The sequence below is a fragment of the Pan paniscus genome, chromosome 5 (genome assembly GCF_029289425.2).
Source record: "Pan paniscus chromosome 5, NHGRI_mPanPan1-v2.0_pri, whole genome shotgun sequence".
Lineage (NCBI taxonomy): Eukaryota > Metazoa > Chordata > Mammalia > Primates > Hominidae > Pan > Pan paniscus.
The window spans coordinates 51,904,258-52,045,756 of NC_073254.2; the positions used below are offsets into that span (position 1 = coordinate 51,904,258).

Here is a 141,499-nt window from a genome sequence, read left to right on the forward strand (position 1 = left end):
GTGCGCACCACCACACCCAGCTACTTTTTTTGTATCTTCAGTAGAGACGGGATTTCACCATGTTGGCCAGGCTGGTCTCGAACTCCTGACCTCAGGTGATCCATCCGCCTCAGCCTCCCCACGTGCTGGGATTACAGGTGCGAGCCACCGCGCCCGGCGGAGACACGGCATATTTGATAAACTGAGAAGAGTCAGCATGGGGAGAACTAAGGGATAGCAGTACAAGGCATACCTGAAGAAGGGGTCATGCTGGAGGGTCTCAGAGCCATTTTAAGGACATTAGCTTTATTCTAAGAGCAATGGGACATCATTGATGGATTTTAATCATTGTTGGGTTGTGACAGGATCAGGTTTAATTAATCAATTTTAAATTCCCTTCTTTTCACAGGTGTTGAAAATTATAAAAATCACTTTGGTTTTGTGAAGAACGCATTAGAGGGATCACAACTGGAGACAGTCACGGGAGTTTGGAGTTACTGGAGAAATTCTGCCGAGACGGGGTAAGTGCATGAATTGTGGCAATGGGGATGGGGGTGAATGGATGGATTTGAAAGACAATTAGGAGGTAAGCGCAATTAAGTGTATGAGAAACTTTGGGGTATGAAGAAGAGGGAGATTCCTCAGATTTCTAGCTGGACCAACAGGATGGATGGCAGCGCCCTTCACCAGGAAAAAAGTGAGCTGATGGAAGAACATAAGGTGAAATTTGAATTCATGGGGTTTGAGGTGACTAAGTGAGGATGTCCAACAGACGTTTGGCCATATTGGCCTGAAAATCAGAAGAGAGGTTTGAGATGGAGAGCCAACTGTGCCCATATGGTAAGATGCTACAGGCGGCATTCCTTCTTTCCTCCCGTCCTTCGTTCAAAATCTGTTGAGATGTCCCATAGGCTGGATGTTGGGGATACAGCAGGGAACAAGAACACTGCGTTCGCTCAACCAGTTTACCATCTACCTCTCTGAACTTGTTCTTAGTCTGTAAAATGAAGATAATGATAAGATTAAGTAAGATGAGGTCGTGTGAGGGCACCTAGCACTTACAATTTTTGTATTGGTTTCTCTTCCTCAGAGCCAAAGGAGGAGATAGTTACTTTTGCTTTTGCAGCCTTTTCCGGGCGGCTTTTCCGCGCAGGCGCCCCTGGACCTCCCAGGTTGAGAGGTGGAGCGGGCCAGAACCTCAGCTGCCTTTCCCGGGGCCGGGACCCGGCCGGGGGAGGACCGAGGCGCGGCGCTGTCCGTGACGTCATCAGGCTGCGCTGCCCGCAGTACTGGACCCGAGCGCGACGGTGCGGCTGGCGGACCTGGGCTGGCTTGTGGGGAAACGAAACTGAGGGAGGAGGCGGCGGCTCTGGCAGCGGCGGCGACAGTGTCGGCCTGACCCCCCCTCCGCTCCCCGGCAGCTCGCTCTCTCCCCTCAGCGTGAGTGCCGACGCGCGGCCCGGGGGGAGCAAGCGGGCGGGCGCGCGGGCTCAGCATCCTTCTCCCCTCCACCGCCGCCTGGGCCCCCCGCCCGCGGTCATGGGTCTCCTCGCCTTCTGGCCCCTTATGTCTTCCCTCCTCCTCCCACCCCCAACGCCGGCTCCCTGGAGCCCGAGCTGCCGCTGACACATGTCTCTGCGCACACATTCACACGCTCATGTTATCTTCAAATGAAGGGACTGGCCGGGAGACATGGGAGCTTATCTCTTCTCTCTGTGATTAGGGGTGGCAGTGCCAAACCGAGGCCCAGGGAGAGAAGACTGCAGAGGGGATTTGAACCCCTTCTGTGCGGAAGCAGCAGGTAGAACCAGGCCGCTTGCCTTCCGCTTAGAAGTTCCCTGCCAGAGCATTCTGCTGGCATGTGTGGGTCACTTGAGCAGGGCACTGGTTAGCTGTGTGGCCTTCACCTCTGTGGCCGCAGTCTTTTCCCGTGGAAGATGATAGGGTTGGATGAGATGATTTGGAAGGCCCAAATCTAAGGTGATGTGGTTTGGGGAGGAGCATCCGCCTCTCCTGCCTTTCACACAACTGTTCAACAGTCCGCTTTGAGTTTGCTGTACTTCCAGTCTCCCCCCGAGTCACTTAAGAATTAAAAGCTTTTAGCGCTTGCAATGGCTAGAAGCAAGCTCTGTGATGAGCCTTCCTTTAGCTCACCCTGGGGGCCTTTTGGGGGTATTTAAGACTACGGCTTAAAGTGAAATGTGGCTTAGCTTGGTCTTGCTTTCTGTTTGCTCAGTGTCTCCGGTTCTTCCCTGGGACAGCCCCTGCCTGTATCTAGTAAGAGGCTGCTTTCTCAGGAAGGTGGCGGTTGTGCATTGGGTTGATTGGCTCTTCCTTGAGTTGGAGAGAACTGAAACATGTGATCCAGGGTTTTACGAGGTTGGGAGCATCAGTGACACTTTTGGGTTTCAATACTTTCTTGCTGTACCTCGCCTTCCCTAAGGATTGTTTCCCAGCTTGTCGCCCACCCTGTATTGAGTCCTCTTTTCTGAGTTCTCTACAGCCAATCAGTTGTGTGTAAGCCACACTGTATTCACTACTTCTTTTGCTTGCTCTTTAACTTGATAATTCGTTAAGATTTCAGGGTTTCATAATCACTTCATTCCATCTTATTTTTTTCTCGTGCTTATCTCTCATGTACCTAACCATGGGGATGGATGATTGATGGTGGCATGGTGCCTGTTTCTTTCTTTTTTTTTTTTTTTGAGACGGAGTCTTGCTCTGTCGCCCAGGGTGGAGTGCAGTGGTGTGATCTCGGCTCACTGCAACCTCCGCCTCAGCAATTCAAGCGGTTCTCCTGAGTAGCTGGGACTACAGGCATGTGCCACCACCCGGCTAATTTTTGTGTTTTTTTTACTAGAGATGGGGTTTCACCATGTTGGCCAGGCTGGTCTTGAACTCCTGACCTCAGGTGATCCGCCCACCTCTTTCTCCCAAAGTGCTGGGATTACAGGCGTGAGCCACCGCGCCCAGCCGGTTTCCACTCTTTTTTGTGGAGGTGGATTTCTGTCCTTAAAATTGTTGTTTTCGTAACTGAGTTCTGTGGTATAGCTACCTCCAGTCCCAATAACTTTCCCGCTCTTGTGTTTCCTTGGTCTTAAGTCATTCACTGCTTCCATTCCCTACTCTGCTTAAAAACTTTCCCAATTCTTTCATGTTTTCAAACATTATGAAGTAAACCAAAACCAGTATTTTTATGATATTATGTAATTTCTTAATTGCTTTGGTAAAATAATGCCGATGAAACAGTCATTCTGGGATGGTCCCTTCACCTTGGGAATATTGGTTAATATTTATTAGGTTTTATAGTTCATTTTCAGTGTACATTGTCATGCATGGCCAATATTGCATCAAAAGTGTAGAATAACTACAGGTACCAAGGCTTTTTCCCCCAGTGGCTTGTGGAGTTGATCCATGACTTTCTGTTATCTGACACCAGTGGCCCAGGGCTCTCTCAGTCTGTGAGCACCACATTTTCCAGTAAAACAGCTATTATTGAAAACCAACACTTGTCTAGCATCCTTCCTAGACCTCATTCTGAGGAAGAGGCTATTCAAGTGCTGGCACTGGAAGATGTGTAGAGTTGCCAAATCTCATCCCATTGATGATTTACACTTTGGAATCCCTGCTGTGATCCCAGTGGCTGTGACCCAAGGGCAGCTGACTGACTGGATTTATGGTTACAGTTAACGATGAAGAGGAGAACTGACCCAGAATGCACTGCCCCCATCAAGAAACAGAAAAAAAGAGTTGCAGAGCTTGCCCTGAGCCTCAGCTCCACGTCCGATGATGAACCTCCCTCCTCTGTCAGTCATGGAGCAAAAGGTACGTGTGCTTGTGTGGTCTGAGGCCACTGGCCATCTGGTTATTTGAACACACAGTGTCTAATCTAGGTGGAGCAGACTATAGTCCACTGCCCCTTGGTCCCTTGAGGAAAATTAGGAATACTCTACAGAGAGATGTTGGCTATAGACTCTTTTCCCTTCTGCCATTCTCCTACTAAGAGTGGGGAAACTTGTTTTAAATAAAAAATGGTAATTTTTCTAGAAGTTGCTTTCTGTTGGTTGTCCTTCAGTAGGTGGCACTCTTGCTGCCTTAAACCAGTTAGAAGTAGTGGTGAGCATTGAGTGCTGTGTGCCCTTAATAGCTGTTAATTATCCTGGGGCTCTTTTGTAAGGGAGGGCCTCTTTGCTGCGGCCATCGAGCCTAATTTTCATTTTTTTTGCATGCATACCGTTTTCTCAATTCCTTCAGCGGTTGTGGTCAGAAATATCCAACTACTGGAGCATTGCTGTGTTCACTGTTTGCATTAAGCGTCGAAGATTTCACTAATCTGGTTGAAACTAGCATTTTGCTTTGCCTGTCTTTTAGGGTTATTCACAGTTTCCATAGATGCTTTCTGAGGAATGGTAAAATGTCTGGGAGCTTGCCTCAAATACCTCAAGGTAAATTTGCATTTACCTTGACTTGCCAGCTGTATTAGTTTCTTAGGGCTACTGTAACAAATTACTACAAACTGGGTGACCCAAAACAACAGACATTTATTCTCTCACAGCTCTGGAGGCTAGTAGTCCAAAATCAAAGTGTTGGTGGGGCCATGTTCCCTCAAAGGCTCTTGGGAAGACCTTCCTTAGCACTTCTAGCTTCTGCTGGCTGCTAGCATTCCTTGGTGTTCCTTGGCTTGTGGTAGCATAACTCCAATCTCTGCCTCTACCTTTCCTCTGTGTGTGTCTGTATCCAAATTTCCCTCTTCTTATAAGGACATCGGTCATTGGATAGGGCCCACTGTAATCTAGTATTACATTTGATGTAATCTGGAAAGACCCTATTTCCAAATTAGGTCACATTTACAGGCTTTGGGGAGGATACCATATTCAACCCAGCACACCAGCAGGCTTGCATATTGGATCCTCTGTTGGATCACTGGGAAACTGGAATGAAATTTCATAACAGATTGGTGACTGAAAGGGTGTGAAGCACCCTTTGAAGGTAGTAGGAAATACAGTTTATTCACAAGTGATAAGCTTATTGAAGGGCAGTTACTCATCAGCTGCTACTGAGAAGCTGGTCCAGAGAGAAGCTTGACAGGTGGTACAGCGAATGGAGCATCGGTGTCGCTGTAGTCCAGGCTAGATAAGAGAGTCAGTTGCAGCTTTGTATGTGGAGGTGTTCACGCCTTTAAAGCAAGCTTGTCCAACTTGCGGCCCAGGATTGCTTTGAATGGGACCCAACATAAATTTGTAAACTTTCTTAAAACATTATGAGATTTTTGGGGGATTTTTTTTTTTTTTTTTTTAAAGCTCATCAGCTGGCCAGGCGCGGTGGCTCACAGTTGTAATCCCGGCACTTTGGGAGGCTAAGGTGGGCGGATCACGAGGTCAGGAGATCGAGACCATCCTGGCTAACACAGTGAAACCCCATCTCTACTAAAAAACAGAAAAAAGTAGCCGGGCGTGGTGGCAGGTGCCTGTACTCCCAGCTACTCGGGAGGCTGAGGCAGGAGAATGGCGTGAACCCGGGAGGCAGAGCTTGCAGTGAGCCGAGATTGTGCCACTGCACTACACGGAGCAAGAGTCCGTCTCAAAAAAAAAAAAAAAAAAAAGCTCATCAGCTGTTGTTAGTGTATTTTATGTGTGGCCCAAGACAATTCTTCCAGTGTGGCCCAAGGACGCCAAAAGATTGGACACCTCTGCTTTAAAGTCACAGTAGATTCCAGGGTAGGTAGGAATTGAAGTTCCTGAGTAGGAAGGCAAAAACTTACTGCACGCGATGGTTCTGGAGATTCTTGAGGAAAGGGAATTTTACCTCTCACCTGGAATTTGAGCAGCTTGGTGAAGATACAATCTCCTTGGGTAGGGGTATTGGGAGAGATGGCCTGTAAGGGAAAAAGAGAGAGTATGTCTGGGGAACAAGTGATATCTGGTTCTAAGTGGATCTTGGGGGACATTTGCTCTCAAGTAACATCTCTTTGAAGTAAGGAAAGGACAAGTCCCAGGTAAAAGAAGGTAAGTGTATAAGGGTAAGGATCCTTCAAGGAAACCGTTCTGATTTAAATTTCAAGCTTTTGTGACTGAATTGAGATTACTCTTCCCCCTTCTCTGGAAGTGGTACTATATGACTCAGTCAGGATTGACTATTGCTGTTGTGTGTGTAGAATGGAAATCCAGGCTGGGCATGGTGGCTTATGCCTGTAATTCTAATACTTTCGGAGGTCGAGGTGGGCGGATTGCTTGAGCCCAGGAGTTTGAGACCAGCCTGGGGAACATGGTGAAAACCCACCTCTGCAAAAAATACAGATATTAGCTGGGCATGGTGGCATGCACCTGTAGACCCAGCTACTCGGGAGACTGAGGTGGGAGGATCACTTGAGCCTAGGAGGTAGAGGTTGCACTGAGCCAAGATTATGCCACTGCACTCCAGCCTGGGCATCAGAGCAAGACCCTATCTCAAAAAGAAAAAAAAAGAATGGAAATCCAGAGGTGTCCAGTTCCTTGTATGTGTCTGGCAAGAGGCCACTTGGTCCTTTCATTTGCAGAAAATGAGATGGGAGGCAGAGGCAAACCAACATTTCTAGATTTCCCTAGGTTAATTTATTTTAGGAAGGGGCAGCTCTGCATTGACACAGAAACTGAGGGCAGTATCTTTATCAGCAAGACTGCTCCCTGTGCCTTCTTTCCCACCATGCCTAGCCTGGAGCAAAAGCTCAGTAAATAGTTACTGAATAGAACTGATAAAACGCAACAATAGTATCTTTTCCAAGAAGCTTAAAATGCGTCACAGTTTTCATTTTGCCTGTCTCCTCCAGTCTGCAGAAGATCATTTCATTAAGTACTTAGCATTTATATCACCTATGTTCTGTATCTAATTCTCTTAGGTGTTCCCCGGACAGTATACCCTGGTGGTTTGCTGTCTACATATCCCCTGAAATGTATATGCAGCTTTCCTATTCAAATCATTCTATTAAAGCAGAGGTGTTTCCATTTACTGCAGCCACTTCTACCTGAACATAATGTTCAGGTAGATGATTGAAAAATGCTCTTTAGGGAGGACAATTAGAAAAACAAAACAGTAGTTACTATTTCTGTCTGTGTGGACCTTATTTTTTCCTCCTCTGCTAAATCAATGTAATGACTCATTATTAGAGCTATTTAGTTTAATCAGTGTGTTTATTTTACATTATTCACATGGTAGCTGCATTGCCAGGTCAAAGACTGACGTCTGGCCAGAGTAAAGAAGAAAAGGGATGTTGTTGTAATGGCCACTGTTGCATCGTGATCTTTTGAGTATTTTCAAAGGAGTTTGAAGGTATTTTCAAGTGTAAATACATTCTTACAAATTTGCCGTGAAATAACTTTTTGAAGTAAGGAGAGGCAGATGAGGTCATTTTGTTCTTTTTGGTTGTTTTTCACGGGAAAACTATGGTCTAGACCCTAAGAAAATTCCTTCTCTCCTTAGCTGTGCATCTAGTGTAGGCTCCTAGCCCTGCTGCAGCCAGTTGCTTTGGAAGTTGCCAGGCTCCTTCACCAGTATCACATTAAAGGCGCCTTCCTCTCCACCAGGTTTAATTCTTTCCTAAATAGGCTATTTGCCCTGAAACACCATCGCTTTCCTGTCAGCCCAGATTCATGACCTTAATCAAAAGCTTCCTTTATCGGTATCTGTTTAAATTGCTCTAACAAGTTACCATTTGTCTGGCATGAAGGAGAAATTGAGTCTTTAAGTAGGAATGAGTTTATTTCACCACAGTTGTTAAGCAGGATGTGATGTTTATTAAAATTCATAATTTATTTTTCTGTATCTGTGTGCTGCCCACCTTGGCCATTAGCGGTTGGAGCTGCCCCTCTTTGTTGTCACTGTCATTTTTTAAACATAGTATATGTATTCTTTTTCTTTTTTTAGTGACAGGGTTTCACTATGTTGCCCACACTGGCCATGAACTCTTGAGCTCAGGTGATCTTCCTACCTCAGCCTCCCAAGTAGCTGGTGGGACTACAGGCACATGCCACTGTGCCCAGCTTGTCACTGCCAATTTTAATCTTGGCATGTTTGTCCCATTGCTGTATTGCCATGTGAAAAATTTTGCCAACAGCCAGGAGACCTCTGTTTCCTCTGTAAAGTTGAATCTTTCTTCCTTGTAATGACTTAATAGTGATTTCTATCAAGTGGAGAAGAAATCTTAAAACCGTACATACTGTTTTGGGCTCTCTGGTAGGTTTTAGGAGGGGAGCTCCCCAGGAGGTAAATGGGAATGCCATCCAGCTTTGGCAAATTCTTATTGAAACTAATGAGTTTAACAGACTGACCTTATTACTCCTATTAATTTACAACCTCATTACAAAATTATCTGCTCAATGTTTGCTAAATTCTTTATCGGTCTTGAGAAGCTAAGCCTCCTGTTTAGTTCCTGCTGCAGCCGTGACAATTGTCTCCCTTTCATATGAAAAGAGTAGCCTCAAAGGCCCCTGAGTAAGAATAAGTAGTGGCTGTGGCAGTCTGTGGGCATCAGGAATAATCTAGGGAACTTTGGCTTAAAGCATGTCAAGCTAAGAAGTGGTCTCCTATACCACGTGAATAAAAGAAAAAAATAAGACTTATTTGCTTATCTAGCACACTTCTTGATCTTACAAGGAATTGCCTAGTAGGGTGATATTTTACTCCCATTAACCTCACTCTTAGAACCTGGAAAGGATAATGTACATTAGGTAACACCTTGGGAGGAAGAGTAGGAGGGAAAAATCTTTGTGCCAAAGTCTGGTACTGGAATTTTACACCAGAGTCACCACTGATTTGCTTAGTGAGCCTTCCACTCAAATTTGGTTCTCCCTGTCATTTTTGCCCAGAGATATTCTGAAGACAGAAGGAAACAAAAGATCTCTCTTTGAGATCTTAGGGTGGCAGGAACCCTGTGTGCCCAGGAATGTTATTTGTACTATCTCCGTGCTCATTGTTGGGCCCTCAGGCAAATCTAACAGCCTGGCAACTCTTTAGAGCTGGAGCAAGGGCATACCCTCCTTTGAGAAGGATACCGGGTTTTCAGACTTTTTCATAGGTAGACCTATGAATGTCCAGATTGCTGGTGAAAGGAGTAGCAACTGATTTAGCATTGTAGCTTGTGATTAGTCAGGGCCCTGGATCCCTGGGCTGCCCAAGAGGAACTTTAGGGCTGTGCTTAGGGAGCTGCCCACATTCCTGATACCACCTGTTTCTGTATTAAGTAGTACAGGTTGAAGGCATGAAAGCAACTGAGTGAAGAGAATCCATACCTTTGGAAGTGCAGTTCTTTAGCATGTGGGCACTCTGTTGCAGAGTGCATCTCTCTCCTCTGCATGGGAGAATAGATTAGAGGCCCTAGAACAGTCTTGAGCCATTTAGAAGGCCTTTCCCCTCAGATTTGCTGCTCTTGGAAGATTTCTCTGGAAAGGAACCAACCTCTTCCCAAGGCTTGGAGTGCTAATCTATTTATTTATAGCTTTTTTTACCCTAATTTTCTTTTTCTTTTTTTTTGAGACAGAGTTTAGCTCTTGTTGCCCAGGCTGGAGTGCAATGGCTCGATCTCGGCTCACCGCAATCTCCACCTCCTGGGTTCAAGTGAATCTCCTACCTCAGCCTCCCGAGTAGCTGAGATTACAGGCATGTGCCACCACGCCTGGCTAATTTTGTATTTTTAGTAGAGACAGGGTTTCTCCATTTGGGTCAGGCTGGTCTTGAACTCCTGACCTCAGGTGATCCACCCGCCTCGGCCTCCCAAATGTTGGGATTACAGGCGTGAGCTACCGTGCCTGGACCTTGATTTTCAAACTAATACATTCTTGTGTCTCACAAATGCAGAAAATGCAGGAAAATGCAAAACAAAAGAAATATCAGTTCACCTCTCAGTTTCCATGGTTACTCATTCTTAGTGGTCTGGGTTTTCTGAGTGGCACACTCTGGCACTCTGTGACGTTTGCCAGATTGGTTCATGTAAGCAAGTCAACTCGATTAAGAGAATTGGACAGCCACCATAAAGGGAAGGGCAGATTTTGTGCCTCTCATACAGGGACATTCTCAACCAAAATTTATCCTTGCTACCTTATTAGAAGCCAGAATTTTGGTTTTAAGTTTATTCTTTCACACATGTTCACCTGTCTTTTCTTTCTTTTGTAAAATGTTGTATCCTTGAAAATGCATATTAACCTTATCTATTAGATTTTTAAGCTCTCTAAGGGTTGTTACTTTTGCACAGTACCCCATTATATGTAGCATGATCTTTTATAGAATAGGTGCTGAACCAGTATAGTAGTCTGATCTTTTCAACAGTATCAGTGTTCTGAACTATGACAGATGTCCTAATTCAACCTACTGGTGGGGAAGCTAAATCATAGCCCAGGAGGGCTCCGTTCTCTGTTAAGATATAGAGATCCCATTCTCATCCTTAAACTTCTGAGGCCTGAGCAGCTTGCACTATTTGTAAGAGGAAATGTCTTAAGGAGTCATATACTCTGTAGGTCCTTAGGAAAGTGATACTTGGCTGACACATCTTTACATTTACTACAGTAATCATTTAATTTCTATTAAATGGAAAGCCTCAGTCCAGGTGTTGGGTACAGACTGTGACATAGTTCCTGCCCTCCAGGAGTGACCCTGTCCAGTGGGGACAGCAAGTGGCAAACAATAACTGGCTCTAAGGCAATGTGATGAGTGCTGTGCCAATGACACTGGTGTTACTGGAGCACAGTGGAAGGGATAATCAGTTAGGCCTGGAGTGCTGGGGAAAGCTTTGTTCTTCTTGAATGTCAACCCTTAGCAGGTTTTGGTTCTGGTAGGGAAATGGATGGATCACTTAAGATTGGCTTCAGAATTATAATGTATTCTTCAAGTTAGAAATACCTGAATAGTGACCACCTCGGGTCTATTAAAAAATGTTTTACACACCGCCGTCTGTGACTTTCCTTCAGTACTTCTCACAAGCAGCCAAGTTTTGAATCAACACCCTTTCTGAGTGGTGTCCCTTCTTCTTCAAAGGAATTATGCCACATTGCTAAGTCAGTATTTTCGTATTTATTTTAAATTTTAATAGATAATATATTCACATGGTTCATAAGTCAAAAAATATAAAAAGATAGCCAGTGTAAACTTTCGTGGTATAAAAATGTAAATCAAGTTTCACTTTCGCTTTCACTAGTTCCAAGTAATTGTTTTGGTATTCTGTCTCCAAATGCTAACCCCTGAATGTGTGAATAATCACTTTTATTGGTCTTCTTGTATATCGTTCCTTCCAAAAGCGCTTTTTGCAATTATAAGAAATAAAAATGTTAGCCTTATAATGGAATCGTTGAAAATGGAATCAGGCATCAGTGTTTGGATATTGATGTTCAAATAATAACCACCAGCAGCAGAAATAACAATCATATCTTCAGTAAATACACTTTATATTTGACAATGTACTTTCTTTTTTTTTTTTTGAGATGGAGTCTCACTCTTTTTGCCCAGACTGGCGTGCAGTGGCGCAATTTCGGCTCACTGCAACTTCTGCCTCCCGGGTTCAAGCAATTCTCCTGCCTCAGCCTCCCAAGTAGCTTGGATTACAGGCACGCACTACCACACCCAGCTAATTTTTGTATTTTTATTAGAGATAGGGTTTCACCATGTTGGCCAGGCTGATCTTAAACTCCTGACCTCAAGTGATCTGCCCACCTCAGCGTCCTCCTGGAGTACTGGGATTACGCGTGAGCCACCATGCCCAGCCAACAATGCATTTTCAAATACGTTATTTCATTTAATCTTTAAACAATCCTGTGAGGCAGGTATTACTATCTCAGTTTTATAGTGGAGGAAATTGAAAGGGTGGGGAAGGAAAACTGTTATTTTTGAGCTCCCATTGTGTCAAGTCCATTAGGAACTTTCAGTAGTGACTTGCCCAAGATTACCGAGCTAGTAAGAGGTAGAAAATAGATTTGACCTTGGGTCATTTAATGAACTTTATATGTGCATTGTGTATACTGAACAGTAGTTGAATAAATGAAACTTGGATGTCTGGAGGCTATTTTGTGCCATAAACCTACCTAAACATTTTCCTTTTTCTTTTTCAGCATCTACTACAAGCCTTAGTGGGTCTGATAGTGAGACTGAGGGGAAACAACACAGCTCTGACTCTTTTGACGATGCATTCAAAGCAGACTCTCTTGTGGAAGGAACTTCTTCTCGCTATTCCATGTATAATAGCGTCTCCCAGAAGCTTATGGTATGTCAGCGCTTGGGTTGGGTTTCTCAAGCCCCACCAGCAGAGTGAAAGAAGGGCAATTTGTATTTGTATGAAAAGAAGGAAAGTTTGGCCATAGGTTTTTCCTTTGCTTTTCAGCTACTGAAATTTAGCAGAGTGTGACCCACTTCTTGATAGAAGTATCTATCACATTTGTATCATCTATAGGCAGCAACTGCTTAGGCCTGTTTCTGCTGTTCTATCTGGACTGGATCACCTTTTCATATCCATAGTAATGAATTCTTATTACTAACATGTGTGAATATACTTCCCTAAACATGGATGTCTGTCAGTGGGTAAAGAAGCTTCATGCTGTGAATTTTTGCTCTAGTGAGTGGTGTCAAAAGAAATGACTAAAATCCTGTTCACTCCCAGATGCCTAAAATAAATGGAAGTATTCCATTTATTCTTTTTCTGAAAGAAGGCCCAATTATCTTTCCTAACTTTTATACCTAATTGATGTATCACAAGAAGAATGGTGACTAGGAAGACCTGCTCATATTCCTTAGTGTATGTGCAAACATTAGAGAGATCCAAGTTTACCTTCTGTCTTGCTTTAGAAACATTATAGTTGGGCCAGGCGCAGTGGCTCACGTCTGTAATCCCAGCACTTTGGGAGGCTGAGGCAGGTGGCTCACTTGAGGTCAGGAGTTCGAGACCAGCCTGGCCAACATGGTGAAACCCCGTCTCTACTAAAAATACAAAAAATTAGCCAGGCATGGTGGCAGGTGTCTGTAATCCCAGCTCCTCGGGAGGCTGAGTCAGGAGAATCGCTTGAACCTGAGAGGTGGAGCTTGCAGTGAGCTGAGATCACGCCACTGCACTCCAGCCTAATTAACAAAGTGAGACTCTGTCTCAAAAAATAAAAAAAAAGAAAGAAATATTATAGTTGACCCCTCCATTTTCTCTTAGATTCATTTAAGAATGAGAATTGTCACTGCTAAAGCCATAGGTCAGGATTCTAGTTCGCAGGCTACAAGATTTGGGGAAGTTAAAGATGGGAAGGCTTGTGACTCAGTCAGCCTGTTTGACCTGGGAGAAGTATTTGTGGCTACCATAGGAATTCCATCCAGCTCTTTAGCTGGTAATACCCCTTTCAGAGGGAATATAGACCCTCCAGGGAAATTTAGATCTTAGGATTGCAGTTTTTTTTTGTATTAGGCAGGAGTCTGTGGGGTTTGGGATTCAAGTCTCTAATCTTTGGGTATATACCTGGGCCCAGTAACTCTAAAGTTTAGTGAGAACTTACAGATAGTTGTGGCATTTAAAAAACTGTTTCTGTCCCAGAGTATTATAGTCCTCCCATACCTCACTTTTTTTTTTTTGAGATGGAGTCTTGCTCTGTCGCCCAGGCTGGAGTGCAGTGGTGTGATCTCGGTTCACTGCAAGCTTCACCTCCTGGGTTCATGCCATTGTCCTGCCTCAGCCTCCTGAGTAGCTGGGACTACAGGCGCCTGCCACCATGCCCAGCTAATTTTTTTGTATTTTTAGTAGAGACAGGATTTCACCGTGTTAGCCAGGATGGTCTCTATCTCCTGACCTCGTGATCCGCCCTTCTCGGCCTCCCAAAGTGCTGGGATTACAGGCTTGAGCCACCGCGCCCGGTCCCATACCTCACTTTTACATGAGGCAAGTTTTTAATCTCCTAAGTGGGCTCCTGCAAAGCCACTTATCCTTGCCTAGTAAGGCTGTTTGACTGGATAAGGGTAAGGTAGAAGTTACAGCTTGAAGCGGTTCCATTTTAAATTATGTTCTCTTTATCAAGTCTACTCTAGGTCTGTTTCTCACTTAATCAGACAAATTAGCAAATGTCCAATGAGAGATTCATGAAGTACTCTGGGTGCTTTTAATTAGGCTATGAGGTCCCTTCTCATTTATCCAATTTCTGGTTGCCCTAGACTTTAACCTCCAGAACAGGCAGCCACTGGGCCCACAGTTATACTGCAGTTATTTATTTATGCTGCTTTTCTTCATTAGGCTAAGACAAACTTTAGACTTTAATCATCTATTTTTCTTAGGATTTAGCACACTGTTTGGCATGTGATGGGGCTAAATAAATGTCTGTTGAACCTAATTAATTGTGCTCCATTACTTCTCTTTTTCAGGCCAAGATGGGCTTCAGGGAAGGTGAAGGATTGGGTAAATACAGCCAGGGTCGGAAGGACATCGTTGAGGCTTCCAGTCAGAAAGGTCGAAGAGGCTTGGGTCTGACACTCCGGGGCTTTGACCAGGAGCTGAACGTGGACTGGCGAGATGAGCCAGAGGTAAGTGTTAAAGTGAGGAGGAGATGGAAAAGCCACTTGTGTTTTTGGATGCATGGCTTTAAGAAGCCATATCAACAAACTAGAAATCTCCAGAGGCAGTATGAGCAAAGTGGAATTAGTTTTTTACGTGGAAAGTACTGGGGATATCCAGAATGGAAAACAGAAGGCTAGGGGAGATATGGTGGGATGTGGATTTCCTGTTGCATTATAGGACTGTCTAAGACCAATGGGTAGAAGATGCTTGAAAGGCAGAGTTTGGCTCCATAAAAACTTTAATAAATAGTTACAGCTCTCCACTAGTGGACTAGGATACCTTGTGAGGCAGTGTGCTCTCTGCTGAAAGTGTTCAGGCAGGCCAAGGGAGCACCCACTCTCTCACTGTGTGAGTAACTGGAGTAGGTGCCTTCTAAGAAGATCCTTGTACCTCCCCAGGTTTGTGCCATCCAGGTTCTAAATAGGTGCTTTTTTATGCCACATTGCTTTTCTACTGTGGGTTTAGTCTGCTTACTAGGGTACCAGTTTGTTTTCACCCTGAAGACCAAAGGAAACTCTCATTATCCCTTTTCATGGCACAGATAATGTGAGATTTTATTTTATTCATTTATTTATGTCCTATCTTATTCCGCAAAGGATCTGTAGTGGGTACAATAAAAACACCTAAAAATAACATTGAGATATTACCATTACAGAGTTGAAACTAGAGAAAATGGAACTCAAACATCTAGCTTTCTGCATAGTTGCTGTAGTTCAGCTTCAGATGTGGCTCTGAACTCTGGAAAATTGATATTTTATTTGTCTCCCTAATGTTCCAGTTCAGGAAAGAAGTCCCGTGAATCTGCATGTGATAAAAGCCTAATAAGTCTTCTGAGTAAGATTCTGACGAGTGAGGGGCTCATGGGTTCTGGGGCCGGTCTCGCTGTTGCCTTGTAGTTGTGGGCGTTGAGACCAGCAGACTGGCAATGAGGAACAGGGTAGATACCTGCTGCTGGTTGCTGGTTGTGGGCTTTCATCTCAGAAGTACCTGATGGTTTCTATGTCTTCATTCGTGTTAAAACAAGAGTCCACATCCTTTCAGTGGGGCAGAAGTTGAACTAACTTTACTAAACTCAAAATCTGAAATCACCCTATAGGCCGGGCATGGTGGCTTACGCCTATAATCCCAGCACTTTGGGAGGCCGAGGCGGGTGGATCACCTGAGGTCAGGAGTTCAAGACCAGCCTGACCAACATGACGAAACCCCATCTCTGCTAAAAATACAAAAACTAGCCAGGTGTGGGACTCACACCTGTAATTCCAGCTGCTAGAGAGGCTAAGGCAGGAGAATCACTTGAACCTGGGAAGCAGAGGTTGCAGTGAGCAGAGATCGTGCCATTGCACTCTAGCCTTCCAGCCTGGGCAACAGACTGAGACTTTGTCTCAAAAAAAAAAAAAAAAGCCCTATAAGTAAGTAAAAGTTTGTAAGTAAAAGTTAGGTCAAGTGGGGCCAGGCATGGTGGCTCACGCCTGTAACCCCAGCACTTTGGGAGGCCAAGGCAGGTGGATCTCAAGGTCAGGAGATCAAGACCATCTTGGCTAACACGGTGAAATCCCGTCTCTACTAAAAAATACAAAAAATTAGCCGGGCATGATGGCGGGCACCTGTAGTCCCAGCTACTCGGGAGGCTGAGGCAGGAGAATGGCATGAACCTGGGAGGCGGAGCTTGCAGTGAGCTGAGATTGCGCCCCTACACTCCAGCCTGGGCAACAGTGAGAGATTCCGTCTCAAAAAAAAAAAAAAAAAAAAGAGGTCAAGTGTCAGTTGGCAGCCACTTCTTTACAGTAGGTGAGTCTGGGTGTCCAGGGGTGGATATCCAATCATGGGGTTACCACGGATAAATGCTCAGTGGCTACTGCAGCCTAGGAATGTGGAGGACAGGGTATGACCCTCTGGATAAAGTCCACTCTGTAGGTAGTTATAATAATCAGACTTCCATAGGGACATTGAGTCTGCTTTTTCTTTCCAAGTTTATATGAGCTTCTTGTTCTCTAGAGTTTATAATTTATAACCAACTCTATCACCTTTATGCTTAAACATGATAGATTTGACCAGGAGAAGAAGCCATGATTCACTGCCAGATTCATGGACAAAAGGCTTCAGTAATTTTTCTTTTCAACTTTGTCTCTGTTGATGCTGGTTGGCTTGCCCTCAAGACCTTGCATTGTGATACCATTTTATGCCTTTCAGAGCATGTAATATTACTTTTAATCACATTGCTTCAATTTGCAATGGTGAATCTCTTCTCCACACTTGCTTGGGAGCCAATATGTGAAGCTGCCATGCAGGTTAGCCACCTGTTTAGGTTTTATAATCCATGTTTCTCTATCCTGGTGGCACTTAGCGCTGCCTGCACAGTAGAATCATCTGGGGACTTCTGAAAACTTATCCCCAGGCCTCACTTCAGACCAGCAGAATCTTATACTCTGGAGATGGGTCTCAGGCATCAGTACTATTTTTTATTTTTTATTTTATTTGAGACAAGGTCTTGTGCTGTTGCCCAGGCTGGAATGCAGTGGCACAAACACAGTTAACTGCAACTTTGAAATCCTGGGCGCAAGATATCCTCTCACCTCAGCCTTCTGAGTATCTACAACTGCAGGCCCGTGCCACCATGCCTGGCTAATTTTTTAGACTTTTTTTTAGTAGAGACAGAGTCTTGCTGTGTTGCCCAGACTGGTCTTAAACTCCTGGCCTCAAGCAGTCCTTCTACCTTGGCCTCCCAAAGCATTGGAATTACAGGTGTGAGCTACTGGGCCCAGCTCCAGGCATCAGTACTATTTTATGTTTTGTTATGTTATGTTATGTTATGTTATGTTATGTTATGTTATGTTATTTTGTTTTCAAGACGGAGTTTTGTTCTGTCACCCAGGCTGGAGTGCAGTGGCGCAATCTCGGCTCACTGCAACCTCTACCTTCCGGATTCAAGGGATTCTCCCGCCTCAGCCTCCCAAGTAGCTGGGTTTACAGATGTGCACTGCCATGCCCAGCTAATTTTTGTATTTTTAGTAGAGACGGGGTTTCACCATGTTGGCCAGGCTGGTCTTGAACTCCTGACCTCAAGTGATCTGCCCACCTCAGCCTCCCAAAGTGCTGGGATTACAGGCGTGAGCCACCACACCCAGCTGCATCAGTACTCTTTAGAAGCACTGCAGATGATCCTAATGCACCGTTTTGGCCTGATAGGAAAGTAATTGAAAAATTAAGAGGAAGCACCCATTAGAGATGTCAGTTTTTGTTCTCCCTTAGAATGAATGGGCTAGGAATCCTATTTACCAGTTTCTGGATTGTTTTGTGAATAACACTTTGAAAGGAATCAGGAGATGAGACTCATTGCCATTAAGTCTTTCTGATATACTTATCTTGTCATAGACCTACATTGTATGCGATAACTGCCTGTTTACTTCTCTGTGTCTCCACTGCTCTGATTGCAAACCCCTTTTGCCAAGGGCCATGTCTTATTTAACTCTGCATTCTGAGTGCTTAACACATAGTAGGTATTCATTAAATAATAATGGAACAAATGAAAGAAACCTTAGGTTTGAGAAGTTTCTAAGGATTCTAACCAGAATTGGAGCTGGCTTTAGAAGTTAAACTTTAGAATTCTGGCTCTCACGTCTCATGTCTGACCACTGCATTTGGCTTCAGTAACCTGCACCCTTCTCGGTCTGTCTCAGTCCCTTTTGATTGTTTTGGGGAAGTCCTGATGAGTTGGGGTTTAGCTTTGAGGGTCTGTCATATCTGTCTTACTAACCTCTCTTTTGTTTGCAGCCCAGTGCTTGTGAGCAGGTGTCATGGTTTCCAGAATGTACCACTGAAATTCCTGACACTCAGGAAATGAGCGATTGGATGGTGGTGGGAAAGGTAGGCTTTCAGGAAAATGTACCCTGACTTCTTGGCATTCTCTTGACTTTTCACTTGCTCGAGTCTGGTATGTACATACACTTGCAGTTTAAGAAAAATGTGAATCTGACCATTCATGTTGGTAGGAATAAAACTGTGTCAAGAGGGAGTGTCATGAGCTTTACAAGTATGCCCCTTGGAGATATGACAGGGTTTTTTCTTTTCTCTGAGTTATTTAAATTGTAAGGCAGATAAAATGTATAACCTCTGTCTTCTTCATGGATGCCTTTTGAAGTGGCTTATCATACATATCTGTGTATTCTGATCACTGCTAGATGAAAAGACATTGTCCCTGCCCTCAGAAAGTAATGAGGGAATTGTTACAGAGGGAATTTGTTTAATCTTCTTCTGGAAAATTGTGAGAATAAAGTAGATGGCTACCAAATCAATATGGTCTAGAGGGCAGTTCTCAAAGTATATGTGCTCCCGGGGATCTCTAAGACCCCCTCAGGGGGTCCACAAGGGCAAAGCTATTTTCATAATGATATTGAAAAGTTACTTGCACTTTTCACCCTCATTCTCTCACAAGTGTTCAGTGGAGTTTTCCAGAGGCTATGATGTGATATTACAACAGATTGAATGAAAAAGCAAAGAGGAAAATCTGGCCTTCTGTTAAGACAGATGCTGAAGAAATTTGCAAAAATGGAAAACAGTACCACTCTCCTCACTCATTTTTTTTTGGAAATGTTATTTTTCTGAAAATATATGTCTGAAAAATATTTATGTTAACATTAGCCTTTTAAACTAAATTTAAAAATATTTTTAAAATCTGTTTTAATTTCTAATAATATAATTATTTGAATTCTAGATAATAGATTACCTGTCTATTATCTATCCCGCATAAACAAAAATTCTTTAGGATCCTCAATAATTTTTATGAGTGTAAAACCTGAGACCAAAGAGATTGAGTTTTACTGGTTTAGAGGTGGCTTCACTCATTTTGGGGTTGCACTTGATATCCCTGTGAGACCCCTTAGTGTCCCTGTTTTCTGAAATGCTACCAGGTCAGTGCCTGGTATCATGTATTTGTACTCATCACAGAGAGGCTTCCTGGTGGAAGGACAAGCTTTTGTCATTTGAGGCATTCCCCATCCTTCTGCCTCCATGCTCCAGGGTTAGACAGCTTGAATGTCTCCTTCCTGTTTGGTGTTCCCAGCCTCAGCACTCATGAGTCTTGTGTCCATATGGTGCTCTACTCAGAGCTCCTGGGGTGGGGGTGAGGGGGTGCTTCATCTCACAGCCATCTGGAGAATAGCCAGAGGGATTTAGGATTTTCTCTTTCCCACCCTTCAGGGACTGATGTTTCTTGGCAGAGAACCAAGTCCCTTCTTGCTCTACTTACTTGGAACCCTAATTTCTTCATTCATCCCCAACAATTGCAGTCACACGTGGTCATTACTTACTGCTTTTTTCTCCCTGTAGAGAAAGATGATTATTGAAGACGAAACAGAGTTTTGTGGGGAAGAGCTGCTTCACAGTGTGTTGCAGTGTAAGGTAAGGTCTTGTGGCTAGAACCAGATAATGAAAACCTTGTGGGAGGTGATTTGCTGGACTTTTCCATTTCTCCTTTGAGTGGGTTGTGGGAAGCTAAAGTTAAGATTTTTGCTGGAGATCAGATGCATAGCTTGGTTCATATCTGCAAATTGTCTTTTTCCTGGGTGACTGTTCTGCCCTGTGGGTGTTGTGCTGTCCCTGTGGTCAGCAGCCAAGAAAGGATCTGCCTAATCTCAGTGGGTCTGTTCATTGTAATCCTGAGAGGGCCTGGTGTAGTAAAAGGTTTGGAGTCATTCCTTAGCATCAGATAGACCAGGATTCAAATCCAAGATCTGCAACTCTTTGCTGTGTGACCTTGGCCCGGTGGTTTTACTCTCTCTGAGTTTGAGTTTCCTCAACTATAAAATGAGGAGAAAATACTCTTTTCTCAGGGTTGTTGTGTGAGCTAAATGAAATAGTGGGTGTGAAGTACCTGGGTAAATGTTAGCCTCCCCTTGACACTTTTTGTCTTAATTGAGAATCACATTGTGTGTGGGCAGAATGAGCCAGGGAAACTCTGAGGAGGAAATGGGTTGGTGAAAAAGGCAGGCCTCAGAGTAGCCTCACAGATTTTATTTTTTGGCATGCATAGGGTTGGGAATATCCATAAGGTGACTGGAACTCAGGTAATGTGAGGATTTCTTTATCTAGAGAGGAAATTGGTCAGGGGAGTTTGAGAGAAGGGATCGCTACTGTGTGGTAGGTGCCATCAGAAAACCCTAGTCTTGTTTATTTGTTTCTCCTCTCTCTAAGTGAGGTCTAGTCAGGTAAGCCTTCATACCAGAACTTTGATCCCTTGGAGAGTAGCTGCTGGTATGGGATGGAGAAACAGATTTACTATGAGGATTAGCAATGCCCAGAGGTGGCTCTGTGTGTAGCAGCGGGTGCCGTTTTTTAACCACTTGCCATGTGCCAGGCACCTGTTTACATTTTTTTTTTTTAACCAATTTACCGGCAAGGTAGTTGAGAGAGTTATTGAGCAGCCTGTGTAGGGTCACACAGTGAGACATTTCAGAGCTGAGATGCCACAGGAATCTTGTTCCTTGGAGGGCTGTGAGTTGGGCACTGCAGGGTCTTAAGGTCCCTTTCCTATCCTGGAATTCACCTTGAGGTTCTGATTCTCTGGGCAGAGCGTGTTTGATGTCTTGGATGGGGAAGAGATGCGGCGAGCTCGGACTCGGGCCAATCCCTATGAGATGATCCGAGGAGTCTTCTTTCTAAACAGGTTTGCTGACATTTCCCTCCCCTCCCCTGATGCTCCCTGCTCTACCTTTTCAATTGAGCCTAGTACATCTAGTACTTTTCTGTCTTGCTTTATTGCAGGGCAGCAATGAAGATGGCTAACATGGATTTTGTATTTGATCGCATGTTCACAAATCCGCGGGACTCTTATGGGGTGAGAACAAGATTCTGCTTCTGAATTCATGGTGCTAAGAGGGCTTAAGTTTCAGTGGCTCAGCCATTGCCATTTGTTCAATGCTAGGAGAGTATTCTGACTGTGTGATGGAGATACTTTGCTTTGAGCTCCTCAGATAGGGTCCCACAGTGCTTCTGTGGTCCCAGGAGTGAAGCAGTTGTCTTCAGGGCTTCAGTCCTGGAATCCGAGCCACTAACCCTACAGAAGGTAGAGTGGAAGGGTGAATACTGTTTTTATATAGCAAGCTTATTTTCCGAATTGAAACTTGGTGACATCACCTGATTTGGGTGCTGTTTCTGGTAATGAGAGGGGAGTACTGGGAAATATGGTTTGAGTGTTGGATGAAATGTGGGCATTTCAGTGGGCATTTTCATTGATCTATTTAAAATCAGTGTTGTATCTGAAAATCTAGCCTGTGTTGTTGGAATGTGGTGAGGAGGGACATGACATAGCATTTATGAAGCAGGATGGATTACTTAAGTTTATACCTTCTTTGGGCCTCAGCTGCCTCATTCTGAAATGAGCCGTACTAACCTGCCAGAGGGCTAGGGTAGAACCAAAAGGCTCTTAAGATTTGTCCCAGCACTAAGACTGTAATTTTAGACTGGGCCACTTTCCTTCTCTGCCTCTCTGAACAAGCTTTGCGTGGGATCATAATTATAAGGCTTTGGCCCTTTTCAAGAAGTGGTAAAGCAAAATGAGTTTCTACTCTGCTGCATCTCATTTCTCTGAACATAGACTCTCCATAGTGATAGAGAAAGAAAAAAAGGAAATTTCATTCTAGAATTCCCTTCAGGGTTTCAAAGCATTTTTACCTGGTCCTAGAAAGTTACTTTTCTTTGACAGTGATAGGGCCAGGAGCCAGCTATCCCCAAACCTGTTTCTGCTTCACTCACCCTCATTCCACTAGACCCCCTGATTATCCACTGGCTAAAGAAACTTGTTTTCCAAGTTCTTTAATGTTTCAGCTCCACCTACCTAACTGCTTCCTCCTTGCTGGCAAAACTGGCATGTAGCCCCTCCAGCCATTACTCATTTTTCACTCCCAGGTCTCCCTTCCCATTCTCCAGTACCAGCAGGCAGCACAAAAGGGCTCTTGGAATTAGCATCTTGAGAAAATTAGGTTGATATAATGTTGATTTAATTTTCTGAGCTCCAAATGATTTCCTTTAAACCCCTGCCTGGCAGAGGAGCTCTGTCAAGCTGATGGGAAGTCACAGTGTCTTTTTTGGCTTTTGTATACAAATGCCTCCAGCAGCTGGTATCTGGTTATTGCCTTTTGCTGTCATGAAAGTGAAGTAGGCACCAGGGTTGTACCATTCAGGTTGAGGGTAGAGATGTTAGTTACATAGGAAAAGGCAGCCGTGTTTGTAATGCTTCAGGCAGCTTCTTGACCTGAATTGATTGTTAGTGGCCATGGAGAATTGCCCTTTCAGAGATGTTTCTCTATGCTTCACTATAAAAAAAGTGATTTCTCTCGAGCCCCTGGTGTTTTATTTTCTCTTTTCATTTCCGTTTTCCCCTGAGGACCAGAGTTACAGCCAAGCCCCACAGGCTTGGTGTGGTTTTCAGGCCAGCAGAGACACTAGAGCAGTCCCCAGCAGAAGAGGGAGTGGCTGAAGGCCCAGGCACACACCCATGTTTGCTAGGGTCATAGTGGCTCTTGGATCAGGCAAATTATAGACTAAGAGCAGGAGAATTTGAAGCTTGGAATGTGAAGAGGTTAAGAGGTGATGACAAGTGATGGAGAGAGCAGACTGAAGTTTTTTTTTTTTTTTTTTGAGACGGAGTTTCGCTGTTGTTGCCCAGGCTGGAGTGCGATGGCGCGATCTCAGCTCACCTCAACCTCCGCCTCTCGGGTTCATGTGATTCTCCTGCCTCAGCCTCCCAAGTACTGGGATTACAGGCATGTGCCACCACGTCTGGCTAATTTTGTATTTTTAGTGGAGACGGGGTTTCTCCACGTCAGGCTGGTATTAAACTCCCGACCTAAGGTGATCCGCCTGCCTTGGCCTCCCAAAGTGTTGGGATTGCAGGCGTGAGCTACCGCGCCCAGCCAACTCTGAAGTTTTTAAGTAGGTCTGTGGTGCTGCAGGTTATGGTAAAGGAGAAAGGGGGCAAGGGGAGGAAAATAAAGAAGCTATAAGCAAGAACTGGAAGAGACAAAGGACGGAGGGAAATTTAGATCCTTGGAGTATATGGAAGCATATTATAAACTGTTACATTATGTCAGGGGTTCGAGTGCCTGGGAATGTTGTTGAGACAAGAACACATTGTCTGTGAAGCATTGCAGAAGACAACTGAAGGTAGATCTCTAAGTTTCAGTCCTAGCTGAGGAAATTAGACATCATTTGTCTAATTTCCATTGAGTGTGCAGTGCTGCTGTACTCGCCACTGGAAAGAGAAAAACATGGAAAAGGATAAGAGTTTTGACTCTGAGGAAGTTGATCTGATTGAGTACAATATCATCTTGCATTAATTGTTTAATACTTTACAGTTTGTAAAGCTCTTCAATATAGGATACTTTATTTAGTCCTACAACGGCTTGGAGAAATACCTGTATCAGTCCCAATTTATAACTGAGCAAGCTCAAGCTTAGTGACTTAAATTGTGTGCTTGTCCTTGACTGCACAGTCAGTAAGTAGCAGGGCTAAGAACCCCAGCTGTCCTTCCTGTGAAAAGACTTCCTGGCCATGACCTATAAGGGCCATACATCTTGAAATCACAGAACGAGGTCATATTCATGCCCCCTTTGCAGGGGTGAGGTGTTCGCATCGATCATTCCGCATCCTTCTCCCAGTCTTCCTTTGGACCAGTGGTTCACTTAGAGGGCACGGCCAGTGGCAAGGAACCTTGCTTTTCCCTCTTTGCAGTATGTGTAGGGCTAAAACTTGTGACCCCTGCCTCATTACCACCATGCTGACTCGAAGATGCTACATAACGTTCTTGGCAAATACCATTAGGTCTTTTTTGTGTGCAAATGAATATAATCCAAAAAGATGAATAATCAATGGCTCAGGAACAAAGAATGCTGGGGCGGCTTAGTAAGGAAGTGGGGAAAGAACAATTAAGACCCAGCATGCCTGGAGTGGGCTTGTCACGGGATGATGACATTTATTTTTAGCTAAAGTCACTTTCTCCAGAGACTTTTTCACTATTTTGATAAAGCCAGATAGCTATCATCAGAAGAAAGGCCCACCTCACCTAGAAGTGATTGGGTTGTAAACATCAGTATGTCTATTTCTTTCTTGGGACTGTTTCCCCTAAAGCTTTCTGATCGTTATCTAGCAGCTGCAGCACTCTAGACCAGCACTCAGCCATGCTGAACCTGTAGAGAGGGAAGACTGAGGTCCCTAAGCCCCTTCTGGCTTGAGTGTTCATCATGGTCTGAGGCCAACTATAGTCTTTTGCAGTTACTCACTTGTAGAACTCAACCTTTTGTTGTTGTCACCAGTGCAAATGGTTCATCCTGTCTGCTGTGGAGGATGGGTAGAATTTCACTGTCTAGGGCTCAGGTGTGGGTAAGAGCATACCTAGCATTTGTGTAAGAGAAGTATAAACATACAATATGGTCCAGTACTGGGTTCAGCATAAATGTGAGGTTAAGAGATAAAGCTAGGCTGGGCATGGTGACTTACACTTGTAATTCCAACACTGTGGGAGGCTGAAGTGGGAGGATTGCTTCAGTCCAGGAGTTTGAGGCCAGCCTGGGCAATATACCAAGATCCTGTCTCTAAAAAAAAAAAAAAAAAAAAAAAAAAAAAATTTGTTGAGCGTGGTGGTGTGTGTCAGGGGTCCCAGCTACTCAGGAGGTTGAAGAAAGAGGATTGCCTGAGCTCAGGAGTTCAAGGTTTCAGTGAGCTATTATTGTACCACTGTACTCCAGCATGGGCTGAGTGAGACCTCATTGCCAAAAAAAAAAAAAAAAAAAAAAAAAAAAAACCTGGGGAGAGAGAGCGAAAGCTACTCAAGGGGCCACAAATGTAATTATGCCAAAATTCAAATGATGATTAGTCAGTCCTGAGTTGGCTGGGTGCTCCGAGCGTTGCCTGGAAGCTGCTGTTGCTGCACAACAGTATTTCCTTCCCTCTCTGTCTTGTCAGCTTCTGACTGTGCCCTGCCCCAACCCCACACCCAGCGCTGGGCAGGAGAAGAAAAAAGGGAGTGCAAAAAGGAGAGAGACCAAATGCAGTGTGGTGTCTTGGATTGGATCCCAAACAGAAAAAGAACATTAGTGAAAATCTAAATGAAGTCTAGAGTTTAGTTAATAGTAAGGTATCAATGTTGGTTTCTTAGTTTTGCCAAACATACCATGGTGTAAGGTGTTAACAAAACTGGAAACTGGGTGAGGGGTACTATCTTGGCAACTTTTCTGTAAATCTAAAATTATTCCAAAATAGAAAGTTATTTGGGACTTTTTAAAAGGTGGTTGGGAGAGCCAAGGAGGAAGGGGAGAAAGGAAGACAGAGGCTATGATGGGAAAAGGGAGGTACCTGTGGCTGGGAGAGGGTGTTAGAGCCCCCCAGCCTTTGGTTGGACAGGAAGACCTGAGTCTAGTGGCTAGGCCAACTGGACCCTGATTTAGCTTTGTTGCAGACTGGCTGTGAACAGATTACTTTGTGACTTTGTATCTTGGTGCCTCTTTTTCCCTATCTGTATATGTGGGGCATATTCTGTTCAGTAGGACTCTTGAAAGGCAGGATATGGTGAGGAAAACACTCTGAGAGATAAAAAATGTAGTCAGATACCCATAAATGTTTTTTGTTGTTTTTGTTGAGACGGGGTCTCGGTCTGTCGCCCAGGCTCAAGTGCAGTGGCGCGATCTCAGCTCACTGCAACCTCTGCCTCCCGGGTTCAAGCAATTCTCATGCTTCAGCCTCCCGAGTAGCTGGGTTTACAGGTGTGCGCCACCACACCTGGCTAATTTTTTGTATTTTTAGTAGAGACAGGGTTTTACCATGTTGGCCAGGCTGGTCTCAAACCCCTGACCTCAGGCTATCTGCCTCTCTGGCCTCCCAAAGTGCTGGGATTACAGGCTTGAGCCACCGCGCCTGGCTCCATGAAGATGTTTTTATGAGGAGTCTGAGCTAGGCCTGGTGATGTGATAGGCATTGTGGGTATTTTGAGGGTGGGTGAGGCAACACTAAAGGGTGTTAATCACCAGAAGATACATTTCCTGGGTGCTGTAGCTCTGGTGGGAGCTCTGGATTGTACTTGCCGAAAGGCTTATTTTACTCTCCCTGCATTCTCCTTCCTGTTGCCCATTGAGCTGTCTTGTTTTCCTTCCTCTCCTGTCCTCCACTTGCCTTTGCAGAAGCCACTGGTGAAGGACCGGGAAGCTGAGCTTCTGTACTTTGCTGATGTCTGCGCAGGCCCAGGTGGCTTCTCAGAGTATGTGCTGTGGAGGAAGAAGTGGCATGCAAAGGGCTTTGGAATGACTTTGAAGGGCCCTAATGACTTCAAGCTGGAGGACTTCTACTCTGCTTCCAGTGAACTCTTCGAACCCTACTATGGTAGGGACATTGAGGAGGGTACTAGGAGGTATGAGGGACAGCCCCTCTATGGGGACTTCAGGTCAGAAGCAGTTGTTATCCACATGCCATATTTTCTTTCCTAGGTCTCTTACCCTGGGCTTCACAGTTCATGTCAGAATCTTGGTTCCCTTTTTACCCTGGGCCTGCAGAATACAGGTCAAACACTCCCTCAGCAGATTCTCATCAAGGCCCTATTAATTCCTCCTTTCAGGAACACTCTGCTTTTGTGGTGGCAGGAGATAATGAAACTGCCTGATCTCTGGCTGAGAACTGGCAGGGTTATTAACAAATATAAACCCAATGCCCATCTCTCGCCCTCTGTGCCAGGTGCAGAATGCACTGGGTTGCAGACAGCTCGGCAACCCACAGCAGTCCCTCTGCTCTATGTTGATTGTAATTTGACAGCAAATCCTAAGTCCTTTCTGAACAGTCCTTATTACAAAATTGATGCCTAAATGTAGGTGCCTTAAACACAACTTGGGTCTTAAAGAGAAAGTTCCACGAGTTGATGACTTTTGACTGGTCAACTCCTTTGGGACTGTGTTTCATTATAGCAGAGTACTGTTGTTCCTCCTGGTCCATCACTGTAAGGGAGCCTTGCAGGATGGGCCCTAGTTCTTGAGACACCTGATGCCTGTCTTCACTGACCCAGAGCACTCGTGTCCCAGCTCCTGACATGTATAGGGCAGATGAACTCACTATGACTCTTGTATTCTGACAGGTGAGGGTGGGATTGATGGAGATGGAGATATCACCCGCCCAGAGAACATCTCTGCTTTTCGGAATTTTGTCCTGGATAACACAGATCGCAAGGGTGTCCATTTTCTGATGGCTGATGGGGTAGGTTACCTTTTTTCCATAGACTGATGCATTAAGGATTTGTTATTTTAGAGGTTTGAGAATTGTTTGTTTTATCTGGTTCTTTAGCTGCTCCCAAAGATGGTATTTCACAGTTCAGATTGTAGAGAATGCATTTTTATTCTTTTTATACATTTTTTAAATGATAATTGTGTAGAGACTGATGTTGTGGATACCTTTGCCTGGAGCAGGGTGATCTTGGTGTTGCTCCTGGTGGAGGCTGTCTATACATGGTCACCTGTAAGCCTCTCATAGGCTGACAGATGGCCACCTAACCAAAGACGGCAGCACAGGGGAATCCACAGGAGGCTCTTGTCAGGGCTGGGTTAAAGTGAATGTTCAAGAGGCCTTGTCTACGGGCAGCTGCTTGAGGCACAGAGGGAAGCCCATTGCAGGTTTGTTCAGCAGAAGCTCTCACCCAGTAATCTGACAATGCAGGCATTCCTTTCTGGAGTGAGCCACCACTTACTCTAGAGGAAGGACAGACAATTTGGCAGCTGCTCCAGGATCATATAGCTAGAGTTGAGAAAAGCCTCTGGGACTCTTTGGGTGGCCTCTTAAGCAGTAGCTGTGTGGCTAGTGAAGGTAGGTGGGCAGGATGTCAGCATGATATCCAAAGATGCCTAGGCTCACCAAAGCACTGTGCACAGCAGGGAACAACAGATGACAGGCTTGGGGCTGGCTGTGAGGGAGGGGCTGCTCTGGCTGAGCAGATGTGGGAGTCTGATAGCGCTAATGAGGCAGCTGTTGCTGTGCAGCAGCTATAGAGTTGGAAGCTCAAGGGCTTTCTGCTTCAGCACTTCAGCAGTGTAAAGGGGTGACCTGGGCTTTTTTTTTTTTTAATTGACCCCATAATCAGGCAGCATTTTGAGAAGCATCTTTAAGTCTGGAAGACACTCCTAAACATTTCTTATCCTGAGTCCTTTAGCTATCACTTTTGTAGAACTGAGTCAGGGACACCTGGGGCGTGTTTAATAGAGGGCAGCGTCCTTTTTTCTTTATTTTATTGTAAAAAACACAAATTTGATCATCTTAATCATTTTTAAGTGTTAACAGTAGTGTTAAGTCTATTCACACTGTTGTGCAACAGATTTTCAGAAGTTTTCATTTTGCAAAACAGAAACTGTACCCATTTAACAACACTGTGCCACCTGATGTCCCCTGGCCTCCTTTACTTTTATGTAAGCCTGACTCTGTCTCCTGCTGGGATCTCACAAGGAGGGAGACCACTCTAGAAATAGCATCACACATTCTTTCGGTAAATACCCTGGCCAGAGAGTCTGCCAGCTGGAGACAAGAGGCACCGTGGTCTTAGGACAGGAAAGGGGGTATTGTAAGTAAAACCTGAGTCAACAGAGAGAGATTATTGTGACTAGGAAAGTTAACTTTTCTCCTTCACCAGAGTGGGAAGCCGAAGCAGAGTGTTCTCACTGCACTCACTCCCTGGTCTTGTTAGGACTCACCAGAGCATTCTGTTTCCTATGTTGTGGTTGACCTCTGACTAGCCAATATTTTGCCTCTGTTCTGCCTTACTCTTCCCTGGATTCCCATGAGTTAAAACACATTCTAAACCATCTCCTTGGAAAAGCAGGCTTGGTTCCATCCCCTGAGAATGACAGAGCAGGAAAGTGGAGCTGGTCCAGTAGTAGGCCTGGGTCCTGTGCTTACTCCATCTAACAAGCCCAGTGACCTTCTAAAATAACTCAACACTGAGCTGCTTCTTCATCAATCAGATGGTGATCAGTGAAAACACTTCAAGAACTCTCGATGAAGATGAGGTAGTGATGTTATTCTTAGTCCTTCTCTTTTCTCTTTCCCACCCCATTCCTTGTGCTCTCATTTCAGGGTTTCTCGGTGGAGGGGCAGGAGAACCTGCAGGAGATCCTCAGCAAGCAGCTGCTTCTGTGTCAGTTCCTCATGGCGCTGTCCATTGTCCGGACAGGTGACACTTCCTCAGCTGTCTCCTCACCCCAGGACCCACTTAGAGGCCCTATTGGACAAGAACATGTACAAGGGGTTGGTGGGGAAGTTAAAAAAATCTGCTTATATTAGAGGACAGGTAGCTAAATGAGTAATTTAGGGAAGAAAGGGCTGTGGAATCCTCAAAGTCCCCTCCAAAGATGGTTCTCCCCCTTAAATTGTCTCTGAGTTTTAACAGACCCAGGTGCTGGTTTCCTTGACTTTGTCATATTTACTCCCAAGACTACTTCACCCATCTCTTGGAATAGACCCATTGGCTGCTTTTGGTGTTTTCTCTCTAATCTAGGAGGCCACTTCATCTGTAAAACCTTTGACCTGTTCACACCGTTTAGTGTGGGGCTTGTCTACCTGCTGTACTGCTGCTTTGAACGAGTTTGTCTCTTCAAGCCTATTACCAGCCGTCCTGCCAACTCAGAGAGGTGAAGCCTTTCTCTCTATATTAGCCAGATTAATTGGCTAAATGTCAGAACAGCAAATCATGGTGCATCTCTCTGGCATGACCTCTTAAGCTACGTTTAAAACCTTGACTTTAAAGAAGTGATGGGAGCCAACAGGATTCAGGATTCCTGGATCTTTTGGTCTTGTGATATGCCAGTTCAGCCTCTGCCTCCTTCTTCCGAGCCTTATGCTCCATGCTTATGTGAGGGATTCTCAGCTTGGCCAAGGAGAAAGTGACCAATAGTACGGACACTTCAGGGGTCTTGGGCTGGGAAGGGGCAAGGAGCCGCTATCCAGAGGCACTACTGGGGTCCCAGTGTGACACTGCCCACACACAAGGTGAGAGAAAATGCAACCAATCAGAATTGCCCAGTGGCTTTGTTACAAACACATATTTCTGGGCCTTCTCCTGGGAGAGTTTGATTCATTAGGTCTGTAATTTAACAGACTCCCCAGGTGATTGTGACACAGCCCGTCTGTCACAGGGAAGTTAGGAACTACTGCGATAGAGAGTAGAAATAGAGCTCAACAGAGAAGGATTTGAGGGGAACTTTAGCACCACAAAGGGTCTGTGTTGTTCTTTGTGCGTAGGCCTAAGGTTGAACAGGGGAGCCATTAAGCTTTCTGATTCCACAAGGGGTTGGGGGAAAAGGAATGTATGGGGAGGAAGCCCTTGCTCGGTGGAGTGACAGAGTATCTTCTGCCAGGTATGTGGTGTGCAAGGGCCTGAAGGTGGGCATAGATGATGTTCGGGATTACCTCTTCGCAGTGAATATTAAACTCAATCAGCTGCGGAACACGGATTCCGACGTCAACTTGGTGGTCCCCCTGGAGGTGATCAAGGGAGACCATGAATTTACTGACTACATGATACGGTCCAATGAGAGGTAAGCCAACGAGCTGGTTTTTGCTGGTAACACTGAGGTCCTAAGGAAGACCAGAGAGTGAAAGACTGAATGGTTGGCTCTTGGTATCACTTTGTCAACCCTGACAAATTGGCAACTGGGTTTGGTCTGCTGGTTTCAGGGCTCCCTGGGACTTTGGTTAGTTACCCTCAGGGACCCCCATCCTGCTGCCATGCCCTATCCCAAGGGTGGCAGGTAGGTGCCTGGCTAGTATAGGCCTGCCTGCAGGAGCCTGTGTATAACAGTGAAAGCTGACAGAGCAGCCTGTGTCCCTGGAGGCAGGAGTAATTTCCCTTTAATTGCTGCTGTTTGTAAAAGGCCATCATGCTTGTTGCCTGGTGAAGTCCCTGTTTGGAGGCAGGAGATGGATGGAAAGCATGTGTACAACATGCTTTGGAAGTGCCCAAACTTTTGCCATTTCTTCATGAGTTCCCCAGCTGGTGATCCAAATGCTGTTTTCTGTATCTTCTTTGTTTTCCCCACTCCCTGTTAGTGGTAATAATTTAAAGTTGTGACATTTGGCTTAGTTTTCTCAGTGGGCAGGCCTTAGAAAAAAGTGTTTGGAGATAGGCTGGAGGGTTGTATAGTAGTAGTGATTCAATAGAAAATGCTCTCTTAGGGGGCTAAACAGGTGTTGGAAAGGCCTTAGTTAAGGGTCCAACCTTAAGTCCCCCAGAGAAGTTTGAAGATAGAGGTGGCCCTGGAGAATCAGAAGGGGAGGAAGTCTTTATCCTATTCTCTCCTATTTTTCCAGTATTGCCTGGTGTTTTAACTTTCCACAGTACTGCCATATAAGCGCCCTCATTTTGATAGCAATGGTAGGCACCAAGGTGGAGCAGACAGTAAACTTCAGCATGTTATAGATGAGGAAGCAAACAGGCCCAGAGACCCGCCTGGCTAGGGCTTTGTAACACTTCTGGGTTATGGAACATGTCTTTTGGCTGAACAAGTGTGCATAGATGCATGGCAGAACTGGAATTCTTTTCAGGGGTTCCAATAACACAGAGTGTTTAAGCAACTCTATAACCAGCCGCTTTTCTTTTTCTAAAAAAGTTGAGGTATAATTCTGTAAGTGAAATGCAAATCTTAAGTGTATAATCAGTTTACAAATGCATATATCCTTGTAGCCTACATCCCTATTAAGATAAAAAATGTGGCCGGGCGTAGTGGCTCACACCTGTAATCCCAGCACTTTGGGAGGCTGAGGCAGATGGATCACGAGATCCGGAGATCGAGACCATCCTGGCTAACACGGTGAAACCCCATCTCTACTAAAAATTCAAAAAAAATTAGCCAGGCGTGGTGGCGGGCGCCTGTAGTCCCAGCCACTTGGGAGGCTGAGGCAGGAGAATGGCGTGAACCCAGGAGGCGGAGCTTGCAGTGAGCCGAGATCGCGCCACTGCACTCCATCCTGGGCGACAGAGGAAGACTCCATCTCAAAAAAAAAAAAAAAAAGATAAAAACCGTTTCCATCACCTAAGGAAATTTTCTTATGCCCCTACTCAGGCAGCCCCAAAGTAACCCCTCTTCTGAGTTTTATCACCACAAGTTAGTTTTACTTTTGTATTTTGTGTCTGGGATTTTTTCCTCCTCATGTTTTTGAGATTCATTCATATTATGTTAGTTGGTTTCTTTTTCTTGCTGACTAGTATTCCATTCCATTGTATGAGGATTCTTTTGTCAATGGCCACTTGAGATATTTCCAGTTTGGGGCTGTTACGAATAAAGCTGATACAGACATTCTTGTACAAAGTTTTTGGTGGACAAATGTTGTAATTTCCCTTGGGTAAATACCTGAGTGGGAAATTCTGGATCATAGAGGAGATGTATGTTTATTTTAAAATACCACATAGTTTTCTAAAACGCTGTGTGTGTGTGTGTGTGTGTGTGTGTGTGTGTGTGTGTGTGTAGACAAACAATAAAACAATGTATATGTATATAGTATACATATAATATGTATATTATGGCCGGGCGCGGTGGCTCACGCCTGTAATCCAGCACTTTGGGAGGCCAAGGCGGGTGGATCACCTGAGGTCGGGAGTTCGAGACCAGCCTGGCCAACATGGTGAAACCCCATCTCTACTAAAAATACAAAATTAGCTGGGCATGGTGGCACATGTCTGTAATCCCAGCTACTGGGGAGGCTGAGGCAGGAGAATCGCTTGAACCCGGGAGGCGAGGTTGCGGTGAGCCGAGATTGTGCCATCGTACTCCAGCCTGGGCAATCAGTGAGACTGTCTCAAAAAAACAAAAAGTATATTATATATAAAAACAATAGAACAATTTATATATATTGTTTTATTCTCCTTTCAGCAAAGTGTGAAGTTCTGATTACGTCTTTGTCAGCATTTGGTATTATCAGTCTTTTATTTTAACCATTTGGTGCAATGTAGTGTTATATCATTGTGGTTTCAATATGTATTTCTGTGACAACTAATTATATTGAACCCCTTTTTATGTGCTTATTGGCTATTTGTATATCTTATTTTATGAAGTGCTTCTTCAAGTCTTTTGAACATTTAAAAAAATTGATTTGCCTCTTTATTAAGTTGCAGGAATTATTTTACATTCTGGATACAAGTCCTGTGAGTAGCTGGAGTAGCTAGGATTACAGGCACCCACCACCACCCCCAGCTAATTTTTGTATTTTTAGTAGAGACAGGTTACAGCATGTTGGCCAGGCTGGTCTTGAACTCATGACCTCAGGTGATCTGCCCACCTAGGCCTCCCAAAGTACTGGGATTTCAGGCATGAGCCACCATGTCTGGCTGACCTTTGGCTGTTTTTAATTGTTTTTTTGTTTGTTTGTTGTTGTTGTTGAATTGTAGGAGTTCTTTATATATTTCTGGATATTAATCACTTGTCAGATATGTGATTTGAAAATATCTGTGATTCTGTAGGTTTTTTTTTCCCCACTGCATTGATTGTGTCCTTTGATGCACTGAAGTTTAAAGTTTTGATGTAATCCAATTTACCAATTTTTTTCTTTTATTCCTTGTGCTTTTGGTGTTATATGCAGGAAATCATTGTTAAATGCAATGTCATTAATCTTTCCTCTATGTTTTTAAAGAGTTTTACAGTTTTTTTTTTGTTTTGTTTTTTGTTTTTTTTGAAATGGAGTCTTGCTCTGTTACCAGGCTGGAGGCACAATCTCGGCTCACTGCAACCTCTGCCTCCCGGGTTCAAGCAATTCTCCCATCTCAGCCTCCCGAGTAGCTGGGATTACAGGTGCGTGCCACCACGCCCAGCTAATTTTTGTATTTTTGGTAGAGATGGAGTTTCACCATGTTGGCCAGGATGGTCTCGATCTCTTGGCCAGGATGGTCTCAATCTCTTGACTTTGTGATCCTCCTGCCTCGGCCTCCCAAAGTGCTGGAATTACGGGTGTGAACCACTGCACCCGGCCGAATTTTACAGTTTTATCTGTTACATTTAGATCTTTGATTCATTTTAAGTTAATTTTTGTATAGAGTATTAGGTAAGGGTCCTTCTGCATGTGAATATCCAGTTTTCCCAGCACCATTAGTTGAAAACACTGCCCTTTCCCCATTGATTGGTCTTGGCATCTGTCATTTAACCATATATATGTAAGAGTTTATTTCTGGGCTATCTCTTCCGTTGGTTTATGTGTCTGTCTTTATGCCAGTAGTAGACAGTTTTTATTACTGTAGCTTTGTAGGAAGTTTTAAAATTAGAAAGTGTGAGTTCTCCAACTTTGCTCATCATTTTCAAGATTATTTTGGCTATTTGGTGTCCCTTGAGATTCCATATAAATTTTAGGATGGGTTTTTCTATTTCTGCACATACGTGTATATATATATAATTTTTAATGTTATAAATTTTCCTTTAAGGATCCTTTAGGGCCAGGCACGGTGGCTCACACCTGTAATCCCAGCCCTTTGGGAGGCTGAGGCAGTTGATTACTTGTGCTCAGGAGTTTGAGACCAGCCTGGGCAACATGGTGAAGCCCTGTCTCTACAAAACGTACAAAAATTAGCTGGGCATGGTGGCTTACACCTGTGGTAGCTACTCAGGAGGCTGAGGCAGGAGGATCGCTTGAACTGAGAAGGTAGAGGTTGCAGTGAGCCAAGATCGCACCACTGCCCTCCAGCCTGGGTGACAGAACGAGACCGTGTCTCAAAAAAAAGGATGCTTTAGCTGAATCTCCTACATTTTGATAATGTGTCTTTTAATTAACCTATGGCTCATATATTTTAAATTTTTTCCTTATGATTTGTTCTTTGATTCATAGATTAAGTATATGTTGTATTTAATATTCAGATAATTTAGGATTTTCAAGATATCTATTAGATTTAGTCACACCATTCTCAGAGAATGTATTCTGTATGAATTTGATCCTTTGAAACTTAATGAAGCTTATTTTATGGCCCATCATATGCTCTATCTTGGTGTTGCTTGGCATAATGTTCTATAAATGTTAATTTGGTCAAGTTGGTTCATAGTGTTTTTCAAATTTTCTGAATCTTAACTGATATTTTGAGTACTTATTCTGTTAACTGCTAAGAGGGTTGTTAAAGTCTTTAACTATGATTATTGAGCTGTCCGTGTCTTCTGTTAGTTTTGTCAGTTCTTCAGCTATTTGGGATCTTTGTTATTAGGCACATGCACATTTAAGATAGTTTTGTTTTCTTGATGAATTGACCTTTTATTGTTATGAAATACCCTGTTTATTTCCAGTAATACTCCTTGTCTGAAAGTCTGCTTTATCTGACATTAGTATAGCCACATAAGCTTTCTTTAGCTAAGTGTTTATTGGTCTTTTTTTGTCCTTCTACCTTTGTCTTTATGATTAAATATGTTTCTTATAGACAACATGTGGTTGAGTCTTACCTTTTTGTCCAGTCTGATCTGGATAAAAGTCTCTGCATTTTAATTGGGGTGATTGGTGCATTTACATTGAGTGTAATTATTAATGTTTAGCTTTAAATCCCCAATCTTGGTTGTTTGATTTCTATTTATCCTGTCTGCTCTTTGTTCCTCTCTTCCTTTCTTCCCTCTGTTTTGTGGGGGGGGGGGGGGAGCTAATTCAGTATTTTTTAATAACTAATTCAGTATTTTTAAAATAATTCAGTATTTTTTAGTATTCCTTTTATCTCCTTGAGGTTTTTTAGATGCCTTTTTTTTTGCTATGTTTCAATTGTTGCTGTAGAGATTACTATATGCACCTTTAAGTAATCCATCTGCCTTCCAAAACTATTTCATTGTTTTATGAACAGTGTAAGAACCTTACAACACGATACATGCTATTGTTCTTTTGTCTTTGTGTTTTTGTTTTTATATAAACTCTACTTTATATTGTTACTATTTTTACTTTAAACCGTTTATAGTCTTTTAAAGATGCACATGCATGCACATATATATCTAATTTTTTTAAAAAGGTCCTTGGTATTTACTGACATACTTACCTTTCTGGTGTTCTTCATTCCTTCCTGTAGAACCAGATTTCTATTTGGAATTATTTCGCTTCACCCTAAAGAATTTCTTTTAGCCTGTCTTTGTAGTACAAGTCTGCTGGAGACTAATTCCCTGCTTTTGTCTATTTAAAAATGTATTTGGGCCAGGCATGGTGGCTCACACCTGTAATCCCAGGACTTTGGGAGGCTGAGGCAGGTGGATCACCTGAGGTCAGGAGTTCGAGACCAGCCTGACCAACATGGTGAAACCCCGTCTCTACAAAAGTACAAAAATTAGCCCGGCATGATGGCGGGTACCTGTAATCCCAGCTACTCGGGAGGCTGAGGCAGAAGAATCACTTGAACCTGGGAGGCAGAGGTTGCAGTTAGCCGGGATTGTGCCATTGCACTCTAGCCTAGGTGAGAGAGTAAGACTCCGTCTCAAAAAATAAATAAATAAAAAAAAATAATGTATTTAGACTGGGCATGGTGGCTCACGCCTGTAATCCCAGCACTTTGGGAGGCCAAGGCAGGTGGATCACCTCAGGCCAGGAGCTTGAGACTGGCCTGGCCAACATGGCGAAACTCCCTTCTGGCAAAAGAATTGCTTGAACCCAGGAGATGGAGGCTGCAGTGAGCCGAGATCGTGCCACTGCACTCCAGCCTGGGTGATAGAGTCAGACTCTGTTTAAAAAAAAAACAAAAACAAAAAACAAAACAAAAAACTATTTCCCTTTCATTTTTGAAGGATATTTTCACTGGGTATGGAATTTGAGGTTGATGTTTTTTCTCTTAGCACTTTAAAGATATGATTCCATGGTTCTCTGCTTCCCTTGTTTCTGATGAAAAGTCAGCCATTATACCTGTTGTTTTTCTGTATGTCATGTGTCTTTTTCCCCTCTGGCTGCTTTTAATATTTTATCTGTTATTTTTAGTATCTCAATCTTGATATATTTATATGTGGTTTTCTTTGTATTTATTCTGCTTGGGGTTCATTGACCTTGGATCTGTGGATTGATTTCATTCAACTCTTCAGGAAATTTCTTGGCCATTAGTTTGTCAATATGTTGTTTTATCCATTTTTTTTTTTTTTTTGAGATGGAGTCTCGCTCTGTTGCCCAGGCTGGAGTGCAATGGTGTGATCTTGGCTCGCTGCCACCTCCGCCTCTGGGGTTCAAGTGATTCACCTGCCTCAGCCTCCTGAGTAGTTGGGATTACAGGTGTCCACCACCATGCCTGGCTAGTTTTTGTATTTTTAGTAGAGACAGTTTTGCCATGTTGGTCAGTCTGGTCTCGAACTCCTGACCTCAGGTGATCCGCCAACCTTAACTTTCCAAAGTGCTGGGATTACAGGTGTGAGCCACCGCACCTGGCCTAATATATTGTTTTATTCTTTCCTCTGCTTCTGGAACTCCAATTATGTTTATGTTAAGCAGTTTGCTATTGTCCCCAATACCTAGATGATCTGTTTTTTTTTTTTTTTCACTTTTTTTCCTCTTTTATGTTTCAGTTTGGGTTTCTGTTGACATGTCTGTCCTCAGGTTCACTGATTCTTTCCTCTACTATGTTCAGTCTGCCAATCCCAGCAAAATAATTATTCATCTCTAACATATTTTCATTTCTAGAATTTCTATTTGCCTTTTAAAAATATAGTTTCTATATCTTTGCTGAAAATCTTCACCTTTTTATATATGTCATTCACCCTTTTTTTTTTTTTTGAGATGGAGTCTTGCACTGTTGCCCAGGCTGGAGTGCAGTGGCGCGATCTCGGCTCACTGCAAGCTCCACCTCCTGGGTTCATGCCATTCTCCTGCCTCAGCCTCCTGAGTAGCTGGGACTACAGGCGCCCGCCACCACGCCCGGCTAATTTTTTGTATTTTTAGTAGAGACGGGGTTTCACCGTGTTAGCCAGGATGGTCTTGATCTCCTGACCTCGTGATCCACCCGCCTCAGCCTCCCAAAGTGCTGGGATTACAGGTGTGAGCCACCACGCCTGGCCGTCATTCACCCTTTCCAGTAGATCTTTTAACATGTTTATCACAGTTACCTTAAAGACCCCATCTGAGAATTCCAACATTTGGGCCATCTCCGGGTCTTGTTCTGTTGGCCTGTTTTCCCTCTTGTCAATGGGTAGCATTTTCTTGCTTCATCATATGCCTCATAATTTTTTTATTAAATGCCAGACATTGTGTGTAAAGAACAGTGAAGACTAAAGTAGAAAGGGTGGCTGTTAGTATACATAGGTCGAGTAAGCTTAGTCTATAGTTGAACTGAATCTGGGCTTTGAATGAGCTCACCACTACTTTCAGATTATTTAAGGGTGGGATTAGAAGCTTCCTTTTAGTAGGACTTGGGATCTAAGAACTGAGTGACTCGGTTTTCCTGTTCTACCCTCATCCTTCAGTAAGCCCCACATAACTGCACTGTGGGGTAGGGGTGTGGGTTTCTTTCTCAACTCTCCAGCTCCTTCACCAAATATAGATGGCCACTGCTCCCGTTTAACCTCTCTGTCCTGATGTCAGTTACCTGTCTTTTTTGGTAATCCTGAGATCAAATAATTTTTTTTTTCTTCTAGCCACTGTAGTCTGCAGATCAAAGCTCTGGCGAAAATCCATGCCTTTGTTCAAGACACGTGAGTGTTGCCCACTTTTCAGAAACCACCTATTTCAAGGGAAGATCTTGCTTTTCCTCCCCACAAGCTGTTTGTTTTTTTCATTTCAACGACATTTTAAAACACCTACTTTTTTCTCATACTCTGCTATGGTCTCTGAAGGATGCCAGAGAAGCATATGACACGAGCCTTGTCCCCAAATACTTTACATTGTCTTTGGGCAGATAAGAGTAACCCAGGAAAAGGATACAGGAAAGGTTATTAACAGTGCATCAGAGGGTGTAGAGTGGCATGGCACAAGTAGAATACATAATGTTCAGGGGATACAGAGTAAAGAGTGATCAAGAGAGGAGAGGTAGGACTGATCAGAGAAACCTCGGGTAGGGGGTGAACATAAGCTAATTCAGCTTTGTGGGGCATGGTGACATCCATTGGGATGGGTTTAGTGTGGCCTGTGTCAGCAGAAGAGGAGCTAGAACATGCTGATGGGTGATTGAAAAGGGTGTCGGGGAGGACCCTGGCATCCAGGTCGTCTGGAGGGCACTTTCTCCTTTCCCATTGTGGTGAGAAGGGCAGGTAATCCCATTTCGTGTATGTTTGAGCTCCTGTCTTCAAAAGGAGAGCCTTGCATGTGTTGTAATCACGCTGGGCCAGTGGCAGCATAGTGTCTGTGTGTACACTCACATGTTCATTCATTCAGGCCTCCTCTCTATGGGATATGAGGGGTGCACAGGGGGCACTCCTGTGCCTCTTAGAGATTTTAATCACTAACTGGCTTCATATTCCCAGGACACTGAGTGAGCCTCGACAGGCAGAGATACGGAAGGAGTGCCTCCGACTCTGGGGGGTGAGTATCTCCCCCAGCCCATTGCTGCTTCAGGGCAGGGAAGCCATAGAGAAGAATGGGGTTGACTCCCAATCCTGTCACCTTAGGGTCTCTCCGCATCCAAAAATATCTGCTACCCTCACAGCATCCCAGAGGTTGACATCTCGGCATTGTTGGTAGTTACGTCCTTGGCCCTTTCACTGCTGGTTTGGCCCTGCAGCTGGGTCAGAAAGGACTAAGGGGTGGGGTGTGGGGAGGTGGGCCGGTGTCAGTTTTGCAACTGGTGGCCCCATGTAGCAGCACTGACAACAGAGAGCCCCAGAGAAAAGGAAGTAGCCTTTGGGGTCCATTGCCACAGGATCTGAAAGGGAGCAGTGAGTGAATTATCCACCTCCATCCCTGTCAGCCTAGCCTCCTTTGTTGTGTGCCATTCCTCCTCCCCAGTCTGACCCTATCCTCCACCTGCATATACTCATACACGGTCTTGGTCAAAAGGGCATTTGAAAGTCAAAGCTCTTTGCTGTCTTATTTCAGATCCCAGACCAGGCTCGTGTGGCTCCTTCTTCCTCCGACCCTAAATCGAAGTTCTTTGAGCTAATCCAGGTAAGACTGGTATCTGTGGTGGACATAAAAAGTTAGAGATCTGTCTCTAGATGTGGATGGTATCACTGAGGCCCCAGATGCATGGTCTCCAGAGGGCTTGTGCAGATGCCCACCATAGGCTCTAAGGGGCGGAGCTAAGGCTGCCACAGGTGGGAACCTTTGGTATAGGGTGTTGAATTCCCCAAGAGCACAGTCAGGCCAACGGAAGATTCTCATGTTCAGTGCTTGGGCTCAGCATTCCTGCCACCCAAAGGGTGGTTCTGGCTGTGTCACCCTGGCAAGTTCAGGGTCCTGTGGGATTTGCCTACAAAGGAGACATAGAGTGTGGGATGATCTTAGGCAAGGGAGCTGGGCACAGGGTGAAGGGAGCTGCCAGGGAAGCCCGCAGCAGGGTTGGCCTAACCCCAGGTTCTTTGTCTTATTTCTGGTGAGCTGGTCCTCAGAGTTCTTTTGCCCTGTTTCTTCTACCACTCAACCTCCAGCTTTTACTTGGGCCTCATTTAAATCTGTCCCAGATCATGGGCAATTGTGCTGGTTTTGTGGGGGTCAGGGAGTAGAGACTGAGGTTCAAGATGCCCTCAAAAAAATAGTATGTGTACATTTTTCTAAATGGGGTAAAGAGATCACTAAACTGTTCTCAAACCAACTGCTGGAGAATCCTTGCTTTGAGTTTTATTGAAGGGGCAGCTTTTATATTCTGGTGACATTTTCTTATAGGTCTGGTAAATTGATCTGTACTTGGGGACTCAGTGTTCTTTCCTTTTCCAGCCTCTCCTAATAGGTCCTACAGGAACATTCCAAGCAGATGGAAATAGATCCCATTTAGTGCACAGTTAGGTAGAGAAGGGGGTGCAGGGGAGCATATTTCAGAGAGCCAATGCTTCCTGTCTCTTGCCTTGTCGAGCCTGCCCCCAGCCCAGATAGGCACCCATACTGTCCCTTCCCCCAACCCGGCAGTGTTTTCTCTGACTCGTGGCTGCAGGGCACTGAGATTGACATCTTCAGCTACAAGCCCACACTGCTCACCTCTAAAACCCTGGAGAAGATCCGCCCTGTGTTTGACTACCGCTGCATGGTATCTGGCAGTGAGCAGAAGTTCCTCATCGGCCTGGGGGTAAGTCTGCAGCTGGCTTCCTGCCCAGCTTGGGATGGTGGATTTGCCCTTTGTGGAATCTGGACAGCTGCCTGCCACACTTGGTACATGTTCTCTTGGCATTAAGTAGCTGTTGCTTTGACCCTAGTGAAGGTATTTCTTGAAACTTCGTTTCCTTTCTTCCTCTGAGTTTTTGCCAAGTGTCATTCATTCATTCTTTCATTTGTTTCTTCAATTCTGTGCATTGCTAAAGGGAACACTGCTACTTTTCTTGTGATACAGAGCTTCCCAGGCTAGCAGAGTGGTCAGCAGGCTAATCTGGCTTGAGCCCAGGCAGCCATTCCTTTGCAACACCACCACCACCCCATGCCATCCCCTGTCTTGCAAAGATACTCCCTGTCCCTACCCTGGGCCCCCTGGAGTCTAAAGTGAGGTGAGGGAAAGCCTTGGCAAGCTCTTTATCTTACTTAACTGGGTAAAGTCATTGCTTTTTCTTTCAACTCTTGACTTGTGTTTCTATATAATTTGATCCTGTCTTCCTCAGTTACTTCTTTTGTACCCTCTCACACTTTGTCTTTTTCTCATTTTACTTACTCTCTCCTTCTCTGCTCTCTGGACTCTTCACTAAACCCATCTTAGACATATACGAAACTGGATCTTTTTTGAGGGCCGCTAATTATGGACTTAGGTCTTTTGAGTGGTGCCCTGCACCCGTTCCAAGGCTGAGCCAGATCTCTGCTTCTCTTCTGCTGAGGCACTGGAGAACACTACTATCACTATCACTAAAGTATAATGGATTTAATCTCTCATAGACATTTTCTTCTGACATTTCCCAGTCCCATCAGTTTGTAGCTGCCAACTAAAAGCTCTTTTGAGAAGTAAGCCTCTTATCCCTCGATCTCCATGCCTTCCTTACCTGGCTGTTTCTCTCTGCCTGTAGAAATCCCAGATCTACACGTGGGATGGCCGCCAGTCAGACCGCTGGATCAAGCTAGACCTGAAGACAGAGCTGCCCCGGGACACTCTGCTATCTGTGGAAATTGTGCATGAGCTGAAAGGGGAGGTCAGAGATGGTTCTGCTCAGGTGTTGGCCCTGCAGCTAGGGGACTAGGGGGCTGCTGAACCTGGCCTTTTGCCCTGAGTTAACTTGGTTACATTGTGTGGTGGCTGACAGGGCCCAGGACTGGGGTAAGGGTTTATAATGACTCCTCCCCGAGCAGTTGCTCTAAGCCACAGTGGTTCAGGTAAGGAGGAGCGCAGTCTCCGTGCGTCAGAGGAGACCTCGATTGTCTCTGTGCATTGAGGGCCCTGGTGAGTCTACTGGGTATTTTTTAGCAGCTGATTTAGTTTTTGACCAGAGATCCCTTGGGAAACAAGAGACTTGTTTCTCAGGAGCCATGAGTATGAAATCTATATGGTGACATTCAGAACAGTCAGTAGGAGCAGCTGGCAAGGGGGGTAAGCCAGATCCTGGCTGGAGTGCCATGGCAGCAGCCTCACTGGGTTTGAGGTTCGAGGGGCCTTATCACCCAATGCCTTGGATCTTACCCTGCTCAGAAGCCGAGGCCAGTCTGATGCTGAGGAGCAGCTGGGAGGGAGACAAAAATATCCTGCATTTAGAGCCCTACCCTTCCCCCAGCTGTAGGCAGAAGGGAGCCAGCATGCCATGGTGGGTAGTGGGGGCTGAAGGCTGACACCTGGCAGAGTGGGCAGTGTACCTACTTATCCTTCAGGGGAAGGCCCAGAGGAAGATCAGTGCCATCCACATCCTCGATGTCCTTGTGCTGAATGGCACCGACGTTCGGGAGCAGCACTTTAACCAGCGGTCTGACCTGGGCCCCAGGGTAGGGGAGGGTGGGGGTAGGCCAGGGCAGCTTGGGAGGACAGCGGCCTCCCGAGGTGTGGCCCCTCATCTAGGCCTTCTCTGCTTGTTGACATCCTGAGAGTTTCCCCCTCCCACCCACTGACTGGTCCCAAAGTCAGGGTGAGAATTGGAGTTGCCACTTCAGAGTTTGCTAGGGCTTGGGCCCTGGTTATCAGAGATACCAGCACACTCCATTTTGCCACAGCTGCTCAGGTTGAGGTATTTATGTTAAGGTTGAGCAAGAGGGTGACCTTGCGGGTAGAGGGGGTACTCCTTGGAAGAAATATCCTGTGCTTGAGTGGTCCCATTTAAGTTGCTCATCTGAGTGGGTGCACTGTAGTGTCCATGCTTTGGGGTGACAGGGCAGACACATACAATAAAGATGATACTTGAAGTTCTAGTGGAAGTGACTGAGCACAGCTGAAGGCACACTTCAGGAAAACCAACCAACATAGTGAAATTAGAGGTCAGAATCCACAGGGGCGGGGCATGAATAAAGACGTCGGTGGAGAAGGGCAGGGCGGGCTTCCTGGGGGACATGGGTGCTGCCTCTTAGAGCAGTCTTGCCGCAGATTCAGAAGGTTCTCCTACTGGAGCTGTGAAAATGCCCTGGGGGTAGGGGTGCTGGTGGAGGCATCCTTGGCTTGCCTCTGAGAGAGACTGTTTGGATTGTAGAATTCAGCTTGCCGAGAAATTTGTGAAAGCTGTTTCCAAGCCCAGTCGGCCCGACATGAATCCCATCAGGTGAGCATGTGGTCCCTACCCTCCATGCTTCTTTCTGGCCAGTACCTGCTGCTCCCGTCCAGTGAGGGACAGGAGGGCTCAGTGGAGGGCACTAGGCAAGTGGGTGTTAGAGACAAGACCATTCTTGCCATGAAGTTTGTTTGGGGGTGCTAGGTAGGTGACTTGCCCCAGAGCATCTCCCCATCCTGCCTGGCAGTGGGTGAACTTCATTCTGAGGGGTTAAGGCATCCTTGTTTAGGATGCACATGCTTCTGGGAGTGCCAGCCCACCTCATGAATACCCGTTCCCACTTGAGCATTGTTAGCACATTACCTGGCCTTTTAATTTTTTTTCAGGTAAGAAATGGGTGCTGAGGGAATAGGAATTTTGAACATGAAAAGGAGGAGGATTGTTTGAGGGAATGGGACCCCCAGTGCTGAGGGAGAAGGAGGCCAGGGTTGTTGTAATGTTAGATAGTGGGAAAGTTCCAGGACCCTGAGAGAGAAAGGAGGAAGAGAACAGAGTCAGGAGGAGACAGATGGAGGGGACACTTTTCCAGGGTAGGCTGAGGTCTGAGGTTATTACCAAAGGGCACTGCTTAGCCCTGCTCTCGGGAGCTTCATGCGGCTGGAGACTGAGGTATCTATTTACACTTTATCCACATTGTTTTTGTTCTTTTTAACATAAATTTACTTAGTTAAAATTAAATCCAGTATTGAGAATGCACTTTATAGATGGCATGTGAAAGTTTCAAAGGAATTTCTTTCTGCACTTTAAAGTGTCCTGTCTGCTAGGTCCTGAAAGACAGCTCCCAGGGGGAACCCTGCCTTCATTGCTTGTGGTTTGGTTGCTGGATTTCTGGGAACGTTCCCCACTAGCAGTTCCAAAGACATGTTCAGGGCCCCCAAGAGCTGAGCATGGGCATCAAACAAGAGCCCTGCATTCTTTTTAGGGTTTCCCCACCTGCTGTGGGTAATAGGACTATTAGGACTGTTTAGCAGTAACTTGTTATGGAAGGCCTAAAATCCATGTGGACAGACCTGGGCAAGAGCCTACTCCTTTGTTTTCTGCCCTCTGGTGATGGTGAAGATGACTTGGGGGTGGGAATGCTGACAGAGACATCTTTGTCTGCCAGACTTTTCTTCCTCTTTCTCCCTCCTGTCTTCAGTATCCAGTTTCACTCCCCAGTTGCCCTGACGCAGGCCTGAGGAGGTGCTTGGCAGCTCTGAAACCCACGGCTTGTCTGTGTAGAACAGCCATGTTGGCAGGCTTGGTGTCCTCGCTGCCGGTGGGCTGGGTGGTTTCAGGGAGGGCCTGGGGCAGAAGCCAAGGTCAAGTGCAGTCTCCTGCCTCCCAGCTGCCTCCTGGATGAGAATGTCCCCCAGGAAGCCTTTGTCTTGTCTCTGTCCCTCTACCCGCAGGGTGAAGGAGGTGTACAGACTGGAAGAGATGGAGAAGATTTTTGTCAGGTGAGTGACTTGACCGGTGAAGCTCAGATTCAAGAGGAGGTGGGGGTGCGGCCGTGTCCTATAGTCATCCTCCGTTTCATAGAGATGGGTCGGGGGCGGGGGGTGGTGAGCTGCCTCCAGCGGTCCCCTCACCTCATCTGCCTCGCTGCAGCACTGCTTGCAGTCAAGAGTCCCCCAGCTGACAGCTGCTTCAGCATCCTATCAGGAGGGAGCCAGGCGGGCTGTGTCAGGCAGAAATACGGGCTCATTGATGCTGTCATAGTTACGATGGGCCCTGCGAGGGGCAGAGCAGCAAGCTGCTTGAAATACCATAAATCCCAGCTCCCGCTGCTGAGAGAGAAATTGAGCCTGGAGGGGTAGAAGGGGCATAAATGCGTCCTTATATTCTTAGTGGTGCGCGGGTGCTCACAGATCTCAGTCTCCTTCTGGGTGTGCTTATGTAGAGGTTACATTAACTCTTCAGTGGCTGCAGTGTTGCCATGGGCACCCGTGGTGTCAGATCTCACCCTTACTGGTGTCACCCTGAAATCCCTCAAGCAGCAGTGACACAGCAGGGTCATTTGTTACTCCCCTGCCTCCTCTGCCTGAGTGGGAATTCAGGGCCTGAATTCTAAACTCAGCATGGCCACCCACTTGGCTGTGTGCCTCAGTTTCATCTTAAGTCAAACCAGGATCAGATACTGCAGTTGGGGTGATTTTATTAGTCAGAGACTAATTTTATCAGCCAGGGCCTTTTCTCTCTCATGCACGTACCTTCTCGGGGAAATCAGGTTGGAGATGAAGATCATCAAGGGCTCCAGTGGCACCCCAAAGCTCAGCTACACAGGGCGTGATGACCGGCACTTTGTACCCATGGGCCTCTACATCGTCAGGACAGTGAATGGTGGGTGAGGAGGGACTGTTCCCGCCATCCCCTCCCCTCTCCCCTCTGCTCGCCAGGTGATGGGTCCAGACCCTACTTGAGCCAGAGCGAAGGGCTCCCAGCTAAGGTGGGTAGCAGCCAGGCTGGCATTTCTCTGAGGCATATGTTAGGGGACAGTGTTCCCTGAGCCTCTTCTGTTCTTCCGTGGGCCCTGGGAGTTGGTTAGGCAATAGGGAGAGGAGCTCAACTTGTACACACACACGTGTTGTTCTCATGGCAGGAAAAGGGCCTTCTCAGTAGACAGCAGCAGATCCAGAAAGTCAAGCTTGGTTTCTGTCCATTTGCATCCCCCTTTCTTCAGAGCGCTCTGGCTAACAGAGTCCTACATCTGTCAGAGTCCTAGAGATGTTACCCTGATGGAGGGTTGGCAGGACTGGGGTGGGGTCGTTGAGAAGAAGTCATCGCGTAGTCATTCTCCTGGAGCCCCTTTGGGCTGGTGATGAAGGCTGCTGCCTCACGGGCTATTCCCTGCTTGCTTTTGGTGGGAGGCAGGAATAGGACCACCAGGAGTGGAGGAAGGTACACGCCTGTCCTCCACAAGTGCTTTGTGTCCCTTCTGGGCTTCATCCCCTCTTCCTCCCATCAGAGCCCTGGACTATGGGATTCAGCAAAAGCTTCAAGAAGAAGTTCTTCTACAACAAGAAAACCAAGGACTCTACTTTTGACCTCCCTGCAGACTCCATTGCCCCATTTCAGTAAGTAGCTCTCCTCCAAGCCTGCCCTCCTTAGCAGCCTCAAATACTCCTGCAGGATGCCAGCCAGCTGTCTTGGGGCACACCCTGGGTCCTGAGACTGTTGCCCATGCAGGGGTTCTCCTGAGCACAGGCCTGAGAATACTTGTGGGGATGGCAGCCCCCTGCAGGTGTGGCTGGACCTGGGTAGAGCTGGTGAGGGAAGCACGATGCCTGGACCTGCTAATGGTTACGGGCCTGGCTGTGAAGGCCCATCTGGGCAGCGTATCCACCCCATGGAGCAGCCACGTTTCGGTGACGTTCCAACACTGGCCTGATGGTGGGAACCTGCTGAGGGCCCACAGCCCTGCCCCTTGGCACTCAAGGTCCCAGCTGTCCCTCATTAGGACCCGGTGTCCATTAGTCAGACTGTTGGTCATAGGCTTCCCCAGCAGCCCTAATGTGCCTGTAATTAGCCACTGACATTTTCTGTCACCACACTACTAATACTGTATGTTAGAGAAGCACAGACAGATAAGCCAGGAATATCAGTCACTGTAGGAATCCAGTTGGATGCAATTAGCGGCAACAGCTGTTTGTTGGGAAAAGTTGGTTCTGGGAGGCAGGGGAGTTAGGGCCTACCGGGTACCTTTTGCCTGCCGGGGGAAGAACCTCAACTAAAGTCATTGACAGACCCCTCCGCCCCACACCCTTAAGAACACATGACCCTGTGCCATCTGGGTGCAGTCCTGACCTCTTTCCCATCCCTCTCCTCCCCAGCATTTGCTACTATGGCCGGCTCTTCTGGGAGTGGGGGGATGGCATTCGTGTGCATGACTCCCAGAAGCCCCAGGACCAGGACAAGCTGTCCAAGGAGGACGTCCTCTCCTTCATCCAGATGCACAGGGCCTAAGAGCCTCAGAGTGTGCCACCCCTGCAGAATGCCCTGTCATTCCTGAGATGGGGCCACCTGGGGCCCACAGCGCTGGCTTCTTCCCCCTCTTGAAAAGGGACTGGGGAGCATTGCACCTGGCATGAGGAGTGGGTGGCCTCCTCTCCATCCCCTGAAGAGCTCAGGCAGGGCCCTGCAGAGAACACTCATGTTCCTTCTGGGACACCTGCCTGGGAACTTTCCCCTGCCAGGACTCAGCCTGAAGGAAGCTGCTCCTGAGGCAGGTATGAGGTCAGTGCCTAGGGCACGTGGGACTGATGGAGGACATATCAGAGTGGCAGAGCTGTGGGCTCTGCTGTTCTCTCCTGCATCCTGTAGACTCACTTTTCTGAGTTCCATGCACTGCCCTGAGGGTAGCCATGCCCTTGCTTTGCCCAACTTTTTATTGGGCCATCCCTGAGTGGGTGGAGACCTGCTGTCATGAGCTGGCCAGGAGAACCTGCTATAAAAAAATCAAGGTTTTGTTTCTTTGAACTTACTCTGTTTTGATGCCAAGTTGGAGACCATTTTCTTGTCTCCTTCCCCCACTCATCCTGGCCTTCCCTGGAGTTCTTCCTAGCTCAGAGCTCTGACAGTCCAGCAGGGTGGGAAGGAGGGAGTGTGGGCCTCTCATCCCTGATACCACATTGAGATCCTGGGAGCCCTCTTTTCGTACTGAGTATGGAGTTGTAGAGCCATCCTAGGTGCCATCCCCTTTTGGTCCAAACATTGGGCAGCGCTAGATGGCAGGAAGCAGCCTTGAAGACCCGTCTTTCCCCCACAGCAGCAGGGGCCCCAGCAGTAACAAAGGGTACCTCCAGGGGTTTGGGTAGCGCTGCCCTTTGGCAGTCATGCATCGCTGTCTGCCATAGCCGCTCTAGGGTCTTGGCAGAATTCTGAGCTGGAAGTGCAGCTCCCTAACTACCCTTTCCCTTCCTTTTTCTTCCCTAATAGGAGGTACAATCTGCTTTTGTTTGTCGTTACGTGGTCACTCCCATTTCCTTTATCTTGGCCGACAACACAGAGAGGAGGGGGAGCTGGGCAGTAGCTTGGGGTGGGGGTGGGCACCTGTGGTTGTTTTTAATGGGAAATACCTCTCAGAGATGTTCATGCAGGCTCCCTAGGGCCCCATCCCAGTGCCAGGCTGGTTTCCATGGAGATAGGGCACTGAGGCTCCCGTGAGGTTGGAATCGACTTCACTATGGGGGTCCTTCAGCCAGCATCCAGCTCCCCACCCCCAGGCTGGCAGCAGCACTGCTGAGATGCTGTTTTTCCACCCAATTCTGGGTGTATCAGTGTGTCTTGCAGAATCTTGGATCATTAAAGATAAACATATTTTTAATGCCTGTGTGGCTCTGTGTTGGGGCTGCTGCTGTTTGTCCTCAGTGCTTTGTGATCTGAGACTGGCTTGGATGAAACAGCTTGAGCCAGAGGTGAAGGGGAGGCAGCTCTACTCAAAGCAGAGGAGAGAAAAGAGGGTTTGTTTAATCGGAGCCTGTCCAAGCTCTTGGGCCCCTGCCGGGCTCCCAGGGCTGCTGCTTGCTGCTCAAGAGGGGGCTCAAAGAAGAGTTGGGGGAAATTGTGCAGCTCCTGTTAAAAGCAGGGACTGCAGAATGAATGAACCCACAGCCCCGGGAGGGCAGAGAGGCACCTTCCCCCCTTACATAAATCACACAGCTCACTCCATGGTGGCACTGTGACAATCCAGGATCAGTCTGTGTGACTAAAATAACAAGAGGTGTCAGACCAATTAGTGTCACTAGACTTGGGCGAAAGAGGGAGGGAGAGATAGATGGTTTCACTGACCCTAGCCTGCCTCCCCACCAAGGAGGGCTGGTTCTGCCTGCACGGGACTGTGCTTGGGGGTGGGGGATGCAGATGCTGCAGGCACCTCCCTCTCTGTTCCCGGCTGGTTTCTCCACCAGTTAGTCATCGCCCTGGTGCTGGTTGCCCCCCAAAGTCCGCCTTCACTTTGCTGGACTTCCTCACTTTGGCCCCAAGAGTCCTTCGTGTATGGCCTTAGCTCCCTGGGCAACCCCATCCCTTGTTTTTCCTACTTAACTGGTTTCATCTTGGCCATCCACGCCCTTCCTCTGTTCTGCCTTGTTGTAGCCTCCCACCTGCTCCCCTCCTTATTCCAAAGCTAGGAGTTAGAGTTGGGGGGTGGAAGGGTAAGGGAGATGTCTGAGTTTGCTGCTCCTGCCACAACTCCCCCTCTGATCAGCCCCACCCCTACTTCTCACTACAAACCCTACCTGATTTACTGGCCACTGTCACCGTAAGTCTGTCTGGTCATTACCATGACTCTTCCTGCCCACTCACAGCCTCCCCAGCCTTGCCTGCCTGTCGAAGATGGATTAACTCCGCACTCCCCTGGGATTGCCACATGACCACTTCAAGTCCCCAAGCCGCCCTTCGCTGCACAGACTGCATTTTTTCTGCCATAATTACAAGCAATGGCACTGACTGGAGGGCATGACAGTGTGTGGTGGGGGGATGGACAGGTGGCACAATGTCTGCTGCTCAACCCCAGCAGTGCCCGAGCCCTGGAAGTAACTCCCACTATTTGGCTTGGAAAGTGCTTCCCACTGTCTCCTTCCCACTCGAGCTGGGGGCCTTCTCCTCTATTCTGAATTGTAATCCAGAGCTTTCCCTTGAACATCTCATCTCTTCTTCCTTGATTCCTGAGTGCCACCCCTGCTGCTGCTGCTGCCTCTTCCTGCCCCCACCGTCCACCCTCCGCTAGTCAGACCATGACATTTACTCAGCAGACGGGAACAGCTTTGTGTTCTTTATTGCCTCTCCCTTGGGCTAAGGGAGGGGCCAGCACCATGTCCTTCTGGAGACCCGGAACCCCCCAGCAGGCCAGGGAGGCAAGGCCTGGGCCGCCAGGAAGCCATGCTTGAACACTAGGTTGGGAGGGGAACACCCCAGCACCTTGGTCCTATTGAGGCTTGAAGTGCCTGCTTGATCCTGCCCAAGGGGCCAAGTGGAAGCCTGTGCTGGTTGTGGGGAAGTGCCAGGCTCACATGGTCCAGTAGGCATAGACGAGCGTCAGGAGGATAAAGATGGCCACAGAGAGCAGCATGTTCTTCCGGTTCTCTTGCCGAAGAAACTTCAGTTCCTTCTCTGGGAGGAAAGAGGGTGATAGGGATAGGACAGGCAGTTTAGGCCCGTCTGTTCTGCTCTGCCTCTCCAACGAGTGGGTACACACTGCTGAGGGCAGAGACGCACCCTTCCAGCCACCTCCTTACCCATAAAAATGACTGCCCTTCTTAATCTGCCCAAATCCTGACACCCTTTTGGCTATAGAACCAGCCTGATAAAGTCCCAACGCCCAGTGCTGCTCAACTATGGCTCTTTAAATGTGGTTGAGGTTGAGGGTGAGGTGGGTGAGGAGTCACCAAAAATGCCACACCTGAAAGCCAAGCTAGGAGGTGGTGTGACTGCCAGGTGAGTCCGCTTGCCTGTCATGGGGTTGGCTGTGTGGTGCTCATCCTTCCAGGCATCTCATCCGCCAACCAGAAACTGAGGGCACCTGGGGCCTCCTTGGGCCCGACAGTGGAGGAGGTGCTAGGTGGGGCCGTGTGTTTCCTGAGTCCCTGCCCTCTGCCGGGTGCCTGGTTGAGCAGAATCTAGGGACGCTAAGATGCAGTTTGTGTCCATGAGGGAGCTGGTCTTGACTCTAGAGGAAATCAGTCCTGCTGCTCTATGGCCACACTTGTATCAAAGTATCCCCTCCAGGTGACACGCAGGTAGGGGGTACTCTGTGAGGGCTAAATTGAGTGGTGGTGTGGTTTTGTGTGAAAACCGCTAAACTTGAAGGGAAACTAATGTCCCATCCCTGTCTGTGCTGGACAGTGGGAAGAGACACCTACAGAGCTGCTCTGGGCAGGCCAGACTGAGTCCAGGGCCCAGGGTGCACCGGCCCAGACATGCTGAACTCCAGGCAGGGCTGGTAGGTGTGCACTGTGCCTACGGCATTCATCAGACCAGCGCTTCTGGGGGACTCCTTGCCATTAGAACCTTCCTGGGGCTGATTCATGGCCAGGCCTGGTCCCCCAGGGGAGAACAGAACCGACAAGTCTGAGGAGCACCTGTAGACCGTGGCCCTCCCCAGCCTTTAGCAGGGAGCCCACCAGCCTGCCAGCCGCCCTCTGGCGCCCCGCCGGGCCTGGCCTCTACCTGCCTCTGCCCCCAGCGCCCAGAAGGTGGCGGCATCGCTCCACCCACAGGAGCCCTTGCCGTACCCAAGTGGGAGGTTCGGCTTCCTTTACCCCTCACTTCCACTGCATGGTTTTCCTGGGAGGGTGTGGTGGGTTGGGGTGGGGTGGGCTGGGGCGTGGGGAGAGCAGACTTCCGATGTCTAGGTGAACGAGTGTCTCCTAGACCTGGCCACGGCCACATCCCTTCATCCCAAAGAGCAGACAGACCCACAGGCGGTCTCATCCTCCCTTAGAACAAAGCAACAAACCTGCTCTCCTGCAGGCTGCTGGACCTAGCAGGGGTGTCTGCAGCCTCTGGGGGCTGGTTCCCTCCCAAAGAACCCCCTTGCTCCCTGCTGCCTTGTCAGGCCCCTTGGGCTTCTGACCCTTCCTGGTTCTGCGGACTAGAGGCTGGGGCTGGTAACTGAAAGGCAACTTTCTTACCGTAGTTGGAGGCTTTCTTCATTAGGCTGTTTTTCTCCTTCTCCAGGGACCTCCTGTGAGGGGAAAGGAGTTTCATGGACCAAACCCTTTTCCTTTTCCCCACCCGAGGGGCAGCTGGCATGCCAGCTGGCAGGGCTTGGGTCTTATTCGGCGGCGGGGGGGGGGTGTGTGCACCGAAGCTAAGATGTCAGGGACCCAAACCCTCTGCCTCAGGCCTACTTTGGGGGACCCAGGATAGATACAGGGGGTGGGGGCCTGATGGGGAAGGGTGGGGTGGCTGGGCAGGAGCATTACCTGGCCTCTGGGCTCAGCTCCCGGCTGTGGAGTCTGGAGTTCACCGCCTCCAGGTCTCTCCGACACTGGGACAGCTTCTCCTCTAGCCCATCGATCTGAAACAAAGGCCACAGAGAGGTGGGCTGCCGAGGCTTCTAGCTCTCAAAACACTGGGACTGGGAAGCAGGGCCTCCGGGAGTCTTCTTGGACAGGTGTTCCCCCCATTCGTTTTGGCAGGGCAGGGCACCCAGGCCTGTCTTCCCTGGAGTGTCTTTGTTTTGCTGTCCTCTGCCTCCACGTGGTTCAGCTCTGAACTGCACAGGACAGTGGCCTGAGCCACACTGTAAACAGTAGTGGGTGTTGCCCAGGGTCTCACAGCTGTCCCAGCCCTCTGGGCCAAGCACAGGTTGGGGGTGGAGAGGAGCAGCCCCTTGGTCTGTTGTCTCCCCAGCACAATGCCCCAGTTGGGCGCACAACAGGAGCAACCAGAACCCTGAACACGGCATGCACCTGCCCCACGGGCGTATCCTAGAGTGGCGGAGATGCTGTGAAGAAACTGGCTTCCAAACACTCCACACATGTGGGGCCGGGTGATTAGACATCTAGGGGCAACACAGAGGTGTTTTTCTCATTGACATACTTCATCTTAATAACTTAGTAGTCCAAGTTGTAAAAATATACATTTTTCTTTGAGAATCAAAAATTACTGAGAAAAATGCTCAAAAACACCTTTCTTCCTCTCTGACTTGGTTCTTAAGCAAAAACTTTACCTACCATCAAGGTAGCAAAATAGTTAAGGTATCTGTTTTTTCCATTTGTTTGATTAGAGTTTCAAAGAAGTGTTCTTGGGGAAATACTTGAGTTGTGGAGAAATGTTTAGTAACATACTGGACTGGGTTGTCCAAACCTGGGTCCTGGCACCATGCATTTGGCATTGAAAGTCCATCTCCCTGTGTCTGACTCAGTCTCCAGGTGTTTAGCTGGCCACCTCTCTGGCTGGGGCGAGCCTGGGTGTCAGTGGGTGGAAGGGTTCAGGGGGCTCTGTGACCCTCCCAGCAGCTGACTGAATAGTACCTCGGAGCCCCTTAATGCTCCATTTCCCATCTCTGACTTCACTCATTCTCACCACTTCCCTAGGAGACATGGCAAATAAGACCTCTATTTCACGAATGGAAGAATGGGGGTCCCCCAAATGGAATGACTTTCTGAGAAGTCAGGGTGGGGCACCCCTCTCCTTATCAGTCTCAGCCAGTTCTCTGCCCCATTCGCTTCTGGAGTTAGCCCCTGCAGGGTTAGTAATCAATGACTGCAGGTAAGATCCCTGCCTCCCACAATGGCTGGTTAGAGGGTAGCAGGCATTCTGGGGCTGGGTGTCAGGAGAGTTGCATTCCAAGTCTCTGGGCCTTCTGTCTCTCTCCCTGGCCAACACCCATCTCAGCCACTTCCATGTCAGCCACTTTTCCTTCTTCCCGAGGGAGGCCTGGCAATGACACACCATCCACCCCCTGCCCTGCAGCCCCACCATGGCCACCTCCAGCCCCATAAGCAGGGCCCTGTGGGAGAGAGCGACCACAGAGCCTTGAGTTAATTGCCTGGTTAATTGTGTCGTTTCTCTGCTACTGGGCACCCAAAAGGAGGGCTGTCCTGGGAAACAGACCCAGCCAGGAGATGGGGCTGTCCCTGGGGAGGCCAAAGGCCTACCTAGAACCTGTGCAGCAGGGAAATGAACACTGGGAAGCCAGACTCAGGGAAGAGCGGCAGCCCCATGCCAGTGCCTCAGGCCACCATGTGGCCTCCCCTTTACAGCAGCACCCCCAGCACACAGCCCAGCCCCTCAGTACCCTGAGACTCAGATTCCACTCAAGAGCACAAATAAAGCTTAATTCTTGATGCCCTACCTCCTCCACCAGGCTTCCCTGCTGCCCTTGGCTGTGGCAGGGGGGTGGGGGTTGGGGGGCAGGGGACGGGGTGCATTCCACCCTCCTTCTCCTGGGAAATTAACCAGTCCTTCCTTCATGAGGCTGAGTATATTCTTTGTTGCCCTTCTGTTTGTGTCCAAACTTTATCTTCCCAAACTCTAGGGGTCTCTAAATGGTGCCAACTGGCAGCCCGTAGGTCAGGTCTAGCCCACAGATTGGCCCATTCCACTTATATATGTGACCTGCCTGGTCCCGGCAGAGGCCCGAGTCTAAAGCTCCTGTTCTAGAAGGAACAGTGACCATCTGTCTCCTCTTTGTGCCCACCACAAGGCCTAGCCTGCTGCAGTCTTTGTATTTTTAGCCACAATGAGTGGAGTTGAGCTTGGGTGGGACTGAGGGGCAAGGACAGACGGTTTAGGTCTCACGTAGCAACTGGAGCCTGAAACCTCCGTTCCTCTTGTCCATAGAAGCTAGAAAAAGCTAGGAGGAGGAGAAGCAACTAGACATGCACATAAATTGTACGCTTTGCAGATTGCCCAGTGCAAGTCTTAGTCCTAGGTGAGATTTCTCCTTACAGTCCTCGAGCCAGGCCTTGGTTTGCGTGTCATTCTGGGGAGGGAGCAGGTTGGGGAATTCCATCCCTGAACACCTCTGGAAGGCTACCAAGTGCCCAAACAAGTGGTAATTGCCCCCAGAGCAAGGCCATGAACTCATGCTAAGCAAAATCTTAAAATTGAGGTTGGCAAACCACAAGTGGCCAAGCCAATCTGCTATCATGCTCTGGGCAGAGCCTGCGGAGCTGGCAGTCGGGGGCCTTTATCTGAACAAGCCCAATTTATCTGCAGTTCCACTGAATATTCCCACTTTCATTTGCCACTTTTTAATGAGGCTTAAACGGTCAAACACAAATCAAGGTTTTAGGGACTCAAGTTCTAACCTCCCTCTATGAATATTTATGTCCTGCTGACAGCTCTCGCTGATTCCCTTCTAAATAGCAAGTTCCCCTTTATAACCCAGCTGCTTGATGTGGGCTGAGTGAGGGGAGGCTAAGACTGTCAAGAGGCTCTTCAGAGGCCACAAACCCATCCTCAGAAGGTGACCCTGCGGGGTCCCCAGCACTGGGCCTGGTTCGGGAAGCTGACAATCAAACACCCTGCAGCATTTGCTGAAGCAGGAGCCAGCTGTCAACATGAGTGGAGAGACTCCAGGGGACCTGGCTGCAGAGGCAGGGAGGGAAGGTAGGTCCAGATGCCTCTTTTAGTTGTGGCTGGGGTCAGGAGTGGTGGCTACAGAGCAGAGCTGACACAGCAGGATGGGCCTGAAAGGTGGGAGAGGACCCAGAAAGTGGGTCTTAAAGGAAGTCCCGACTTGGATTTTCAGCCAGCTCTCAACTACATGCACACGGATTATGCACTTTGCAGACGACCCGAGACAAATGTGCAGTCGTTGGTTAGCTCTCTCCCTGTCACCACCAGGCTAAAGGCAACGGAAGACAAGACAGCCAGGACCAGGAGAGAAGATGTGGGGATTGGGACCAGATAAGGAGACAAATGTCAAGAAGATTCTAGAAGTGTAAGGGCCAGAACTGGGCAAGCAGTTGGGAGCTCAAGTGCCCAGAAGCCTGGAATGGTGGTTCCAGGTAAGTGAGTGGTAAGGAGCATGGGCTATAATCAGTGCCCCTGGCTCTGTCACTCACTTGTGGTATGACCGGGCAACTCCCTTAGTTCTGTGCTCAGTTGACTCACGTGTAAAACAAAGATAACCACATTTCATATTTCAAAGAGTTTTGTGAGGATGACATGGAGCCATACAGGTAAGATGCCCAGAACATGCTTTACATGGTCAGAGTTCAGTAAGTGTTTGCTATCTTTATTATCAGAGAGTGGTTTGCACTATATCTTTGGAGAATAAAAGAAAACCTGGTTAGTCCATGGCAAGAGTAAGAGAAGGTGATAGAAGCAGGGGTGTGGCTGGGTACGGTGGCTCACGCCTGTAATTCCAGCACTTTGGGAGACCAAGGTGGGCGGATCACGAGGTCAGGAGATCCAGACCATCCTGGCCAACATGGTGAAACTCTGTCTCTACTAAAAATACAAAAATTAGCCAGGCGTGGTGGCGCACGCCTGTAGTCCCAGCTACTCAGGAGGCTGAGGCAGAAGAATTGCTTGAACCCAGGGGGTGGAGGCTGCAGTGAGCCGAGATGGCACCACTGCACTCCAGCCTGGGTGACAGAGCGAGACTCTATCTCAAAAACAAACAAACAACAACAACAAAAAAACAGCAGGGGTGTGAGGTGGAGAGGAATCTCCATGAGTTGCTGACTGGCAGTGCAGGGAGGAGGGCCCCTCTACCTTGGATGTGGCCATTCCCAGTCCATGAAGAGGTTCAGCAGGGAGGGCCCCCAGGGTAGATGTCAGAACAACAACAGGCCACAGGCCAGCTCGCTCCGCTTACTCCAGACATGGCATGGTGGGAACCTTGCGATCCTTCCCTGGGACAAAGCTGGGGTGGGCCTCTGGAGCCAGGGCCAGGTTGCAGACATGGCACCTGGTAGAATCCTAGCGTGAGAGGCCTGGAGCCATGTCCAAGGTGGAACAGCCTGGGGGCGGTCTGGGCATCAGTGGGCATCTGAGGAAATGTGGAACAGCAGGTGAGGCCCAGCAGCCAGAGCCAGGGCTCACTCACACCATGGTTCTAGGCAGCCTGAAGAGGCCCCATGGAAGGGATCCCACCAAGCCCAGTAGGAAGGGAAAGTTATACTCTGAAGGCCACAGGGGCTCCCAGGACTCCTGCCCGACAGGCTGCATAGTAGGGCCAGCTGGCAGGAAGAGGCATGCCTGGCTCAGGGGCCAGGACTTGCCTGGAGCTATCAGGGGGCAGCACTTATGGCTGTGACTGTGACCGGCAAAGTAGAGACAGCCAAGGCAGAGACCTAGACGGCACTCAGTCAGGCACAGTGTGGGGGCAGAGAGCAGGTGCCCCCTGCTGTACAATAACATTAAGAACCACCTGTGCATTATATTTACACTCAGAAAACCAAGGTCAATTTTTACATGGGGAAAAAGCACTGTGTCCCAGTCACTGAGATGAGTCAGCAGGGGGCACAGGGCTGCGATCTGCAGGGGCTTTGGGGACCCCAGGAAGTAAGAGAGGCGATGGTATGAACCCACTGTCAGCCAGCACACTGCTTCCTGGCATCTGGCCCAGCCTGAGCCCTGGGGAGGCGCTGTGTGAAGCCCTGTGTGAGCGGTCCAGGGGCCCAAGGAACAGGTTGGAGAGTGTGAAGGGTGTCCTGGGGAAAGTCTGTTCTTTACCCAGAGACCAGCAGTGGCTAAAAACTGCCTGGGGGGATGGCTGGGGAGTCTGCCTAGGCAGGGGAGACACAGAGCACAAAGGAAGAGGGGAGGAGGAAGGAAAAAGAGGCATATGAGGCAGGGAATGGAGAAGGAGCATCCCTCAGACAGGTGGGAAAGGCCCCAGGGGAGGCCTTAGGGAGTGGGACCCAACAAGTCCGTTCTTTTAACAGAAAAGCCCCGTAGTGATGCTGCCTAAATTACTATGAGAACTGCTGCTTCTCAGTATCAGAGCCTGGGGCAGGGAGTTGAGGCCTGCTGGGTGAAGGAGTGAGCTCAGCGAGGAGACCCATGAGACCAAAGGCCCTCCACAGAGGGGGTGTTCTGTGCAGAAGAATGAGAAGATCTAAAGTCAGCCCAGCAGTCAAGGCTGCAGAGGCTGTGTTGTAGGCCTGAGGGGTGCTGGGGACAAGGCCCTAGCCAAGTAGGGCCGTCAATCCTGCTGGCAGGTGCCAAGAGCAGAAAGGGCTTCTTCATGCCCAGCAGCAGGGGCAGGGACTCTTCCTGCAGCCTCTCTGAGAGCCCATCAGACAGATGCAGCTCCAAGCACCCGGGCCTGGAGTTCAGCAGCCCCCAGGCAGATAAGCAAACTCCCCTCTGCAGCCTGACTTGGGGAATATCACCTTATTCTGGGAGCTTTAAGGAAGTCTCCCTGGGGTCCTATATGCCATAAAACCACTGTGTTAAGAGAAACTGTAAAATTCGTCTGAAATCCCCGCGAGGCATCTTTTCAGGAGTGTAGGCCCTCTCAGAATCAGAGCCCCACGGAGGCCTCACTGGGGGCAGGGAATTTCGTGCCAGCTCATGCACAGATAACTGCCCCAGCATCCTGGCCAGGTCAGCTGATGGGGTGCCAGCTCCACAGCTAGCTGCTGTTGGGGGCCTCATATGCAGCTTTTCTGCCAACAAGCACGAGACAGTTCGAGCCACAGGCTACCGTTCACTCTATTCTCCTACTGAATGGTGTTCCCACAGAGCATCTAGACAGCCGGGGAGGTGGCTCTCTGCCCACTCCCTAATGAACCACTGTCTAGGGCCAGACCTTTTTCTGGGAAAGGGCAGAAGGCACCCCCGGGGCCTGGTGCTGGGCTACACAGGCCACTCTGCTTTCTGATTTAGGAAGCTGTTTGCTGTCTCTCCGGCTTTACTCTTGGGAGCTTCTGGCCAGCGAGTGACAGGTTTGCTACAGGGTCAGGCAGTGGTCATGGGGCATACACTGCACCTGGCTGGCCAGGTCCTTACTGGGCACTAAGACCTTCCAATAAAGAGCGTGGTGCCAGGGTAGCTGAGCCGAGCCAAGTCACAGAGTCTCCAGTGTCTGCATGACAGCATGAGTGTAAGCAGCCTCTGGAAACCAAAAGTCCCAGCAAAATGGAACCACAACAGTGACAGCAGCAGCAACACTTCTGTAGTCTGTGCTGTGTGCCAGGCACTGACCTACATGCTTTACACCGATTAACTCGCATAATGCTCGCAAGAACCCTGTGAGGTGGGCAGTATTATCAGCATCCACATTTGACAGATGAGGGGACTCAGACATAGGTAACTGTCCAGGGTCACACAGGCATTAAGTCCGGGAGCTGGGCAGCCAGGTCTGTGCCCTTAACCACCATGCCACATGGAGAAGGCAGCGCTCATCAGCTCTGAGGGACTCCTAGCTCCTGGGCACAACCTCCACACCTTACCCCCGGAGCTGGGCAGGTTGTGGGCAGCTTCCTGTGTCTGCAACCGCCCTGCAAGGAAGGGCCCATCTCCATCTTACAGAGGTGCAAGCTCCCGTGCAGAGGTTTTCAGCACCTTGCCCAAGGTCGTGTAACTGGGAAGGGGCAGAATTGAAGCCTGAATCTGGGTTTTTCTGCTTCAGGGCTTATGCTCTTTCCACCACTTCAAGCTCTTTCTCCAAAATCCCTCATGAAAACATTCATGACAAAGAAGAGTTCTGCAGAACAGTCATTCCACATCCCAGCTGAAGCCCATCTAAGCTTGCTGATCTGGCTTCAACAGATTCTCTACTTGGAATAATCTTGTACAAGGCTCTGCTCAGTTTCTGTCTACATAACAGATACTCTGTGAGGGAAAGCCCTCATTGAAATTTGTTTGTTGAGACAGAGGAGACAGGAGCCCAGCGTCTGCCCTTACACTGGGCCAACTCAATGAGCTTCACAAACATCCCAGGCATTTTGCCCCAGATCACCTCGACTGTCAAAGCATCCTCCAAAATTCACACAAAACAGATCCAGTTTGGAGAAGGAAAAAGGTGGGTTACTTGGGCCTGATAAACCCTTCTTTCCCCAGCAGTACCAAAGCCTTCCCTTTCACTTGCTAATTCACAGCCTGGAGAGTGGTGTCAGCTGTTTCATCTCCAGCCCCAGCAGCCTGGGAACTGGATTTTTGAAAATCCACTCATTTTCACACGTCAGGAGACCCCAGGACATTTATTATAATGGGTAAAGCAGCCAAGTGCCTGCCCAGATGGTCTCTGGCAAGAGTGCAGGGGCTTTCCATTTGGAGCCTTCAGGCTCCACAGCAAGTCACACGGGGTTCTTAGGCCTCAATTTTCCAGGTGACAAGCCTCAAACCCCAAAGGGCCCATTATCCCCACATCGTTTAAGGGATGTTTTTCTGTGGAGGCGGCTCACAGAGCTCTGTGGGGGCAGAAAAACCTCCGCCCATGGCTCCCCACATCAACAGGCCCTGTGAGGATTTCTCTCGCAGGTTGTGCAGCTGAAGACGGCAGACCTTCCCAGTTTTTAATCAATGAACAATTTTCAGGGAGAGCCTAGGGGCTTGTCGCTCGCCTGGACACACCCCCATGCCAGGTCAGAAAGGCGAGGGGACCGCTGCAGCCCACGCGAGTCCCGACGCCTTCCCGCGAGGAGACGGAGGCTGAGCCAGCCTTGCAAGTAGCGCCCGAGTCAGTCCGCGCCCGAAGATGCCAGCTGTCCCTGGGCCGGAAGGTGGTGTGGGGTTTGTTTTGTCTTCTTTCCCCCCGATATCTATTTTTTGATAAACTAGCAAAAGCTTCTTCATCGCTGAAAGGCTCAAAGCACTTTTCAAGAACTGGCATCCACCCCGAGCCTTATGAATTCATTAATTAAGATGCTGGCAGACAGCCACTCCACACACGCCGCCATCCAGCCGCGCTAGGTAATGAGGTTTTAGTCTCCTGACCCCCGTCAAGTGGCGCAGAGCCAGACGCAGGCTGCCGCGAGAAATCACCTGCCCAATGGCGACCTGTCGCTCTCGCCTGGCAGCAGGTGAGGCTCATTTAATGGTCAGCGGCGCCTGAACAGTCCTCTGCGTGCTGCGAGCCTTTCTCCCAGCCCCTGGCTTGGGGTTCAGGGTCCCAGCAAGGTGGCGTCTAACCGCCTGCTCTACTGTGACCTCCTCACCTCTGACCACCCAGCCACTCAACTGGGCCCAGACGTCAGGGTGGAAGGTTCAATGCCTCCTCCTGCCAATCGAGCCAGTTCAGCAAATATTTATTGACAGTCCACTCACCTGCTCCTAGCCCTTGTCTCAGGAAAGTGGGAGGTTCCCCTGAGCCCTGTGCACAGCCTGCTCCAGAGCGGAGACCGTCTTCAGCCACACTTGGTGCTTCTGCCTGCCCTGCCCCACGGAGGCTACTGCAGTGGCTGGCACCATACAAATAACCACAAGCGTCAAGCCTTCCGGTGCTCTTCCTGGCCTAGGCCATTCTCTCCCCTCAGCCTACCACTTCTCATGGTCAGTGATCCTGCCCTCTTTTTTTTTTTTTTTGAGACGAAGTTTCGCTGTTGTTGCCCAGGCTAGAGTGCGATGGCACCACCTCGGCTCACCGCAACCTCCACCTCCCAGGTTCAAGCGATTCTCCTGCCTCAGCCTCCCGAGTAGCTGGGATTACAGGCATGTGCCCCCATGCCTGGCTAATTTTGTATTTTTAGTAGATGGGGTTTCTCCATGTTGGTCAGGCTGGTCTCGAACTCGTGACCTCAGGTGATCCGCCCGCCTGGGCCTCCCAAAGTGTTGGGATTACAGGCGTGAACCACCACACCCAGCCGATCCTGCCCTCTTTTTCTGGTAAGGATTCCAGTGAATTTTCAATGACTCCCATTAGCATTTATTCCTTACAGGAGATACTGTCAACTGGCCAACACAACACCGACTCCCCACCCCTGCTCCTTTGCCCACCTCTACTCCAGAAGGTGGAAAACCTCAGCAGATGCTCTCCCAGCCTCACTGCAGCTAGGCTTGCTCATGACCCAGTTCTGGCCAATGAGACGTTCCAGAAGTCAGCTAGGAGACTCCTGGGGAAGCTTATGCTTTGTTGATAAAAGGGACAGTGTTGTTCCTTCCTCCTCCTTCCTGAGTTAAAGTTGAATATTAGACTGGAGCTGTGGCAGCTATATTGTGACCATGAGGAAACAGTGAAGAGAATGCAGAAATACCAACTCTGACATAGCTAAGCTTTTGAACCAATGCCAGTAGCCACCTACCTACAAATTTTTTTTTTTTTTTTTTTTTTTTTTTGAGATGGGGTCTCTGTCGCCCAGACTGGAGTGCAGTGGCACGATCTTGGCTCACTGCAACCTCCACCTCCCGGGTTCAAGCAATTCTCCTGCCTCAGCTTCCCGAGTAGCTGGGATTACAGGCGTGTACCACCACTCCTGGCTAATTTTTGTATTTTTAGTAGAGATGGTGTTTCACCATGTTGGTCAGGCTGGTCTCGAACTCCTGACCTCAAATGATGCACCTGCCTCAGCCTCCCAAAATACTGGGATTACAGGCGTGAGCCACTGCACCTGGCCCCTACAAATTTCTATAAGGGGAAAAGTCTACTCCCATTTGCTTAAATCATTGAGGTCAGTTTTCTATAACTTGTAGCCAAAAGCTTTCCAAACTGATAAACTTTCTGTACTAGGGGTCAGATCCAACCAAGTTATCCACTTTAGGATACCGGCTAAGACACCACACATCTGTTAACTCAAGACCAACTGGTCACTGAAACATCTAAAGACACCAGTTTGAACAGTCCAGCTACAAAAGAAAAGTGCAATGACAAAGGAACAGCTCATTACCATCAGAGATCCGAAAACACAAACAGGTTTTACATCAGTCAAAATTCTCCTATCAGTTTAGACTGAAATTCAACCTTTCCTTCCTCCCACACAACATTAAAATCAGTACTGGGTGGGTGATTTCTCATTTGAACTATAATTTTCTTTTCTTATTAAGAATGAAATCTCAGAAGCTAAAACTCACAGTTTTTTCTAACTCTGATATCTCATATGGTGGCAAATGAATTGGATAAAAAGACCTCAAAAGGAACCACTTTGAGGGGGAGGCTAGAGGGTGCCCTGGTTGTCCTAAGAGGTGGCTGCTTATACAGCTGGCCCAAGCCAGCCCTAAGGGTGAGTGCTGCCTGCTTGGTAATTGCTTCATTACAAGTGGAGACTGTTTGCAGGTGCTGAGATCACTCACTTGTGGGGGTTTTATTGCACTCGTCAGATTAACAAACATTTTTGATTAAATCACCACTTCATTGGCTCTGAGCACACGACTTTTAATAAGAGGACAATATCTACTGCTACTGAGCATCAGTGCACATTCAATACTCAGACCCACTGGGGGCAACTGAGAAGCAAGGTGGGGAGACAGCCAGCCAGATGTCAGGCTTTTTCCAAGGCACACGGTTACAGATGTCAAATCTTCGAATATCCAAGCAAAAAGTAAACTTAGGGACCAAGATAGCAAATATAAACATCTACCGTGGTATGGAGAGGGTAAAACAATGGAATCTGCCCCAGTATAAGGCACTTGGAGAATACATGCCCCACCAAGTTTAAAAACGTAAAAATCCGGCCGAGTGTGGTGGCTCACGCCTGTAATCCCAGCACTTTGGGAGGCCGAGGTGGGCGGATCACTTGAGGTCAGGAGTTCAAGACCAGCTGGCCAACATGGTGAAACCCCATCTCTACTAAAAATACAAAACTTAGCTGGGCGTGGTGGTGCACGCCTGTAGTCTCAGCTTCTCGGGAGGCTAAGGCACGAGAATTGCTTGAACCCAGGAGGCTGGAGGCTGCAGTGAGCTGAGATCATGCCGCTGCACTACAGCCTGGGCAACAGAGCAAGACCCTGTCTAAAAATAAAATAAAATAAAATAAAAACTTAAAAGTCTGTCAGCCAAACAGAAGACATCTGTGATCTGTATTTGGGCCATAGTCAAGGAGTTTGTAACCCCTGGTGAAATTCAAGTCCTTCATGTTATAGATGAGTGAACGAATGCCCAAGAACGAGTTTGACTTAGCCATGGTGGAAGGATGCAAAAGAAATACAAAGGCTGGAGCTACCATGTATTGATTACCAATCCGGTGCCAGGCACGTGCTGGGCACTTAACGCAATGTCTCATTTAATCCTCACAACCACACTGTGAGGTGAGGTGCCATCTGTAGTGAGACTACAGGCTGTCTGTGAAAACACACTGGTCTCTTCCTCCATAGTAAGCAAACAGTAGCTGGCTATGTGGCCTCCTGACTGGTGAACGCATTTCCCTGATCCCTTGCAGTCAGGTGGGGTTTTAGTTCTTGCCAATGGAAAGTGGACAGTTTGGGCCCAGGACAGTGGGTGTGCTTCCTCCATTCTCCTCTTTCTCTGCTGGTGGACACATCAGTGGGGTATGCCCCGGTTCCACTGATAAGGTGACAAGATCCCAAGAGATGGTGAAGCCACAGAGGAAGGGAATCTGGCAGAACCACCATAGACCTGGTACTCTAGACCAGGAGTTGGCAACTAAGCCCTGTGGCCAAATGGTCTAAGGACTGTTCTTGCAGATAAAGCTTTAGTGGAACACTGACACACCCACTTATTTACATATTCCTTCATTTACATACTCCTACCTTAGCCTGAATACAGTTGGTTCTTGTTATTCCTGGTAGCTATGTCCTATAAAGTTGCCTCTAATATTGAATTAGCAAATACCAAACCAGGTGAGGTTCCTGCAAGCCTATGGACACAACATTTTTGCAACCTTGTTTTATGTGTGATTCTGTTTAAAGTGACCTTATTCAATATATATTGTTGATTCATTAACACTGGACTCACAACCAATAGCACTATACGTGCTGTTACATCATGAGTTATATCATGCCTGAACAGTTTATCTAAAAAACCTGTTTTCTTCTACAACACATCACAGCCTTCTTGGATTTAGGAACGCCAGACAGCACTTCAGCCCTATGCTTGGGGTCGGGGGTCGGGGATCGGGGGCACTTTAAACAGCAAAATCAGGCAGTGGCTCACACCTCTAATCCCAGCACTTTGGGAGGCCGAGGTGGGCAGATCACCTAAGGTCAGGAGTTCGAGACCAGCCTGGCCGACATGGCAAGACCCCCGTCTTTACCAAAAATACAAAAATTAGCTGGATGTGGTGGTGGTCTAATCCTGGCTACTAGGGAGGCTGTGTCGGGGGAAGGTGGGGGTGAACACTTGAATGGGAGGTGGAGGTTGCAGAGCCAAGAGTGCACCACTACACTCCAGCCTGGGCGAGAGTGAGATTCTGTCTCAAAAGCAAAACACAGCGAAATACCAATAAAAAACATGAGAATGAAAAAAACAAAACAAAACAAAAACAGGGCACTAAATAGAACACAATAAGGACCCTTGTTTACAGTAGGACAGCTGAAACAAGGCAGGGCATCATCACCTGTTCGACTTTAGCTGAGAACATGGACCGCGAGCGACTCAATTTTTTTCCCACTGCTTTGCATTTGCCACAAAAGCACTGTGAGTACTGATTTTGGGGTTACAAATACATTTTAGCCATTAGGGAAATTCGCAAATGTGGAATCCGTGAATAATGAGGATCAACTGTAGTTGCAACCCAGACCATTTGGCTCTTTAGAAGAGACCATGTCTCTTCTAAAATAGTTACTATCTGACCATTTGCAGACATCTCCTGCCCCTTGCTCTAGCCTGTTAGAAAAAAACTCACTTTCTTGTTCTTGAAGCCACTGAGTTTTGGAGTTTCTCTGTTACTGAAGCTTATTGTACCCTAATGCAGGTTACAAAGTCTATGTTCTTCCCGCCACAAAGTACCATCTCAGTCACCACTCATAAACCATCCTCTTCACATTTCCATCAACCTTTTGCCTACCAAGTGGGCCAATATTTCTCAAGGGATGCCACTAAAACTACCCACATCACCATGGGGTGTGTGTGGCTTGTAAAAAAAAAAAAATGCAGATTCTGGCCGGCTGTGGTGGCTCATGCCTGTAATCCCAGCACTTTGGGAGGCGAAGGCGGGCGGGCAGATCACTTGAGGTCAAGAGTTCAAGACCAGCCTGGCCAACATGGTGAAAGCCCGTCTCTACAAAAATACAAAAATTAGCCAGGCATGGTGGCACGTGACTGTAATCCCAGCTACTCGGGAGGCTGAGGCACGAGAATCGCTTGAACCCAGAAGGCAGAGTTTACAGTGAGCCGAGATCACGCCACTGCACTTCAGCCTGGACAACAGAGCGAGACTCTGTCTTAAAAAAAAAATGCAGATTCCTTGTTAAGAATGCACATCAAAGTCCTACTGAATTACTCGGGGTGTGGGAAGAGTTCAACTCTCCATTTTTAACAAGCCCTGTGACTCTATGCATGCTAAAGTTTGAGAATCACTGAACTCACTAGTAAGCCTGAAGAAGACTATGACCCTGTACCTCTCCTGCAACCTCCGGGAGGATGCCCTCAGGGAAGGAAAACAGGGGAAGCAAGATGAGTTTCCAGGAAGACCACCTGTGCTTGATTCCCAGGCTCCACCACTTCCACCATCTCAGCCTGGGTTCCACCTGGAACCTCAATTTCTTCATCTGTACAAACCTCACAGGCTTGCAGTGAGGATTAACAATGCAATGAAAGTAGCACATAGCAGTTGCTCAATATGCATGTTTTCTTTCCCTTCTATATGCAGCAAATTATTTTTAAGCCATTCAGTGACATCACCAATTCCAGAATTCTCTTTACATATTCCCAAAGTAATTTTGAAGGTACAAGCTTCCATACTCCGGAGGAAAAATTTCCCCTTTTAGAGGATATTTAAACCATTAATAATATACACCAGAATGGGCTCCCTCATCTTTCAGTCCTAACCCTTTGGGAGTTCCCCTCAGATTCTACAGGTCCCTATTTCTCTGGGGTCTCCCTCACCTCTGTACCCATCCCTTTTGTTCTGCGTCCCCCGCTTTGAGTTCCCTCACTTCTATGCCAGGCCGTCTTTGGGGCTCCCCTTCACTTCCATGTCTCTTCCTCTCTGGAGATGCCCTCTCCAGAGAGTCTGGTTCGCCCATCCGGCACCTCCTCGGGCTCCCTCTCCTCCGGGAACCCCGTGGGCCTTCTCACCCCTCCCGTCCCTCTCCCCAAACCGCGCCGCCCTCTCTTCCTACGCTTGGCTCCTCCTCCTACCTATAGCCCAGCCTATCCCTTATCCCGCGGCCAGGAGAAGGCAACTAACGAGGTGGCCCAACCCCCACTTTTCCCCTCACCTCTAGAGCGACGCCCAGATTCTCCCGCTTCTTTTTAGTCATGTTACTTGCCGGGATCCCCCAGTCATCACTGGACGCGCCCACCAAGTCTCTATATGCGCATGCTCAAGTCTTCGTGCTTCTCCCTCATTGGCCACTGAGGCAGCGGGAGGTGGGGCTGCTGCCGTCGCCATCTTGTTGAGGGGCGCGGCCGGCTTGGTGCGGACATGTTTATGAGGGGCAACCTCTAGCTTGAGACCTCAGCCTAGATGGGTGGAGGGTGGAAAAGTTGGTACAGGGAGGCAGAATGTACAGCCCGGGAGTGGACCTGCCCCTTTCTTCCCCAGTTTTAAGCCGCTTTGCATCACTGAGAGCCTTTTTTAACCCCATGTTCTCTTTCAGTGTGTTTTGTGTTTCAGCAACAACCCCGTCCCGGTTTAGGCCACGCCCCCCATTCAAAGTCTGTCCATCCTTCAAGGCCGGTGCTGGAGCCTTGAGCTTCTCGGCCAATGGAATCTGATAATGGCCCTCTATTGTTATTTCTCCTTTGTGTCTTGACTTCTTTTTTTTTTTTTTTTTTTGGTTTGTTTTATTGTAAGAACAACCTACAAACATCACAGAAAACATATAACTGAGAAGCAGCATCCTTTATTCTACCAACTTTATCAGTTCCTCTTTGCTTCTGTTTATTCCTCCCAGGCTTGGCCTCACACACAGTATTTTATATTGTTGTAATCGTACTATACTGTACACCATAGACCCAGGGCCTTTGAAATGTTTTGACTGTGACCCTACGATAAAAAAATGTATTTTATATCATGGCCCAGTTACCCATGAAACCAAAACCAAAGTTTCACAGTAAGTACCTTTACCTCCTGTAATGCACTCTGTTATTTTGTATTCTTGCCTATTTAATTAAAAAAAAAACAAAGTCAGGCATGGTGGCTCAGGCCTGTAATCCTGTGTCCGGAGTTGGTTCCTTCAGGTGGGTTCTTGGTCTCACTGACTTCACGGTGAGTGTTACAGCTCTTAAATGTAGCACGGACCCAGAGAGTGAGCAGCAGCAGGATTTATTGTGAAGAGCAAAAGAACAAAGCTCCCACATCATGGAAGGGGACCTGAGTGGGTTGCCACTGTTGACTGGGGGATGGCCAGCTTTTATTCCCTTATTTGTCCCCTGTTACAGAGCACTGACTGGTCCATTTTACAGAGTGGTGATTGGTGCATTTACAGTCCTTTAGCTAGACACAGAGTGCTGATTGGTGCATTTTTGCAGAGTGCAGATTGGTGCATTTACAATCCTTTAGCTAGACACAGAGCGCTGATTGGTGCGTTTTTACAGAGCACTGACTGGTGCATTTACAATCCCTAGGTAGACACAGAGTGCTGATTGGTGCATTATAATCCTTTAGCTAGACACAGAGCGCTGATTGGTGGGTTTTTACAGAGTGCTGATTGGCGCATTTACAATCCTTTAGCTAGACACAGAACGCTGATTGGTGCGTTTACAATTGCCTAGCTAGACAGAAAAGTTCTCCAAGTCCCCACTCAACCCAGGAAGTCCAGCTGGCTTTACCTCTCAATCCCAGCACTTTGGGAGGCTGGGCAGATCACGAGGTCAGTAATTTGAGACCAGCCTGGCCAACGTGGTGAAAGCCCGTCTCTACGAAAAATACAAAAATTAGCTGGGCGTGGTGGTGGGCGCCTGTAAACCCAACTACTCGGGAGGCTGAAGCAGGAGAATCACTTGAAACTGGAAGGCGGAGGTTGCAGTGAGCCGAGATCGTGCCACTGCACTCCAGCATGGGTGAAAAGCGAAACTCCATCTCAAAAAAATAAACAAAAACAAGTTGGTGGCAGGACACCTCTTAGGTTTATTTCATGACCCCTTAATGGAGGTTGAACTGCAATTTGAAAAACACTGCCAAGTATGTTTTTCTGTGTCTTTGAAATTATCATTTGCGGTGGCCTCATGTGCCACCAAGTGAGTCTCTCGCATTCTTGCATTGGACATCATTTTATTGACAGTAACTCCAAATATTGCGAAAGCAAACCTTTTCGTGCACACAGCTCTGTCCTCTGGATTCTTTCTTTAAGATAAATTCACAGAAGTAGAATTACTAGGTCAAAGAGTATGAGACCAGAATCAAAGCTCCTTATTTCCTGATCAGTTATCTCTGTTGGTGCCTGTGTTTTTGTATGTGAATAATAACCCCAAGTCAGTGTTAGGGGGAAAAATGTTTTCAGATCTGTGTTCTCTTCTTGATAGGGACATTGAGTGATGGAGCTGGAAGGCGTCTGAGATACCATCTCGCCTGGCTGCCTGACTGAGGCCCACAGAGAGAGAGTGTAGTAAATTCTATCTGAACAGGAAGCAGGTTGTTGAGCAGTTGTTTAGTGCAGTTCTCAGCTTAACACCCAGCACAGGAAAAACTGATTCAAGAACATTGTCCATCAACTGTCAATCAACATTTATTGTCAGAACACTCTTCACAGCATTGGTTCCAATCCCGGAAAAACCAGACTCTGTGCTTCCCAATTATCACAGGCACCGGCCCAGGGGAGGTGAGAAGAGGAAGAAAAACACTGTGTTCTTTGAGAAGTGACTCCTTCTGCATTTGTTTGGCACCAAGAAAAAGCCACAGAGATCTGGGTGCGCCTCATGTCGGTCCCTTGTCCATGAAATGATGGGCAATCTGTTGTCTGTCTTCCTGAAGAGCCTCGTGTTTTCCCAACCAAACCTTGTCCCACAGGTCTGATAATGGGAAGAAATGCTTGAAGTGGGATTGGAATGAGAGTCTATGTGGGTTGTAGTGAAAGGGGAGGCTTTTAGAGGGAGATCAACCTGGATGCCAATCCCAGCTCTGCTTCTTAGCAGCCTGTGATGTGAGGCAAGATACTTCAGCCCCGTAAGCTTCAGCTTCCACATCTATAAAACAAGCACATCATACCAAACTCATAGGGTGTTTGTGAGAAGTACTAAGTGGCGGGTGCTGTGGCTTGTGAGTGCCTAGGAGAAGCTCAGCAGGACTGATGAGGCTGCTGCCAGCTTGTCGTTATAGGGTTTTGTTTAGCAATTGTTGCCATGGGTATTTTTTGTGATTATTTTGTTTTCAGTTTCTATCAGCTTTGACACTATTGTATCTGTTGTTATAAATTTGGGGCAAATACTTGGGTGGTTTCCTGCTATCATGGGTGCATAGTTCACTGCAAAAAGGCAGCCCCTTGCAAACACAAGCGTTTCTCTGTAAACAGGAGATGCCCTCTCCACCTGTTTATGTGTCCTTCCTGCTAAGACCATCAATTACGGGTTTCCTTTGCCCCAGACATCGCAGACAATAGTGACCTGCGTGGTGTCAGGGAGGATGCAAGCGCTCCAGGTACCCCACCGAGGTCCTTTCATCCCCCTGACACATACAGAGACCCAGCCTGGATTCCCATGGAGGCTGTTTGCTGAGCCTTAGAGCAGCTTGACTTGCCTCCATGTTGGAAATTCTGCCCATGAGCAGATGGATTACTGTGGGCCAGCTGTCTGTCTGTCTGTCTTTATTACCCCAGGGAGCTGTGGTTCTGAACCTCCTATTGGGGGTTTTAGAACTAAGTGTTTCAGGAAAGTCGAATGCTGCATTGACAGACAGGAGAACTGGAGTCGTTCCTGGCTAGCCCAAGTTCTCACTGCATGACCTTGGGCAGGTCAAGCCTCCTCTTTGGCTCTTAATTTTGTCTGCTCAATGGGTACAGTGGGGAGAACGAGACAGTCACCCTAGGTTCCTGTTTTTCATGACCTTGTTATTTGTAAGACATAACGAGGAAGACATAAAGCTTCCTCGTTAGCTGTAAGGGAGACATATAAAGTAAGAACTAACGATTACCTCAAGATCTCTTTAATCTAGTTAGAGAGACAGACTGACAACATGAAATAGTGCAGGCCAGACATCATATAATTAAATGCCAGCTGTCTGGTACTCACTGTTGATGCATTAGGAGTGCAGAAACAAGAGAATGGGGTGGGTATTTGGGGATGGCTTTGTGGAGGCTCTGGGTCCAGAAGGACAGATGAGATTGCGTCAGGCAAAGATGCAGGAGAGGGCATCCCAAGTGGGAACCCACAGGGCTTCCTGTGCCAAGGAGGGGCACCCTTTCCAACTTTGCATGAAAGCACTTTATACGCTAGCCACATCCCTGGCTTATTTGTCCTAGAGACCCTGGGAGACCATTTCCTCTATCCCATGCCTCCTTCTGGGCTTGCCTCAGCTGTGGGGCCCAGTGTTGGGTCCCCATCGCTGCCCAAAGGGAAGCTTTTCAGAGCAAGAATGAGGGAGAGTGGCATTGCTCACTGTCAGAAGCATTTCAGGCAGGAAATGAAGAATTTTTTAGGTGGCTAAAAATACTGTGAAAGCTGATTTATGTTTGCATTTTGTTCCAGGACAGCAGATTATAGCCCAAGTTCTGAGGCAAAGGCAGCAGCGCCTTTATGGCCTGCTTGGAACAGTTGTATGTCTTAGTGAGTTTTATACATTTCAGCTAAGCCAAGATGCTAGAACTTTTTTGTCCATATATTTCACTGGGGAAAACTCACATACCACTCCTTGCACCCAACCTCATGTTACCATGCAAAAAGAAAGAAAAGGAAGGAAGGAAGGAAGGGGAAAAGAATGTGCTTGCTATTTAGTTGGTATCCAGTTTTTAGTTAACGTAAATCAAATTGTAGACAGTGAATCCACATGAAACTGAATTAGACAGCCAGTGACATGAAAACCAAAGGATCTCTATATATTGTTGAATATGCAGACCACTCCACCCTGCAGCATCTTTTTTTTTTTTTTTTTTTTTCTGTCTCACTCTGTCACCCAGGCTGGAGTGCATTGGTGCAATCTCAGCTTACTGCAACCTCCGCCTCCTGGGTTCCAGTGATTCTCCTGCTTCAGCCTCTCGAGTAGCTGGGATTACAGGCACCCACCACCACGCCTGGCTAATTTTTGTATTTTTAGTAGAGACGGGGTTTCACCATGTTGGCCAGGCCGGTCTTGAACTCCAGACCTCAGATGATCTGCCTGCCTCGGTCTCCCAAAGTACTGGGATTACAGGCATGAACCATCGAGCCTGGCCCACTCTGCGGTATCCTCTTGATGAGAAGAAATTTCTACCAGACATTGGTGCTGAGCTAAGCTCTGCGGCCTTTCCTGGCATGCTGATATTCTCTTATCCTATGACTACTGTATCTTTTGTAACTGATCATGTTTCCCACTTTGTTCATGAGAAAGCTCAGAACCAAACTTGTTCAGGGACTTTGAGCATAAGTTTCCAGGTACAAGAATTTTCCCTGGCTTTATTTGATTTTTCTACCCGTGTTTTCCCTCCGCTCTATCCCCTTACTATTTTTATCCCACTATATTGTGTGCATTTTGCTAAGCTACCTCAAATCCTTTTTTGAAACACAAAGGAGCATAAATAAATCAATAAATAGATCCTGTGTTTGTAAATATGGCACTTTGTTCTTTCTACAGCAGTGTTTGTATCCATTAACTCTGTGGGTCCTCACATACCTCTGTGAGGAAAGTAAGGCAGGCTCCATTGCCCCAATTTTCCAGACATGGAAAAGTTTGCAGAAGAGGATACTCACCCCCTCCCTCTATATAAAAGACCATATGAGCCTCTCTGAAGAAAACGAGAGTAAGAAACTAACAGCCTATTAGGTGACTTCTTAGTAGATATAGATTGAGGAAGGAGAAAACCAAGGTTGCTCTTTCCAGTTGGAAAGGATACAAATTGAGGTGACCCAGGCTTCAGAGAGTCCCCCAGAGTTCACATCGGTGTTGCCATCTCCCCCTCCCACCCCACCTTCTTATAACAGATCCACTCCCACTGTTCACATGGGTGGCATATGATCTAAGCGGGGCAGCCAGTTATAGAACCACATGTCCCTAGCCATAGTGATTAGTTCAGAAGGGAGGACTCATGATCTGAGCTAGGCCAATAAGAATCCTTTCCTGAGATTTGTTTCACCTGTAGCTGGGAAAGGAAATCCCACCTTAGCTTTGGTTGCAGAGCAGCTGACGTGTGATCCTGGAACTGCTGGCAACAGTGTTCTCTTCCTGAGAAGAAGCTCATGGAGTATGAAAGAGGGCAGGCAGCCAGCACAGGGCAGCAGCAATGAGAGACGATGAGGAAGACTGCCCTGGGGGTGCTTGTTTGAAACTTGAATTCCAGGTGCCCTAGCCTCACTTTTGCCCCTCAGAGAGTGGAGGCCAACAAATTCCCTCTTTTGAGTGAGCTAATTTGATCTGAGTTACTTCATTTACAGCCCACAGATTTTTTGATTCATGTAGTTTTTAGACTGAAGGAATAAACCCAGAAGTTTGCTTCTCTGGTGTCCAAGTTTTGGTTTCCCACCTCTGTGGGTCTCAATGTTCAGCTTATCCGAGAGGTCTTAGGCCCTGGGAAGTAATCATAATAATGTGTCTGTCTACAACTGGACCACAAACAAAAGTACTAGAACCTAGTTCAGAGCGTGGATCTCACTCTGCTCTTCATCAATTGTGTGACCTTGGGCAAGTTATTTAACCTCTGAGCCTCAGTTTCTTCATCTGTGAAACAGAGATCATAGTAGCAGCTACTTCATAAGGCTCTTGTGAGGATTATACATAATAACCCTTTTCAGCATATGACACTATGCCTGGCATCTAGTTAGCACACCACAAATATAGTTCAATTATTATGGATAATTTTATACACAATATCCCTCAAACAGTTCTATGAATAAGGCAGAACACAGATTCTCATATCTGTCTGGGTAGCGAAGACTGTGATGCTCAGAGGGCCGTGACCCACTAGGTCACGTAATAAGTGGAAGAGTCTGGATTCTGGACACCAGAATCAAATCCGGAGTCCCCCCACTTTGGACTTTGCTTCTCAAATGGCATTGTGTTGGCAACTGTCAGAAGGCCAATTTAATAGCTTATAAAGGGCACTGTCCCTCCAGGGACAGTGTTTATTAGAGAAGCCAGATTCTGGCCAGAATGCTGCTTGGTGGGGACAGAAGATTGGCTCTGGAAAGATGCCCAGAGAAAAGACTGCTTAAGCTGAAGTCCCCAGGCACCCCTGGCCAGTGTCAGCACACCCTCCTTCTCCCCGTCTTCTCCCTCGCTGCCAGCTCCTTGTACCCGCACACTTTACATATGAGAATTCTAAAAGACAGACGGTCAGAACCAGAAGCTAATATAGAGATCACTGTAGTCCATTCAGCATTTATTAAACAGGCATAGTAGATGTAATGATGAGCCAGACACAGATCAAATCTCTCATTTACAGATGAGAACTGCGAGTCCGGGAAGGAAGGTATCTTCCCTAAGGTCTACTGTGAATTAGTAACTGCGTTAGGCACCTTCTAGAGAATATCTGCCTAGCTCACAATAGGCCCCCTTTCCTGAGGTTTGTGTGATCCCACCTACCCAGTCACAGCTGATTCAATCAGAGGAACACACCTGACCAAAGCCGGGCCAATCAGATTTTAACTCCCAGGAATCTGACCCTAGGATGAGATGCTGATCATAGTTAGCCCAGGGAGGAAGGGGACAGAATGACAGCATGGTTATATCAATGGTCCAATTCTTGGTTCCAACCCTTGATTGTCCTTCGAGAGCACCACCCATTCCTTACAACACATCTCTCCGCTTCCATTTTGGGAGTTTTGAAGTTATTAAAGTTATTGATTTCTTTTCCTTACAACCAAAATAATCTAAATTAAGATTGTGGCCAAGCTTGGATTAAAACCTGCCTCCCGGCTCCAAGACCCATGTTTTTCTATCATGCTGACTGGCAGCAAAGACGTCTTCCCATGGATTTTTCAGAACTCTGTTCTTTAAATGTGACCTTGGATACACCAAACTCATGCCATCCAAAGGTTGGAGGTAGGTGGTGGTGGGGGGTGGGGGTAGGTGGTGGTGGGGGGTGGGGGGTAGATGGTGGTGGGGGGTGGGGGTAGGTGGTGGTGGGGGGTGGGGGGTAGATGGTGGTGGGGGGTGGGGGTAGATGGTGATGGGGATGGGGGTAGGTGGTGGTGGGGTGGGGGTAGGTGGTGGTGGGGGTGGGGGTAGGGGTAGGTGGTGGGGGGTGGGGGTAGGTGGTGTTGGGGGGTGGGGGTAGGTGGTGGTGGTGGGGGTAGGTGGTGGTGGGTGAAGGTAGGTGGTGGTGGTGGGGGCAGGTGGTGGTGGTGGGGGTAGGTGGTGGTGGTGGGGGTAGGTGGTGGTGGGTGGGGGTAGGTGGTGGTGGGGGTGGGGGTAGGTGGTGGTGGGGAGGTAGGTGATGGTGGGGGGTGGGGGTAGGTGGTGGTGGGGGGGTAGGTGGTGGTGGGGTGGAGGTAGGTGGTGGTGTTGGGGTGGGGGTAGGTGGTGGTGGGGGTAAGTGGTGGTGGGGGGTGGAGGTAGGTGGTGGTGGGGGTGGGGGTAGGTGGTGGTGGGGAGGTAGGTGATGGTGGGGGGTGGGGGTAGGTGGTGGTGGGGGGGTAGGTGGTGGTGGGGGGTGGAGGTAGGTGGTGGTGGGGGGTGAGGGTAGGTGGTGGTGGGGTGGGGGTAGGTGGGGGTGGGGGTAGGTGGTGGGGGGTGGGGGTAGGTGGTGGTGGGTGGGAGTAGGTGGTGGGGGGTGGGGGTAGGTGGTGGGGGGTAGGTAGTGGTGGGGGTCGGGGTAGGTGGTGCTGGGGCTGGGGGTAGGTGGTGGTGGGGGTGGGGGTAGTTCTGGCAGGTGTCAAGTTCTTTGTTCTCTAACGCAATTACCTTGGGGTGGGGGAGTGATAAATAACAACAGGATGGTGGCTACAGTGAGACCTTCACCAGCTGCGCACCCAGGGCAGGTTGCTTTTCTCAGTTTCCTCCTCTGATATTTATCTTGTATGTGTAAAGTGCTTAGAGCAGTGTGCAGCAATGCAAGCTATTTATTATGTGAGTAACCTGCTTTTTAAAGATGGCATTTGCCCGCAAAACCTTCTTAGACCCTTAGGGTTTAGCTTTCACTCACATCTCTCTAGCTACTGTAATTGCAGCCTGGAATGATTACATTTTCAGCAAAAAACAAGTCACATTCAAAGCCCAAGTGTGATAACCACATGAAAAGCAATCAGTCTCTGTCCTTTGACACACCTTGATATGAGGGCTGTACCTGTGATGAGGTAGTTGTCTCAGCGTATACATTCCCTAGGACAGGAGCTGACCAGCTTGATTGAAGTTTCTCATGAAACCTTCATTCAACAATTATTTGCTAAGTGCCTGGGCTGGGGGACAGGGGCTGTCTGTATGGTAACAGATTAACAGATAAATACAATACCAGGACTGTGAGAGAGGCAAGTGTAAGGAGCTATGGATGCAATGAGTATATGGACCCAGTTCAGATGGGGGCATTAGGGAAGGAGGCCCAGAGGAAGAGAAAGATGAGTAAGAGTTAGATGGGCAATGGAATTTTACACCCACAGATCAGCAGACACCTGACAAAACCAAGTGGGTACAAAAGTCTGGAAAGCAAATCAGCATTAACTAGCAAAGTTGAAGATGCATTTGTGCACCAGTTGAGGTATATGAGCGTGAACTTTGTTGCAACAGCGAAGAATCAAAAACGTAAATGTCCATTGTATTCATTAGCTGCTGCTGCAATAAAGCTGTGTAACAAACAATCCTAAGAATATCATTGGCTCATAATGACAAACATTTATTTCTTGCACACAGGAGTGCAGGTGAGCTGGGGTGAACTCACGTTCACATTGGCTACAAGTAGCTCTCATTTGGGGACTCAGGCTGAAGAGACAACAGCTTACTGGGAACATGCTCTCCTATGGCAAATGGCAGGACCGCAAGATGCCAAACTAAACCATAAAAGCACATTAAAAACCTCCATTTGTGGCCAGGCGCAGTGGCTCACGCCTGTAATCCCAGCACTTTGGGAGGCTGAAGCAGGCAGATCACGAGGTCAGGAGTTCAAGACCAGCCTGGACAACACAGTGAAACCCCTTCTCTACTAAAAATACAAAAATTAGCCAGGTGTGGTGGCACACCTCTGTAGTCCCAGCTACCCAGGAGTCTGAGGCAGGAGAATTGCTTAAACCCGGGAGGCGGAGGTTGCAGAAAGCCGAGTGAGACTCCGTCTCAAAACAACAAGAACAACAAAAAAAACCCTCCTTTTGCATCACATTCTTTAGCATTTGCCCAGTTAAATTCCATTAGGCCAAACCCCAAGTCAATGGGATGGGGATATATTCTCCATCTACTCTGTACATCAAAGGGTTTGAATGTATAGTCCTATATAGTCCTGGAGTAAAGAATTGGGAGTGATAATTCAACCATACCATGAATAGAAGAATGGATCAATAAACTGTGGTGTAGTCATACAATGAAATATTACACAGCAATGAAAACAAATGGCCTAGATCGGCAAACTATGGCCCATGGACCAAATCCAGCTTGCTGCCTGTTTTTGTAAACGAGGTTGTATTGGAATGTGGCCACATTCATTCATTTACATATTGTCTGTATCTGCTTTCGCACTGTAATGACAGAGTTGAGCAGCTGCAACAGACTGTTGGGCCCACAAAGCTTAAAATATGAACAATCTGTCCCTTTCCAGAAAACTTTACCGAGCTCTGATCTAGATCTACGCATATCAACATGGATAAATCTCACAAACATAATGTTACACGAAAAGACAAGTTGCAGAGGAATGTAAACCAGAGGATCCCATTCACTTAAAGTTCAAAAACATTCAAAATATTCAAAACGGTGCTACATACTGCTTGTCTTAGTCCCTTTGTGCTGCGATAACAGAATACCACAGACTGGGGAATTTAAGAAAAGAAATGTATTGGCTTGCAGTCCTGGAGGCTGGGAAATCCAATATGAAGATGCCAGCAGATTTGGTGGTTCTGATTTCAAGATGGCGCCTTGAATGCTGTGACCTCCAGAGGCGAGGAAGGCTTAGTCTTTGCATGGTGAAAAGTGGAATGGCAAAAGAGAGCCAGAGGGCATTGAATCTGCCCTTTTATAATGGCATGAACCCACACATGAGGGTGGAGCCCTCATGGCCCAATCACCCCTTAAAGATCCCACCTCTTAATATCGTTACAATGGTAATTAATTTTTCAACATGAGTTTTGGAGGAGACAAATATTCAAACCACAGCACGGCTAACTTTCAAACTTGTGCTGTACTAATGGTAAATATAAAAAGCAAGATAGTGACGGCCCCAGTCACTGGAGAGATAGATGTGCCTGGGGCAGGTGCCCGGGGGGGCTCTATTGCATGGGTAATGTTTTCTTTCTTAAGCTGGGTGGAGATGGTAGTGCATGGGGATTAATTTTATTGTTATTTATACCTTTTATGTCGGTCCTAAATATTTATAATATTAATAGAAAAAAAAGTTAGAAGAGGTAGGAGAACACAGAGGTAGGGGAAGGGTGTTCCAGGCCCAGGCTCCAGGTTGCAAGGGTGGAGGCATGAGAAAGACGAGGCATGGCGTGCACAGGGAGGAGGGAATGGAGAGAGGAGACTGGGAGGACAGCTGGGTCTTTGGGCCATTCTAAGGAGTCTGATTTCATACCTTGGCCAAGGGAACCCCTTGGGCAGCTCTGCGCTTTTGCACCATCGTGATCAGATTTGCGTTTGAGAACAGTCAGCCTGGTTGCAATAGGGAGGGTGGTGGGGAGCAGGGCTGCAACACGACTGTAGAGGGAACACCTCCTTAACATTTGTCCCTGAGGTGCCTCACTCTCTCACCCTACTCCTGGCCCTGGCATGCCCTCCCTCCTGAAGCCTACATGGCTCCCTCCATCCCCTCCTTCCAGTCTTCACTCAAAAGTTGCCTTCTCCACGAGGCCCTCCCTGGCTACTGTCTTTAAATTGAATCCCCTCTGAATTTCCCTTATTCCCCTTGCTTTTTCTCGATAGCATTTCCTGTATATTTTGCTTATTTGTTTTGCTTATTGTCTTCCTCTACTAGAATGTAGCTCCTTCTCCTCACTGATGGATCCCCAGGGCCTAGCGTAGTGAAGGATAATAGGAAATGTTCACTAAATATTTGCTGAATGAATGAATTTATAGGAACTCCAGAACTGACAGGAAGGTGTCACTTTCTCTTGCTGATCTCAGCCGCCTGGAGGATGAAAGCAGCTGTCTGGCCTGATTCAGGGATGGCGCTTGGCTCAGAGGAGGCAAAAGAAAGTCAGCAAGATGGGCGAGGGCTTTGAGAGGCTCCTCTGGGGTGAGGTCTCCATGTCTTTGGTTATCAACACACATGGTGTGGTGTGGAAGAGCATGGACCCCAGGACTTATATCCAGCCCTTCCCGGCCAGCTCTCGCTGGTGGAGAGAGGGCTACCCCCTGCCCACCTCCCTCCTCTGCCATGTTCCTGCTCCCAGCACCTGCCTTTACCTGGGCGACTCCTGTCATGGAATTCTGACCTCTCCAGTCCCGCTTAGCTAAACTCCCTCCCTCGTCTGACCAATTTCCCCCTTTTTGGGATTCCTATACACTGAAACCTGTACTGTTCCACTCAGCCCAACGATGAATGCAGCCTCATAGAGTTCTCACATTGTTTTGTGTGTGTGTTTTGTCTGCAGCCCCACTTCCGGCCTACAAGAGCAGACCCCCATCTCCTCCTGTGCGCCAAGAAGCCCACAGGGCGAGGGCCCCCACTGATGCTCAGTAAACCCTCATGGGGAGAGGGAAAGGTGCTGTCATTTCCATGAGACATGTGCAGCGACTAGCGTTTCTTTTGGGCTTCCCACCAAGTGGCACTTGCCTACCCCCCCAATCCCCACGTTTCTTCTGATGGGAAACACACGCTTTCACCTGTGCTGTCACATTCCACCCTCCAAGAACCCTGGCAAGTGGGTGCTTTATTGCCGCTTTCCAGATGAGCACACTGCCACCCCGAGAAAGGCAGGAGCCTGCCTAGAGCTGCACAGTCAGTCGGAGGCACAGCGGGTCAGAGCCGGCGCTGAGTTCCTCGGGGCTGAGGGAGAGAGAGCTCCCTCATCCCCTTCTCTGCTAGCTGCATCTTCCCAGCTAGTTCAGAGCCTTCAACAGCAGAAGCCTCTGCTCCGGGGGGGATGTCAGAGCCTGAGCTGAGCTGTGTGTATGGCAGTGAACAAAGGCTCAGGGGGCTCTTCCTAAATGTCTCGCTGGAGGCATCTGTGTTTGTATCAGTGGCCTCCTGTCTCCCTGCCTCCTCTCTTTGAGCTGAGTAAGGAATCAGAGAGCTCTCCTTCCACCTCCTGCCTGCATCCCCTCCACGAGGGCACCTGCTCAGGCCTGGCTTTAGCCAGAACACTGCTCGTCTGCTTTACACGGCTCTGCCTGCGGGGAAAGTTCAGGCTTCTTCATCTGACATTCCAAGCACGCCTTGATCCCCCGAAGCTCACTCCTCCAGCCTCCTCCCGCCTTTCCTCACTGCTCAGTCCCTCTGCTCTCATTCCTGTAGGGAAGTTGTGTGGAGGTGGGATGTGGTTATCCGTGAGCACCTGAGGGGCAAGGAGCAGCCCTGTGGGTAGGGACCAGGCCTTTGTGGCACAGAGGTCATTTGCAGTGCATCCAGGAAAACTTCCCTTTGTCCCGGCCGACGTATACTCCCCTTTCCACACCCGGCTCCCCCTCCTTCTTGGCCTGGAATGCTGACTTCTCTGCATCCAAGGGCTCCCTTGCCCTCTGGCTTGCAGCTGGGTTTGGAGGAAGGGAGGAGACTGAGGACAGGGAATTTACTACCCCAGCTCCCTCCCCGCAAGGTCACCACAGGGTGGCTGTGTCCCTCTGACCCTGCTTGCAGCTGCTCTCATGCAGCTACTCTCAGAGGGGGCTCCCCACTCTTGCTAGCCCTAAGATTCTGAGGCTCCCCATGTTGGTTTCCCTAAACCCTTCCTCCATCTTTGTAGAGACCCTTTATTCAAGTCTCCTCACGTTACTCAGGGTGAGGCTGCCATCACGGTGCTACCAGCACCCTGCATGAATCCAGTGCTGGCCCCTTGAGGAAGAGCCGAATCCCCAGACAGGAAACAGGGACTGAGACAGCAGGCTCTGTGGGTAGGAGGGCACTGCCGCCACTTCCTGGGCATCCTTCTCCTGGAATGGAGGCACCCCTTGGCGAGGTACAGGCAGGAGCTCAGTAAACTCCGCTAACCATCTTAGTGCTTGCTGCTTCCCAGCATGGAACTGAGCGCAAACGCTGAAGGCGGCTCCTTCCACTTCTCCCTTGGGAAGGGGAAGCCTCCCTGAACCACCAATGGGGACCATCCAGTGCACTAACAGTCATCTCCAAATACTTGGATCACACACCCCAGTGGGTAGAATATTTTTGAGGATGTGCTGCGTATCAGGTCAGGGTCTCAGCGGGAGACAGATGCCACTTTTAAATTAGGGTAATACGAGCAGATTTCTTCACAAAGGACTCTTTATAAAGGTGTGAGTGCAGGGGAGCCGGGAGGGACAGTGCAGTAAGCAGGGGCTGGCTGCCGCAGGGCTGTGACCACCACGAGGGGAGGGGGTGCTGAGCCAAATTTGGAAGGAGAGAGTCAACTTGTAAGCAGCTTCCAGGAAAGAGTTGCCTGCAGTGCCCTGCAGGGATGGAGCGGTGGAATCAATTCCCCAACTGCACTTTGCCAGTGTCCTCTGATCTCCCGAGCCTCCCCTTAGCCAAATCCTACCTGACACCTGCGGGCAGGGAGCCCGAGTGATGGGGACCACGCAGGGCAGCCTCAGAGCAGGGTGGAGGAGGTGAAGAACCAGGGGTAAGCAGGAGATACTCAGCGTGTATCCCTAGCAAATGTACACTTATTTATTAGTAAATTCTAAATGTGCAATTGTGCTAATATGTGCATTATAAAGTATACAGAAAAAGGGGCGTTGAAAAGCATGTGGTAAAATAGATAGAAGTGGAAGTTCTATTCCATTTCTTCTGCCCCCAATAGATTCTTTTTTTTTTTTTTTTTTTGAGACGGAGTCTCGCTCTGTCACCCAGGCTGGAGTGCAGTGGCGCGATCTCGGCTCACTGCAAGCTCCGCCTCCCGGGTTCACGCCAGTCTCCTGCCTCAGCCTCCCGAGTAGCTGGGACTACAGGCGCCCGCTACCACGCCCGGCTAATTTTTTGTATTTTTAGTAGAGACGGGGTTTCACCGTGTTAGCCAGGATGGTCTCGATCTCCTGACCTCGTGATCCGCCCGCCTCGGCCTCCCAAAGTGCTGGGATTACAGGCGTGAGCCACCGCGCCCGGCCCCCCAATAGATTCTTTCATGCCCCGTGGGGGTGTATTTTTCCTGCTTTGAGGAACACCATGTTCAAAGGCCAGTGCCCTGAAGGAGCACTCTGGGGTGATGGGAACATTATCTTGATCTGCATGGTGATTATATGAGTGTATATACATGTAAAAGGTGCATGTGGCCGTGTCACACTGCACACCGATCTGGGACCAGTGGGTTCCCTTTTCTTCCATTGTTCATCCAGGAGGTGGGGCTGCCTGTAGCTCCAGGGCTACCTCCCTCACTGTCTTTTCTTCTCACTCCTCTTAGCCCATCCCTACAAGGCTGAAGTGGTCCAGCCCAGAGTTCCTGCCTCCCTGGGGAGGCCCAGCCACCTTGTTCACTGAGAGTAATCATGAGTCACACGTATTATAGCTCTTCCTATGTGCTGGGAGCAGCTCTAAGCACTGAATATGCATTCACTCATTTAATCCTCACAACAGCCTTGTGAACACTGGTATTGTCTTTACTTTCATTTTACAAATGAGGACACTGAAGCACAGAGAGGTCAAGTGACTCACCCAAAGCCACACAGCATGTAGAGTAGAGCCAGGACTTGCCCCAGGACCTGTGCTCCAATCCACATTGTGCAGTTTCTTGTCTTCCCCAGGGCCAGAAAGAAAGTTACACTCAGGGCCTGTTCCCTTGAAGCCGATCTCTTTTTTCTCTGTCATTTTCCCCAAATTCCAGTTCTTTTCCTCTCACATGGCAATTGGTGTGGGACTGAGTCCAGGCCAGGGCTATCTTGGCGGCACTGTGGTAATTAATGAGCAGTGCCCTAGGGCAGGCAGCCTGGGAGGCAGAGTCAGGGCCTGCGGCTGCGCCTTTCTCCCGGCCAGCCTGGAGGTGGGAGAGGTTTCTGTTTGCCCAGACAACCCCCAGCAGGCTGGCTTCCTTCTCTCCCTCCCTCCCCACCACCTGCAATGAGTTGCTGCCCCAGCCCATGAGATGCACCATAGCCTTCCAGGCCCAGCAAAACCACACTCCGCCTTGTGAATCTGAGAGCCCGGATTCCCTCACTGCAACTCCGGGAAGGCAGGAACCATATCTGTCTTCCTCAGTGTCACCACCTGACACCTTCCTCAAAGGTGCTTTGGGACACAGCATATACCAATGACTGCTAGACTCTGTGGAGGAACGTTAGAATGTTCTCAAAGGTCTTGACAATGTTCTGTGGGCCTGGTGGGTCACCAGAGTTTCCCAGCAGGTGAGTTTCATGGCCAGAATTCTCCAAGCGTCCTGGGGTGTTTGGGGCTGGCTGGCACCTTCCCTTGCTTTTTTTTTTTTTTTTTTTTTTTTGAGATAGAGTCTCACTCTGTTGCCCAGGCTAGAGTGCCATGGCACGATCTCAGCTCACTGCAACCTCTGCCTCCCAGGTTCAAGCAATTCTCCTGCCTCAGCCTCCCGGGTAGCTGGGACTATAGTGCACACCACCAAGCCCGGCTAATTTTTGTATTTTTAGTAGAGACGGGGTTTTGCCTTGTTGACCAGACTGGTCTCGAACTCCTGGGCTCAAGTGTTCTGCCTGCCTTGGCCTCTCACAGTGCTGGGATTACAGGCGTGAGCCACCATGCCCGGCAGCATCCTCCCTTCTTTCTGCAGTGTTTGCTGAGAGCTCTAGCAGCCTGATGAGCCCCCTCCCTGTGGGCTGGAAAAGAAAGGGTGGACCCTGGCTCATCAGCAGCATGAGATGTGGGATGCAGCAGGGTGACGCTTGAGAGGCCTGCTTCCCCAGCTGCTGGACACCATTCGTGCCCACCCGGTGGGGGAGAGCCTGCGGGTCATGGGCCTAGCGACAGCCTAGCATCAGAAGGCCCTGAGCAGACTGATCTCCGTCGCCTCACAAGATGGGTCACTTCCCTCCTGAGCTTCCAAGCCTTTACCTGAGCTGTTTTCTTGTCCCTTAAGACTGTTGGTATTGAAGTCTGGGCGGCCTGACAGCCCTGGCAGGCAGCCCAGAGGCCAGCGCCCCAGGCAGACACTCTCTCTGCCTTATTTATGCAGCTTCGCGGCCGCTGCGATTGGGTGGCATTTGTGAGCACAAAAGAGAAGACTCGGGCATTCAGAAGGCCCTTTCAGCAAAGGGCGCCACAGGCCTGCTGGCTGGAAATTCTCCTGAGATCGGTTGGAGTCTATTTGCAGGCGTGCAGGCATTTCTGTTTGCTTCCTGACCCTGGCCTCCTGGGCACTGGGGCGGGGAGGGGCAGGCCTCTGCATTCGGGGACAGGAAGGAGGGGGTTGGCACAGAGGTTTCTGCCAGAGCCTCCCTGCCTGGAGGACCTGGCCTTGTGGTCTTCCCCAGGCCCATGTGCCCTGCTTGCCTGCTCTCTCACCAACAGGGTGATGAGGTGGCATCCACTGGGGTCAGTCCTGTGCCACCTGGCCTCCCCCTCCCTGCCTCTGCAGCCCGCTGAGAAGTGAACAGAAGCTGCTGCAGTGTGGCCGGGAGTCAGCTAGGAAGGGCCAACCCCCTTAACTGGTGCCCCACGTGACTGAGGCTCCTTGGTCACATCATGATCTGTGGTACCCAGATCAAAGGTCCTGCCAGCAGTGCACCAAGCCCTCCTCTTGGCAGGAAGCAGCAGACTAGAGCAAGTGAGGGAGAGTCGAAGCTGGCGGGGGGGTTTTCCCAGACAACAGCCTGTCCCGTGCTGCTCCCTGCCAGCCCCAAATCAGGAGTCCCCCCACCCCCGCACCACCGTGTTTCTAGACCTGAGAGTGATGGGCTGGGGGATGGAGGCTCTGAAAATTCCACGCAGGTGTGGTGCCCGGTCCAGGCATGCCCTGTGGCCGTCTGTTGTTGATTTTTAAATCTGTTCACCTGGGAGTCCCAGTTCAGCTCAGCAGACAGCAGTATTTGCTTATTAATTTGTTTATTGATTTACTGGGCTGTACTTGGGGCTTCTCCCGGGAAGGACTCCAGACGCGCTGTGCCGCCCAGCATCCAGCCATCCGTCAGACTCAGGTTTGAGCTTAAGATGCCACAAGGCCTGCAGCGGGCAGAACTAGAGCCAGCGCAAAACTCCCGGAGGATGGACTGGGCCATGGGGCACTGGAGGACTGAGGGCAGTCGGGGAGGAGGGAGGCTGCCTGCAGCAGCTGCAGGACACAGGCACGCGGTATCGTGTGGGAATGGCACCCCTGGAGTTGTGCAACTGGGCACTCCTGGTTTGGGCCTCTCCCTATAGAGCAAGGGTAACAGATGTCTTCTCAGGAGAGGCCCTTCTCTGTCTCAGATCGTATTTAAGAGGCCTCGTTCCAGAGGCAGGGGATGGAGGAGAAAACCAGTCCAAGGTCTTCGGTGCCCCAGAGGCTCAGATTCATGTCTTCGGATGGGTTTTCCAACGTGCCAGGATTAAGTAAGGCGAGGGGTGTTTCTAGCAACAATTCTCTCAGCTCTTGCATAATAATGCTACATTTTTTTTTTTAAAACCTCTGAGGACACGTCTGTGGCTTTGTCGCCTTTCTGAGGCATATGCTGACTACAGATTGTGGCAGCAGGATGGAGGGGAGGGGAGGAGAAGCGGGAGGAGGCCGCAGTGTCAGAACAGAATTCTGTCACGGATGTAGAAAGAGCCTTGCCTGAGGACTTGTAAGAGCGAGGTGGCTATGAATGTGGACTTGGCATGAGGCAGACCTGGGGTGAATCCTGGCTCCCTCATTTATGAGCTGGGCAATCTCAGGCAAGTTACTTACCCTTTCTGTGCTTCATCTCATCCGTAAAGTAAGAGTCAGCTTGTCAGCCTCACAGGACTGATGTGAGGGTTATAAACGAGACAATGTAAGAAACACATTAGTATATAATTAGTTGCTACCTCCTTATCACACATGTAAGATGGGTGATGTGATGCTTCCTGATGGAACTCTCATCCCTGAAATGAAAAGAGGGCCATGTCTGAGTAAACCCAAGGCTTCCCTTTTCAGATCCGCCTTTCTCTTTGGCTGCTCTGGACTTCCCTGGGCCTCCCTGGTGCTGTTATGTTTCCCTTTCCCTCCATGTCCAATATTAAAACCTCCTGATAGGTCTACAAGCCAGCATGGATGAACAGGAGGCCTTGGAGGATGCTGGGTGTGGACATGGGTGCTCAGGTCAGGAGAGGGAAGGGGCGGTGGGTGCCCTCAAACCCCGCTGCCTTGTGAGAGTGGAGCATGCAGGCTGAGGAGTCCCACTGCCCAGGCTCCACTCCCAGCCCTGCTGGGCACTGCCGTGCATCCTTGAGCAAGCAGCCTAATCTCCCTGTGCCTGGTTTCTGTATCTGTGTAAGGAGGCTATGATAGTACTGCACTTAGCTCGGAGGGTCGTGAGGGTAAGCCAGCTAATGCGTGTTACACACTTAAAATATGAAGCACCCGGTATAGTTCCAAGTCCTCCCCAACATCTGCCATCATTCCTACCCCCTCCCTGAGCACACCACATTCTAGCCATGTCCAGTCGTGGCCTCTTTGCCTTTGCACTTGCTGTTCCTTACCCAGGAACGTTCTTCCTCCCAACCTGTCTAAGTCTTTCTCATCATTCAGAGCTTTGTTCCACTCACTTTGGAAAAATCTTTCTCAGTCCCTTGGGATAAAATTTACCCCCCCCCCCGAACTCCCCAACTCTCTGCATGTATCTATCTCAGTTATAGCACTGTCTTCCCTTTCCCTCCACCTCCCACCAAAGGCCTCCCCATTCTTCGGGACTTGAAGTAGGTATCACTCCCTCCAGGAAGTCTTCCTAGATCCCCTCCCACCGTTCCCTCCCCTGTGTTTCCTCCCACAATACTCTGTGTCTACACATCCTCACCACACTCTGATGGATGGGTTGGTCTCTTTCTTTGTGTGCCTCCCCCAGCCAATTGTGAGCTTCTAGTGATACGTCTGTATCAGTTAGCTTTAGCATGAGCTGTAGGTCATGAGTAGTACAACTCCAAATATTGGCTCATGCAATTTAGCAGTTTTATTCTTCTTTCGAAAGTCTGCAGTCTGGGGCTGGTTGGTGGCTTGGTTTGACATGGTCCTCTGAGGCCCAGACTCCTATTGTCTTGTTGTTCTGTGAGGGGTGACTTCCGTCTCCTCACAGTCCAATGTGGCTGCTTTAATTCCAGCCATTTCATCTACTTTTCAGTCTCCTGGGGGAAGAGTGAGTGCCAGCCATCCCTTAAGGAGTTTCAGAAGCTAGCACTTGACACTTCGCACTGTATTGGTCTGAATTTAGTGAGAGGGCTATGTCTAGCTGCAAGAGAGGCTGAGAAATCTAGTCTTTATTCTGTATGGCTATGTGGCTGGCCAAGAATTCCAGGAATAGGGAAGAAGGGGAGAGTGGAATGGGGACAACCAGTAGTCTCTGCCATAGGGCCCTTGCCGCATTCATCCCTATGTTGTGCCCAAGCCACCCCACAGCACATTACCTGGCACATAGTAAACACTCCATGTTTGCAGAAAGAAAGGCCTGTATTGACAGTTACAGCACATGCGTTTGCCTCCTTGACTGGAGTAGGTGTGTGGCGGCTGCTGATTGATCCATGTGTTTGCCTCCCCAGTTCACTCATTCAACAAATATTTGTGCTTCCTATGCACTGGATGTTGTTCTAGATACAGGGATGAAGCCATGAATAAAAGAGGTAGAAGTCTGTACCCTGGGGCTCACATTCCAGTGGCTTCTATAGTGATAGCAAGCACTGTTCGGCCAGGTGAGGTGGCTCACGCCTGTAATCCCAGCACTTTGGGAGGCCGAGGCAGGCAGATCACCGGAGGTCAGGAGTTCGAGACCAGGCTGGCCAACATGACGAAACCCTGTCTCTACTAAAAATACAAAAATTAGCTGGGCATGGTGGTGGGCACCTGTAATCCCAGCTACTCGGGAGGCTGAGGCAGGAGAATTGCTTGATCACGGGAGGTGGAGGTTGCAGTGAGTCAAGGTTGTGCCATTGCACTCCAGCCTAGGCAACAGAGTGAGACTTGGTCTCAAAAAAAAAAAAAAAAAAGCAAGCACTCTTCGCAGTACTTTCTTTCTTCATTAAAAAAAACAAATTGAAACAGGATCTTTCTCTGTTCCCCAGGCTGGAGTGCAGTGGTGCAATCCCAACTCACTGCAACCTTAACCCTCAAGGCTCAAGCGATCCTCCTGCCTCAGCCTCTCGAGTAGCTGGGACCACAGGTGTGCACCACCACACCCGGCTAATTTTTTGATTTTTTTTTTTTTGAGACGGAGTCTTGCTCTGTCGCCCAGGCTGGAGTGCAATGGCGTGATCTCAGCTCACTGCAACCTCTACCTCCCGGGTTCAAGCAATTCTTCTGCCTCAGCCTCCCAAGTATCTGGTACTACAGGCATGTGCCACCACACCCGGCTAATTTTTTGTATTTTTAGTAGAGATGGGGTTTCACCGTGTTAGCCAAGATGGTCTCGATCTTCCGATCTCGTGATCTGCCCGCCTCGGCCTCCCAAAGTGCTGGGATTACAGGCGTGAGCCACTGCGCCCAGCCAATTTTTTTATTTTTTGTAGAGATGAGGGTCTCGCCGTGTTGCCCAGGCTGGTCTCGAACTCCTGGGCTCAAGTGATGCTACCGCCTCGGCATCCCCAAGTGCCGGTGTGAACCTTACAGGTGTGAGCCACTGCGCCTGATCCAAATTGCTTCTGAGGACTAACTCGTGCAAGCTGGGTCCCCATATTAGTCACCTCTGTCTTACAGGCGAGGAAACTGAGGTACAGAAAGGTCAAATGACTCACTATGGTCGCACGGCTTATGTGAGGCAGAGCTGGGTTTGACCTGGGTGGTCTGCTGGAGAGCCCACCATTGCCTCTAGCACCCTTGCGCTACAGTGCCCTCGCTGCACACCTTGCCCTGTGCCCTGCTTTCCTCAGTTAACAGAACCACAGATATTTCCCGTAGTTTCTGTCATCACCATCTGTGGTGGCTCCACAGGGAAGGGCGAAGCAGAGCAGCTGCAGTCTGCAGTAAATGGGGGGAAAGGAGGGACTTGTGGTTTCCTTGTGGGGTCAATAAGGATTTGTGGGCACTTGCCTGGGTGGGGCCTGTGGTGAATGGAGCCGGGGCCCTCCTGGCCTGGCTGACATGTTCTCACTGTCCCTCTTTGATTCTCCCCCTGGGGCCTGCCTGCCTCCTCAGGCCCTCTCCGAAGTCCAAAGGGAGGCTGCAGGGCCTCGAGCCCTCCCCACCTCCCTTGTCTTGTCCTGTGACTGACTTCCAGACCTCAGAGATGTCTTTCCACCTCAGCCAGGGGAGGCGTGAGGGTCCCCCACCCACACCCTGTGGAACACATTTGTCTTCCCAAATCTTTTCCCAGCCCCAGGGAAAGGGAGAAAAAAGAGAAGGGGGAAGAAGAGAGCTCTGGGGGAAGGAAAGCTCACCAAAAATGAGATGCTGGGGCTCACGCCTCTGCTACTTCCCGACACCTCACCTTTCCCCAGTGGCCTGCTGTTGTCCTTCAGGGGAGTGGGGCTGCCCCGCACACCTGCTCCATTACTGGGAACGTTACATTGCACAGGGGAGGACGCTGGGGCTTGAGGAGGGCGGGTCCCTGGCTCCACTGGCTAGTCAGTGGAAGGGTAGAGATTAAAATTCTGCCCCTGGTGTGGTGGGTGGGGAAGGAGCAGAACACGGCTGCCTATTTTGCAGATGGGCACATTGAGGGCTAGACATTTAGTTAAGTGACCCTGCCCATAAACCACAGGTTGCACAATGAGTCAGGAATGGAACTTGTGTGTGGGGGACTCTCAGTCCGCAGTGGGCCTTTCTGATTTCACCTCTGGCCCCACAAGTTTGGTTTCTGAGACCCCAAGGATCTTAAAGTACCTAAGGTAAACCTGTGGACATCAGTAAGTGCTTGTGGCCAGGATGGTTCCTGGCAAGCATCATGTGAAATGCTGTGGAGGACAAAAAAAGAAAGGGCTGGGTGCGGTGGCTCATGCCTGTAATCTCAGCACTTTGGGAGGCTGAGGCAAGTGGATCACAAGGTCAGGAGTTCGAGACTAGCCTGGCCAACATGGAGAAATCTTGTCTCTACTAAAAATACAAAAATTAGCCGGGCATGGTGGCAGGCACCTGTAATCCCAGCTAGTCGGGAGGCCGAGGCAGGAGAATTTCTTGAACCTGGGAGGAAGAGGTTGCAGTGAGCCGAGATTGCGCCACTGCACTCCAGCTTGGGTGACAGAGCAAGACTCTGTCTTGGAAAAAGAAAAAAGAAAAAAGAAAGTCAGATGTGATTCTCATTGGTGGTGGTGATGGTGTGTTTCCAATCAGGTTGGTGAGATGAGTACTTGGAAATAGGAAACTCTTCGAACACTGACTATTTCAATATGTGGTAATGCCCCTGAGTGCCTTGAGAGCTGGGATGGATCAGAGCAGTTAAGAAAGCTTCCCGGAGGAGGAGGATTTGAGCTGGACCTTAAGAAGTGCTAGGAACTAAACTCGTATCTGGAGGATGAAGATGGGGGGAGCGTGGGAATGGCAGCTTCAGTCAAGGCACAGAGGTAGGTCTGAGGTGGTGTGTGCCAAGTACAATGCAGAGCTTGGCGTGATGGGGGTGGCCTTGCTGGAGAGGAGTGGGTAATGACTCTGGAGAGGAAATGAGGGGTCAGATGGTGGAGGAGTTTGGTAGAGCAGTAGAGGCATTTAGACTTAGTTCTGTAGTCCAGGGAAGACTGACATTCGGTGTGGGCGGCTGCAATCTCTGCTCCTTCATTCATGGCAGACATGGATCATTGATCACTGCACGCTCCCTGCTGAACCCACACAAGGCCTCAGAGATCTGTTCCACCCAGAGCTCCAGGCAGTCCCCACCTATGGTCTGCCGTTGAGAGGAAACGTCATTGTTGTGGGTAATTGGGAGCCACTGCATGTTCTTGAGCAGGAGAATGGGTGTCAGAACAGGTTTTGTGTTCCTGGATCCTGGGTGAACTGCTTGTCATGATCCCACCAACTTGACTCAGTTGCATTGCGGGATGGGCCCTCTGAAGACCCCAGGGCAGTGGGGTCTCTGACTTCACCCTGTAAACTCACCTAGTCCAGACCTGTCCCCCTAGGGAGAGGGCCCAGCTTTCTTATCGCAGAAACCGGGCAGAGGCCGGGGGTGGTGGCTCAAGCCTGTACTCCCAGCACTTTGGGAGGCCAAGGTCAGGAGTTTGAGACCAGCCTGGCCAACATGGCAAAACCCTGTCTCTACTAAAAATACAAAAATTGGCTGGGAGTGATTGTGCGTGTCTGTAATCCAAGCTACTCAGGAGGCTGAGGCAGGAGAATCATCTGAACCCGGGAGGTAGAGGTTGCAGTGAGCCGAGATCACGCCACTGCCCCCTAGCCTGGGCAACACAGTGAGAGTCCGTCTCAAAAAAAAAAAAAAAAAAAAAGAAACTGAGCAGAGACAGAAGTGGTCACGCCACTCAGGCAAGATTAAATTCTGAATGAGAACCTGGTTGGCTGCCTTCCTGTTGAGGGGAAGAGGAGGCCAGGGTTGGGTGGGCACCGCCACTGATCCAGATTCTAATTTAGTGAGTTTAAATGCACCTTTAAAATGCATACAGGCCCAAACAAAACTCATCTGTCATGGTTTTCAGGGTGAGAAAGATCCATCTATCCACCACCGATATGTATCTGAGTGTGTGTGTGGGGATGTGTGTGTGTGTGTGTGTGTGTGTGTGTGTGTATTTTAAACGTATATTTTTTTCTTCCCCCAAAGTAAGTATCGATTCTCAGTGACTGTAAACAGGCCATATGAATGGTCTCAGGCATCCCAACTTCTGATTTCAACCATGCAGATAGGACTCTGAAATGACATTCCGCTATGGTTTGGGGCTGGTTCGTCATTGCTGATGTGTGTGTGTATGTGTGTATGTATGTGTGTGTGTGTGTGTGTTCTTGTGCGCGTGTTGGAATGGGTCAGTGAGAGGCACAGGTACCGGAAAGGTGGAAATAAAAATGGAGTCTTTCCACCTTCTGGGAGCTGCCATGGCCACAGAGTGAATGTGTGCGTCAGTTGTGGGTCTTGGAGGCTGGCCAGGGGAGAGGGAGCTTCGACTTGCCTGGAGTAGGGAGCTGCAGGGCTCCCGCTTTGCAGGCCCCTGGACCCCCACCCCCCCTCCATACTGCAGCTTTGTCCCACCTGGGGAGGCTTGTTGCTAATCCCGCTGCCTGGTGAGTGCTAGGTCCGTGAGCGGCTGAGATATGTTTATTTCCTTTTAATATTGTTCAGGGTTCAATTTACCCAGTGGCATGTGAATAAATAAATAAGAAAACCAAACCTTTGATGGGGGAAATATGGAGTTTTCCTCCTATATTTCTGAGTAATATCTCAAAACTTTTGTGACTCATGAGGGCCCGCAGTGTTTGGCTAAGGAAAAGAAAAAAAAACATGGAAAAGAAAAACATCTCATTTCCTATATTTGTCAACAGTTTTATAGCAAGTGGAGAATATTCCATGTAATGTGGCCCCATGCACCATCTGTGCCGACACCAGGTTCCCCGAGGTCTGTGGCTGTGTCTGAACTCAGGGAAGTATAACCTGTATAATTGTATCTCTGTAAAGGGGGCTGTTTTCTACTGCCCAGAACCCATTACCCACCAAATCTCCTGACACTAATCTCCTAGGCCTCGAAGATCTGGGCGTGGGGGTGGGGAGTTATTGCACAAAAATCTTTCAAATGCTCTGGCTCAGAACATAGCAGCAGTTAAGAAAAGAAAAAAAAAGGCAAATGAGGGAGAAGCTGTTACAGGCGAATGAGGTAGTCAGAGGCAAGAGCAGTGAGGTGAGGATGACAACTATACATTTGTCATCTGTGTACCTGTAAGACTTTGCTGAGACCCTACTGTGTGCAAGGCATTGAGCAAGGCATGAGGAGAGCAGAGCAGATAGCAATAACAGCAGCAACAATGCCATCATGGTAATAGTCATAATAAAGTGGCTACCTCCTAGGTACTTACTAGGAGCTGGTCGCGGTGCTAGACTGAGTGGCTCAGAGTTGAGCGGCTGAGCTTCTTGTTCTCAGGGAGTTTGCAATCTGGTGGAGGAGGAGGGATTGGGCTCAAGTGCCTGCTGAAAAATCCAAGGAGAATTCTGGTCTTGAAGGATAGTTTAGACAACCTCAATTAGGGAATTTTTAGAAATTTTGAAATTCAGATTCTGATGAATGCTTGCAATTTCAACACTGTCTTTCTAAGGGACTAAGGGCCAAAGTGACCAGGAACACTGATAATTTAGGCTTTCATGGGGTAATCTGCCAAATTTATCACAGATGGGATGGGCAAAGGAGTGAGGAGAGGAGGGGGCTGGGGAAATATGGCTGGGTGAAAAGGGGACATTCAGAGCTCAGAGAAAGGCGGGGGCAGGAAGAGAAGGGGGTGAGGAGACATCTGACCATGTGGCTGTGAAATGAATCAGGCCTGTGGCATGCAGATAACAGAGCTGGGGGATCCCAAGTCCCCCAGCCCAGGGTGCAGTTTTGGGAAAGGAACAGATGGGGGCAGTTGGCTGGCCAGGAGGCGGGTGCAGTGTTAACTGAGGTCTTCTGCATCCTGAAAGGAATCAGTGAAGGTGACTGAGAGTGAAATTGCTCCTTCAGTTGCAGGACAGAGTTTGAGGATGTGCTTCCCAAGGAGGGAGCAGGGAGAGGCAGGGGTCTGAGTGGAAACCAAGCGGTGGGTGGTGGGTGGAGGGAGATGGCAGGGAAATGCTGTCCTCAGGGGGCTCCCTGTCTCAGGCCTGAGTGGTGGATGACAATGAAGAGCCAGTTGGGGAGCTGTCCACACCTCGGGTGCTGAGATGAATTCCTAGAAATAGCCCTTTCTGGTCCATAGAAGTTGAGATCCTCCTACACAGTGGTTCTCAAAGTGCAGTCCCTGGGCCAGCAGCATCAGAACCAGCTAGAAACCTGCTAAAAATGCAAATTCTCAGGCCCACCCCAGGTTTACTGAATCAGAATCTGTGTGGCAGGTGGGGGGAGGTTGTGCACAGCAATCTTTTTTTGTTTTTTGGGTTTTTTTTTGAGACAGAGTCTTGCTCTGTCACAGGCTGGAGTACAGTGACATGATCTCTGCTCACTGCAACCTCTGCCTCCGGGGTTCAAGCAATTCTCCTGTCTCAGCCTCCCGAGTAGCTGGGACTACAGGTGCGCACCACCACGCCTGTCTAATTTTTGTATTTTTAGTAGAGATGGGGTTTCACCATATTGGTCAGGCTGGTCTTGAACTCCTGACCTCAGGTGATCTGCCCGCCTTGGCCTCCCAAAGTGCTGGGATTACAGGTGTGAGCCACCACGCCCGGCCAGCAATCTGTTTTTAACAAGCCCTTCAGGAGATTCTGATGCCACTCACTTTGGAGAACCACTGTTCTCAATAGCTCTTCCTGTCCCCAATCCCAGGGCCCCAGTCCTTCCTCTGCAGTGCACACCCTGCACACAGCTCTGCCAGGCACTCAACCCCTGCTTCTGAAAGCACCAGAAGTTCGTTTTCTCATCCATGCTGAGCTCCACGAGGGAGGGCAATATCTTACTCAACTCTAAACTGCAAGTGCCCGGCACAGACCCTGGCACACAGTAGGTATGCAGGAAATCTTGTTAATAAGCAGATGGAAGGCTGGATGGATGAATGCTAGAGTGGCAGCCAATGTGGTCTTTTAAAAACATAAATGAAATCAGGTCACTTTCTGGCTTAAAACTCTCCAAAGTCTCCCAGCATCTTTAGAATGAAATCCAACTCCTTATTATGGCTGATGGCCCTTGGCCTGGACCTTGTGGCCTCGTCACTCTAATTTATCCTGCTGTCCCCCTCAGCTGCTGTTCTTTGTCTCCCAAATACCCCCAAGTTCATTCCCGCCTCAAGCCTTTGCACACTGTACCCTCTTCCTGGAGTGCTCTTTACTCATATTGCCACACAATGGGCTTTTCTCCCTTTTCTCAGGGCTTGACACCTCTTCAGAGAGGCCTTCCCTGACTACCCACCTAAAGCATCACCTCCCACCCTGTTCTATTGCCCTGTTGGTTGGGTCAGTTGTTTTCCTCTTCATGGCATGAGTACAGGTGCCAAAAGTGTACTGGGAGGGATGTCCCCCATTTCCGTATGTCCCTCCCAATGTCCTTCCACAGAAAAGAAAAATAACCCTTCATATACACAACTGACATTGCCTCAATTTTTGAAAACCTTCCTGTATTTGGATTTTAAGTAGAATCATTGTGTGTACTTAGCAGACTCAGCTTTAAGATGAACTCCCTTCTAATCATCTTGTTGCCTCCGAGTCCCCTTTGGATAGGACTACTGGAACCGTCATGGACCAAGCCCCCTTAATCCTACCATGGTGGGAGTTATGGACCTGGGGTGAGAGATATTGGCCACTTGGAGAGGAAACCAGTTATGGGCCAAGACTAACATGTTCAGAGAAATGAGGGAAGGATGAGTGCTTTGAGACTGGAGTGCAAGGTGCATTCTGGTTAATCAGAGAAGGCATTTACAATGCACTGGGAAGATTTTGAAGGGATGAAGACAACTAAGATAACCATAATAATAGTTATCCTGTATAGTGCTTGACTCCATGCCAAGCACTGTTCTAAAAGCTTTGCTCATATTCATTTAATCATAAGAACCCTCTGAGATGGGTTCTGTTTTCACCCTCATTTTACAGGCATGGAAACTGAGGCACAGAGAGGTGAAGTAGCCTCTGCAAAGCTCCCCACTAGTAAGAGGTTGAGGCAGGATTCCAACCCAGGAAATCTGGTTTGACTCTTCCCCATCACCCTCTACGGCTTCTCGGATAAAGACATCAGCAGTACCCTAAGGTCTTTTCAGTTTCCCAAGCCTGTCCCCATACTCCAGCTGGCTCTCAGTGCCTCTGAGGTGGCCAGGGTAGGCGTTTCATCTCCGTTTCCTTTTTTTTGTTTTGTTTTGAGATGGAGTCTTGCTCTGTTGCCCAGGCTGGAGTGCAGTGGCATAATATCAGCTCACCGCAACCTCCACCTCCTGGGTTCAAGTGATTCTCCTGCCTCAGCCTCCCAAGTAGCTGGGATTACAGGCGCCTGCCACCACGTCCGGCTAATTTTTGTATTTTTAGTAGAGACAGGGTTTCATCATCTTGGCCAGGCTGGTCTTGAACTCCTGACCTTGTGATTCACCCACCTCGGCCTCCCAAAGTGCTGGGATTACAGGCATGAGCCACCGCGCCCGGCTCATCTCCGTTTTCTAGGTGAGGGTGCCGAAGCTGGTTAAGCAAACCACCCGAGGCTCCACAAAGAGGAAGAGGCAGAGTAGGGCTCAAAGCCCTGCCACCCAGCCTGCCTGCCTGTAGGAAAGCCTTCGGGGTCCCTGTGCCCCAACCATAGACCCCGTGCCCTGGCCGCAGGCAAATAGAGGACATTTGGGGAATGACAGTGAAAAGCCGGCAGGCAGGTGGCGTCCTGCTGCTCTCCCCCAGCCCACTCTCTCCCAGCCATAAGATATATATAGTGCCAATGGAGAAACAACACGAATCGGGTGTTTGTCTGTAGCCCCTTCTGCAGATCCATCACAGAGCAGTGCTTAGTGCAAGATTTTGCAAACAGCTTGAGATTACTGAATTAATTAGAATAAAATTAATCAAAACACCCACCACAAAGGAACCTGAGCGTGTGGAGTGTGACTTGGGTGAGGGAGGAGGCGCAGCAGAGAGAGGGCATGGCAAGCTGGACTGGCTTCCTGCCTGGAGCCTGCTGGGGCAGGCCAAAAGCCTGAGGGGTGGGACCCAGATTCCTGCCCGCACTCCCACATGTTCCCCAGCCCCCGAGTCTGCACACTGGGTCTCTGTCCAGGCAGTACATTCTGTGGAGACTGAGCTTGGATCCTGGTGGGTGTTGGGCTGAACCTTTAAGGAGGTGATGAATGGGAGGGGGGTCACCTGGCAGACAGTGCAACAGATTAGAGATCAGAAGACCCAGAACTCTGAGCATCATTATCCAGTTTTCCAGGATGGATAGTTTTGACTTTACTCACCTGCTTGTCCTTGTAAGTTGTACAAAACAGACCAGAAGTAAAGAGCATGAATCCCGGGCTAGACTGCCTGGGTTCAAAGCTTGGATCTACTGCCTGCGAGCTATGTGACCTCAAGCACTGACTGGCTGTGTACTCTCTCCGAGTCCTGGTTTCCTCATTTGTCAAATGCAGGTGCTAATAGCACTTCCCTTATGAAAACTGGTATACAGCAGTTGCTATAAAGGTACAAGCTGTTATCATCACATCTAACCAGTGAAGGGGCCTTGTCCGTCTTCCTTCAACTTGTCTTCACATTTCCTTTTCCTTCCTGCTGCTGCTGTCTCAGTCAGGCCTTCATCACTCCATTCCTTCATCCCATAAACATTTGTTTGTTTGTTTATTTATTTATTTATTTATTTACTGAGACGCAGTCTCGCTCTGTCACCCAGGCTGGAGTGCAGTGGCGCGATCTCGGCTCACTGCAAACTCCGCCTCCGGGGTTCACACCATTCTCCTGCCTCAGCCTCCCGAGTAGTTGGGACTACAGGTGCCCGCCACCAGGCCCGGCTAATTTTTTGTATTTTTAGTAGAGACGGGGTTTCACCGTGTTAGCCAGGATGGTCTTGATCTCTTGACCTCGTGATCCGCCCACCTTGGCCTCCCAAAGTGCTGGGATTACAGGCATGAGCCACCGCGCCCAGCCCCATAAACATTTATTAAGCTCCCACGATGTGCCTGACACTAGACCAGAGCTTGGGGATGAAAAGCTAAAACCCAGCCCCTGCCTTTGCGGGGATCAGAGTTCAGGGGATGCTTCACAGTGAGCTTTGAGTTGCAGTTCTTGGGGCATGCAAGTCTGGGAAAGGCATTCCAAGCAGGGGGAATGGCATGTACAAAGCATTGCCACCAGAGTGAGTATCCTAAAACACGAATTTGATCAAGTCACGTAAGTTATGTCCTGGTTCAAGAACCTGGAATCAGCCCTGTTAGCTCACTGTAGTCAATATAAAGCCCTTTGCTTGGGTTTCAGGCCTCCCAAAATCTGCCTTCCAACACCCTCCTTCAACTGGGGGGCTTAGTGCCAATCTCCTCTCCTGTAAAATGATAGAGTTATCATGGAACTTAAATGGTTATGTGTATACAGCAGGTGCTTGGTAAGTGAGCCCCTCCTCCCCTGCCAACACTCACTAAGGCTGCTTGGTCTGGTTCTCTTTGTTTCAAGTTGTGCAGGAGGCAGCCCCACGCAGAGTTCAGAGCGCTGGTCCTGGAGTGGGCAGAGTGATTTCTCATCCTGGCTTTTCCTCCAATGCAGGACTCCTGTGCCTTTTCCAAGGGGATCCTCCCTTTATTTCTGCATCTGCAAAACGAAATGTGGAATTTCTCAATAGGGTACTGTGGACAAGTTGGGGGAAGGAATATCCCATGCAGGGTACAACAATTTAGCATCCCAGCAGCCCCACCTCTCCCAAACATCGAGGCAACAACCCCTCGTATTTCCAGCTCCACCTTCCCTGCCCCTTTCATGATCCTTTCCAGCTCTTACCTTCTAGCAATCGCCGACTCCTTGATTCTCGGTCTAATGCCTCCAGGGGACTCTGCTTTGTGCAACTCCTAACCCCCAAACTAGAGGAGTTTGGGGCATACATAAGGCAGGAAGCAGGAAGCCAGTGGATAGACTCCTGGTGGGAGCAGGGAGAGCCCAGGCTCACATTTGGCTCTGCCACTTACCACTGGCTGTGTGACGCTAGGAAAGCTACTTAACCTCTCCGAGCTCCAACACTAGGCTCACCTGTAAAATGAGGTGATGGTAAAAGTACCCACCTCATAGTGCTATGGTGAAGGTTAAATAAGATAATAAATGTAAAGCACAGACCCTAGTATGTCATGAAATAATAAAAGGTTTGTTGGTTCTTCTTGGGCAAAATTGAACTCTCTCAATTTTCTCATCAAATAAGGATAATAGTGCTACCCCCCCCAAGAATGTAGTGAGACCAAAGTCGATGATGCACACCCATGCCTGGCATGCAGTTGGGTCTCAGCGCAGCACATAACCGGTGGGAGTGTAAATGATTCAGCACCTTGGGAGGTCCGTTTGTCATATCTTTTAAAATTACAAATGTGCATTCCTCTTGTCCCAATAATTCTATCTCTAGCTATTTTTCCTATAGTTTTATTTCCAAGTGTGTAAAATAACTTATGTACAAGATTTATATTAGTACATGATTGGAAATAACTCAAATTTCCATTCACTGAGAACTAGTTAAACCAATTATGGGACATAAATACACTGGAATACTATATAGCTTTAAAAAGGAATTAGGAAGTTCTTTCTGTACCCACACAGAAAGATCTCCAAGACACTTTGTTCTAGAGAAAAAGAAGAATGTGTTTGGAATGACTGCATTTATGTGACTGTCTGTGCATAGAGTATCTCTGGAAGGACTCATAGCAGATCAGTGACAGCAGCTGTTGTCTTCAGAGAGGGAAGCTGGGGCACAGGAAAAGAGGAAGGCTTTTGTGGATTTGGAACCATGTGCATATAAAAGCTACTGATATGTATAAAGCCAGGAACTGTAATAAGGCCAGGTCTGAAGTGAGCTCTCTACGCTGAGGGGATGATGTGAGGCTTGGCTCCCCAAGTCTCAGGCATATGGCCTGTTGCTCTTGCCATCAGCACACACTTGCAGGGGCTGAGAGCGGGGCTCAGCTGGGGACCAGGAAGTGCTGTACCCCTTTGGGGCAGGCAGCAGCTCGGTCCAACCCTGGCACATTGGGAGGCCACTTTCCCTCAAGGGTTTCCACATGTTTGCACGTAAACTGCGGCTGTGGTACCAAGTGCCTGACTGCTCTGCCTGGGACCATGCCACCCAAGGGTTCTATGAGTGTGACTGGAAAAGGAGAAAATATCACAGATGGCCCTAGCCCTGTGCCTCTGCTCTCTGCCTGGAGCAAAGGATCTGCTGCTGTACCTCTGAAGGAATGAGGTTTCCATTTCTGAAGCAGGATCCAGCCCCTCAGAGGGAAAAGAGGGAGACAGATGGAGATGTAGAGTCTGTGGCATCAGACAGACATGGCTTCAAATCCCAGCTGGGCCACTCACCTGCCGTGTGGTCTTGGGCAAGGCATTTACCCTCCATTGGCCTCAGTTTCCACATCTGTAACATGGGCACAATCACACTCACTTCTCAGGTGGTTGTGAAGAGCGAAGGTAGGCTAGACACAGTGGTTCATCCCTGTAATCCCAGCAGTTTGGAGGCCGAGGCAGGAGGATTACTTGAGGCCAGGAGTTCGAGAACAACCTGAGCAACATAGTAACACCCCACCTCTACAAAAAATTGTAGCCAAACATGGTGGCTCATGTCTAGTTCTAGCTACTTGAGGGGCTGAGGTGGAAGGATCTCTTGAGTCCAGGAATTGAAGGCTGTAGTGAGCTGTGATTGCATCACTGCACTCCAGCCTGGGTGACAAAGTGAGATGCTGTCTCGAAAAAAAAAAAAAAAAGAAAAAGAAGAACAAAGGTACATTTGTGAAGTGCATTAGCACAGAGTAATAACTGAGGGAAGGATTTGGGTGCAAGCAGTTTATTGGAGAGTGATCCTGAGGAGCACTGGGTGGGGAAGCCAGGGGCAGGAGGGAAGACAATAAAAGGTGTGTGAATGAGCAGTTAGCCTCCTGGGTATAGGGCTCAATCCTGCTGAACCTCTGTGAGGCTGTGCAGAACAAGCCTCAGAGCTATCTCAGAGGGACCACTGGGGTATTTATATGCCAACTCCCTACAGTCATCAGGTTGAGGGCTGCTGTGAGCCATTTACACTCCTTGCACTTTCAGCCTGCATGGAGCTCAGGGCAAGGACACTGGAGTGATGGGGTAGGGGTGTGGAATCAAAGAAACCTATCAGGCAGGGCACAGAACCACAGGTGCTTGGAGTCCAAGAGCCAGGCATGGGACTAGTGAGTGCCAGGGGTATAAAGACGGAGCACTGATATCCCTGCCACAAGTTCTTTGGCATGTGCCAGGCACTGTTTTAAGCCCTTTAAAAATGTTAACTCACTTAATTCTTACTACAACACAATGAGGTGAATGAAGACAGAGACATAGAAAAGTGGAGAAACTTGCCCAAGTTTACCCACCTAGAAGAAGGAGTCGAGATTTTAACCAAGGAAGTCTGGTTTATTGGGTCTAATGGGACTTAGAGACCTTGTAGGTCAATACCTTCATTTCATGGTGAGGAAATCAAAGACCAGAGAGGGCAAGCAATTTATCTAAAGTCACACAGCTAGCTAGCGACAGGACTAGGACTTGAACTTAGATCTCTGTTCCTTCCTTGACACGCCCCCTGCTTAGCCTTAGCCTTTTCTCCTCTGGGTTGCCAGACTCAGGTGGGGCTGGGGTGTGGGAGGTGGCTTTCTGCTGAGCACTGGGTGCTGCAGTGCGGAAGCCAGGAGGCCATTAATCGGCCGGGAAGGCGGGCATAGCACAATCAGATTATGATCTTTAAGATGCATGCTTTGAATCTCAAAATCAGCGAAAGAATCAGGCCCCAGAGGAGGCGTGTGTCGTCTGTCCCTGCTTTTTAACCCCAGGCTGGCATCAAAGAGGAAAAGATGAGCTGGGCTCACTAGGGTGTGAAATTTCCTTTTCGTCTCCTGGGGTGGGGAGGGAGAGATGAGAAATTGCGCTGCATCTCATGTGTAATTATAGGCTCTAGAATTTCTTGAGGATTATGTTGCTCAAAGAGACTCAGTGGGCTCTGTGTGGTATTGCTGGGCCCCGGTGGACATGCCTCTCAGTAAACTAAGGGAGACTAGGAGCGGTGTGTGTGTGTGTGTGTGTGTGCACGCATGTGTGTGGACGAATGCAAGGAGAAAGCACAACTGACAAAATGTAAATTAACTCTTGCAGCTTCATATTTTTCAGAAAAATCAGAGCAGGGGCTGGCTGTCTTCACCCAGAGATAAACTTCTAGAATCTTTGCCCTTGAGTTACCAAGAGGGGTCCTTGCCAGACTCTTAGCAGGTTGCTGCGGACATGTCTGGCAAGACAAAGGTGACCGACTTGTTCCCGTTTTCTAGGGACTGCCCAGTTTTAGCAATGAAAGTCCCATGTCACGGGAAACCTCTGAGTCCTGGACAAATTAAGATGGTAAGTCACCCTAGGTATGACCCTTCAGTCCCTACCCTGGCCAAGCCTGGACCAAGAGAAGCCAGCTGTGTCAGAAGACTGGGCTGGCAGTGGCTGGATAAGGTCATGGGCAAGTGCAGGCCATCCAGCCAGGTTCCAAATCCATCTCTAATTCTCATCTTGGGATCCCCTGCCTTTATCTGACTGCTCCCTCAAGTAGGGTCACACCCCAGTCAGGGGCCGTTCCTGCTCTGGGAAGGGGGTGGTCCATTATTCCCTCATGGGTCTGGTTGGTCTGGCTGGCAGAGCTGTGTGCCTGGGGTGAGGAGAGGGCAGGACCAGTGCTGAGGCCAAGCTGTAAGTGCTGTGCAACTTGGGAAAGTCCTTTTCCTTCTCTGGGCCTCAGTTTCATAAGGGGTTGGGCTGAGAGATTGCTGTTTTTTTGGGGGGGGGGAGGGGGAAGATTTATGTTTAAATTATGAAAGTAATTCAATTGTTAAAAAAATTTAACAGTACATAATGTAAGATGAGAGGTTAAAGTCCCTTTCTGCTTCTCCTTATCCTGTGGGACAACCATTGCTAACAGTCTCTTTTTATCTTTCCAGACATTTTCTATGCATATGCAAGCATGTGAGTATATATAGCCTTTATTTAAAATGTAACACAAATGAGACTGTACTTTACATGCTATTCTGCAACTTGCCTTTTCTGTTTAACAATATATCCTGGACATCTTTCCATGTCCCCATACACATAAATCTCCCTCGTTCTTGCTGCAGAATGTTCTGCGGGAAGGATGCACTCTGGTTTGTTTAACTAGAACTGCTGGTTTCCAAGGTCCCCACTAGCTCAGAGCCCACCACCCAGGCAAAAAGAAAAGCTGGAGGGGGCTGTGGAACAGGGCTGGGGAATATCAGCAGATTCTCAGACTAGGAAGGCTGGGTGTCCGCCCCAGCTCTTCAATGAGAGACGTAAAATGATTTAGAGATGGGTGAGGAGGAACCAGTAACTCCTGGGTCCGGGAAATTAGGCATGGGGTGGGGGCAGGGGCTTCTAAAGATACACGGAACCCCCTGCCTGGCACCGAGGTAGGGCCGCAGACGCAAGGCTCTCTGCTAATGCAATGTGACGGGCCTGCAGCCCCTAGTAAGTTTTTCCATTTCTTTGTCTTTCCTGAGAGAGGCTCATGATTATCGCCTTCTAGGTCACCAGGAGCAGAGCACAGAGGGACAACACAGCTTTTGCGCTTCCAGCTGGCTCCCATCAAGAAGTTAGAAGGGAGCCTGCAAACACATTTCCTGCTATCATCTCTCCACCCCAGAATGACTTTCCCTGGTAGAGCTGGGGGAGGGGAGGCGGGCAGCAGGCCCCCCAGGAGGCCCTGGGCAGGAATATTAATACTCCAACTTCCCAGCACAAGAGGAGGGAGGAGGAGCGGCCACGGCGCAGTCCGGTCCTGGGGGCCCTGGAAGGTGGTTGCTGAGCAGCCCGTGGGAGGCACGGATCCGCCAGCTCACGGCGGCAGGGGCCGCCCAAGTCCTAATGAAAACACCTAGCTCCTGGCAGGGCGCAGCCGACACATCGCCCTGCCTTCTCGGCCACCTGGGAGAGGATGGGCGCCGCCCGCGGATACCCAACCTGCCGGGTTGTGCTCGCAGTGACATCGCTTTTCTCCCGGCAAGTGCATCCATCTCGCTGGGTCTGGATAGATAACACAATCTCTCTGCCCACACCCCATTTGCGGGGAGACAGCCTGGGCTTCTCCATTTTTTATGGGCTCACTTAGCTTGGAGGAAATCCAGAGGTCAAAGCCGGCGCAGACGCTCCAGTCACCTTGCCCGTCCGGGCGCTCAGCCATTCCGAAACGGGCTCACCCACGGGGCCCTAAATTACGGCGATTACACTGCAATTCGCAGCGCGATATTACTTTGATACACTACCTGCTGCAGCTTGGCCCGGGAGGCGTGCATTATTTACCAGGGAGGCTGTCCGTACTGCGCACCAGAGCTGACAGCCCTCCGCGGGGTCCCTCCTGTCCCTACAGCCCCGCCTTCGCCCGCGGTGCGGGGTCTGGAGGCGGTGGGGCGGGGGCGGGGGGTCATTGGAGCAGCCCGGCTCTCTCGGAGTGACCGTTTCCTGAACGCAATATAGCCCGGAGAGGACCCAGTGGCGGAAGCGGCAGCTGGCGATGAGGTTGGGGGTTAGTAGGTGGGAACAAGTGCTGAGCCCGCAGCTCCTCCTGACTCTTAAGGACACCCAGACCCTCCTTAGCCGGCCTATAAGGGCCCTTGTTGCGCGCGCGCAGGGACCCACACAGAGGGCCTGCCCAGGGGTGCAAGGCTGGTCCCTGGCCCCTGGCCAACTGTTAAAACGGCTAGCAGCCGGCTAACCTCACCGGCAGGCTCCAGGATTTAGCCTGTGGCGGCTGGTGGCGGAGATGGAGGGAACTCAGGCTACCCTCTTCCTCGGGCCCTGGAAGCTGCGTGCGCCTCAGCTGAGGCCTGATTTCGCCGTGGCTGGGGGCTGGGGCCGGAGTTGGGCCCGGCTTCTCTCCGGCTCCCCCATTATGGTTTTGCATCAGCATCTAGATTGCAGGTTACTTCTGCTTTTATCCAAAGCGGTCCTTAAGGGAGATGGAGTTCTGATTGAAATCCAGTCAATTGGCGCCGTGGCTCAGAGGGCCCAGCGTGAGCACACTTGTAGGGAAATTGCCCTGGGTCTGAGAGGAGGGGCAGGGGTGGGGGAGGGAACAGGACCCGCAGGCCTGCTCTGGAGCCTGTGAACGCGCTGCTGCGAGGACTTTAGCGGATGTGCTCAGGTCGGTATCCGCGGGAGTCCTGGAGGGAAATCCGCTCTCCTTCTCCAGCTCCCTGGGATTGATGGAACCAGAAACCTCAAGCAAGGGATCCCCAGAGGTCACTGCGTCCAGTCTCCAGCCTCAGACAGTGTCTGGGTAGTGGAGGAGGGGCCGAGTCTGTGGGACCGAGCTGTCTGCTTTGGTGGGTGAAGGAGGGTGGACTTCTGGGGTCTGGGTTCAGATGTGGATTAGTTCCAGGACTAGTTCCTGTTACTCGCAGGCGGGGAGAGGTCATGGTCCCTGCTGAACACATCTGGCTGTGTTCAGTCCTGAACTGCCCTGGGCTCCTCAGCAGTGTGCACAGGGGTCTGGCCTCCAAATTTCTTGTTAACAGCCCATCAGGAGCTGGAGGAGCTGGCGTGGCCTTCAAGGTGTGGAGGGGTTCCTGGAAGGAAGCAGATGGGCACAGGGAGGAGAAGAATGACAAATCCATGCTTCCCCAAAGCTGGGGAGAGAATATGGTGGTGGGGAGGAAGCATGGAGACCAGAAGCATTCCCGGGAATGCTTCTGGAAGTATCCCAGAAATGTCAAGAGCTCATTCTGCCAGCTCTTCCAGGGCCAGCAAAGAACATACATATCATTTCTCCATCCACTTTGGGACCTGCCTGAGATGAACATATGTTTTAAAAGGAATCCCAATTGCTGCAGGAGCAGATGGTGCTACAGGGGCAGGCAAGGGCAGGAGAAAGAATACTGGCTGGCAGTAGGGTAGGAGTCCTGCGCTCTGCCTCGCCCCTTCCTCTTACCAGCCGTGTGAGCTGTGTGGCTGCGGGCAAGTCACTCCCCGGCTCTGTGCTGCCCCATTTTCCTTGTGAAGAATGAGTGGGTCCCCTGTAGCATGCAGGATGAGCTGAGGCCTCACTCCCCTGCGGTGGAGAGGACAGAACACTCTCTCCATCAGCAGGGAAGACAGATTTTCCTATTTATTAGTCTGTTCAGCTGGCAGACACAGGGACTGTCCTCTAGGCCATGGGGTGGGGAAGAGGGGGACAGAGCCCCACACCAGCCACCGCTGTGTCCATCCTCTGCCTGTGGCTGTTTGCCTGATTGATTTGTTTGGTGGCCTCCCTGGCTGGGATTGGGTCCCTGTGTCCTCCTGCACATTTGCCTCTGGTCCCTCTCTGTGTGGTCAGGAGGGGGAGCTCTAGGTGTAGGGGCGGAAGAGACTGGAACATCTATCCATCACGGACTGACTCTTGGGCTTGGTAAGGATCCTAACAACCACCGGGTCCACCTGCCAACTTGTGCTCCGGGCCCCTCCCCAGAAGCTCCCCCTGCAGTGGGAGGCTCACTGCCTCTCGCTGAGCCACTCCCAGAAAGTTCACCCTTTTCTGGATCCCAAGTTGAGTCCCTTGTGTCATCTCTCATTCATCCTAGCTCTTCTTGTTGGCCTAGGTGTGAACTCCATGCCTACAGGACCACCCTTCAGATATTTCAGGGCAGCGATCTTGTTCACCCCCTACTCCACCTTCTTGGGGCAAAACCTGCCTAGTATCCTCCCTGCTGCTTCCCAGTCCCCTCACACTCTAGCTCTGACAAGAAGTGATTGAGCTTCCAGTCAGATGTCAGAGGCCCTGGTCTCCAGGGAGCTTCTAGTCTGGGAGATAGTCTTCCTAGGACCTAAAGAATGAATAACAAAATCACACAGGCATTTGGGACTGTTGGATTTCCAACTGGTATGGCTGCCGGTCTGGAAACCTCCTCAGAGGTGAGTGGGTTTAGTCGTCTTCCAGGTAGAGAAGTCTTCCTGTTCTCTCTGAAACAGCTATGCTCCCCCTCCTCAGAGACTGTGGGACTACTGGGTGCTCCGATGGGGCTAGTGCCTGCTCCGGAGAGAAGTGGGAGAGAATACTTTCCAGTTCTTCCCACCTCCATCCCCATCCATCCTGGTGTGGGTACCACAGAAACCTGAGGTCCAGGGGGAAGCTTTCCACAGTGGGACCACCTCAGTGTCTTCGGTCCCCAGGGCACCTACTTTTTCTCCTGACTTCCAGAAGATGTTCCCAGAGGGGCTGGTCTACGCTGCAAGAGTGGGCCCGCCACATCTAGGCCTCCACCCCGCCCCCAGCTCTTAATTTATTATTAACTCTGGAACTGACTTTGAAATTATGGAAGGCCATGTTGTTTCTTTCCTCTGCATCTCTTATGGTCCCCAAGGGGAGGCGAGCTGAGAGTGCCAGATACACAAATATGCAGCGAAAACCCTGTGGATTTTTGGTTCTAGCAAGGGGAAGGAAATTAGCTGTAATAAGCTGCTGTCGCCTCACTGGAAAGCCTCCAGCACAGACCCTCGGAGGGGCTCCTGGGCCCCCTTCCTCTGCTCTCCCCACTTCCCGGCTGCATGGCTGGAGATCTCTGTCTTCAGGTTCCCCTGCAGGGGAGTGGCCTCCTCCCCACCCAGTCCTGTGACATCACTGATGGAGATGATCAATATCCCGGGCCTGTGAGGAGGAGGAGGAGGAGGAGGAGGTGGAGGCTGCAGGCACACAGAGAAGCGGTCTCTGGCCTCTTCCCAAGCCATTAGCTTGAATGGTGGTAGGAGAGGCAGGTGGGAGTCAATTTCCATTCTCCTAGAATTACTGGAAGGCAGAGGGTTATTTGGAAGTTTCTGAAAGGTGTGAGGTATTCATTGGCCCTCACACAAAAGGATCAGTAGGCTCTGGTCTTTCCTTTTTCCTCTCCTGAGGAGAGCCAAGGGCTAAAACCCTTAAGTGACTACCCCACAGCAGCAGCTGCATTTAGGCAGAAAATAGCCTGGGCTGTGACTGGAGCCCTGGAAGGAACTAGTTCTAGCCCTTTGCTGGCTAACTTGGCCCATCCTGATCTGGCATTGGGCTTCTCTCTGGCTTCTAATGCAAAGAACATAACTCAATCAAATGGCAGATATGATGTTAAGCATTCATTGAATTGAGTGGTTAAGTTCCCCCATAACTTGCTGTGTGACCTCTGGTGAGTCACCTAACCTCTCTGGGCTTCACATACTTTATATGTAAAAGGAGAGCAGAGGTGAGATGAGTGCACCATTTCTAAGACCCAGGAGTAATCATGCTGGGACACATGTTTTATAACCGTGGCCCAAACGCTCTTTCCTTCATGTCCACCAGCTAAAATGTTGAGCCTCACTCGCTGGTAATGCTATTACATGGAAGGTTTTACAGCCAACAGGACAGTCATGAGCTTTCACTACTAATAATTATCTTTGTGATTTAAAATTTTAGCAATAATATGGATTCTTACCAATATTACTATGTATTAGTCTGTTTTCACATTGCTATAAAGAACTACCTGACACTAGGCAGTTAATAAAGAGAAGAGGTTTCATTGACTCACAGTTCAGTGGACTGTACAGGAAGCATGGCTGGGAGGCCTCAGGAAGGTGCATGGGAAGCAAGCACCTCTTTACATGGTGGCAGGAGAGAAAGGGCAAAGGGGGAGTGCCACACACTTTTAACCAACCAGATCTCATGAGCCAGCACTAGGGGGATGGTGCTAAACCACTAGAAACCACCCCCATGATCCAATCACCTCCCACCAGGCCCCACCTCCAACACGCGGGATCACATTTCAACATGAGATTTGGGTGGGGACACAGAGCCAAACCATACCATACCGTATATTTTTACTTTTTAAAAAATTTCCTAAGATTTTTCCCTTGGAGAGACAACAGGCTGTAAGAGTGAAGAGTGTGAGCCCAGGAGTCTGTCTGCCTGGATTTGAATCCTGGCTCTGCCACCTACCAGCTTTGTTATCTTGAGGGTGTCCCTTCACTTCTCTGTGCCTCCGTGTCCTCATCTATAAAGTGAGAAAAATGGCTGGGCGTGGCGGTTCAGGCCTGTAATCCCAGCACTTTGAGAGGCTGAGACGGGTGGATCACCTGAAGTCAGTTCGAGACCAGCTTGGGCAACATAGTGAAATCCCGTCTCTACTAAAAATACTGTAGTCCCAGCTACGGGAAGCTGAGGCAGGAGAATTGCTTAAGCCCAGGAGGTGGAGGTTGCAAGGAGCTGAGATTGCGCCACTGCACACCAGCCTGGCTGACAGAGATTCCATCTCAACAACAACAACAACAAAAAACAGCGGGGAAAATAATACAACACAAAGCTGCTGTGGTCTGAAGGGCTTAAAACAGTACCTGGTGCATAGTTAGCGTGAGCTTACTGAGTGTTGAGTGTTATTACTGTCAATGATAATAATAGAATGCCTTTGAACCCTTCTCAGGAGAAGCAGCCTTTTTATTTCCTCATGTTGGCCCCGCATCTTTGCTAGAGTGATCAATTAGACACATATACTTTCTGAAATTCTGAGGGCACCCAGTGGGATGACCTTTAAGGTATACTTCCAGCCAGAATGTTGGGGGCGGTGTGTGTGTGTGTGTGTGTGTGTGTGTGTGTGTGTGTGTGTGTGTTTCTGGCTAACAGTATACACTGGTTAACTGAGAATAGCCCATTCCTTTTAGTTTCGTTCTCCTACAGTTGAACATTGATTTGAAATGCACAAATCCTGTCCCTTGCCTTAGCGGAGTTATTAGTATTCCTTTCTGAGGAGGCCATAAGGTATTATCGGCAGGCGCTGTAGGTAGGCTGTGAGAAGGGCGAGTCAGTTCTGCCTCTTCCCCTGGCTTCCACATCTGTAAAATGGGGGCAATAACACTTAGAGGGTGTGGGGGCTTTCCATCCTCACAAGGAGATCTCAGGTGAGATGATGGCTCCAAGATAACTTTTTAAACTGTAACATGCTGGTCACCCAAAATGGCATATCCTCCTCACCACAGAGCCTCTGCACCCTGGGAACCCTTTTTCAGGACAAGGTGTCACCTTATCCCAGGTCCCTGGAGGGGAGGCCCAGGAGGTAAAGGATTAGGACATTGTTTTGTTCCTTGCATTCTTTTCTGATCTTGTTTTATCTTAAAAGTTAAAACAAAGATCCAGTTAATGGATAGTCCCATGAATTCAGACTTCAGAGGTCGGGTGTGCCTGTGTGTATTGTGGCTTCCCCACGGGCCCGGCTTTGACCAATGCCCTTGTAACAAGCATCTTAGTTCCCAGAGCTCATGTCTGCACAACACCACACACTTTGTGGATGTAGACATTCATTCGTTTGACAAATATTTATGGAGAAACTGCCAAATGCTGTTCTAGGCACTGGGGAGATAGCCATGAGTGACACAAGGTCCCTGCCCTCGTGGAGCCCATGCCGAGAGGGAGAGAGACTGACAACAAATAGGAAGATACATAAAAAGGATTTTTTTTTTCATGATGATGAGTGCCTTGAAAAAAAGAAACCGGGGGAGTGTGATAGAAAGTGACTTGAAGGGCAAGTGTCCTTCCTTAGGTGTGGTCAGGACAGGACAGATTCTGCTGAATGGGCCACTTTATGTAACAGAGATAGTCCCAAGTCCTTTCTCTTTAATAGAAGTACTACTGCTACCATGCATAAGGACAATGACAGTAATTAACAGTTACTACTTGCTGATGCCACACCCTGTTCTGAATGGTTAGAAGAATCGAATCCTGGCCAGGTGCAGTGCCTCATGCCTGTAATCCCAGCACTTTGGGAGATGGAGGCAGGAAGATCTCTTGAGGCCAGGAATTTGAGACCAGCTTGGGCAACTTAGTGAGACCCAATCTCTAAAAAAAAACTTTAAAAAATTTAGTCAGAAGTGGTGGTGCGCACCTGTAGTCCCAGCTACTTGGAAAGCTGAGGTGGGAGGATCCCTTGAGCCCAAGAGTTCGAGGCTGCAGTGAGCCGTGAACGCACCACTGCACTCCAGCCTGGGTGACAGGGAAAGACTCTGCCTCAAAATAAACCACAAAAAGGAATCAAATCCCCCCAACAACCCAGGTGGAGGGTATCATTATTATCCCCACTGTACCAGTGAGGAAACTGAGGCACAGAGAGGTTAAGCAACAATGCACAGCTAACAATGAATGAAACTGGAATTGGAGCATCCTGATCAGTTTGAGAATATTGGTGCTTTGGGGGTCTATTGTATGAGTGTTTAACTGCCATTTGAATAGTTGTGCTCCATTAAGTATTCTTCATTCAATTTGACCCATTTTTAAAATGAATTTGGTAATTTGTAAGTTTTATCTCATTTGAGTGAAGAGGGCTTCCTTTGGGAGTTGGGAGGCGGGTGGTTCAGGAAGGTTTGTAGCTTCCAGGATGGTAAAGGTAGAGAAATCTTGAAGTTGTGGAATAGGAGAGCTGCAAAGGCTCCATTTGGGCCTGGTCACTTACTGTGTAGATTGAAACAGAGGGCCCAGAGAGGGACTAGAGTCACCCAAAGCCACATGCCACACACACTGTGGCCCCCTTCCCTCCAGCCTTCTGCACATTTTGAAGAGCATGTCAGATTCTATTAAGAGTAACCAAGCGCAGTGCTCCAACATGGTTTTGGTCTATTTATCCAGGGACACCACAGCTTTGGAGGCAGCAAACATGCCCATTTGTTACTATTTGCAAAGATGGCGTACACCAAACATGGGCTTTCCGTAAACAAATTAAAAAGTAATAAAGTGGCCCCATCTGCATACTAGAGCAATGTGCTTCCATTTTAATGAAGCTTGCTATAGAAAAGCCATTTGATGGCTTGTCAAAAGCGTGAATGCCTGTGGCTGAACGTGGAATTGTGCTGTGGTGCAAAGACGTAGTCCTTTCTTCCTCCAGTATGCACGGGGCACCTGCCGCACCTGCTGCAAGGACCTGGTCCTGCCCCTAGGCCATCTGCTATGCCAAGGAGACCCTGTGTGTGCATACAATACAGTTAAATATCAAGGTCAGTCATCACAAGAGGGTTCACGGGCCAAATGAACAGTAATAATAGCAATACTATTTAATCAGCGCTGGCTGATATCAGTGCTGGAGATCTTCTGTTTGCTCCTCCAAATCCACTCTCCCCCCTCTTCTGCCCTGCACTGTGCCCCGGGAGGCTGACTCAGGATTGCATCCTGGGACCTTCTCTGGGTGGTGTTACCCAATGATGGGAGACTGGAGGGAGGAAGGTGAGTGAGGTTGGGGTAGATATTTTGGGATGGCGCTGGCTGCCTCCTCAATGTCCATGGTACCTGTCATGGCCCCTTGCCTATAGCATAGTTTTTTTTTTTTTGAGACAGAGTCTCACTGTGTCGCCCAGGCTAAAGTGCAGTGGCACAATCTCGACTCACTGCAACCTCCAGCTTCCAGGTTCAAGTGATTCTCCCACCTCAGCCTCCCGAGTAGCTGGGGTTACAGGTGCCTGCCACCATGCTCAGCTGATTTTTGTATTTTCAGTATCGACAGGGCTTCACCAGCTTGGCCAGGCTGGTCTTGAACTCCTGAACTCAAGTGATCCACCCTCCTCAGCCTCCCAAAGTGCTGGGATTACAGGCGTGAGCCACCGCGCCTGGTCTACAGCATAATTTTGTCTCTGGGTTCCTTTGACCACTCCCTCCCCTTTCCTCTCTATCCTTCCTATGGATGGCTAGCTCCCCATCCTGGTTGGCCCAGGTGTTCTGCACTGTTCCTTGTTGCTTTCCTCAACCCAGCCCACACCTATGCAAACGACCCCTTTGGTAAATGCCTGAACAGTTCGAATGACCCATCTGTTTCCTGCCAGGACCCAGGTTAACACAGACTGCCTGAGCCAAGCCTTCACAGAAGTGTTCTCCATCCTCAAAACAACTCTCTGAGGGAGGGGATATTATCAGCCCCATTGGTGGATGAGGAAACTGAGGTTAAACTTGCCCAAGGTCGAGGAAGTGGTAGAATTTGAACCCAGTTCTGTCTGGCAACAGAGAGAAGCTCTTAATCACTGCCTTGCCTGCTGGAGAGGAAGAGTGACTCCAGTCCTGGGTACCTTCAGGCACCTCCAGGAAGGGGATGGCCCATCTGTTTGGCAGTCATTGATTAACAAACATTTATTGAGCACCTATTATGAGCCAGGCACGTGCTAGATGCTAGGATTTAGAGATAAAAGGTAGCTCCCCTTCCTCTGGAGGAGCCTACAGCTTAGACTCCCAGCTTTGCTAGCATGCATGTTAGCATGACCTGGGGAATGAAAAGGAATCAATGCCCTGCTGCCCCACCACCAGCCAATTGAACCAGGGTCTCTGGTGGTGGAGCCTGGGCATTCCTGAATGAGTGACAAGGTTGAGGGCTTGAGTGGAGGCCGGGCTTGAATGCAATGAGGGGACAGAGAGGTTGACACAATGTGCGGCTGGGCTGACTGGGGAACACGGGCTGGCCCTGCGGGGTTTGGGAAGACAGAGGCTGGCAGAGGTGAGTGGTCTAGGCTAGGGGAGGAACTGGCCTGCGAGTTTCCAATTATTTATTCAACAGACACGAAGTGGGCAGCCCCTGAAGCTCAATAAACCCCTGTGTTTTCTGCGTGGAGATGGTCTTTCAGACCCCTACACCGCGGGGGCTTCCCTCTGGGGCTCCTAAGAAGGCTGGGCATTGGGGAGCCATCCACACTCCTTCCTGCCCCCTGAAACTGGCGCAAGCTTAAGAAAGCTTCTGGCTGGGGCCAGGGGCAGGACCAGGGAAGAGAGTATGTCCGCAACATAACCTCCATCAGCCCCCACCACCAAGCATGGACTCCATGGCCCTTACCAGGTCTTTCCAGTTTCTACCAGGCCCTTTAATGCTCTATCCTGTGGCCCACCTATTGGCAAGAAGAAAGGAATTTTTGAGTAAATGGAACATCCTTTCCCTCCCTAGAACACCCATGAGGTCAGTCTTGTTCCAGGAGATAAATGAGGTGACTCCCAGGGAGGAGACTCAGCCCCGTCCTCAGGGAGCCGCAGTCTGAGGGGAGCCACAGCCCTGACTCAGGGAGCCCCAGTCTGAGGGGGACACAGCCCCATCCTCAGGAAGCCCCAGTCTGAGGGGGACACAGCCCTGCCTTCTACAGCAGGGACCACCCTGTCCCAGTGGAGTCCTACGCCAGCCTGTCTAGAGGGCTGGAGGCCCTAAAAGAATGGTTGGTGGCCTGAGGCCTGCCCAGGGAGCAGGGTGAAGCCTGACAACGGATCTCTCCATGTCTGTCTCTCCCTCAGGACTGGGGTAGAAAAGGAAGGAAGAATGGAAGGAGGAATAGCGGGAGACAGGACAGCCTCAGCACAAACTTTCATTTCCTTCCCACCAGAGGTCAGTCCTGACTTTGGCTGTTCTTCTGGGTACCCTCTGCCCTTCCCCCTCACCACCCATGGCCCTTCTCCCCTCATGACCGGTTAGTTACACACCAGGTCCCTCCTCCTCCCCGGGGTGAGGCCTGGAGGCCTTGAGTCAATCCCTTTCCCTGACACCCTGACCCCTCCCCCGCACCCACCGTGTTGCAGGGACTCCAGCAGCTGATGATCATTGAGCCCATAGCCTGTGCCTGGGGCTGTTTGAAACCTTGTCCATGGGATTGTTTAATCCTAACAACAGCACTAGGAGGTGGCTGCTATGTTTTTTTTAACAACTAGTAATCAATGAATTAAAATAGTTGACCTAAGCATCTGCAATGGTGACTTCAGCCTTCACTCCTGGGCACATTACTAATGGAAGTAATGAGCTGATAACCTCAGAGGACCATGCAAGTCAATGAGTCACTTGTGGATTCTTATCTGGAAGACACCCTGTGTCTTAGAACCTTCACCACAAGTTTTTGTTGTTGTTGTTGTTTTTGTTTTGTCTTTTTGTTTTGAGACAAGGTCTTGCTCTGTTGCCCAGGCCGGAGTGCAGTGGCACAATCTCGGCTCACTGCAACCTCCACCTCCTGGGTTCAAGCGATTCTCCCACCTCAGCCTCCTGAGTAGCTGGGACTACAGGTGTGCGCCACCACGCCTGGTTAATTTTTGTATTTTTTTTGTAGAGACGGGGTTTCACCATGTTGGCCAGGCTGGTCTTGAGCTCCTGGGCTCAAGTAGTCCACCCGCCTCGGCCTCCAAAGTGCTAGGATTACAGGCGTGAGTCACAGCGCCCAGCCCACCACAAGTTTTTCTTAGGGTGATTCTCAAAGTCCTGGGAGGCATCAGAACTGGTCTTGTCACTTTAGAAGGTTCTTTCCTTGGGGCCTCTGATCAAGTCAGCACACACCTCTAGGGATTTTTCTTTGCAGCTGGTTAGGGTAATTCTAATTCGGTGATTTGCCACCTCTGGCTCCATGAGTGTTTCTCTGGTGTCCTTAAAAGCCACAGCTGGGCCAGGCACGGGGGCTCGTGGTTGTAATCCCAGCACTTTGGGAGGCCAAGGTGGGCGGATCACTTGAGGTCAGGGGTTCAAGACCAGCCTGGCCAACATGGCGAAACCCTATCTCTACTAAAAATACAAAAATTAGCTGGGCATGTTGGCAGGTGCCTGTAATTCCAACTACTCAGGAGGCTGAGGCAGGTGAATCGCTTGAAACTGGGAGGTGGAAGTTGCAGTGGGCCGAGATTGTGCCACTGCACTCAGGCCTGGGCAACAGAGCAAGGCTGCATCTCAAAAAAACAAAACAAAACAAAAAAACACCACAGCTGCAGTGCAGCTTCCTGACCAACTTGTTTCTTGGTGAGTGAACAGCGGTGACTTGCAGCAGGAACTGGCGGACCAGAGCTCCGTAGCACCCATAACCTCATCTTCCTGAAAAAGAGGCTTCTATTATTATCTTCATCGTATAGATGAGGAAACAGAGGCACAGAGAGGCTAAGCGACTTACCCAAGGTTGCAGAGCTGGTAAGCTCTGGAGGTTGAACCCAGGCAGTCTGGGCAGAGTGCCTGCTCACTGTCCTGCCTCTCCTCGGAAGTTTGCCAGTTGGATGAGGTGCTGAGGGGAGGCCAAGGCTTGGAGGGATGGAGTTGACGGAAGCAGGAAGGAAGGAACTCGAGCTGGAACTTGTTCTCAGGAGTGTTCACATATTCTTCTGCTGGAGACTGAGGGGTTGGGGGTTGAGGCTGCTCTGGCCCGGTGTGGACAAGGAGCAGCACAGGTTGTAAATTAACCACCCTCTGAGGCTGGTGGGTCCAACCAGCCTTGCACAGATGGCAGCCCACGATCAGGGCAGAAAAATCTAGCTCAGCTGCATCTGGAGCCAGGGTTAGCCTCCCTTCTGCCCCTCTCCTGGAGGGGAAGATGAGTCATACTGGCTTCGAGTTGCCCCGGGATGGGCCAAGAGGAGTGGACCAATCCTCCTCAGACAGCTCTCTGGCCATTCACCTAGCCCGTACCCCACAGCTGAGTCTGTAGGAGACTAAATCGCCACCCACCCAGATGCCACCATTAGCATCTAGCTAATTTTCATGTACTAGTTTATTTAATCCTCACAACAGCCCTCTGTGGTGGGGACTGTTTTTATCCTTGTTCTACTATAGGTTCAGAGAGGTTGAGTCACTTGTCCAAGGTCACACAGCTCCAGCTAACTCTGGAACCAGTGTTCCTGACCACTAGGCACTTACCTCTGCATCCCGCAGCCTTGTCGAGCCAGTTCACGCAGCTGGGATTGGGCCTCAGGTTTTTCTCTTGAGTCTCCTGGCCCACGTGGGAACAGAGCGCTGAGATTGGGGTCCTGGCTTTGTGTCCAGCTCTGCACCCTGCTCCCCATCTTGCTCCCCTCAGGGACTGGTTGTGGTGTGTCCTCAGATGTCTGCATCTGGGTCTGCAGGTGCCTGAAACAGCCTGGCATGGTGGTTCAGAGCTTGGGCACTGGACTGCCCATATACCAGCCCTGCTATGTGGTCCTGGGCAAGTTACCTAGCCTCTCTGGGCTTCAGTTTCCATTCCTGCCAGGTGGGGATAATAATCTCTGATGGGGTGGCCCAGGCGTCTGAATTTTTTAATCAGCACCCTAGGTGGATCTGATATCCATGAAAGTCTGAAACCTCTACGGAGGGGAGGGTCATAGAATTTTCTGGATGCTGGTCAGGGGGGAGCAGATCTACTAACCCTAAGATTCTCTGACTTCTCACCCTCTATCCTCAACAGGGCACTAGGATCCCCCTCTCCCCACTGCAGTGCTGGCCTGTGAGTTGAACTTTCCACAGTTGCCCAAACCTCTCCTATATGACAAGGAGCCCTCAGCCATTCTGGCCACAGCACCCAGTCCCTCTCCTTAGGAAGCAGGTACAATCTGTCTAACACAGCCTTGCAGGAGGGTGAGTGGGCGTGGGTGCGCGTGTGCATCTCTGTATGTGGGGGTCTGTTTCTGCGTGTGTATCTCTGTGTCTCTGCACCTGTGTGTGTCCCTGTATCTGTGCACACACCCTCTCAGCAGCAGCGTCTGGTGATGAAGCAGTTGGGGCTGGTGCTTCTGCTGGGAGTGGCGGCAGCTCTCTTCCACAGCTCAGAGCCCTCTTGGCCCCCTGGCTCCCCACATCCCAGGGGCCTGCACACCTGGTTTCTGGCTTCTGAGCCCTCCTAAGCTGAGGCTGCTTTCCCTTAATTATCTCCTGCCTGAGTCCTGGAGCAGCATCTTTAACTATTTACTGCACAGAGTGCAGGCTGAGGCGGCAGAGCTGGGAGCCGCAGAGGCCACTCGAGCGGGCTGAGGTCCCGGAGCAGAGTGGAAGGACCACAGAGTCCACATTTGGGACCTGCCTCCTGTCTGGTACGAGTTGTGTGACTTTGGGGCCCTCCTTGAGCTTCAGTGTCATCATCTTTAAAATGGGGACATTAATAACTATGTCATGGGTTGTTATGAGGAAATGAGAGTTCAGAGCCCATGGTCTCATCGGGGAGATCAAATCATCAAATTATAACACAACGTGCAGTGAGGGCCAAACTGTTCATAATAATCATAAGCGACTTTTACTGAGGGTTTCCTCAGCGTCACACACTGGGCTAAGCATATTACAAGCCCTCACTTGATCCCCGCATCGACCCCATGAGTTGGCCTCTATTATTTCTCTGTTTTACAGATGATGCCACCGAGACCCTGATATGTGAGATGACTTGCCCAAGGTCCCACAGCCAGTAATTTGAATGCAGGCAGTCAAACCAAGGAGGAAGCAGGGAGCAGCTGTGCCTTGATGGGCGAGGGTGGAGGACTGCACAGGTCAGGGAGCTCGTTCTGGCTCCTGCCAGGGGAGTCGGGTGAGAGCAAAGGTCCAGAGACTGTGGGGTAGGGGTGGCCCTGCGTCCCAGTGGGGTGGGCTGTGGCTCCTCATCAGGAGAGACTGGTTGTGGTCCTGAGCATCCCTCGTTGCCGAGGGTAATAAACCTGCCTCTTTATCCCCCTCCAAAGAGGCCGTTTTGTTACTTCTCAGTTCTCCCAGCACCATAGCGCTAATAAGCCCCATCTTTATGGCCAACAGCAGACACATTGAGCAGGTTAGGGACGCTCCCTCGCCTGGTGTTTGCCCAGCATCTAAGAGGAGGCCTGGGCCCTATTCTTACTCCTCTGTAGCGGAGCTGAGCGCCTTCTTTCTTTTTTAATAGTTCCACTCCAGGAGCCGAGTCCCCTAGTCTCTTTTCCAATCTTTGGTTACAACACTTTATTAATTCTACAGCCATGCAGTGTGTGAAAGGTCTCCTGGTTCCTGGGAGTGTTGGCTGTGATGACATCATCCTAGAAGTCACTGACTGGATTGGCAATGGGGCTGATGCTCACTGAGTGCCTGGCACGCTATGTGCTGGGCACTGGGCTACACAACGGACACTGAATACTTCCCATAGACAACCCTGCAAGATGCATGACCTTGGGCAAGTTACTTGACCTTTGTGGGCCTCAGTTGCCTTATCAGTAAATTGGGGATAATAATAGGACTCACTTCCCAGGAATAAATGACTTTCTCCAAGTAAAGCAACTTAAAGTATTGATATCTCCACAGACCAAGCCCTATAGAGGCGATGGGGATAAGGCTTGGGGGCTAGAGATCCTGCCCAGGTTTTAGCCACGATTTAAATCCAGGCCTCTCTGGCTCCTAAACTCATCCTTATTTCACCACATTTTGTTGGCATCCAATCCAAGGTCTTCCTTCTCTGGGAAAGGCAAAACCCAGCCTGGAGGGGTGCAAAGCAAAGGCAAAACTCAGCCTGGAGCCACTTCCCCAAGAGCACACAGCAGCAAGCTAGGAGGCCGTGTGGGACAGTGCCCTGCATGGGGAACAGCCACTTCCCCTCTATGGGTCTCAGTTTCCTCACCTGTAAAATGGGTGAAGGGGTTGGTTGGACTTGAAGGGCTCTAAGGCACTGCCGGTTCCATATTTGAGTGGTAGAGCCTGAACTTAAATAACAGAGATTTGTCATGGTAGAAGGAGCCATAAAGCTCAGCCCGTTGAAACTGCTGGTCCCAGAGCTCTGCACACTCCACAGACCCATTGTGTTTGGCTTGCAGAGCATTTTTAGAATTTACATTTGAATTTGTTTACACAGGCTGCTGTCTCTGGGTTCCACAGCTGGCTCCGCTCCCTAAAGCCTCACACCAGGTCTCCTTACACCCTTCTCACCCTTATCTCCTTGGTCCCTGATCTGGTTCAAACTCCTCATTGCTCAGAAACTAATAATTGTTATTGTTATGGAGCTCTTCCTATGGGTCAGACGCTGTTCTAAGCCCATTCATATGATCTAACTCATCTAACCCTCATAGCATGCCTCTATGCAGGTATTGTTATGAGCCCATTTTACAGATGAGGAACACGAGGCTCAGGGCAGTTAAGTAATTTGCCTAACACCCTAGGGCAGGACCAAGGCCAGAGAAGGAGCATAATTTACCAAATTGGCAAAATAGATTATCCTGATTCACTGTGCAGTGCTCTGTGCATAAAACAGCCTCAGCCAGGGCAGGCATTTTTGGGGGGCTCCCTCTGGCCCTGCCCTTTGGGGTATGGTAGAAGGAAGGAGAAGAAAAGGTGTGTCCCCCAGTTCCACACTCTTTCCACCAGACAATAACCACCCTCTACCCCGCCCAGTCTCTCTGGGAGTCCGATATCCTAGCGGCTGCAGAGGATCAAAACAGTGAGTTAAAAGCGAAAACCCGCAGCATTTTCTTCACATTTCCCTCTGCCTCTTGAGGAAGAAGGCGCAAGTGTTTGCAGGAGCTTTCAAGTTCTCAGGAACAGAAATGAAATGCTCTCATGGCTCTTCCTCTACGTTTGAGGCCCTCGGTGCAAAGTGCTATTATTAGCATTGCCTTCACTATCTTCCAAACAGGCTTCCCCTGGAAGAAGTAATTAAATGCATTATTCTATGCAAAATAAAAGCACGTATCCACATTTGCAGCCTCTGACACCATCCCAAATATTTTGTGATTTTTACAGTTGGGAAGCTTTTCGGTTGCATCCCATCCAAAGAGGGCAATTCGCCCTGGCACAGGGCCCACGGAGGGCAGAGGGCAGGCCCTGGTGAGAGCCTAGCAGTTGGATGAGGTGGTTTGTTTATGAATTTTGAGGCTGGAGATTGGGGCCATGTGAGAAATGGAAGGATTGAAGTATCTGAGCCAGGCAGGGCTGAGCCAAATCCCTTCAGACCAGATGGAGAATGAGGATTGGAGGGGTTGGCCACCAGCCCCCAGGTGACCCAGCCTTGGGAGATGCCTTGTCTCCTCTGAGCTGGGCGATTCCTAGCAAGAAGCCTCCTGTCTGAATCTTGCCTACTGGAGCCAGAAACTGACCTCTCTTCCCTCCCTCCCTCCCTCCCTCCCTCCCTCCCTCCCTTCCTTCCTTCCTTCCTTTCTAACAGAGTTTCGCTCTTGTTGCCCAGGCTGGAGTGCAATGGCACGATCTCGGCTCACGGCAACTTCCACCTCCCAGGTTCAAGTGATTCTCCTGCCTCAGCCTCCCGAGTAGCTGGGATTACAGGCATGCGCCACCATGCCTGGCTAATTTTTGTATTTTTAGTAGAGATGGGGTTTCTCCATGTTGGTCAGGGTGGTCTCAAACTCCCAACTTCGGGTGATCCACCCGCCTCGGCCTCCCAAAGTGCTGGGATTACAGGCGTGAGCCACTGTGCCCGGCCTGAGCTCCTTTCTTAATTCCTCCCTCTCCTTTAGCCTCCATAGCAAATCTGTTTCCTAGCCTTGCTTGTTTGATTTACTCAACAGTTTCAAATGCATCTGCTTTTCTCCCTGGATGCCAGGGCCTTAGTGTGGTCCCACTGTAACAGGAGAGCAGTGGCTAAGGGCACAAGGCTGTGGGGTAGGATCTGGGGTCTGAATCTTGGCTTTACTGTTACTTGCACTGTGACCTTGGACTAGGGTTGCTAGATTCAGGAAGTCAAAAATATAAGATGCCCATTTGAATTTAATATGCAATGTTTGGGATATATTTATGCTTTAAAAAATTCCTTGCTTATCTGAAATTCAAATGTAACTGCTCATTCTGTATTTTATCTGGCAACCCTACCTTGGACAAATTCTTTAACTTCTCAGTTCCCATGTCTATAAAATAGGGATAATAATAGCACCTACTTCAAAGGTGGTTCTGAGAGTTAAATGAGTTAAAAATATAAAATGCTTAGAACAGGATGATAATGACCATCTCACTTAATTAGTGTATTAAGAAGTGCTTCATACTTGAAAAATGCCTTGCAAATGCTATTGATGTGTTATTTTTGCTGTATCTTCCCTCTCCCCTGACTTCATCAGAGGCAGCAAACCAGCAAAGTGTGGGTGAGGGAGAAAGAGGTTAGACCTAAGGGGAATTTCCTGGCAGGAAGGATCAGTCACATCCCTCCTGCACAGGAGTCCCAAAACTTGAAGATGCTGCAGCTGGTGACATGTGGGCTGGGGAGATGGGTGGCAGGGCTGTAGCATGCAGACAGTGACAAGCTCTCTAGGACAATGAGAATGAATGAACTGCGACTACCCGAGCCACAGAAATGAGTCACACAAACACCGCCAGGCTGGCTGAAAGAAGCCAGATACGAAAGAATGCGTAACATGGGACTCTATTTTTTTTTTTTTTTTTGAGATGGAGTCTCGCTCTGTCTCCCAGGCTGGAGTTCAATGGTGCAATCTTGGCTCACTACAACCTCCGCCTCCTGGGTTCAAGCAATTCTCCTGCCTCAACCTCACGAGTAGCTGGGACTACAGGTGCACGCCACCACACCTGGCTAATTTTTGTATTTTTAGTAGAGACGGGGTTTCACTGTGTTGGTGAGGCTGGTCTCAAACTCCTGACCTCGTGATCCACCCACCTTGGCCCCCTAAAGTGTTGGGATTACAGGCGTGAGCCACCGCATCCTGCAGGACTCTATTTATATAAAGTTCAGAAACAGGGAAAACTGAACCACGTTGTTGAGGGAACACACAAACAGAGAAAGGTAGGAAGCAACTGCCTGGGACCTCTGGGGAAGAGAAGGTCAATGGGAAGGGATCCGCAAGCTGCTGGGTGCTGGCGAGGTTCTGGTCTGTGACTGAGGTGGTGGCTACTCTGCTTTGAAATAATGTGTTAATGAAACATTTGTTTCATGCCCTTTTCTGGACGTGAGATTTATTCCACAATGCTAAAAGGTTACAGGACAGGGAAGAGGGTCACGCTTGGGAAGCACCTGAAGCTCACCTTCTTCCTGGAAGGCACCTGAAGTTCTACCTTCTTCTAGAGAAGGGCCTCCAGGGAAGAGGTGGAAGCCGACCTTTCCGTGCCCCCAAAGTTAGAAAGTGAAGCTAGACAGCGGGGCAGCCTGCGTGATGCCAGCCTGAGTTAGACTCATTAAGATTCCTTCTCAATCTGCCCTGGGGTCCACAGGGCAAAGAGAAACCTGTGAACCATGCAGGCAACTGGGTTGAGAGAGAAAGATTGGCAGGGAGCGGGGAGAGAGGTGGAGGTGGGGAGGAAGACAGGTGGGGTGGGGGGGGGAGATGGAATGGGGAAGAGAGAGGGAGAGAGAGGCTGAGGACCCCAGGCCAGTGCGCCAGGTCTGGATTCTTTAGCCAATCCATTCTAATGACAGCTCTTCAGGGTGCCCCTCCCTGCTTCCCCCCAGGAGCAAGGATAATTACTGGAGATAATGATCACTTAGGGGGCAGGGGGCACTTTTCATTAACCCCAGACCTGGTATCCAACTGCCCTTCCCGAGGAGTCTGCCCCTCACCCCATCCTGCAGGGCCCACTCCTGCCAGCCCCCACCTTGGGCCATGCCACTGGCAAGTCCCTGTGCCTGTCTTCACCTTAATTCCTGGGTGAGTGACATTTAAGGGCAAGCTCTTCATTGGGCCATAACAATTTACAAGCCAGGCAGTGGTGGGTTGTTCTGAGGCCCGCGGGGAGCGGTGGCCCTTTATCATCTGCCGGGGCGAGGGGGCCAAGTGATGCATGGCTCCTCATTAAAGCCCCACCAACGACACCAGGGAAGTAAAACATTTTAGCAACCCATTCACTTTTCATTTCCCAAGCCACCCTCCGTGTCAGGACAGCCACTCCTGACTTAGGGCAGCTGGGAAGCACAGAGGCCTTTACATGTCTTATTTATATCTTCCCGTCCCTCCCTCGGGGCACCGTCTAGGGCAGGAAGCCAGCAGGGCTTCACGCCGCCATCCCCTTCATGCTCCCTGAGCTGCTCCCCATCTCGCCCCTGAGAACAGGCAACCCAGAACCATCTCTTGCTGAGGTTTACCAAGTGCTTTCATTCACCCACCGCATCTTCACTGAGCCCCTCAATCACTCAAGGTCTGTCAGTAGTAAGTGCAGAGGCTGGATTTGAACTTGGGTATCTGGGGCACATTTAAAGCCAGACCTTCCCACAAAGAGGTGAGTCCAAGCAGGGGGAGCTCAGGGGAGGTGACCTAGGGTTGGCCCTGAAGCCAGCAGGGGTCTGGAACGGGGATGCCCAGTGGCCCTCCCTGGGAGACAAGTCATTTTTGCAGGAGAAGGTGGGGTGGGTGGGGACATGGAGTCACCGTTCTTTCTCATCTCAAGCTTCACTACTGTGAGGCTCTGAGATTTTCTGTTTCCATTGGTGCCTCTCTCTGGCTTGTCCTCTCTCCCCTGTCTTTTCTTTCTCTCCCTCACCACGCCCCTACTTCCTCCTTTTTGTCTGTCTCCATCTCTCGGGCATTTTCTAGAGAAACAACCCGGTGAGCTGGGAAGAGGAAGTGACATGGCCTTGGCCTGCCAGCACCCGGCTTCACAGCCAGCTGTGCCACCGCCGGCTGAGTCTGGACATCTCTGAGCTTCTTCCATTTCTCACATGTAAAATGGGTCTAGGCCTGGCGTGGTGGCTCACGCCTGTAATCTCAGCACTCTCAAATGAGTATGGGACCCTGGAAAGTCCTGGAAATCTCATCTTCTCCTCTTGAGAACTTTTAACATCAAGAAAAGCCCCGGCTGGGCGCGGTGGCTCACACCTGTAATCCCAGCACTTTGGGAGGCCGAGGCGGGTGGATCACGAGGTCAAGAGATCGAGACCATCCTGGCTAACATGGTGAAACCCCGTCTCTACTAACAATACAAAAATTAGCTGGGTGTGGTGGCGAGTGCCTGTAATCCCAGCTACTCGGGAGGCTGACGCAGGAGAATCGCTTGAACCTGGGAGGCGGAGGTTGCAGTAAACTGAGACTGTGCCACTGTACTCCAGCCTGGGTGACAAGAGCGAAACTCCATCCCCAAAAACATAAAACATAAAAAATAGCTGTCTTTCATTTTCAACAGTGGCTGCAAAGATGAGAAGCCCAGCCCAGAAGAGGTATCCAGTGGATGCTGGTACCGGAGGCAGATCTGGCCCACAGTCCATTACAAATCCAGGCTCCTCTTTCCTCGGTGTGGAGTGTCTGGCTGAGAAGTAGCTGCCTAGCCAGGAACCCCATTTTTCAGACCCCTTTGTGTATAGGTGGGGCCGAATTTCTAGTTCTCCCCTATGGACTGTGTGCAAGGCGTGGTGTGCTGCTTTCAGATGGAAGGATCAAGAATTGGTCTTTCCCTGTCTGGCGGCTGCACAAGGAGAAGTCAGAGGTCTTCAAGGGGGCAGAGCCAGAGGAGGGAGGGAGCCAGGGGAGGCCACCCTGACAGCAGTGCTGGCGCTGGACTGTGACTGAGCAGGAAATGAACTTTCACAGGCTGAGCCACTGCGATGGGGCTAGCCTCTTACAGCAGTGGCTTTACCTCTTCTTTTTTCCATCCCTCCCTGGCAACTGTCTTGATCCCTGTCCGGCTGTCCAGGCCTCATGATCTGGAGGGAGGGCGTCCCATTCCCTCTGACCTAGGCCCTTGCCCTGACTCCACGGTGGGCCAGATGCGGCCATCTTGGCCATCAGGCTCAGGGCAGACTGGGGCCTTCTTTCCAGGTGCCAAGCGCAGTCCCCACCTCAATGGATGCTGACAGGACGCTCTGGTGGCCCAGGAAGTCTTGCTTAGTCATACGATCCTCTGTGGATTAGTGTATGGGGACCCAAGCCACATGGGACTTTAGAAATCCCCCTCTCCCTCAGAAGCACCCGGGGAAAGAGAAGCTACCATCCGTCAGTGCAGTTAGCCTCGGCCCCACATCCTCCCTGACCCTGGCTTTTGTCTTCCGGGGGCTCTGTGGGCCTCCTTGTGCAGCCTCCCCGTGGTTCTGGGCTGGGGCCTCCTGCATTTCCATGGTTTCTGTGATCCTGCCTTCTCCCAAGGCCTCCCTTAACCTCTGCCTTGCTTCCCCTGACCTTTCCCCACTTCTCCCCGACTTCTCAGCTCTGTTCCCTGCAGCCCGCTCCAGGTCCTCCCCAAGGGATGCTGTGGCACAGATGCCTATGTCTTCCTCGGAACAGAAGCACAGCCAGAGACTCAAAGAGGTCATCTCCAGGGGTGAGCTTTCTCTTTGCCTCTGTCTTAGCAGAACATGAAGTCCCTGGAGGGAGACCATGGCAAATTGGATAAAAATCTCTCCGTGGCAGATTCACTTTCCTGGGATTAGCCCGACTCTCACGCTGGCCCTCCCCAGATGGACTCTGCCCTGAGTCATTGGTACCTGATGGCAGAGTGGGCAGCAGCTTTCCTCCCCTGACCTTCTCTCCCAGTCCCTGCCTCATCACCCTGAGTCCTCAGCACACTCTCTACCCCTGAGCCCACCCTCTCCCAACTTGAAGCTCCCGATCCTCTGCCACCAAACCATGACCCTGCCCTTCCTTCTGAACTCTGAGTGGCATTAATTGCCTCAAAACATTTCTTAGGCTAATCTCCCAGACTCTGGTCCCTGTACTCTTCTTTTGACAAGGCGAGGGCTCAGCTTCAATTATCCTGAGGCGGTGTTGAGGGGGTGGACATTGGAACAACTCTTCTGCCTCTAATCAGCTACCTGAGCAGCACAGGTGAGTGATTCACCTGAAGATTCTAAGCCAGCAGCATAGCCTCTGCTCTAAGGGAACTCATGCAGGAAACAGACAGACAAGGGCAGTGAAGTATTCTGGTACATGTGGTACTGTGAGGCCCAAAGGAGAATGGCCAGTTTCACTGGGGAGGGGCCGGGCTCAGCAAAAACCTCACTAAGAAGAGGGAGCGTGGAGCTAAGTCTTGAAGGATGGCTAGGTGTTCAGTAAATGGAGGAGACAGCGGTGGGGAGGGTGTTTCAGACAGACGGCACAGCCACTGCAAGGCCCTGGAGGGAGCATTGAGTCCCACACATGGAAGGGCCAGAGGGAGGAGATGGGGAACAGACAGGGTGAGAGGGCCTTGCCTCCCTGCTGAGGGGTCTGGCCTTTATCCTGAGGGTGGTGGGAGCTGCTGAGGGAGTTAACCCAAGGAGTGACCTGATCAGATTCGTTGGTTTCCTCTGCCCCGAGGTCTTCTTACTTCTGTCCCAACAACTGAGCTAGCCTCCCGCCCCCTGCTCGGGCTGGCACACCGTAGGTGCCCAGCATGAGTGCGTGGACACCACTCATGTCTCTCACCATTGTCCCTAAAATCAAACCCACAGTCCATGGAGGCTTGCCCTGCCAGCTCCTGAACAGCCGGCTGACCCACTCCGACGCCGCGGGCTCACCTTGGAGTAGTGCCCAAGCTGGGTGTCGCTTTATGAATTGGGCTGTTTTTGCCACCTGGGCTGGTGTCCCCACTCCCCACCCCATGCCACCCCCCACTTTTCCTCTTACCTGGCTCCTTCTCATCTGGAAGGTCTTGGCCACAGTATCACCTACTTGGAGAGACTTTCCTGAGTGTAAAGAAGCCCCCACCGCCAAGATTCTCCCACGATGACGCCCTTTCACTTTGTAGCACCGAACCTGGTTTGTTGTTATATAATTGTGGTTTGTTTGTGGTCTGTCTCCTCCATTAGGCTAAAACCTACAGGGCACATGGCTTTTGTCTTCCACTGTGTCTTGGGGCCTGGCACAGGGTAGGGTACCAGGACCATGTGTTGAAGGAATGAATGAGGCTCAAACCTCTGCTCAGACTCAGGGCTCCTTAAAGATAGGAATCTACCTCCGTTTTCAGCCTGGGCCCCCTTCATCCCCTGCACAGGGCAGGGACTGCTTCCGCCCCTCTCCCCTTTCTCCTAGGGTCCCTTTGCTGCAGGCAGAGCTGGAGCTGGAGCTGGAGCAGAAGTGTGGCTGAGGCCACTGAGGAAGCATTCACAGCTCAGACCTGCAGCCTCCTCCGACCACAGAGCTAATGCTGTGGAGCTGACCACTTGGCACCAGAGATCTCCAGGGAAACCCTGCCAGCGCCCTGAGCTTATGGCCTGGCCTTAAACCTGCACCACTGGCTTCAAAAGTGCCACATCCTCTCCCTATCTTTAAAGATAGCACAGCACCTGCCTTCATGAATCCATTTCAGTGAAAGCGTGGCTTAAAAACCAGAGCTGTACAGCAACATACACACACGCCCTAAACACATCCCCACTTCTACCTTCCATCTTTTCTCTTTCTGCATTCATTCCTCTGGCCCAGTCTCTGTGTCTCTGTTCCACTTATTTCTGTCTCTGTCAATCTGTGTCTCTTTCCATCTGCCTCTGTCCCTCGCTGCGTCTCTGCTTCTCTCTGCCACATTTTGTGTTTCTTTTCTGTCTCTGTCCGCTTGTGAGTGTTATTCTACATCTCACGCCCTCTCTGAGTTTTTGTTCATGTCTGCCTTCTCCTCTCACCCCCAAGGGCCCTGAGGTCCCCCCTCCCCTCATTCCTCCCTTCCCCCATAGCAACCACCTCTCTGGGTGCCACTAGCTCACGCTTAGCTCTTAAGGCAATCGTAGAAAGAAGAAAGGGAGGAGGATGCTAGGGGGGAGCTTGAAGCAAGTGGTGGGGCAGCAGTGAGAAGTAGAAGTAGCGCTGAATAAATACGCAGCTGTCTCTTTTATCTCTTCTTGGCAGGAGGCAGAAGCTGGGGCAGGGGAGGCTCAGACGAATGGGCAGGGAGGGAGATGGATGATGGGGCCCAGAGTGAGACGGGGAGACTCAGGGCAGCCGACAGGACTGAAATGAAGGGGGATGTAAGTTTCCACAACCTCTGGCTCCTGGCAGGAGACTCTCCACCCTGATTACTAGGGACAGGGAATTGTTTAGGAGTCCAGGACACAAAAGGATAAAATAAGGAGACCGTGGGAAGAGCAGTAAGTGTGTGTGTGTGTGTGTGTGTGTGTGTGTGTGTGTACGCGTGCGCGCGCACTACTCACTAGTCGCTAGTGCTATTTGCTAAATATTTCCGGGTCTCCTCTTCCGAATTGCACTCCCTGGCCCCCTTGTGGTTGGATGGGGCCATATGACCAGTTCTGGCCAATGGGCAGAAGAGAAAGTGTCACTTCCCGGCAGAAGAATGTAATTGCCAATGCAACATCTTCCAGAGGTCTTTCTTTCCCTCTGGCACTATGACCAGCAAGCTTTGAGCTAGTGGCTTCTCCATCAGTCTGGGCCTTGGGGTGATATGATGTGCAGAAGCTGTGACTGGCATGTCGCGTGAGCAAGAAGCAAGCCCTTTGGTTTTAAGCAGTAGAGGTTTTGGAGTTATTTGTTAATGAAGCATAGCCTTGCCTATCCTGACTGATGCAGTATACATGCCTGTGATTGTGTAGGTGTCTGTATGGAGTGTAAAGTGTCCAGGGATGTGTGTTTAAGCATGTGTATGTGCCAATATTTATTTAATACATATAGAAGCACGTGTGTTTAGAGGTTGTGTGTGTGAATACAAGTCTTGGTATTTTTGGCCCACACCCAGCAAGTGGTGAAGAAGGAAAGTTTCCCTCTGCTGCTGTCTTACCTCCTGTTTGAGGTAGAAACACAAAGGGCCAGATCTTGGGTCCCGCTTGCCTCCTAACCACCCGCCCAGCTTTAATCTCCACGTCTTCTCTTCTTCCTGGCAGCTGCTACCCTCTTCCCTGAGTGTTCCTGGGGTGGCTACTGCTTTTGGCTGCCTGGCACAATTTCCCTCTCTCCTAGCCCCAGGCAGAGTGACTGGTTCTGGGTTAGGTGTGTGGCCAGGGCCAGACCACTCAGACACCTTCCCCAGGATTTTGCTGCTGGAGCAAGCAGGGAAGTGGAGCGCACCTTCCCTTTGGGGTGATAGACACAGGAAGGGGTGAGATGTGCAGCTGTCCTTGCCATGGAGGGAGGAGTGGCCAGGCCGAAAGAAGCAGAGCTGAGAGAAAGGAACAAGATGTTTTAGATCCAGTGCCACCTGGTCTCAATAATGACATGGGCCAGTGTGTTTATTTGCTTGCTCTCCAAGGCTGTGGTGGACTTGTCTCTGGGAGGAGGGACAGAAGGGACTTGATTGGGAGGACAGAGGCCCATCCTCTGCTTCCTCCCGAAAAGACTGCAGAACAGCCTAAAGCCAGGGGGTGGGTCTTTCAGGCCCAGAAAGGGGAGTGTCTCTCTGCCAAGGACTAGGGCAAGGGTCCAAAACAGAGACACACAGCCCAGCCCAGGCCTGAGTGGTGGCTGGAGGGTATGGAGGTGTGAGAAGAGACCCCCATAGTCAGAGAGAAGATTCAGAAGCAGTTTCTGGAATGGACTGGGATCCCACCACTGGGGCCGTCCCAAATCTCCCTTAGCCAAAGTTTGGAGCTCAGCAGCCTGGGCTGCAATCTTGCTAAGTGATGTGAGCACCTTATTTAATCCCTGTGCCTCTGTCTCCTCTGTGATGATAATAGTGTAAATTTCACAGCATACTTCTGAGAATTAAATGAATGGATTCACATTAGTGCTCAGAACAGTGCCTAGAATATAGTGAGCAGCTGACATCGGCGATTATGATTTCCTAAACCAATGTGAATTGGGTTTTTGTTACTGGCAACTGAAATGGTCCTGGTTATTAATAATTCTCTCTTCCCAGGCTGATCAGCCAAGAAGCACCTGGTTTCACTACTTCTTTTTCTTCTGGTTCAGAAACAGAAGCAGAAATCCCCTTTAGATTTTCACCGCGTCTTTTGTCCTTCAATGGTAACTTTTATAGAGGGCGGTAAAACAACGCAATGGGAATTCCACTCAAGCAGAAACAACTGCAGAAAGCCTGGGTTGGGGCTTTCTGGGACTTCTATTAGGTGAGAATGTCCCAGGCCAGCTCTCCCCTACCCCTCCCAACCTGGGGTGGTTCTAGGAGGGTGCTGGGGGTCAGGCAGGCCTGGGTGGGAATCCTGGCACTTCTGACTGGCTGTGGGACCCCATGTAAACATACAATCTTGTAGAGCCTCAGTTTTCTAATCTATAAAATGGGACTGATAATAATAATAGCTGCTCCATGAGATTTTTCATGACATTGAAGTTAATCTGTATAAAGCTTTGGTCACTGGCACATACTGAAGTTCTCCATAGATGCTGTGGTTGCTAAATCATCCTGGTAAGAGACTCCTCTAGTACGTGCTTTAGAAAGCAGCTCTTCTGGATAGGCGTGGTGGCTCACGCCTGTAATCCCAGCACTTTGGGAGTCCGAAGCAGGCAGATCACTGAGCCCAGGAGTTCGAGACTAGCCTGGCCAACATGGTGAAACCCTGTCTCTACTAAAAATACAAAAAGTTTAGCCAGGTGTGGTGGCGTGTGCCTGTAGTCCCAGCTACTCTAGAGGCTGAGGCAGGAGAATCACTTGAACCCAGGAGGTGGAGGTTGCAGTGAGCCGAGATCCTGCCACTGCACTCCAGCCTGGGCGATAGAGCGTGACTCCTTCTCAAAAAAAAAAAAAAAAAAAAAAGGGAGAAGAGCAGCTTTTCTAATTGTTACCTGGGCTGAATGTGAGCTTCAGTTCCTCAAACTTTGGCTAAGGGAGATTTGGGACGGCCCCAGTGGTGGGATCCCAGTCCATTCCAGAAACTGCTTCTGAATCTTCTCTCTGACTATGGGGGTCTCTTCTCACACCTCCATACCCTCCAGCCACCACTCAGGCCTGGGCTGGGCTGTGTGTCTCTGTTTTGGACCCTTGCCCTGGTCCTTGGCAGAGAGACACTCCCCTTTCTGGGCCTGAAAGACCCACCCCCTGGCTTTAGGCTGTTCTGCAGTCTTTTCGGGAGGAAGCAGAGGATGGGCCTCTGTCCTCCCAATCAAGTCCCTTCTGTCCCTCCTCCCAGAGAGCCCTCCACTGCCCCCACACCCCCACCTGCCTCCTCCTCAGCCGGCCTCCGACTCTCACCTCCCTTTCCTCCAATGTGTCTGCATTCCTTTTCCTGTGTCAAAATCTACTCAAATACTTCCTATCCTAAAAAAGTTCTCCCTCGCCAGGCACAGTGGCTTGCACCTATAATCTCAGCTACTTGGGAGGCTGAGGCAGGAGGCTCGCTTGGGCCCAGGCGTTTGAGGCTACAGTGAGCTATGATTATGATTGTGCCACTGCACTCCAGCCTGGGCAACATAATGAGATCCTGTCTCTAACAAAACAAACAAAACAAAACACTCTCCCTGGGTCCCAGGCATCCAAGTCTTCATATCCTCTCCTGTGTGTCCTATTCTGAGTTCTCAACAGCAAAGCTTCTGTGACCTCCAAGCCCTGAATATGCTCTTGATAAGCTGCCAATGACTAGGCAGGCTTCTCTGTCTTGGAATCCTCCTCCACCAGCACTGTGCTCCCAGGCCGACCTCTGTGACCAGCATGGCCCAGGCTCCCTGTGCCAGGGAGGGCCAACAAAGGGAGAGCCTCACAGAAGATCAGAGAGAGGAGAGTGAAGCCAAGATCTTTATTTTCCTGATGTGCTCCCTGCGGGACTTCAGGGGGCTGGCTCTTTGCTGTGTCTCTCCACACAAGGTTACAGCTCCCGTCCAGCAGGCCCTCCCCATGGCTCTGTCCATGTCCCTTTGGGCCCAGCTCCCCTGTTCCAAGCCCTGGGGCTTCAGCATCTCCTGTCGATGTCCCTGCACCCTGCCCACACCTTTGCACCTGGCCTAAACCTTCATTAAACTCTCTTTGAATCACTCAGTTTGAATATACCTTGAGTTTACTGCCAGACTGGAATTGTTAATAGAGGGTCCAGCACCAAATCCATGGGAAACACCTGTGTTTTTCTCATTGGTGCTTTCTGCTGTATCTGATCGGCCTCCCTCCTTCAAGAGCCCCTCTATCCCGACCCCACTGCGACACAGTGCTCCACCAGCTTCCTTCTCTCTCTGACAGTTCCTTCTTCGTCTTTCTCTGACCTAGGCCCTTGCTCTATTCTCTCTCCTGGGCAGTCGCCTCTATAGCCCTTGGGATTTCCGCCACTGTATACATTGCTAGTCCAGCCTTCACCTGTGGAGCTCAGGACAGAATATTCAATTACCTCCTGGAAGTCGATATGGACACCCTCAGGTACCTCAAACTCAGCGTGTTCCAAACTGGACTTCTTCCCCTAAGCCTGCTCCTCCTCCCATGTAACCTTTCAGAGGGTGGCACTGCAGTTCACCCACACCCAGGCCAGGTACCCAGAAGTCGGCCTTGACTGTGATTTTGCTCACTCTGTCTTCATCCTTTTGGGTGCTGATGCTTGGATGTCCAGAATATTTATTGACTCTCCCTTTCCCCCAACCCAATCCTTATTACTCTGACATGGTTGGTTCCCCATCATCCCACCCCGTGTTCCCCTCCCTGGACTGTGGCAGAAGCTTCCTAACTGACATCCCAGTCTCTGACACCCACTCCAATACATCTCCACATTACAAATCTGAACTGGTGACTCCCCTGCTCAAAACTCTTCAGTGGCTCCCTGTTGCAAGCTTGTTGGATGGTGAACAAGACTCTATGATCTGAGCCCTGCCTCTTTCTCTTGCACCTTCGCCCTGGGACTATAGAGCTGTCTCCACTCCCCTCACACTCCGTGCCTCTCTGCCTTTGCTACACTGTCCCTTCTGCTTGGAATTCTCTCTCTGCCCCCTCCAACCACTGGCCAATCCCGGACAACTTTCACTGCTTCTTAAAGTGGTGTCACTTCTTCCAGACAGAGGCACAGTAGCCAGGTTTTATTTTTTGTTTGTTTGTTTTTAATCTCAAGGGGAATCTGGTATGTGAAGCAGAGGACGGGACTTGGCCATTGTTTGGAGGGGAATCCGGTACCTAAAAAACACCCCCTCCCCACAACACTTACACTACCTTCTCTGCATGCCTTGCGTTCCTCCTTCCTTGCTGTTTTCCCTAACTCTTCAGGACTGAGAATCCCCTGGGTCTGATGGTGGCTACAGCCTTGCAGCTGCCAGACTGTGGTGTGCTGAGCTAGTCACTTCACCTCTCTGTGCCTCTCTGGCTGGGCTATCTGATTTTCTGTTTCCAGAGGCCCTGGGGTAGGGTAATAAGCGGTTACTAAAAAGAACTGTGAAGGCAAATCTCTGAGGCAGCAGCGCCTGTCTCCGTTGGAGGGCTTGAGTCTGTGTGTCTGGCTTCCAGTGGACACAATGAAACCTTGGGCTTAGGCAAGAGGTCTTTTGTTCCTGTCGTGACAGCTCCACCTCCAGACCCCAGCCCTCCCTTAGGCTGCTGCTGCCGGGGCTTATGCTCCTGCTGTCTCCTCTGCAGCTGTGCGCCACCTGCCTGGGAGATGGAGCTGAGCTGGAGCTGAGGGAGGGGTGCATCTGCCTATGGCAGGGGCTGGGGAGGAGCTGCCGAGCTGTGTCAGGCTGCGACAGGCCCCTCACCCCAGCTGGGCTGGGCAGGTCCCTTGGAGGGCTGCTGGGAGCAGCAGCAGCTTCCTTTGAGAGAGGGTCTTATCTGCTCCAGCACCCGCCACCCCGCCCAGCCCCCATGCTTCCAGGAGTTAGCCTTGCCCTTTCCAGAATAATAGCTTCCCTCCCCGTCTCTCCGCTCCATACCAGCTGGCTCTGGAGAGAAGCTGGCGTCGGGAAGACCCTGAGGATTGGGGGCGGTGGGTGGTGAGAGGGAAACGATTTAAAACAGGGCAAGAGGGACAAGCAGAGGGAGTGACGGAGAAGGCGCACACTGGCTCCTGCAGCTCTGGGAGGCGGCCGGGCTTCAAAGACTTGCTCCGATGCTAGGCAAAGCAGCCCAGCAAGAAGCCTTTTTTCTGCCCCTCCTTGGGGAGCAGTTTTCAACCAGGGACTTTATTTAGGAAGGGAAAGAGAGAAGGGGAGTGGGGAGGGGTCACGTGGGCTCCGCTGTCATGGAAACAAACTCTAGGAGGGTGCCGGATAGGCTGCAGCCCGCACCCCCTCCTCGCCCCTCTGCGCCATGCCCCGGCTGTGGGCGCCCCCGCGCGGCCACCATCAGAGCAGCACGCCACCGCCCCGGCTGCACCCAGGGGTCTGGAAGCCCAGCCCTGGGCAGAGGGAGGTCAGGGAAGTGAGGACCCTGATCAATGGGCCCAGCCATTCCTCATCTCTCCACACATCCATCACCCATCCACGCACCGGGGCTCCTTCAGCTTACCCCCTCCATCCTGCCACCTACCAGGGACACTGTCAGTGGTCAGTGGAAGCCTCTGGGTGTCCATCCATTGATGGTTACTTTTCCTCTAGCCCCTTGTGCCCAGGAACCCCTCTTGGCGTACATCCCTCTGTCTTATCTCATTAGGTGCCTGTCCTGCCTCTCCTCTCCTTGCCTATTTAGTAGCGATGCATCTATCAGAACTCCGGAATCAGTCCTTCCAGCTGCCCCTGTGTCTGTTGTCTCTGAAACTCTCTCCCTCCATCAGTCTATATGTACCTACCCATCTATTACTCTGGCAGCCACCTATACATCATGCGGGCCCCATTATCCATCATTTATCTGCATATGTATCATTCATGCTTCCACCTATCTATTATCCATCACCTCTCTTGCAGCCTCTTTGATGTCCTGCACTCTGCCATCAGGGTTAACGCTGTCAGGCCTGCTTTCCCCAGCCCCAGAGAACAAAGAGACCAAAGGGACGTGGAAGGAACAGAGAGGCCACTGGGGGATGGTTAAGAGAGCTAGGGGCTCAGAGTTGAAAAGAGAGTGGAAAGACCCAGAGATGTGTCAGATGAAGCTGTTTTGCTGAGAATTCCATTCATTATCTCATTGTCCCTCTTCCCCCACCTCCCAAAAGATCAAGAGGACCTGAGTTTGATTTGCAGCAGGAGAGACACAAGTGGTACTTGTTGGCCGAAAAGGTGGTGCTCTCTGGAGGAAAGGCTGCCTGTGGCTGCAGTGTCTGTATGGAGATGGTCCAGGCTTAGCGAGTCATGGGGCCAGGTAAAGATGGAGATGGAGCTGTAGACTGAGGCCAAGAGGGCCCCCACCACCATGTGCGCATGCACACACACACACACACACACACATACACTTCCGTGCGCGCTCATGCACGCATGCATTTCTGGGATCACAGAAATTTGCAGTCAGAAACGCTTTCCTTTGACTGAGGAATTCTTACTTAGCCACAGCAGCACAAATCCCTTGTGGGGTTGGTGTCTCGTGTTGCTTTTCTAAGCATCACTCCTCATGTTGTTGGTGATATTGTATAGTTTCCCCTGAGCACGGTTTCCTGGAGGAACTGGTAGACCGTGGCTCCTTTGTGCCTCTGGTTTCCCCACATCCCGTTTCCTGAGTGGAAACCTCTCTCCACGGCCCCCTTCTCTCCCCATGCCCTGCTCATGCTCGCACAAAAGCAGAAGGGCCTGGGGACACACTGGGCATGGCTCTGTCGTGTCCATTTCTGTATCCCAATTCTCAGCACAACAGCCAGCAGGAAGGAGGCCTTGTATGAGGCCAGATACAGGGCGGAAACTTCACTCACAGTTCTGCCCTGTCCAAAAGAGACCCGGCAGGGGTCAGATAGCTCCAGCAGTGCCACCTTATCCTCAGGGCACTGCCCTTAGCTCCAGACTCCTGAATGGGCCTATGAAAGATGCTGTCACTTCTGCAACTTTCCTCAAAGGTTCTGGGCAAGGGGACACCTCAGGGCTGTGTTTCCAGGGGAGGCTGATATGAGGGCCAGGTATTCTGGGGATGGTTTCTCAGCCCACTAACTTCAGACAAGGAGGAGAACACACCTGTTCTTCCTACTGGACAGGAAACCAAACAACTCTGCTTCCTAAGTTGCCTTGGTTTCTGGGGTTATTGGCATCCGAGTTTGCCAGGAGTGGAAGGCCTGGGACAGGAGAGGCAGGGGCTGGCAGGCCTCCCTCTTCACAGCTCCAAGGGTTAAAAAGCACTTAGCAGCAGCATATAATAAAAGCAAATGTAAGAGAAAGAATATCCTAAGGATTTAATAAACTGCAAACAAAATTATCACGATTCTTTTCCTAGCCAGTTGAGTTTTCAGTGATTAAGAAAATACAATTTCCTGTAATTAAATCTTAACAAGAAATGTTATTAAAAACACTCTGTCCCAGCTCCTGTCATAATTGCATGCTCCCCTAGAACAGTAAACGGAATTAGACTTTGCAGCTTCCATGCTAATCCATGTGTCATTTTGATCAAATTTGTACTAATAACCTGTCTTCTTATTCTGAGATGAGGAAGGCAGGGAAGAGGGAGCCAGGCCCAGAGGGCAAAACTGAGCCCTGGCTGGGGAGTGGGAGCTGTGAGTGTTGGGTTTGGCCCCCAGGATGATAAGTGTTGAACTTACTGAGCACATGTGCACACTGGGCTCTGTGCTAAACAGGTTACACATATAACTTCACATATTCCTCACACAACCTCACATAATGTTGTTATGCTCATTTTACAGACGAGAAGACTGAGGCTCAGAGAGGTTTGGTAACTTGCCCAAGGTCACTCAGAGTCATCTAGATCTAAGGCCCCAGAGTGTGGCTATGGGGCTATTCTAGGGCACGGGCTGTCAGGTGAGAACATTCTCTGTCCTGGAGAACTGGACTGGCCTGACGGTAGCTGGCAGGAAGAACTTCCCTCTGCCGGGATGTGCTGGCCACAGAAGCAAGGGAGACTGTGGCATCCACTTTGAGAAGTTTCTTTTCCTTTGAAAAAAGCCACAGGGTGGGAGAGGACATTGTGGAGGGGCTGAGGGTGAGAGCAGAGGGCTGGGGTTTGTATGGTGCAGGGTTCTGTTCATGGCCCTGGGGTAGAGCTGAGATGAGCATTCTAGCACAGTTAAGAGGGATCGGCGTGGGTGTGGAGCCCTGGAGTTCAAAACTGCTGCCCCCACACATGCGTGTGTATGTCAGTGTGTGTGTGAATGTATGTGAGTGCATGAGTATATGTGTGAGCATGTAGGCAAGTGTGTGAGTTCACCACTGACCCTGTGTATGAGTGTGTAAGTGCACGAATGTGTGTGAGTCATTGTGAGCATGTGTGTGAATGCAGGCATAGGAGTGTGTGAATGTGTCTGTGACTGAGTGTGTATGTGAGCGCATAACTGGGTGATGTGGTTGTATGCGGATGTCTGTGTGAGTGTGTGACTATGTGTAAAGGTGTGAGAGTGGAAATGTATGAATTGGGCACATGTCAATGTGTGCATGTGCATGAGTGTGTGACTATGAGGGTGAGCATGTGAGCATGGATGTTAGCATGGGTGTGCCCCTGGGGCCCCAGTCTGCTGGCGCTGATGGAGGGGCAGAGCCAGGCCAGCATGCGGGCCCTGGCTGTTTTCCTACTCACAGCAGCCCCCTCCCCACAGCTTCATTCCCTGCGGAAAGTGAGCCTGAAATTATCCTTAGCTCGCACGCTCCTGCATGCACACAGGCGCCAGTGCCTCCATCTCCCACTCCCGGTCCACTAATTAGCTCTTCTAATTAAATCCCCGCTGGGATGGACAGGGAGGGCCTTCTCTTTTCCGGATCCTCTGAGGACCAGGTCATGCTGACCTAGAAGGCTCCACCCACTATCCCCATTCCCATTCCACAGCCCCTGCTGCTGTTCAGAGGAGCCTGGATCCAGGGAAGAGACAGAGGAGGAGGGAACCCCTATGGGTAGGAGTCCTGTTCAGCAAACACAAAACACCTACTATGTGCCCAGTACTGTGCAAAGCTTTCTGGGGAAGGAAGTGGAGATGACAAATGGGCAAGACCCAGGGGCTCCCCGTTCTGAGCTTCCTTCTCCCAATCACTCTGGCTCCGAACCTTGATCTCATCCTCCACTCTTGTCCCTTCTGGTACCCCCAGGCAGCAACCTGCCGCCTCCACCTTATCTCCTCGCTTCTCTACAGAGAGTTCCTCTTTGACCAGACGGCCTATGCATTGGGCCAGCCGAGCCCTGGATCATTCCTCCTTTATCAAAGTTTTAATCCTCTCTGAGGTCCGGTGCACTCACCTCGCAGCTCTCGTGGGAGCCCTTCCTGACTGCTGCGTTTCCTCCCGTCTGCTGGGGCCAGCTCCGGGCCTTGGCGTATGCCGCCTGCTTCCCTTTTTATAGGCTCCACCTGCCTCACTAAACATTTTTAAGCCTCTGAAATCAGAGGCCGTGTCTTGTGCCTCTTAACCCTTTACTGAGCCCAGCACACTGTGAGTGCTCTAAGAATGTCTACGGAGTGACTGACGAACCAGGAAGATGGAGGAGATGGGTTCCTGCACTCCCTGTGCTCGCCCCTGGAGAGCTCCTGTGAGATGGAAGAGAGTCCCAGGCTCCTGGATCTCAGCGTGGACAAGCCTTAGCTGTCACCTTGTCTAACTTCTCCCTTCGAGCAGAGCCTGCCACGGGAATTCTTTGCAAGTGACTTATTGTCTCTCAGTGTGCCTCTTATTGTGTAAGAGTGAAGGGGTCAGGATATGCCGGGGGCAAGCTGAGCGAGGACGAGGCCTGAGCCGGCGGGAGGCTCTGGACCATGGACAGCATCACAGAATCGGCCCCTGGAGGCAAGAGGGCGGCTTCTTATTCCCCGCATCAGGCAGTCATCGGCTGCCAGGAGCCGGGGTGGGGGAGGAGCGGATCCTCTCCAGAATCAGGGCAAGGTGGCTGAGAGCAGTTCTCTAGAAAAGGGGGCTGCTGTGAGCTGTTAGCAGCAGATGCCGATTTTGGGGCCTGGTAAGGGGGTGTGGGCGAGCCCCAAGAGCATCCACTACATCCCCACCCAGAATGCACTTTGTACTAGTCGTGGTTCCTGAGCCTGTCCGAGAAGAGCGGGGAAGAAGGATAGAAGGGTCTCTTGTCTTCAGTGCCAGCCCATGGGGCACCACAAGATGCCAGTCAGGAGAGGTTTCGCCTCAATCTTGCACTGAACTATCATCTGTCAAATGCGTGAACACATCCTGTGGCTTAGTCTGTAAGGCTGCTATAATAAAAATCCCATAAACTGGGTAGCTCAATAAACAACAGAAATTTATTTCTCACAGTCTTGGATACTGGGAAGTTCAAGAATAAGGCGCCAGCAAATTTGGTGTCTGGTGAGGGCCCTCTTCCTCATAGATGGCACCTTCTAGCTATGTCCCCAACTGGAAGAAGGGGCTAGCTAGCTCTCTGGGGTCTCCTTTATAAGGGTACTAATCCCATTTATGAGCGCTCTGCCCTCATGAGCTAATCATCTCCCAAAGACCCCCCACTTCTAATACTATCACACTGGCGATTAGCTCTCGACGTATGAATTTAGGGGGGCATACAGACATTCAGACCATAGCACCCTGCTTTCATCATGTTGATATTCACATCTGGGTCAATTCTGTCCCATCACATTGCCTGGCTTCATTTGCCCTCCCCTGACCTTGCATTGGCCCTCATAAAAACGTTCTCCCAACCCCATCCAGCCCCTGCTGCCCTTGCACCATCTGTGCTCGCCGTCGCACCTCCCAGCCTCAGCTGCCAGAGGAAGGGTGGCCCCTGACCCCAAGACAGCCAGTTCAGACCTGTGACCTGAGCACATAGACTAGGCAATTGGGTTTCCTCTTTTGAGAGTTTGAATGAAGGATTCCAGAGGAAAGTTGCTGATGGTGGCAGGCTTTGCCCTGACACAGGCTGAGAAGGGCTGGAGACGCTGAAGCTTTGGGGAGGAGAGGCCATGAGTAGGCAGAGTGGAGAGAAGCAATGCTTGGCCTGAGAGAGGAGATCATGCGGTGCAGAGAGGCTGGTGGGCCAGGGGAGCTGTTGCCCACCCAGGGTCTCCGCTGGTTCTAGTGCCCTGAGCACAGCTGCAGGACATCCCTCGGTCCCTGTGAGATGCCCGGAACTTCCTGGAGGAAAGGAACAAAACTTTTGGCTGATATAGCTGATTACCTACCTAGTTACCAATCTAGCGCCATCCCTCCTTCTGCCTTAGCATGCTCTATGAAGACGACCAATACTCTGGCCTCAGGAGATGAAACTATTGGCTTAAACCAACCAAGGTACTCCCGTCTACCTTTACTAGTG

At 49.6% G+C, this 141,499-nt stretch overlaps 3 protein-coding genes across 3 annotated transcripts; 2 read left to right on the forward strand and 1 right to left on the reverse strand.

Moving 5' to 3' along the window:
• Window positions 1-1,154: 1,154 nt before the first annotated feature.
• Window positions 1,155-49,552, forward strand: CMTR1 (cap methyltransferase 1). Its single transcript, XM_003818884.5, has 24 exons — window positions 1,155-1,419; window positions 3,666-3,804; window positions 12,048-12,199; window positions 14,323-14,481; window positions 18,287-18,379; window positions 19,841-19,912; window positions 21,082-21,176; window positions 21,275-21,347; window positions 26,683-26,881; window positions 27,624-27,742; window positions 29,606-29,702; window positions 30,027-30,159; window positions 30,886-31,065; window positions 39,073-39,129; window positions 39,898-39,955; window positions 40,469-40,537; window positions 41,520-41,651; window positions 42,571-42,693; window positions 43,364-43,455; window positions 44,170-44,238; window positions 45,639-45,686; window positions 46,457-46,569; window positions 47,195-47,303; window positions 48,060-49,552. The coding sequence occupies exons 2-24, from the start codon at window positions 3,672-3,674 to the stop codon at window positions 48,190-48,192; spliced, it is 2,508 nt and encodes an 835-aa protein (XP_003818932.3). The 5' UTR covers window positions 1,155-1,419; window positions 3,666-3,671; the 3' UTR covers window positions 48,193-49,552.
• Window positions 49,553-50,988: 1,436 nt separating this feature from the next.
• On the reverse strand, window positions 50,989-68,021 carry CCDC167 (coiled-coil domain containing 167). Its single transcript, XM_003818885.5, has 4 exons — window positions 67,912-68,021; window positions 53,154-53,248; window positions 52,860-52,912; window positions 50,989-51,339 (listed from the first exon to the last, which is right to left on the reverse strand). Exons 1-4 carry the CDS (start codon window positions 67,951-67,953, stop codon window positions 51,236-51,238), a joined length of 294 nt encoding a protein of 97 aa, XP_003818933.1. The 5' UTR covers window positions 67,954-68,021; the 3' UTR covers window positions 50,989-51,235.
• Window positions 68,022-100,943: 32,922 nt separating this feature from the next.
• LOC130541627 (putative uncharacterized protein FLJ45825) lies at window positions 100,944-104,877 on the forward strand. The gene is given in 4 exon segments (XM_063605091.1): window positions 100,944-101,048; window positions 103,157-103,226; window positions 103,811-103,835; window positions 104,410-104,877. Coding segments are annotated over 4 exon segments (552 nt in total). The 3' UTR covers window positions 104,762-104,877.
• The last annotated feature ends 36,622 nt before the right edge of the window (window positions 104,878-141,499 follow it).

Bases quoted from the DNA above. Each gene is read 5' to 3' on its own strand.
- CCDC167 (XM_003818885.5), bottom strand. From the start codon at position 67,953: ATGACTAAAAAGAAGCGGGAGAATCTGGGCGTCGCTCTAGAG. The intron at 52,913-53,153 runs GTAATGCTCCTG...TTCCCCTCACAG, and splicing joins GAGCTGAGCCCAGAGGCCAG to GAGGTCCCTGGAGAAGGAGA. The intron at 51,340-52,859 runs GTAAGAAAGTTG...CTTTCCTCCCAG, and splicing joins GAAGAAAGCCTCCAACTACG to AGAAGGAACTGAAGTTTCTT.
- CMTR1 (XM_003818884.5), top strand. From the start codon at position 3,672: ATGAAGAGGAGAACTGACCCAGAATGCACTGCCCCCATCAAGAAACAG. The intron at 44,239-45,638 runs GTGAGCATGTGG...CTCTACCCGCAG, and splicing joins CCCGACATGAATCCCATCAG to GGTGAAGGAGGTGTACAGAC. The intron at 46,570-47,194 runs GTGGGTGAGGAG...TCCTCCCATCAG, and splicing joins CATCGTCAGGACAGTGAATG to AGCCCTGGACTATGGGATTC.